General features: G+C 46.1%; 5 protein-coding genes across 8 annotated transcripts in view; 3 read left to right on the forward strand and 2 right to left on the reverse strand.

Moving 5' to 3' along the window:
• Positions 1-6,624: 6,624 nt before the first annotated feature.
• On the reverse strand, positions 6,625-18,211 carry Rm62 (ATP-dependent RNA helicase Rm62). Of its 2 annotated transcripts, none has more exons than XM_084604565.1 (10): positions 18,000-18,211; positions 13,907-14,372; positions 12,600-12,741; positions 12,085-12,418; positions 11,599-11,644; positions 11,455-11,519; positions 11,259-11,320; positions 11,098-11,157; positions 7,911-8,159; positions 6,625-7,578 (listed from the first exon to the last, which is right to left on the reverse strand). In XM_084604565.1, the coding sequence occupies exons 1-10, from the start codon at positions 18,020-18,022 to the stop codon at positions 7,424-7,426; spliced, it is 1,602 nt and encodes a 533-aa protein (XP_084460691.1). In that variant the 5' UTR covers positions 18,023-18,211; the 3' UTR covers positions 6,625-7,423. The 2 variants fall into 2 exon arrangements, with proteins under 2 accessions (XP_084460691.1, XP_084460690.1); XM_084604564.1 differs by having other exon boundaries at positions 13,907-14,375; positions 18,000-18,203.
• A 2,142-nt stretch (positions 18,212-20,353) lies between these two features.
• LOC146189807 (putative ATP-dependent RNA helicase DDX5) lies at positions 20,354-52,227 on the reverse strand. The gene is made up of 16 exons (XM_084604563.1): positions 51,928-52,227; positions 48,553-48,706; positions 46,918-47,028; positions 44,772-44,868; positions 40,782-40,915; positions 38,191-38,256; positions 37,282-37,423; positions 36,259-36,506; positions 33,351-33,436; positions 32,043-32,088; positions 31,886-31,950; positions 31,364-31,425; positions 30,068-30,127; positions 27,297-27,545; positions 26,532-26,773; positions 20,354-25,269 (listed from the first exon to the last, which is right to left on the reverse strand). The coding sequence occupies exons 1-16, from the start codon at positions 51,948-51,950 to the stop codon at positions 24,865-24,867; spliced, it is 2,190 nt and encodes a 729-aa protein (XP_084460689.1). The 5' UTR covers positions 51,951-52,227; the 3' UTR covers positions 20,354-24,864.
• Positions 52,228-52,423: 196 nt separating this feature from the next.
• LOC146189808 (uncharacterized) lies at positions 52,424-80,520 on the forward strand. 2 transcript variants are annotated; one of them, XM_084604562.1, is made up of 15 exons: positions 52,425-52,660; positions 53,102-53,332; positions 60,315-60,411; positions 61,049-61,185; positions 64,531-64,593; positions 64,682-64,817; positions 66,239-66,399; positions 67,483-67,661; positions 70,157-70,205; positions 71,135-71,199; positions 71,377-71,447; positions 72,246-72,305; positions 76,347-76,586; positions 77,782-78,846; positions 78,919-80,520. In XM_084604562.1, the coding sequence occupies exons 2-15, from the start codon at positions 53,108-53,110 to the stop codon at positions 79,416-79,418; spliced, it is 3,048 nt and encodes a 1,015-aa protein (XP_084460688.1). In that variant the 5' UTR covers positions 52,425-52,660; positions 53,102-53,107; the 3' UTR covers positions 79,419-80,520. The 2 variants fall into 2 exon arrangements, with proteins under 2 accessions (XP_084460687.1, XP_084460688.1); XM_084604561.1 differs by having other exon boundaries at positions 52,424-52,660; positions 77,782-80,520.
• An 18,777-nt stretch (positions 80,521-99,297) lies between these two features.
• LOC146189809 (beta-1,3-galactosyltransferase 1-like) overlaps positions 99,298-144,179 on the forward strand; it is a 49,729-nt gene continuing 4,847 nt past the window's right edge. Inside the window, exon 1 of one of the 2 annotated variants that reach the window (XM_084604567.1) lies at positions 99,298-99,586. Coding sequence is in view for 1 of the 2 variants with exons in the window: in XM_084604566.1 (XP_084460692.1) it covers positions 103,486-103,495 (10 nt within the window). In the remaining variant the exon portion in view is untranslated. Of the gene's footprint in view, positions 99,587-102,332; positions 103,496-144,179 lie in introns of those variants that run through there. The other variant, XM_084604566.1, reaches the window with a different exon arrangement.
• LOC146189810 (uncharacterized) lies at positions 110,462-139,546 on the forward strand. Its single transcript, XM_084603422.1, has 3 exons — positions 110,462-110,570; positions 128,966-130,207; positions 139,404-139,546. The coding sequence occupies exons 1-3, from the start codon at positions 110,462-110,464 to the stop codon at positions 139,544-139,546; spliced, it is 1,494 nt and encodes a 497-aa protein (XP_084459548.1).

Raw genomic sequence — 144,179 nt, forward strand, 5'->3', positions numbered from 1 at the left:
GTGACTCTAAGCTGGGTAATTTGCATAGTTTCTTTGATTCCTCTACGGAAACGACTTCTGACACTGGCGTTGCTTGCTGCAGGTGAAGAAGAAAGTTCTCTTTTGCGTTGCCGGCCTCTACAGTTCCACTGTCATATCCGCAATGATTGAGTGGGTCCATGATGCACGGTAAGAAGATGGTAAAGTAGCTGTGGGGGTATTTAAATGCTTGTCTGTGATGATCTGTTCTAGACTAAACGAAAATAAATGCCCACGGTGCGGCTACACCTTAACCCTAACACATACTGACTTGTCCACCCAAAACCCCACAATCTAAAGCCGCATTACGGAGCTGTGGGGAGGTGAAGCTGATCAGCGTACGCCTGGACAACCAGGTAGCACCATCGCGAAGTACGCAGCAGCTCTCAACTCAGGGCCCACATACAAGCCTCGAACGTCACTGAAAGTTTAATCAGTCAGTCTAAGGGAGGTTTCGAGACTCGTAATATAGGGCACATGTACAGTGGCAATCACACTTAGTGAGAACACGGCTTGGTGTGGCGGCACACGTGCGGAGATCATTGCGCCCAAGCAAGTCGCAAATTCACGCAAAATGGCGGACGATAAGAATCACCACTTCGAGGTCTTCGTACGCATCCTCCATGTTCGTACGCCTCTCTGCACTGATTCGCGACTAGGTTATATGCAATGGCGCAAACCACGTGCGTGGCCACGCGGAACCATGTTCCCACTAGGTGTGATTGATTCTGTACTTTCGCTACAATCGGATGCAAGTAAAGAAAAAGTATGATTTTGATTCTCAAAAACCCTCCATAGACGACGGTGTCGACCGATTCCCCTAATTCCCTTGGACCTATATACCATCGGGATGACTCAGCTAACTGCAGAGTGCGGCAGATTAACACGTATTCAAGTCATGAGGATCAGTCGACGCCATTGGTAGAAATGCCTCCTTTGAGGGTCACCTGCCGCTTTTATCGTCCTCTGAAAATTAAGGCAGCATCCGAATGAGACAGTCTTCCTTATCGAATGGTCCTTAATAATGCCAGAAAAAACAGTGGCCTCGCTGAACTATCCGATTTTTCGCCCTTTGCAGGTGCGGACATACATAAAGCACGTTTTTCCGTTCCAAATGCAGTCACCCTTTTCGTATCATAGTGAAGAAACGTCGTTTATCCACTAACTACAAGTGGAGATGTAAAGGCCAGGAAGCACAGAAATTTTGAGAAGAAAATAGTCATTGTTTCGTGTCTTTTTAACGGGGAGAAGTGAAAAAAGCCATATGCGATTTTAAGGCTTTACAATTGCTTGTTTAAGTTTTGATTTATTGTATGGTTTAAAACTCACTCCATGCTTGCCTCGACTAGATTCTAAGTATAACAGTCGTTGTCCGGTTTAAGTTTTCACGGGATTTAAAGTCCAACGCCTCAGGCTATGAGGGGCATAGTAGAGCTCCAAATAATTTCGATTACATGGGTTCATTTTACTTGCACTCAGGTCCAGCAGCAGACAAACGACTTGCGTCTAGCCTCAATCGAAATGCGGCTGTCGCGGTCGGCACCGGATTCGGGTCCCCCGGCTGAGTATAGTCCAGCGCCAGCATCTTTCTGACTTTCACGCTGCTGAAGGAAAGTCACACAGGTGCGCCAGGCTGAACAAAACAAGTCAAATGTAAAGCTCACCTCACGGCTCAAGTCGAACAAAATAGCCTAGCGATGAACACAGCGCAAAACCACGAAAATGTAAGCGCACGTAATTTGCTCTACTCAGATGCAATCCTTCTTTTGTTTAAATCTTCTTTTCGGGAAGACTAGAATAATTTTAGCGCAATCTGTTCGTGCTCCATACTCTGAACTTAAAGACGATGCAGACAAAGGCTTCAACATATGCGATTACGCAGGCGTTATTCACGTGTCACGCAGCAAACAAAACGAAGAGTACTTATGGGCCATGAGAGCCGATTAGCGGGGTATATGTTTACAATTATTGAAAAACGTTCGCTCGCAATTTAACGCCTAGAAGCACTTCATGCGTGTGAAACCGTACTGATGGGAAAACACGAGCAGTACGTCTGAAAGCGCTGTAATGTTTCGGCTGGGCATCAAGGCAAATTAAGACAATGAAACATACTCTAAGCGTCAGGGTTGTTTATCAGCGCAGTCATGGAGTGAAACAAGTGCGTCGGTACATTGCAATTAGAATTGTGAGTGAGAAGACTTTATATACACCGACATGGACCTCGGGGCAGGGGCTCAGCCAGGGGGAGGGTCTCCTTGCCGGCTCGTGCCGTGGCCGCAGAGAAGGTCTTGAAGTAAGCCTCTTCCGCCAGGCGTAGGACGATCTTTTGTTCATCCACATTTGGGCTGCGGATGTAGGACTCCCAGGTAATTTGATCAAGGGGATCAGTTTCTTTAGCTCCCGGAGAATCGGGGCATTGCCAGATTAGGTGATTTTGACTCAGAGGTACGTTGCAGAGATTGCAAGCCTCTGGGTCCCCTGTCAACTCATTATGCAGAGTACCATGAGGAAAGAAACTATTGGCCTGAATTTTTCGCCAGGCCCTGCATTCTGAGGGTATTAGGGACCTATCTGGTGGTGGATAGATCCTTCTGTTTAGTCTGGGAGTCTCAGAGAGCTCCTTGTAGGTGATGAGGGGGTCTTTGTCTCCGGGTAGCGGGGTCTCTATGGCCGCTCGGGTGTATACATCTCGAGCGAGGCGATGGGCAGCCTCATTGCCTGGTAGACCCTCGTGAGCTGGAACCCATATGACTGAAACCTCCCGGTTTAGCGGGTGCTTTCTCAGTAGACTGGCCGCCTGCTTGGAAATTAGGCGTTTGCCGAAGTTCCTAACAGCCGCCTTATTATCTGAAAGGACAGTTCTGGCTTTAGTGCCTGTACATACTATCGCTATCGCAGCCTCTTCAGCTATTAAAGCGTTACGCGTATTAATGGACCCAATTAGAATTCATTTTAGTCTTTGGTACTTTCAAATTGCGCGCCAATCCCTTCCTATGAACTTTTTCGGCTCTACTTCCGGTTGCGTGACGTCACATCCTTGACGTCCCATTAATTCACTTCTTGTTTACCCACTTTAGTCTTCGGTACTTTCAAATAGCGCGCCCATCCCTCCTATGCCCTTTTTTGGCTGGACTTCAGGTTGTGACGTCACATCTGATCTTTGACGTCACCCTAATTGACTAATTTAATTAACTATTTTAGAATTTGATACAAATGTGGCGCCAAGCCATTTGATAATGAGACCATTTTCGCTTTTTTTCATTTTTTGCCTCTGATTAATTACCTAATTAACCTTAATTATTTTTCGCACACATTACGTCACCCTCTTTCGATTGACACCACTCCTTAAACCTCTACTTCTCAATTACAACTGCTGCGGACATTTACATTTTCTTACCTGTAATTACCTAATTAACTTATTGGCCTAATTATTTTTTCGGCAGCAACATTACGTCAGCCTCTATCGATTGACACCACTCATTAGCCTCTCCCACATCTCGATTACTCGCAACCGCTGCGGACACAATTTTGTGGACGCAATCTGCAGACAGAAATCTTAACATAGAAATGTAACGCTTTCGCGTTAATGAAGGACTGGCCCGAAGGAAAGGAAATCCCAAGTGCAGCGCGGGCACAGCGTTCACAGTCTTTATTCCGCCGACGAAGTGTCGTGGCAAGCCGCGACCACGAACTCATTGTAAAATCTTTTCGGTTGACTGCAGCTATCCACTGCCTTCGCAGATCGGGTGATGCAGGAAACCGGTGTAGCGTAAACACATCACATCGGCAGTGGTCCCCCGGAGTGCTGTGTAGCGGGTACACTTGTCCCCAAAATCGTTATCTTCCACTGGTTGTTCGTACACCCATACAAAGCACAGTGCTGGCTTGTAGACTTTCGATTGGCGCATGCCATCATTTACGATGGTAAGTCATTTGCGACGAAAATAAATGCAAAACATCGATAGATATCTACCGCTTCACAATGCAAGCGCGAGGCAAGTCACAGTGCAGCCCAAACAGGCAACACTGATGCATGCTCTCGACACCAGAGAGCGTCAGAAGCGCCCCCGTGAAAAGGTCGTAAGACAAATTTAGTATCAAGCCCACGGAGATAAAAGGTTCGTGTTCTGACCTGCAGTACTTTAGAAAATCGAGGCAGCCTGGGCCATTATATCGTACTTGACTCTCGGATTAAGCAGGTTAAATGTAGCACTGACAGCGTACTGCCCGGCGGGTTGCCGTAGACTGTGTGGACATCAACTCTAGCTAGACAACCAGTCACAAGTATTCCCCAAAAATGAGATTACGCAGACACTGTACATGAAGCCTCGCCACACAAGAAAGCTGAGTGCTCACGTGTAGAGCGGCGAATGGATTGTTTGCCGAGCGTTGCAATGCGAAACATTCCTGCAATTTCCTGAAACCGAGGGAAACGTAAGGAATTTCTAATGTGTGTGATGTTTATAAATGGTAAATTACCAATTTTTTTCAATGACAATGAATTTCACTGTGACAGAATTTTTACACTTGGCAGAATTTAGGATCATCAGCGATTAATTTTCAGTAACGTTAAAGTGAAAGTCACGCATCAGTAACTGCGAAGACATCGTAAAAACTGCGTATGATCGCCATCATGTTCTGGCAAGAAATTTTAAGGCTAAAGATTTCTATATGGTAATTATTAAGCAGTGACTTTGGGCGGTTCTGTCGTTTACTACCGTGCCCGATTTAAAACTACCCAGAAAGAAATGGAGGAGTCTGTATTCGAGTCACGTGACAACCGTGAAGTCATTGTGCCTGTATATATTTGGCTGGAAAAAGCACGATCTTATCAGACTATTTATTCCTAAACAGCGAGGGTTAAGCCTGTATGAAGCTATACCGGGTGTCCCAGCTAACTTGAACCAAGGGTTACAAAATAATATATTTCAGGTAGGTCAGTGAAACCAATTGCATACAACTGCCAGCCTGTTTGCGCACTACAGGCAATTTTTTGTTTGGCAATTACTTAATTAGCTAATTATGTTAATTTCTCTAATTTTGTTAATATCGACTTTAGACCAGAAATGTGAATTGGAAAGTTGTAGAGCACCTTCAGAAACCCCCATTTCATTAATTGCTATAAAGAAAGTCTCACGTGTATCTTTTTTTTCCGGGCTCAGAAGAAAGCCCGCGAAATACAAATAATACCACGTGACTAGCGCATTTGTGCGCCGCGATTGTGGTGCTCTCAGTCGGGGTTTGAGCGAACGAAATCAGCTGCAGCCGTGGCCCGATGGTCCTGTTGCAGCGGCAGGCAGAAATGTTGGCGATGGTTCGAGCGAGCTCGAGCTTGCCCGTCGCCACCGCGATTTTGGCCAGGCTTGCGCACCGCAGCAGCCTACATCACGACAGGCGGATGGCGATAAAGAACCGGCAAATGAAGGTGCAGCGCTAATTTTAGTCGAGTCATATGATGTCATCTCGCCCCTTTACCCAAGCCTGTATGCGCAGAGTCAGTGGCTGATACCTTATCGCTCATCCGTTTGTCGTTACGTTCGCTGATGAGAGAGAAGGTGATGCAAAGGCCTTGTTAGAATGTCGGTGGTGTCAGCTCGCCGCTCTCGCTGCTACTGCACCGTCACGTGGGCCGGCTGTCTGACGCGGGCAAAGAAGCCATCGCAGGCATATCGGCCTGCCGCTTTAACGGGGCCAAGAAGACACGGCCGCAGCTGATTTCGTTCGCTCAAACCACGAGTGAGAGCACCACAATCGAGGCGCACAAATGCACTAGTCACGTGGTATTATTTGTATTTCGCGGGTTTTCTTCTGAGCCCGGAAAAAAAGATACACGTGAGATTTTCTTTATCGCAATTAATGAAATGGGGGTTTCTGAAGGTGCTCTACAACTTTCCAATTCACATTTCTGGTCTAAGATGAATATTTCATTAAATTAGAAAAATTAACATAATTAGCTAATTAATTGCAAAGCAAAAAATTTCCTGTAATGCGCAAGGCGACTGCCAGTTGTATGCAACTGGTTTTATTGACCTACCTAAAATATATTATTTTGTAACCCTTGGTTCAAGTAATATATTATTTTGTAACCCTTGGTTCAAGTTAGCTGGGACACCCGGTATAACCCGGTATAACTCTTGTCAGTAACAACCAGTTCGCTCTAAAGACTGCACAGACGAGCAAAGTTGTAATGGGCTATCAGTGTAGTCGTGAGCTAAAGTGGCGCGACCATGCACTTTGAAAAAACTACCCGCCAGCTTTTTCGGACAGTGAAACAGTTATTTCCGAGAAATACATTGGGTATCATGCATAGTATACTTTCCTTCTTGCTAAGACCGAGACTGATGTCCTTTCCTGCGTGACACTCAATATGGACATTTTTTTTTTTTTTTTAATGAAGCGTGGGGTAATAGCCTGTTCATATTTCTTTTGCAAGACAGGTAAGCAAAATGGCACACGAAAAGCACTCTTGTACACTGCACACGTAAATCACTGTGGGCTGGCACGCGACGCGAACCCCTCATCCCCATTGGGTAAGGTTTCACCGCTATGCCGCAAGGTGGCGACTGCTCGAACTCGAGGCCAATAACCACAGCACAGACATATGAATTCTTTTTGCCAGTGTTTATTTCTCTCCAAAAAACTGTTCCAACTTCAAGGAAGCTCAGGGTCTTGACTGAGCCCCCTACAAAAATGCTGGTGATGGTGAAATTCCAGCAGTATCTTATGCGCACTTATCACGAGCCATCGAAACTGGCAAGTCTCAAATGCAAGTACATTGAACGCATGGCAGAGCTTGAGATGGAGGCTACGCATCCAAGTTTTCCATCTTGACTTGACCAAGTGTAAGGGTGACATTTTCCTCTGCATTTCATTTTGCTACTACTCAGACCGACATTCAACACAATGACAAAAAAAAACACGAAGATGAGGTTCCAGTTAACCCGGAAAAAGTCTTGTTCCCAAAACAGCAGTCTAAGATTAGACAGCAGCACTTAAATGCAAACACAAGTGAGAATAACTTACAACAATTCACTATAAAAAAAATATCCCGAACAGGAATGCACATCACACAAAATAGAACCTAGCCTTTTTCCAAATATCACAATGATGCACGACAGTCTTCTGCCTCCTAGTTTTTGGTGAATGACAACTGAGGTTTCATAAAACAAAGGCTTAAAGCTGCGGCATAGAAAAGGAACATTGACAAGGTCACAAGTGTGACAGATGCAACACCGGTAGCAGCAACAGATGGTCGGTAGCAAAAACAGATGGTGCCAGCACTAGACCCCACCACTAAGAGGAAAATAATGGCCAGGATACGTCTTGTGTTGGTTGACAACAGAGGGCAAGAAAAATGTGAAGAAACCTAGCAATTTGTTTTCTTTCAATGGCTGAATGTCCTGCCCTAGACTGAGTAGTAGCTGTTTTGCTGCTGGCCGTAGCCATTCATCTGGTTGTCACGTGAGCCAAGGGAGATGCTGTTGGCACCACTGGCAATGTGAGAATTGCCGGAGCCGCCAGAGCGCCCCCAGGAACTGCCGCCACCCGAGCGCCACCGACCTGGAGGCAGGAATCAAAGAACACAATGAAGCAAAAACCACACTCCGAAAAGCGTGCTCCACAAAATGAAACCAACAGAAATAGATCAAACCAGAATATCCCCTTCGAAACGCGGACTAACAACACAGGATAAAGAATTGTACACTGCGGCTCCTTGTCCGCTTCCAAACAAGACACAATGTAACCATCACTACCCATTAGCTGCCCCTTCACACAGAGCAAGCACACAATCAAGTACCATCCCGTCTACTAGCAACCCTCAAAGGCTATGGCAACCTCCCACACGGTCTTGCTCCCAGTTTCCCCACAAGCAAAACAGTGTGGACACTTACTGCCGCGGCCACCACCCCATCCTCCGGCCCTGGGGTTGTTGGCAATTTCGTAAAGCTTGGGGTTCACGACCTGGTTGGCCTCCTGCAGGACCGAGATGAGCTCCTTGGCCTGCCGGCAGTTGTTGGGGGTGAAGAACGTGTACGCCGTGCCAGTCTTGTTGGAGCGAGCCGTCCGGCCAATGCGGTGGATGTAGTCCTCCGAGCAGTTGGGGTAGTCAAAGTTGATCACAAACCGCACATCGTCCACATCTGTGTCGCCCCACCAACAGGAAAAAGACAGGACAATGAACCACATCCTACATTACAAGCGATCGGGCGCACCGGTTCTAGAGCTAAGCCCTGCTAAAAGGAGAGCCACATGCCTGCCTCTTGCAAAAAATGAAAATTATGTATAGTTAACTGTTGCATCCGACACTCACAGGACTTCCTAAACCTGCCTCGCACCAGTATTTCAGGGCCATCTGCATTGGTTAGTATAGGCAGACTGACCAGTGTTTCCCAAACGTCGCCACCGCAAGCCTTTTACTTACTAGATGCAATAAGGAGTAAGGAAAAAGTAATAATGCCAGACTAAAGAACCTTGATAATTCGCAAGTGCTTGTCCAGCTCGACGAGCCCCTGGGGTGCCACTGGTGCTTGTAACTTCCATGTGAGCCAGCAACCATGCAGTGTGCAATTGCTTCAGTGCTCCACCCCAGTAACACGTCTGTGATACCCGGACCTGTATGGCCCAGCAATGCCAAATTAGCCCAAGTGACCCTCAGCAGTTTTCAACAGCCCAACTAGCAATGTGTTTTGTCTGCACAGAAGCCAATGCTAATTCAAACCCACTGCACCGAATTAAACATCTGCAAAATGCCTGCCACAGTTAATCCCACTAAAACTGACCAGATGAACTGTGCGCACTCTTTCCTCATCGCTGCTCTCATTGCTAGCCCTTAAAGCTGCCCAGTGCCCCCAGCTACTATCTCAACTTGTCACACATACCAATGGGCTTTTAGCAGGCACTAGTCATGCGCCTGCATAAGCGGTGCAACGAGAAACAAACGAGTGCAAACAAGCTATGTTGCGGCAGTTGAATCGTTCCACTTTTATTGTAGCTTTAGCAACTAATGTTGCACGTACTCTGTGTACCACTTGGTTGCAGTTTTTTTAGCATCATTCAAAATAAGCTAGCTTCCAAACAAAGTTCAAAAAAAAAAAAAAGTGGCACTACAACTTTGGGAAACACTGGTGCTTTGTGAAGTGAAAGCCGAGAAGTCCCCCAAATCCCACTAAAATGACTAACAATTGCTGACAGCTCTCTAAGTAGCGTGCAATGAGAAAGCTCTCTCCAATAGCAACTTCAAAAGCGAACATCATGCCCACATGCAAAGCCAAGCAGTCCCGATAGTCCACAACCTCCTCTTGCACAATTACCAAACATACACAAAGGTCTCCAACAAGGCTCCTTGAAGGTCTGTCACCCCAAATGAATGCCTTTAACTATACTTGGCCAACGTTAGCAGTGATGGTGATGTCCACTCAGGCAAGCCCCACAGCACTTGCGAGCAAGCAAAGGAGGCTGCATGCCCCAATAGAAGCCTAAAGCTAGCAACCCCTTCTCAGCGACCTAGCCCGTGCTGGACAAGCTATGCAGCGTGCGGCCCACAAAACAATGGTACAGGAAGAGGCAAGAGATAGAAAAGGAAATGAAAAAGGAGTATATATATATAAGGAGGAATGTGATTGCGCTCTCAAAAATTTACCTGCAGCTGGCTTGCGAGAGAGCCAGCGGCGGCGGCCATGCCGTGGCCTTCAAGAGTCGTCGGCCAGGGGGACAGAGGGCCGGTCGGCAGCGAGCGTGCGCACACGGAAGACAGGACGCCACACCAAGGAGGGGCGCCCTTCTCCCGCACGGCCTCCACCACCACCGGCGGCCATTGCGCGCTCGTTTTGCGTGCCGCCGCCTTCCTTTTTAGAGGAGCCCCTTACAAGCCGGCAGCCGAAAGCCGACCCCTGGTGCCGCACCAACTCGCTCTGCCACGGCCTCCGCTGCCTCTTTTTGTTTTGTGCACGCAACACGCAATTTAGGGCCAATCGAGCTCAATACCACCTGTCCTGCTGCTCCTTCGCACAGTGAAGCCTTCTTGGCTTATACGTGCTAAGCTGTATTCATTCTCCCAATTACTCCTCCACAAGTCGCTGGCAATTCAGCTACACCTCCACCCACCCCAAACTTTTCCTAGCAATTTGAAGGTTGCCAGACAAACTGCAGCCAATCATGGGAAGCCAGTTAAAGTTCCAAGCACACAGTGTAACTAGGGATGCATCCCTGCCACAGGGCAGGACACTGCTGCCGTGCATGCCCCGCGCCCGCCATAGGGGGGAAACGAGGGGCCGAGAATGCAATTTGCGCCCGCCGGGCCTTCGGCAGTAGAAGTCTCCAAGTGCCATTTGCGTTTTTTTTGTGGCTCAGGGAGGATGGCCCGCCCAGTGCAAAGTGAGGCACTGCGTATGGACAACCGGGAGCCCACACACGTGTGCCTCTGGAAAAGAAAAGGGAAAAACCAGTACACAGGCTGTCAGAGCAGGTCCTCTGGTCTCCACAAATGCTTGTCCCCGCCCCTTCCCCAACCCCCAACTGCCCCGCCGCATCGTTGCATACAAGGTGCACGCAGCAAGCCTCACCTTCCCCTGCCTCGCATGTCGCGGCACGTGCTTGACGAGAGCAAAACCACAAACTTCCCCTGATGTGGCAACAGGTATAGTCATTTCAAGAGAAAACAGAAGGCCTAGCTGGTCATCAAACTTCGAATGCATACTAAAGTCCGCAAATTACTTCGTGTCCTTCAAAAAGCAATTAGCCTTCCCAACCCAAACAAGTTGTGTTATTGACAAGAAATGCGCAAGGTAAAAACAGCAGCCTACTTAGCTTAAGTCCCATCAAGTTATTAGAAACAGTCCCGAACAGTTCGAACCAAAAGGCAGAGTGCACATAGAATCAAATCTCCAGACAACATTCAAGCTATAAAAGAGCCTTCGAATAGCTTATGCTTGACCAAACCTGCCAAGAACAGGAAATATGTATTACAACTGCTGCTAAAGATAATGCTACTGGCCAGTCCCAAACATGGCAAATAGAAAGCAAGGCTGCCTCGAATGGCCTCCACCCATCATACACTAGGATTAACGACCTATCACTCACCAAGGCCTCGCGCAGCCACATCTGTTGCAACAAGAATGGGAGCCCTGCCTGACCGGAACTCTGCATTAAAAAAAAAACAAGGCACAGAATAAGCATGAGCAAAACGAAAACAATGCCCCTTCCCAGATGCCAGCACCAAAAAAAGGGGAACTGAAACCAACCATTGAGCACCCAGTCGCGCTCCTGCTGAGTCTTGTCACCGTGAATGCATATGGCAGGCCAGCTGGAGGGGAAGACAGTACGATGAGCATTAGCACTTCTACACAGAGCTAACAGGGCAATGATCAAAGACGAGCACAACTGAAGGGCCACGCTACAACCATCAGCATTAAACAAATCTCGAGAGCCAGCGCTCACCCATAACGCCGCATCTTCCGCGTGAGGTCGTCAACTTTTCGCTTGGTTTCCGCAAACACTATGGTCTGCAAAGAACAACAAGGTCGCATTCAGGCCTCAGCACAGAAAAGCATTTCGCTATGCGCTACCGCATCAAAGCCTCACCTTGTTTTCCTTCTCGTTGAGAATTTCCTGGTGCAACTTCATGAGCCTGGCGAGAGAAGAAGTGCATCTGCTTTAACTGACAGGTAACAAGACAAGGTCACTATGAACTGGGGCCAATGGTGGGCCATTGTCCCAGGGCCCCCTACAACTGAAAGGCATGGACCCCAGTGAGCGAGGGGCCTGGTGGATGCTGTAACGAGGTTTTGACAGCTCCGCCGCCAGCAAGGCGCGACAGGCCAACATGACCTCGTACATTCCCCCAAAAGGACTTAATAACAGCAAGCCACTGCTTTCCTCCCATGACAGAGGCGAAGTTTCTGGCCCCTGCAGCCACTTTCGGGTTCAATTAGCTTTGTCCCTCCACCGCTTTACTTGTTTGCTGGTAACGGGCCTCGACCAACTCCCTGTGGTGAGAGCAGTTCATGCAGCCTACTACACCCCCCCCCCCCCTTCCCCTAAAAAAAAATTAGGTGCCTTCGCACTCACTTGTCCTCCTTCTCAGTCTCTTGGCAGACATCAATGATCTGCAGGATGCGGTGGTTGGCGCACAGCTGCAGCGCCCCAATGTTGATCTGGACGTAGTCCTTGAGGAAGTCCTCGGCCAGAGAGCGCACTTCCTTGGGCCAGGTGGCACTCCACATGAGGGTCTGGCAGTCCGGACGGATCTGCTCTATGATCTTGCGGATCTGGGGCTCAAAGCCCATGTCCAGCATGCGGTCCGCCTCGTCCAGCACCAGATACGTGCACCGCCGCAGGTTCACCTTGCCCGCCTCCAAGAAGTCAATCATGCGGCCAGGGGTGGCAATGCAAATCTCGGACCCTGCGCATCGGGAGACAAGACTGTAGAGCACAAAAGCCAGGGCAGCACCCCAACTGGGGCACAGAGATGTCATCAGGAGGGCTTAGCTTAGAGCTTCACCCAATGAGCAGCAAACGAGTGATCACTGCTGATCAACATAAAAGGAAACACGCAAGCCTCAGCAATGCAAAGGCACGCTTACCTCTTTCCAGGTCCCTCAGCTGGGGGCCCTTCGGAGCGCCGCCAAAGACACACGTGCTACGCACACGCGAGTGTTTTCCAAAGTCAGAGGACACCTGCTGGATCTGCTGGGCCAGCTCACGTGTAGGGGCCAGCACCAGAGCCTATGCAGCGAGGGCACACACAGCATAAGGTATAAAGTTGACCGAAATAACCTCGAAAACACTAATAACAAACTTCACCTTCAAAGAAACCACCATGCAAAACTTATGCCAATTTTGACCAAATGCCAGGTCACATACCGCTCTTAACGCAAAACCCCATCCCAAAACGCTCACGATGTCCCCCTCCTATTGGCTGCAGGGCGTTTTCAGCATTCAATGACTGAGCATTGAGAGCGATACATAATATTCCAAGCACAGCGCAGAGAACAGGGCGTTTTTCATTCCAATGATGGCCTGATTCATGACTAGCAACAGCATGGCTGGTAACTAGAGCTGTAAAGACAGCCAGCAAAAATTAATGTAAGCCTGTCTGTGCCCACTTACAACACTGGCAAGCCCTTTGTTGCCAGGTTAGTGCTGAGTACACTTAGCTGTCCAGAGGCAGCCCTCATAGGCACAATGAGCCTGAGAAAGCAGCCAACACTGCAAGCTACCCCACAGGCTCACCTCTCAATAGCTGCCTAATAAAAGTAACCCTTTGTCCTTTTCTATTAGGAGATTGGCATTCTATATCAACAAAGGCTATGAATGAGGGTCACCCTAGTGGAGGGTTCCAGACTGATATTGACCACGGTTAAATTGCCAAAGCATATCTATCGAAGTAGTTTTGCTAAGTGCGGTGACTAAAAGAGCACGCGGACCGCACTGCCATCTCGTACGACGCCACAAAACAAGTGCAGCAGTGGGACGAAGTGCGGATGACAGCAGCTCAAGGAACTTTTGCCTTGGCCCAACTTTTGTGCAGCGTTCAGGTACCTTGAACATTTTCCGAGGTCCCAATGATATTGAATTTACAAGGTTTTGCTGCAATTGCTTCATGGCACATCAGCTTGGATTTATTGACTTGGGCAGTGTACACGCGCCCCTGACTCATCAGCAGAGTTAATCTGTACAGTTATAGCAGAATTGCACACGACAACAATACGAACACCATATTATTTGCGCTTTCAATCACTAAACCTCTGCTCGGGCAGCTATTACAGATGCCCTCTTCTGTTCCCAGCGAGTAAATGGCTCACTTCCTAGTAGCCCCCCTCCCCCGCATTCCAAAGTGGCGCACATACTAGACTCAAAAAGATGTGAAGGTCTGAAGAGGTTAACTCACAATGGGCCCATCACCACGCTGCAGGTATGGCTGGTGGTTGATGTGGATGATGGCAGGCAGGATGTAGCCCAGGGTTTTGCCTGAGCCAGTCTGGGCAATGCCCACAAAGTCCTTGCCACTGAGCGCGATGGGCCACCCCTGAGCCTGGATGCAGGTAGGCTCTGTGTAGCCCTGTGCCTGGATGCCCTTCATGATGTAGTCGGGGAAGTTGCCCTCCTCAAAGTGCAAGATGGGCTTGGGTACTTCACGGCCCTTGACTGTGATCTCATTGGCCTGGCGGTAGGCATCCACCTCCTGGGGGGATCGGTTGGCCGTGTTTTGGTGTTCGTGATAGAAATTCTTCTGAAATGGCTGCAGTTGGATGCGGTCCCAGTCGGGCTTGCGAAGGTTTCCACCAGGTTGGCTGTTGCGAAAGCCGCCACCGCCACGACGGTCGCCACCACCCCAGCTACTGCTACCATAGTCTCTGCTAGACAAGACAAATAAGTGCAGTAACGTTAGCATCACAATGTTTCCGGGCAGACGTGATTAGAAAAAAAAAAGGGAAAAGGAAAAAAGAGAACAAGACTGGTGTGCACGTCTTATTTTTTTTAGCACTTTTTATCCTGACCATGACCTGAAACCAAACAGTTTAACCAGATTAAAGTATGCACCACAAGGTGCACTTTACAATCAGCAGCGTACTATGAATATACTCCCATTGATAACGTTTTAACATGCAACAGAAGCTGACGAAAAGTTCATTGCATATAGGGCCTGTAACAATTTTCTCTACATTTCAAGCACAATGGCTATACTTAATTCCCCCTACCCAATCATTTATTACAATGCAAACTTCCCATCTTTTAATATTGAATTCCAATGCAGATCTGGATCAAGTTTTCTGCTCCATTTGGGGCAGTTGCATTCCAATGGCAGATTGGAATCAGGTGTGACCCGAATCACTCCATGGAGCAACAATATTTGCTCTGCCAAAATAGATGTATTTGGCCTGAAGCGCGTATGTTGTCTCGTGTCCACATCTGCTCCCTGCCACGACCAGCACATCCTCGCTCCCTCCCCACTGCACACTGGTTCGAGCAGCTGTATATATGATATGAATGCTGCACATGCTCGCCGACCTTCAGGGAGTCAAATTTCAGAGCAAAATTCTCGCGCAGCAGCTGCATCGAAATTGAGAAAAATCTAGAAAGGGGCAGACGCCACCAGCATCAGGCCTATCGCAGTGGGCAGCTATCACAATGATGCTACAGCATAAGACGGAATAACTTATCTGTCATAAGCTTTTTTATGTTAACCTTACAAAGCACATCACGCGAGCTGTATGCATGATTCTGAACGTTGTTCCTACGCACTTCGGCGGCACCAAGACAACGAAACCCTGCAGCCAGTCATGACATCAACATTGAAAGCATATTTTTCGCCCTCGGATCTCGTAAATGGTTTCACATCCCAATCGACGCAAGAACTAAGTTTCTTAGCATTCCTTACATTAATTGTATTATAACGTGCAAGCTCCTGAATTACTGCAGGTAGGGAAAACTCGTTCTCTTCCCTTGAGATGCCATCGCGTTGCACTCAACGTCTGCAGCTTTTTCAAACTGCACCTCTACCGCTTCAAAGACATGCTAGCTTCGATTAAAAGATTTGATTATGCTTTATCACAAACCTAAAGATTCACACTATTTTGCAAACAGCTGCAAAAATGTGCTCGCAACAAAACAAAGGTGAGGGCAGCCATGGCAGAAGGCAAAGTCACGAGAATCGATGAGCGTGCTGTTTGCCTACGCCCGGGGAGAGAACACATTCTAATGAGGACGGGATCTACGCCGGAGCGATGTGCTCTGTTTGTGATCCGGCCAAGCGCTCACAATCTGCCATTGGAATTCAAAAATAAGCAGGGACCCAAACACAATCATCCCTTCACAAAAGTTAACAAACCTGTCATTCAACCTCCATTCCTATTCGTTAAGGCGCCCGACAGTCTGAATGGATCAACCAACAGGAGTGGTGTTAACTGGTTTGCGGCAGAATTATTTTTAGTGATCATTGCATATTACAATCAGAGCAATTTGTTTTGATGATTAAAAGCTCTCTGCCACTAAATATATTACAGGCATGACTATTCTTAAACCAGCTGATAGATACTGCAACTCTGAAATTACACCCGAGGTTTAACATCCGAAAGCAACACGATGGCTTCTATACTGTAGCCTTCTAGAAAATTGCAGCCAGGATTGAACCCAAGTCCTCCCGTTAGTGTTGGAGCCAATGAAAATCACCAGGCACCAAGAAGCTGAAATGTACACTAACCAAATGGTGGTTGAACAAAATGCTGCCCCTACTGGAGATTAAGTGCCAGTGTCACAAATGAAGCTGCAGGACAGCTATTAGCTGGATCTTGAATGGAAACTCGAATTTTCCCACACACTACCAACACCACAGGCGGTGCGAAATGGCGCCAACCGGAGGCAATGTTTTTATTTCCCAGTAAGTGTATAAACTTCAACCAAACTGCAGTAACAATATAGGCCACAAACTCAAACATTCACTAAACCCTGAAGCTCAACAAATTTGCTTAGCAACAACGCTTTCAACGTGCACGCATGCCAAGCTCTCCAACACTCCCGCTTTTTTTAGTAACCACGCTGCCAATTCTTGGAGGAGACGGCCATTCTAACCCGACGCTATTAATATGATCCGATTACACAAGACTGTCTGGCGCAAAAGTTGGTGTTTAGCAAAGAGTGCGAATTTATCATCGAAATGCTTCAACAGACCACCGCAAAGAATGCACGGCTCTAAAGCTGCTAGCATCATGCATCCCCGCAGTCAGCGGTGACATTCATAAAGCGAGCCTAAATGGGCACGAATAGCCTATGTAACGAAGCGCCGTTTGAACAGCGGTCTCTGCGTTTAGTCTGCAGTTCCCTAAAGTCGTGCTTTTCCTGTTCTCCCTTCGTTCTATTTTAAGTAGGTTACTTGTTCTCCTGCCAGCACTCGACGTCCTTCGAGAGGAAGCCAATGCCTGACCCGGTAACAGCCGGTTTGATTCCATACTCCGCCACTGACAACCGACTCGCACAACGCACGATAAGTCATTTAACAACAGAGGGCCTCGTTCGCAACGACCGCACGGCGCATCTGCTGGAACGCGCGACGAAATAATGGGCCGAGGAGAGGAGGGAACGCTGGCGGAAACGCCGACAAAGCGCCGACGACGCAGCGAAGCACATCTCTGGCGTGGGTCACGATCTGTTCACGTGAACAAGTCAGTTTCCCTTGTTGGCCGCTAGGGCTTGAGGCATTCATCAGAAGCAAACTTGTGCCGAATAAACGATTAGTCGGTGATTTCGGTACTACAGAAGTCATGATAAATAAAAATTTAATTACCAAATCTAGTAGAAGTGCCGTGAATCAACGAAGAGTTCCTTGACCAACAAAAAAAATTAACCACATGGCCAGGAGTCAAACACGTGCAGTTGAAAATAACTGAATATTAAAATTAAAATTCACGCTCACTAGTTTTTAAACCGCAAATTGCGAGCTGCAAATGTAGCATGGACGTCATGGCAACGGGGGATTTCCTAGGCCCGATCGATACGTCGCACCCAGTCTGCATCTCTGTCAAATATTGCACAACAAATGAAAACGCCGGCCGGCGCTTCGGCAAGCGCCGACGGGAAAAATACGTAAACCGCCGGTAAAGCGCGATATGTTTGGGGCGAATTTAATTCACGGCCTACGGCGCCGAAACTGTTTCTGGAAAAATCCCGGGAAGGCCACGTTGCGACTTTAGCTTAGGCCTAACAGTTCCCGGCATTTCCAATTACTACAAAATAGAACTGTAGCAGCGAAAAGAATATCACAACGTCGTTAATAAGTGGCGGTCACTTTCGCACAGTCTAAAAAAATACGACCACAAGAATTTAAGCCAGCGTAAGTTGCTTTGTGCTACGCAACCATGCCAGGCCTAAGCCGGACATGGTGGCAGAATGAATGGACTCGTTTTCCCGGCCACCAAAAAGTGAGACTTTTCGCTGATAATTACAAACGGCGATTCAAAACCTCTATGAAAAAGTCGAGAACTTACCTTCTGCCGCCACGTCCGTTCATTTTGAGGATGCTTGTACTTGGTTAGCTTGACTTTTTTACAGTTTCAATCAGACCCAATACTGTGCGCTGCTAGCACGACGGCTCGTGATGTGCGGAGAGACACGTTGTGACGGAAGCGGCGTGTAAATCCTCGTGAAAGAATGACGACAACACAAAGGGAAGCCTTGGAGATAAGATATCCAAATTACAAATGTTACTAAAAGTTAAAGAAGCATACAAAACGTGCACACTTTAACATGATACTTGCTTTTAGTTAAGGCCATCGTAATAATAACCTTCCGTATGAAAATGTCTGGAGACCTACTTTACGGCGCGTAGTGACACGGCACGGACGCGGTTAGCAGGCACAGTCTTTATTCGCGGAAGGCGTGAAGGAGGGAAAGAAAGTGATAGACGTCGGTGACGTGGGTGCGGCGGCAGCGGCGGTATGACGACGATGGCGCGTCGTGTCACGGCGACTCTTTTTTTTAAATCTTTATCGAGGTATTTCCCGCAGGTGCGTTGCGTCATGTCTGGTAAGATTCCATGTAGTGGTAGGTTAGACAAGAGCGCTGGTTGGCAGCTGGCAGCGCTGCACTAATTTACGCATGATGACCACTGCTAGATTTTGCGAAGTGTGAAATCGCCGAGCATTTCCTGGAAATATTTAGCATTCGCCATTGGTGGCATTGTACTTATTCGCAGTAGTGACCCGATAATATAGCGCTCGTATTTCAAGGGCATTGAAAATGTTCCGTCCGTCCAAAGTCGTCGTTTGCTGGTCGCTTTCTTTTGATGCAAGTACTGTGCGGGCAGCGGGTGCAGTACTGGCAGTACTCGCTAGGTCGGCTTCAGAACAGCAGCGAATGCTATGCCATGAAAACCGATCTCTGGCACTTTTTCATGGTCGTCTTAACAGAAGGTCGATAGCGCTGCGGGCATTACAATTCATCAATATCGTATAACTCGCGGGAAAAAAAAATGAACAGCAGAAAGAATAAAAATTTTTCGCTTCGCAGTTTTGTCTGTGAAGTCCAGCTCGCCGTCAAATATGAGGACAGCTAAATAGCCAGCGGCGACGGTCGCATCCTAAACCTCCGACAAGTGTTCGTTTGTACGGTACACCATCGCTCCTGTCGCGTGGCGTTCCTTGGCGCGCGTTGAAATGTAGGATTGCAGATGGCAGGAACGCTAGACAAGAGACTTCTTGGAAAAAGGCAAAGGCACAGCATCTGTCACACTTTCTCTGACAAGTGCGCGTTTGGACAGTAAGCCATCGCTCCTGTCGCGTGGCGTTCCTTGGCGCGCGTTTGTGTGGAACTGCAGATGGCAGGAACGTGCAGGAACGCTAGACAAGAAGAGACCTCGGGCTTTCGCCTTTCACTAATTTAGTCGCTGAAGTCCCTCGTAATTTTTTTGTTTGTGACGTGATCGTAGCGCAATCGCTCAAGGCCTCACTCTGACCAACCCTGCGTTATGTAAGTAATCATTGCGCGGGAATGCGCAGCCTTTGCAGCCATGAAAAAATTCCAGGCCGATTCGAACATTTCCTTTTATAAAAATGCGGCTATCAGATTATATAGCACACGAAGCCGGCGGATGCCAATCTGTTCACAATAAAGGCGTTCCCATGCATTTTTGGAATTTAGAAGGCTTCTGCACGAGTAGCTTGTGCATCTCCAAATCTCATTTCTCTGAACAGGGCCACAATGACTGGCATGTGGGGGCAGTACAGAGGTGGCAACCGCATGGGAAAAGCCTGTCCCATATCAGAATTCCTGTTGCATCGGTGGTTTACCTAAAAAATATGGTTACAATCTGTCTCAATGTGCATAACATTTTGACATCCCTCCTTCCTCTAAATACAGCAATTATAGCTGGTGCTGAACCCACGAGCCACACGATTCCATGCTTATCACACCAGGGCAGACTTACTCATCAAACGCCCACAGGTGCTCCTACATTTCTTCCAGGCTATTTCTACTTCTTTCTTGCTCACACAGATGACCTAACATGCACCAGTCATCCTAACTACATGCACTTATAGCCAAAAAGTTTATGGGACAAAGATGTGCGAAGAGAAATTCAGATCTGCAAAACCATGGAGGCTTCTTGCATGAAATGCTAACAAATATGACTGAATGTATGCGCTCCATTCGTAGTCTACTAGGTCATGAGGCAGCGCTGCAGTAAATTTGTACCCCCACGGCTGCGTCCTTTAAAGTTTCGAGGCGAACCGCACTTGCTATGGTGCGACGGTTGTCGGGTGAGCTCTGTAGGGAGATTCGAAAAGTCACCACAACGTGTAGACACCAAAGCGTCTGCATTTTAATAACACAAAAAGGCATGAAAGAGTTGCTACACAAGTTCTTTTTATTTCTCCACAACTCTTCTAAACGTGACAAAATATGAGCCTCAGTTCTTCCGCGGAGAGAGACAAGAGCGAGCCAGTACGATTATTCCCCTCAATGGAGAAGCAACAACCTGGTGGCACAGCTTTGGTACACAGTCGCTTATATACAAGGTATGTACAAGAACTCCCACCATGTCGTCCTTCTCGCCCACCTTTACTTGTGTGTAGACGATGGTAACGTGGTGCCACGGACAAGTACGCCCGTGTCCTCCCCCACCACAGCTTGAGGCATCGAGTTACGCTACATAGGAACGGATTACGTTTACACATGCACACACTTACAATCTGTGCTGCGCCTAGGAGAAAAAGCAACACCTATGACAGGAGCATGCAACAAAAATGCTCCAGCCAAAAAAAAAAACCAAAAGCGATTCATAACTTGAACAAAACAAAAGAAACTGCCAAGACTAGGCAGCATCACCCTTCCAAAAGTGCAAGGAATACAGGTTTCCTCAAGAACCAGATTGACTGAAGCTCTGCCGAAAGACATAACTAGTGAAAACCATACGAGGGCTTGATTCTACACGACCAGAAACTCACGCACGACACTGAAGTTTTTTTTTCGGTGTTTTTTTCTTTTCTCTTTGCTTTTTAACCCAGCCAATGTCCACGGTTTCATGGAGTGTGCGCCAAGTACCGAGGATTGCATTCGACTCGGAAAGGCGTCCTCTACCTCCTTTGAAAACGTAGCTACGGTGGACTGGCCGTCTTTATTTGGTTTCAACATCAAGGCTAGTAATAATGGACAGAAAGAGGGTGTTTACAATGAAGGTGCTGCCCCGGCGGTGTAAATCACAGGCAGAAATGCTCTCGGACAACGACACAACGTGCAATAAAGAAATCAATGGTGGACGGCTAAAAAAAAAATTTAAAAAGGAGGCTTTATATTGGTCGGCGCCACGCGCCACGAGGTAATGCAACGCGTTACGAGGTAACACGACACACCACGAGACAAATGCAATGCATGGGCTCCGGTCTGTCAAAAATGCAGAAAGGGGGGGAAAGCGGACGAAGAGAGAGAAAAGACCAATGCTGAGAAAATGACGCGTAAATGTGTCCGGCTGCCACCAAGGGGCCGATGCTGCTGCTAACCTCCCAAACAACCGTCTGCACACTTGGAGCCAGACTGATTCAGGCGACAAGAGGTTTTCCGTATTTCTTGTACGTCACAGGACAACTATGTGATGAAGCTTTGTCATGCTTCGTCACGCAATGCAACTCTCCCGCGACAAAAAGACGGTAGGCAACCGAACAGTGGTGATGGACTGACGAGTGGCTGCACTCTTTCTCACCAAAGTACACAAGTGTATTTGCCTACTTCCAACAAAGAAACAAACTACCCCAGAGGAACTAAAAAATCTCTCAGCTCGTGACATGTACAGAAAAGAGACTGGCCAAACCAGAGGTGCCGCCAAGTTTTCGCAGTCCACGCCTTTGGCTGTGGAGACTGCGTGCGACACTAAAAAAAAAAAAGAGGTGGTCTCCCTCCGATGGACTGCTGATGAATACTGAGAACCCGAGTTGAGAACACCAACTTGCCAGTAACCTGCTTCTGCAGCTGTGCTTCTGGCAAGCATTCCGACAGTCCCACCCATATTAAAATTACCCTCCCCACAAACAATGCTAAAGTTGCACCGGGAAGTAACCCCCCCCCCCCCCCGGTTGCGCCCACAGGCAAGTCTATACATGACTTTTGTCTGCTGCCGCGCCCACCGGTCTCGCATGTCCATGGGGGCGTTTCCCCCCCCCCCCCCAACTGTGGGGGAGGGGGTATGAAGAGAGACCACAGCACAACCTGCTCTCTCCACCTGGGAAAGACTCATTATCCGGACGCCACCAAGGCAAAAGGCTTGATGAAGTCGCATCTGCACTAAAAACACCCATGGCCACATGGCTCCCTAAGCTGAGAACCCCATGGACAGATGAACTGGGAGTTCCCAAACTGATGATGAAAATGCCAAGATGCCTGAAGCCACAAACACACAGCCTCTGAGGTCTACCCGTTCGAGCAGGAAGTTAAAAAAAACAGTTGCACTTTGAGACTGTGCTCCTGCTGAGAGAGACATATCCCCCAAGGTTCCAAAAGGAGCCGGTTTCATCGGCTCACCTCGAGAAATAAGAAGAAAACAAACACAACACTTGTGATGGGGCAAGTTCTCGCAACCGTAAAACTCGCCTGAAAGCCCTCAACGATGGAACAGACGATTTGACCTCAACTGACATCGGAGCTTTCTTCAATTCGCGTCACGAAAGGCGCATTTTGGTCGCAGCACTTTGTAAAGACTATGATGATTGCATTATCTACAGACGTCAAGTGAAACCCACCTGCCACATTTCACGCGGCAGATGACACGCAGCACAATGCGCTGCCATTTGGTTCAAGGGCTTGCAGAAATTGAAAACCTTGAAAAATTCTACAAAGCCTATTTTTGATATCACAGTCGTATCTGGAGTCATTTTCCAGAGAAAGAGAGAAAAAAAAAACATTCGAGCTTGAAAAATTCGGATCCCAAACTGGCAGTGCAAGCTCGGGAATGCCTAGTGGTGCTGCTGGCTTTCAAGACTGCAAAACGACTTCCGGCTTTCTCTCGAGTGCAGCAGCCAAATCCAGCCCACAGCCACAGTTTCTGGTGAAGCCGCCGGCCATCCTCGCTCAAACACATTCTTGCCTGCTGCAATGAACGAGGCAGGCAAAACTGCAGCTGGACCAAATGCCACACAAAGTGCACAACATAGCCAACCTTGAGGCATGCTTGCAACACGCGCCCTCCACGTCTGGGCGACATAGTGGGATTCCAAAATGAAACTTGCACCTCGATGAGTCAAAATTCTTATTACATATGTATATTAACCACCGTTCACCACCGGGACAAACGAAATGCACAAACGTTAAAGGAGTAACAAGCCAACGTTGCATACACAACAAGAGGCCTCATCTCCCAAGATTGTGGAGCCCCGGAAGATCATTTTTCCTCCAGGGCATGTAAAAAAATGTCTAGCATCATTTTAGCTCGTGCAACGAGCATCCTGTTGCGACAAACTGTTACCCCAGTCACATTAAAAAAAAAAAAAGAAAAAAACTGAAATGGTACGCATGTGTGAAGTCGACAGCGCTGTCTAAAGTGAAAAAGCCTATCTTCAAATGCACGCACCACATAGCCTCATCGTATGCGTGCTGAGGCGGAGCCCTAGGAGAGAGTTCCTGTAAGGACGGAGCTCCGTGAATAAAGGAGAAAAGAAAAAACAGCGCACTTGCTCTCTGTGAACTTTGTACAGTGTCAGAGTCTTTTTTGTCACCTCAATATACTGGACCCCTGAACTCGACCGATTTCAAACAGTTCAGCAAAGAAACACTGATGACGACGAACCTTCCTGTCGAAGGTGGCGGCACGACAGACCCGCCAAAATCCCAAGCGGCCACCGCAACACACACCACGGAAAAAAGATGGAAAAAAGGGTGCGCACTAAATGGTTTCAGAATATACAGACAGCGGGACACACACACGCACACATAAACTGGCCTGCTTCAGAACAGAGTGCAGTGAACAGCTAGAAAACGGCAAATGGATAAAAACTGCCCAATGATAGCATTGTTTCTTCCGTGTTGTCGCTTAACCCGTGCAAAACAAGCACGCATTAATGATTTAAAGCTTCAACTGGCCCACTAAGTAAGCCTGTTCCCGACAACCACAAATACCGGGGGAAGTGTTGATTATAGCAGGAGGGGGGGGGTCAAAATGCATGGACCGCAAATGATAATAAAAGGAGGCTGACCGTACACACGAGAACCAGCACTAAAGTGCGCTCGAATGCGAACAATGGGCCCTCCGTTTCTCATTCACTCTGCTTTACGCACCAGCTTCGTGCCACGATCATCGAAGATGACGTGAAAAACCTTACACGTCATTCCCCATGCTCTTGCATGTCCACTCATTTGCTTTCTCCCTCTCATCAATCGCAGACTGTGCACATTTCTAGAGATTCCTCCCTCGCTCCTGACACAGCATGTAACGGCTAAAGAAGAAAACAGACGCCAGACACTGGTTTATGCCACCGGGTGTAACATGTTGAGCACCATGTTGCAACCAACGTGTCTGCCTACAGAGACAGCTCCGCTGCCGCAAACATCTGTGTGCCCAGTCTCTCAAGCTCCAAAAAAGGGGGGGAAAAAAAAAACGACTGCACTGCATTTCTGTCCATCTACACACAGCCAGACATCATTACAGCAACTGCCTTGAGTACAAAGAGGAGAGGGCATGGTACGGTGCACAATGGGGCAGGGCAAAAAAAAAAAAAGTTAAATTAACAAGAGGCTTAGCAGAACAAACAGTCAAACACTAGAAGCTGCAGGTGAGGGAAAAAAAAATTAGGGAGAGCTAGGGAAGGAAGAGAGAGAGCAAAAGCCCCTGTTTTATCCCCCGCGAGCAAGACCTAGTGTAGGGGGCCAGCATTAAGCCGGCACCTGATAGTACAGGCTCTGTGGGACGTACGCCGCGTTTTGAGCATACTGTCCGTAACCGCCGGCATACATCGACCCCTGCTGTTGGGGTGCCATGTAGCAGTGCTGGGGAGCCATGCCGTGAGGTGCCATGCCTTGGGCTCGGAAGCTGGCGGCAGCCGCGCCGTACTGCGTCGGGTGGTGCATCATGGCGCTGTTGGGAGGAGAAGGGCGCGGCTGTGGCTGCTGAGCTGGCTTGTAGCCACCAGCCAATCCGGGAGCCGGGTTGTTGCTAGCCCCATTGCCTGCCAGGCCACCAGATGTCGCCGGCTTGGGCGGACTGTAGCCGTTCTGGGTGTTGCCCGCCGCCGTTGGGTGGGGGCGCTGGTAGGCAGGCTGGCTACCATTGCCTTGCATCTGTGGGAGGAAGTACAGAGACGCTAGCGACAAGCTGAAGTGGCAGCCAGCACGCTGCACTTAATATAGCTATAAACAGCTCACCCAGTTAATCTGGCAATGCGCTGCCGAATAGTCAGTCATACAGTCCCTCCAGCACACAAACTACTGTACTGCGCTGCTTGCGGATACAAAACGCAGCTCCTATTTGCCAAATATTAGAGTGTTCTCACTATGACGTCACAGCCGCTGCAAGCTGGCTGGTGCGCCGCTGCCGTTTTCGTTCAGTGCCATTGGCGCTTAGTTTTTTAATGTGAAACAATTACAAGCCCCGTTACATGTACTTCCGCCCACGACCATTGTTGGGCGTGATGGTTCCGAAAGATGAGCTATCGTGCCATCGTCGAATATAGCGCAGCTCAGTAACCTAACGCATGCGGCCAAGCACATACAGGAGGATCAGATGGTGTGACATTTGGGCCAAGTGCGGTGACAGGCCGCCCTTCAGTTGAGATCGAAGGCAAAACCAGCAAATCTCCTACATCGCCCCCTCTCAATGACGGCACAGCATTATTACGTGGGCAGAGGCCACTTACCAGAAGATTTAGGGCAGTGATCATAAAATCACAAGATAAAAAATCTGAAGTCTTCCGGGCAAATCGCAAGAGTTGGCAGGGTATGCAACTTGAGCGACAATTTTGAGGTGGGAATCCTGCCCACTAAGACCCTACCACCCCCCCCCCCCCCCCCCCCCGAGTCCGACACTCTACTCCTAAGCCATGCAGGAATGTTCAGCTTCGTTAAAGCAGAGCTTTCTGGCTGTGTCCCCCAACTTCTGCCCACTGAGGTAGCACACATCACGATATGTGAACAAAGGGATGCCAGTCGAAATCAAAACAAGCCATGAAAAGCCACATCAAACCATTCAAATCCAGTGCCCATCATGTTAATGCACAATTCACGACTAGCCTCATGCTAAACCTCTGGTCATTTACTACCTATGCAATGTCATTACCATTAGGAAGGTTAACACATCTTTTGCTCATTACCCCTCTCCACTCAGGGTGCATGCACAGCACTGTCGGTTCCTGTCCACCCAGCGGAGACTATATCAAGCAGACAATTAGAGAATCACTGCCACTTCAAGGAAGCGGCTCCGGTTACACACATTTCAAAGCGTGCACAACACTGTTAATGTGTGCACTGGCATTTGCATTTACGGATTTCACTTCAGTCTCCGTGCCCCAATGCGTGCCAACGAAACTCCCACTTTGGCGGCTCACCTGAGTCCGGGCAAAGCCGTTCTGCATGGGCCTTCCACCGCTGAATCCATTCTGCTGCGCTCCGCCAGCACCTCCACCACGGTATCCACCACCTCCTGGACCGTTCCGCATCGGGGTTTGGCCGTTACCCATGCCTCCACCGTACCCACGGTTGTTTCCATAGCCGCTGCCATTGCGCTGCTTATTGTCGTTGTTGTCCTGGATGCTAGCCAGCGGCTGCCCCGGCGCTCGGAAACGGCGGACTGCAATGGACACAACTCGTTTTTTTCTTCTCTCCCTGTGGTATATTACCCACTGCACTCGACAGAGATGCCGCTTTTTAGAATACCAATGTCGGGGAGGGAAGACACTGCGCAGCCCTACGAATTGGGCCCCAACGGCACCACCATAAAGATGCTCACCACACTAAACTCAGCAGGGGTGGTGGCACATTCTTCTAAACAAACTTGGGAAGACAAAAACAATATCAACCTCTTAGCCACGCATCCCATGTTAGATGTGAAAAGACTGCTTGGCTGCCACTCCAAGCAGAAACGATCAAAGTAACAAAACGCCACGCTGCAAGACGCTGTTCGAGCATCTGCAGAGTCCAAATTATTTTTACTCGATTGTATGTTCTGCATCCAGAACCCATAATGTGACAAAGCAACCACATAATGTGACTGCTAATTAGGCTGCATGAGCCATGAAGCCTGGAAGACTGGGTCAGATCCTGGCTAGAACTGCCGCTCCTGCTGGAGAGGAAGCAGAGAGAAGAGTACGCACTGTTGCGTCCGCCGCCAAAGGCGCTGCTCCTGGCCAGGTTGGCCATCTCGTAGAGCTTGGGGTTGACGGCCTGGTTGGCCTCCTTGAGCACGGCAATCAGCTCCTTGGCCTGCTTCATGTTGTTGGGGGTGAAAAAGGTGTACGCGGTCCCAGTTTTGTTGGAACGGGCTGTCCGTCCAATGCGGTGGATGTAGTCCTCCGAGCAGTGCGGGTAGTCATAGTTGATGACAAACCGGATGTCGTCCACGTCTGCACAGGCAGAGTCAAGCGCCACCAGAGGGGTGAGATGGCAGAAAAATAAACGATGAAGAAAATGACGGGCCACACAACGATGACCTTAGTAATTAACTAAGCAGCATTGCGCTTGGTGTCTGCCTTCTGCTATCCCGCTTAGAGACTGAGAACAGGCAGCATAAATTTTAGTAGGTTTTGATGCACATAACCACTTCATTTTTCACGCCTTCTACAAAGCATTTTGCTTTCCACATGTTTTTGTAGACACTCTGGAGATGAACAAAAGTTCAAAAGTTTAAATGCGTCAATAAAGCATGCCTCAGCCTTCTACAATCCCCGCACGAGCGTGACAGCCACAATACGCACATTTCCAAGGCCTACAAACATAACTCTCTTCATACACTCTCCGAATGTTTGTCGTATCTGCCACCTTCAGAGACTAATATATTACTACATATACATTATTGTGTCGAGAAGTTACAGTTCAAAAGATGTCTGTCGTCTGTCAGACACAATGACAAGTCTTGCATGAGCCAGAAGCCTCATGCAGTTCGCACTCAATGCACAGAAGAAACATACGGCTTGCCCACGGGAAAACCTAACTTCCCTTATCCGATGCAGATCTAGACTCCGAACCTACCTGCTTCAAGTTTTGCCTCTTGCTCCAGTTCAGTGTTCATTGCTTCACTTCCCTATATTACCCTTCCCTACTTGCCTGTATTTCAACAAAGATTTTTCTCTCTTTTTTACAGACTGTTACCACTAACTCAAATTGTCTGTCTCGCACTGTATGTCTGGCACTCATGCTGCAGTGTTGAGTCTAACACAATTCCACGCGTCCCCGGTACTTTCAACACACTGGGCTAAATAAATTAAGCTGCTGGAAAAATGTTCATAACACAGCTTCATTTAGCTCAAGCCTGCCCTGAGCTTGCCTTTCGTTGATCCTCTCTTAATATACACGCTTGTTCAACGTTTAACAAGCAGACTAAAAAGGCAGATTGGGGGTCCTCTAGCATCTTCAAACAGGTGGCATTTAGGAGTCCAGCATCAACTCTAGCTCTTTGTAAACCTGCAACTATAAGACCTTGCCAAAAATGATGGCGTTTTTTTTTTTTTTTAAGAGTCCGTGCACCTACAAAACCTTCAACAACATTTGTTCAGTCTTGCGAGCTTCCTACATATCCACACGTTGCAACTGTTCAAACCCTTCCAGCCACCAGATCTCTCGCTCCAAAACTTCCCCATCGGAGCGAAGCACCACCGGGCTTGCAATGGCAAACGTGAGGCAGCCATGGGGAGGGGGGGAAACAGCAGCAAACAGCTTGTCAAGCCCCGCTTGGTCGTCACAATTTCCCCTTCTTCGCTTCTTCCACCTTTCAATCGCCGGCCACAGCACCCCACATTCGCCGCTGCACCTCCAGTCCGACGCATTGGGCGCTCTCCACCTACTCCAACAGCAGTGCAGACCAGGCATGTGTTAAATGTTGGATGGAAAGAGAACGCCCGACTGCCGACGACAGTCGGTGCCGTTTGCAGTGAGAGTTATCGCGACAGAAAAAATAAAACAAACTAACAAAACATGCCATGGCAAGCACATTGTGATAATACGTGTCCACTGATGTGCCCAGTTTTCTCGCCTCCGACATTAACATTACGGTGACCATGCTTCAAATCATTACCAACAATTGAAGTGCTCTCCAATACAGCGCACAGTCTCAACTATTACAGTCGAACCCACTTAAAACAATACTGAAGTGCCATGAAAATACCACCGTTATAACCGATAGTTGTTATAACAGGGTTAAGCTGAAAAAGGACAAAGAAACATCACAAATTTGAGAAAGTGTAAATGAAGGGAAAGTGGCTCACACTTCACTTATTCTCGGGCAGAAACCCGTGATCGATCAGCTTTGACTGCCTCACGGCAATTCAGACTTAAGTATTATATATATAGCTGATAATCTACCTCGACAGCATTGCTCGACACTGTCTATTTTAGCATAGAACACATGGTAAAGCCGACGGTGCCGTGGCTCTTCGTTGTTATATCAGATATTTTGTTCAAAGCAGCATTGTTATAGGTGGGTTTATTTGTACGATGCCTCAATGGGTGGAAAAACAAAAATTATTTTACTTACTCCATTGTTGAGCAACTTTGTGACATAGCACACTCCCGCACGTTCGTCCCAACAACACGCAGGCACACATTCGGCAGGCAACGCGGCACCCCTCATCTGAACGACCAACTGGGAGAAACTTACTTGGAACACCGGGTCCGAACCGGCACAGGAAAAGTGGAGACCCAAGCCCCCCCTACACAACTCGGCGCACATGCTACCGGCAGCTCATCAGGCGAGAGGGAGTCTCAATCCGGGCGCTCTACTTGTGACAGTCTCAAACGCAAAAAAAAATAAATAAATAAATAAATAAAAATAAATAAAAAATAGGCTAACACAAAAAGATGTGGAGACGACAAAACAACAAAGAAAAAAAAAAAGAAGAAAGCAGCAGTGCAGAACGCTGGAGTTTCTTACCAAGGCCACGGGCGGCGACATCGGTGGCTACCAGAATCGGAGAGCGGCCTGAACGGAATTCTGCACACAGAAAACGGGCCATAAGCAAGAGGCGTCAGCGCTTGAACAAGTTACTTTTTTTTAGCACTTTTCTGGACTGCTGTTCCTCAGTGCTTGCCCCATGTAGCTCCTTTCTCTATTGTATGTTGAACATGTTGGGTTACAAAATACATTGTTCTTTACCTCTCTGTCAGGACGATGCTATACGATGCCCCCAATCATCTGTTTTATTTTTACACACTGTTTGCGCACTGTAAAGAGCAGAAAGCCAGCTTAAAGAAAATAGTTTGGCCAGCAGGCTCAAACCAGCTAGCTAGCTTGTACGACAGGCCTGCCACAATGCAGTATTTAAAATAGTGCTATCCTAACAGCCTGTCCACAGCCTGCATCTAGCAAAGATCACTGCCACAATTTGAGACAGTAATATCTCTGGACGATGCGTCAAAAGTCGCTTACCACGGACCATAACAAGAAGCCGTAAATGAATGAAGCCATGAAGCAAGCCACATTGAAGAGAAATATTTTGGGGCGCAATAAAGAGCGACACAACTAAGAAAAAAAAAAAAAATACAGTGAGAGCACAAGTAAACTGTACACGTGTAACATCTACAAACCGAATTATGTGAACCGGTAATCTTGCAAAAGGTCACCCAATACTTTTTCATGCTCGCCCGAACTAAAATTATTAACTAATAATTGCTTAATAGTACATAAATTAACAGACAATGAATTATTTCTGAAACTGTTGGCTGTTACATCAAGAAGTCATCATTCACAAATTAGTTTATAAATTGCTCGTTATTCCATTAGTTTATCAGCTCGTTAAGTTTACGAGAGCCTTGTCCGGCACAGGTAATTATACCTAAGCGCCGCTGCACCTGGACGGCCTAGTCACAATTTTACCAATTCTTGATGATTGTTGGTTCACAGGAAAGGAAAGACGCAGTATCTGTCGCACGTTCTGTGGATAATAATAATAATTGGTTCACAGCATGTGAAAAGTGCAGTACGTCACATTTGTTTCTGACCTGTACTGCTCCATTTACGGTATACCCGGGGCTCATAGAGATGAACTTCAATGCATGAAGGTACACGGCCTAACTCCACATTTTTCATTAACATTTAAACTAGAAATTCAGACAGGGCAGAGTCCAGTGAAAGATATAACTATGAGATCATCTCCACAAACCATACCGCAGAGCCATTTCCTTTCTTGTCATCATGATACCACACTAGGAGTATGAAAGCACCACTCACCATTGAGCACCCAGTCCCGCTCTGACTGAGACTTGTCCCCGTGAATGCAAATAGATGGCCACCTTAAAAAAAAAAAAAAAAAAAAAAGAGAGGCACAAGGAACAGTGTAGTTAGCGGCACACCTCAAAGAAGAAAGTGAAGGGTAAATAGAGTGGGGCACGATGAGACACTCCCAATCGATGCATCTGTTGCAGGGTTGTGCAAATAACTGCACAAAAATGTTAGTGAATTTAGCCCTCCAATTTGGCCAGAGTACAAATGCACGACAAGCAGTGTCATCATGAAAATGAGTGCTAATTAGTGCTTCTTTGTGAAAACTTCCCTCGTATATGCTTGGCTTATTACGAGCTTATTCTCTGTGCCTACTGCCCAACCCAATTTCCTTGCAACTGAACGTCCTACAAGCTGAACAGATTTGGAAGCCTCTACCATGCCCTTCTTTAAACACAGTAACCAGTACCCACTTCTCAATGGCAATGCTGACAGCAACTTGAAGAGAAACGAAAGACAAGCGGAGCTCACCCATTCCGCCTCATCCTGCGTGTCAGCTCGTCAACTTTCTTCTTAGTTTCGGCGAAGATCAGAGTCTGCAGCACACACAAGAGCAGAGAGCATTCTTAGGCTGCTCTGTTCAGAGCAGCAGTCGCACGAGTTACAGTACTTTCGAGTCTAGACTTACCTTGTTGTCCTGCTCACCAATGATTTCCTTGTGCAGTTCCATCAATCTGACAGAGAGCAAAAGATACTTCGATAAATATGTACATTCAGTATATATAGTTCCTTACTTTCCCGCTCCGAGAGTTACGATGGGAATTATGCTGGGAATTATGCCGCAACCCCTACATTACACTTGAAGGGAAGCTGCCCAGAACTGCTCCCTCAACACAGCCAAACTGAGGAGAAAGTAATGATTTCATTGAAGTGACGAAAATTTTTCCGTGCAACTAATTTACAGAAAGTTAGTTCACTAGGCCAACAACTTCACAAAATAAATCCTTGTCTGACAGAGATTTTGCCCTGTTGAGCATACCAGAACGCACCAAAACTTGCATTAAGTTGTCGGGCGAACACCACAGTATAGTCACTAAACCGAGTGAAACTCCGTGGCCAACACATTCCACCTTTGTTTCCATGGCATATCAACCACCAAACAACGATGCTTTTAGAGTGCCCCGAGCTGCTACTGTTCACCACACAGTGATCACTGCAGTTTAAGAAGTTCCCCATAATTTGCCTGCATATATACAGTAGAACCTCATTGATAAGTTTCATTGATCAACCGAACATGTGCTAACGAGTGCTCGCGACACTAAAAACTCATCAGCGGCGTTCATCCGTCACAATTGCTTTCCTACAGTGCCCAGGTGCAAAGGGGCGAAGCATCAAAGGAAGCCTACGAGGCGCCCATGCCCGCAGAAACAAGACTTCATGAGGAGAAACGCAGTGGCTTCTTTGCGGTGCCTTAGGGGCATAGGGACGAACCATTTGATAACTTACAACTATGCACTTGCATATGAGCTGGCCGGATGATTTGGGGCATGCAGCATGACCAAAATTGCAGCAATTGTAAGCCATTACAAAGGCTTCTCCACATGACACTGGTGCAAAGGGCGAAGCATCCAGAAGCAACCAAGGAGGCGATACTGGCTCGTCACTGCCTCCTACGAACTGGATCTTTTACATACTATATCTCTTTCATACTTAGGGCAACGCAAATAGACTGAATTCTGCAACAGCTAAAAAAGAGCTGGGCATAATTGTTCGTCTATAAGTGCTAAAGTCAATTCTAAATGCTTTGTACCTCACCGAGCAGTTAAATTTTTCAAATCGGATAGTTCGGATCATATGTTTTTCCAGATAATAAGTGTTTTTCCCGTATTTTTTTTTTAAACGTATCAACGAGGTTTTACAGTACTTCTTAACAATAAAAAATCTGGCATCACTCATGTTCCAGGACAAAACGAACACTACTTCAAAATTTCCTCACTTGTTCTCCTTGTCCGACTCCTGGCAGACGTCGACGATTTGGACGATGCGGTGATTGGCGCAGAGCTGCAGTGCCCCAATGTTCACCTGCACACCAAAGATGAATTTTTTTTTTTTTTTTTGCCTTTCAACGAGAGACCAGGCTGGGACCAAACTACACAAGCCACAGGGAAGGGATGTGGAAAGACATGTCGCCTTCAAACTCTCTAGAATAGGCACGCTACTAACGTGAAAAAGAGTAGTTCCCCTGTCGGGAACTTTTTGAAGCGATGCATCTAGTTCAACACCGATCAAGTGCAATCCAAGTACAAACATACACACCCAGCTTCGCACATGCGCATATTCAAGACGACAAGAATTCACATGATTCCCTGGCCGGAGTGCACAGCGTACAGCGAGTAGAATTTTGGACGTTCCGAATTGTCTCCCCCGCCACTACGGATGATACGAACCACGATCATAGCCTTTAGCACTAACCACTAGTCAGTACAGCCGTGGTCACTGCGATGTCGCCGCCTACAGAGTCTTCTATAGTCATTGTTGCGGGCATGTCACCAACAAAACGCGAAAAATCGTTCCAGCCCTCATCGAGCTCGTGGAGCTCTGCTTCTGCTTCATCGAGATCATCCCCATCATCACTTGATGCTCAAACCTCTGCTGGAACAAAACCTGTGTGCCGAAAGCAGTTGGCCATCGATTCGCCTTTCACGCTGTGCCGTGCAGCTTTAATGCTCCCAGCAAGTCTATTTTCAAGTCCCGCTTCATACGAAGCTTCACGAGCAGAGTGTCAGTCTCCTCTTGTAATCTGCCTTGAAGGCCCTGATTTTATCTCGAGCTCGGTCTTTAACGTCAGTGCTCGTCTTTTTTTCACGTTCACTGCGACAAGACAACCGACGCAGCCTCCACCGAACGCTAAGACTGCCACGCCACGACACCGAAAACGCAAAAGACGCAAAAAGGCAAAAGCAACATTCGCTGCTGCTGAAGCAGCGCTGTCAGCAATTGAGAGATGCGATCAATTTCTTTGGCTGTCAACTCTCAATGCCGATGTGCGAGGTAGTCCTGAACGTTTTCTGCGCCGCACAACACACTTGTAGTGCAACAAAGCCTGCCTCCTGCTATTAAAGTGAGGTAGTGCTTGGCGTAGCGAAGTTCGTTATATCCATTTTATGCCGAACCGCGTTCGCTATGAGAAGTTAAAAATACATGTGTTTTACAAAAATATTTCAGAAGAGTTAGATATATTCAATAATTCGTTATATGCGTGTTCGTTATATCAAGGTTTGGCAGTACAACCATTTCAAGTCCATATTGGGTTGAAGAAAACAAGCTCAAGATCAACAAGACAATCCCTACAGTATTGCTGATGTCTATTTCTGTCCAAGAAATTGAACTTTTGACCTCGAAGGAGTCTGAAATATCATCAGTATGTACATGTTTGTATAAGGTGCATTACTGTCCCTTGGTAACGTCCGAAATATGTAGTAGTAGTAAGTGGTTTTATTATTATAGAATAAAATAAAAATAATAAAGGAAAGAAAATATTTTTGCCTGCCCCGGTATCTGCTATTGAAATTAACTGAAGCGCCTGAACTGGGGCGGTGGAGATAAAAGGATAGCACTTTATAGTATCTACCTGTATATAGAAATTAATTTCCAATGAGCATTTTTTTTCCTATTGTTTGAACAGACAATAGCAATAACACTCTAATACCTTTAGAACTAATTGCCCTAGAAGAGAAATTTTTGCATATTTGAAATCAGCAAAAAATACTGAACAATTATGTGAGGCTTCATCAAATTTGGGCAGTAAATGACAAAGTTAGTTTAAGGCACATGTCCCCGGTAAAGGAGTATAATACAATATTGTACAAATCCAAATTATTAAAGCCAGAAAAATTGGTCGACTGATGTGACTCACATTATACTCTTATATAATACAACTGACTCACACTGATGCACCATCATCATCATTAGCCTGACTATACCCACTGCAGGGCGAAGGCTTCTCCCATATTTCTCCAATTAACCCGGTTCTGTACTAGCTGCATCCACTTCACCCCTGCGAACTTCTTAACCTCATCTGCCCACCTAATTTTCTGCCGCCCCCTGCTACGCTTTCCTTCCCTTGGAATCCAGTTTGTTACCCTAAGCGACCATCGGTTATCCTCTCTACCTACTTACTGCCTGATCTCCTGCCTGCTTTTTCCCTACCTTGGCATTGAAGTCGCCCATTAGTACAGTATACTGCGTCTTTACTTCCCGCACTGCCGATCCTACATCTTCATAGAAGCTTTCAACTGCCTGGTCATCATAACTACATGTGGGTGCATAGGCCTGTACAACCTCCAGTTTATACCGCTTATTAAGCCTAATTATGATGCCTGCCACCCCCTCATTAATACTATAGATTTCATCTATATTACCCACTATATACTCATTGACAAGGAAACCTACTCCTAGTTCTCGCCTCTCCGGTAAACCTCGATAGTACATGCCCATCCTTCAATACAGTATATGCCTCATTCGGCCTCCTAACCTCACGAAGCCCTATGACATCTTATTTCATACCCTGTAGTTCCTCTAAAAGTACTGCTAAACTAGCTTCACTAGCTAGGGTTCTAGCGTTAAACGTTGCCAAGGTCAGTTGATGCACCACTCAACCCAAACTCCTTCAATACCTTTTGTTTATTCAATACCTTTTGTTTGTTTATTATGCGGTAGCTGTGGTCTTGTCAACATCTTGAGCAATAAGAAAGAAAGCTCCATTTATTTCAAACTCCGCATAAACCGAACAAATTTTCACCCCGTCCAAGACTTGGTCATCAAGAGCCAGCTGCAATCACCATCCATCAGCACTGTTCACAAATCTGAATTGGCAGAAAGGCCTCAAGCGAGAGTCCCCTCACCTGGATATAGTCCTTGAGAAAATCCTCGGCCAGAACGCGCACCTCCTTGGGCCAGGTGGCACTCCACATGAGGGTCTGGCAGTCTGGCCGGATCTGCTCCACGATCTTACGGATCTGGGGCTCAAAGCCCATGTCCAGCATGCGATCCGCCTCGTCCAGCACCAAATATGTGCACCGCCGCAGGTTCACCTTGCCCGCCTCCAGGAAGTCTATCAGGCGGCCGGGGGTGGCAATGCAGATCTCGACACCTGTTGACAATCGATGCACAATGCACTCGGGGCACTCCTCTTAAAGAGAGGCACACCAAATTTCTCTGTGACATGCTTCTACAAAGCCATACACAGAAATCCTATACAGTCACCAATGACACCATTAAAAGTTGTCAGCACTGACACCACCAGCTGGCGCCAATGATCCATTACGAACTGCCAGCATTTAGAAGAACTGTTTTCACTAACTGCATTGTCATCCATACTATCGTCATTATCAACTAAATGCATCATCACTGATGCATCGTCATTGTCATCACTAATTTCCTCACGCTAGACAAGAATTAGGATCAGTTATTTCATGAGTATGGCGTGGCCGAGTGGTTTGCAAGCTCGACTGGGGATCTGAGAGCTAGTGGTTAAATTCCTAGTGGCGACAGATTTTTTTAGCTTAATTTTTAGCCCATGCGAACATTTCCTGTGAACATTACCGCAACCCATGAGCTTAACATATGGCAATATGTCAACAAGTAACGCTGACAAAAGCCCAAATGCAATCTCATGACTACAAACCCAGCAGGAACCTTGACAGTGCCAACCGACCTGCGCAATCAACATCAGCCAAATCTCAGCGACCCAAAAAAATTAAGAGCAGCCAGCAAACTGGGAAAGGTCCTCACGGAATGTCATTTTAACGAAAACAGGGGGTTATCTGAAATGCTATACAGTAGATGCAGATTCCAGCAACATACTCCTTAGACCTGCACAAATATATCTCTATGCCAGACACTGGGGCAGTGATATCTCGACTTACCACGCTCCAAATCTCGCAGCTGTGCGCCCTTGGGGGCCCCGCCAAAGACGCACGTGTTGCGGATTCGGGACGCCTTGCCGAAGTCCGATGCCACTTGCTGGATCTGCTGGGCCAGCTCGCGCGTTGGAGCAAGGACCAGAGCCTGAAGAAAGCCATGGGGACGGGGGGGGGGGGGGGGGGGGGGCACCTCAATAAGTGGTGCAGTGGACCGTCGCAGCAGCTGGTTGCGTCAGGCAGGCATGTACAATGCCAAACCTCATTCCATCTTCTATAGGATCCCCAGTTATAACCAGGCCACCTCCCTACAGTGTCACCACATGGCAGTAATACACATGAAATAGACTTTCGTAGCACACGGCCCAATCTTACTAGCCAAAGGTCTCGTTACCAATGGTTTGCTTGCTGGCCGATGGGCCAAATGATTCAAGAGTTCTTGTCATGTGACCAACATGACCTGTGGGTCAGGTGACATTGCCAGAGGTTGGTCAGGGGCTGATGGACCGCATCACCTGCAGGTCACATGACCACGACCACTGAAAAAGCATAAATGCCGGGACCTCATTACAAAGCATGACACCCCCTAACCCCTTTTGTGCAGAGCCCGAAGCTTGTGGCACATTAGGTAAAGACCAACATCTGTGGTGAAAAATATTTTCAAACAATTTCTTGTCATCTTCCTCAGATATAGCTTACACATGAAATGACCATCCCAGCTGTAAGCTTATAAACATATCAAGGATATAAAGATTACGTCAATGTACTCAACAGAGGTACTGAAAAACTAAACCAAGCACAGCTGATGAACAGGCCATGGCTCTTCCTTGTTACAGAGGTTACTGGAAAAACAGACGATGATGCTCAATGCTAGAATACTTCTCGAAGCAGGCAAAAAGTTTCATGCCAACTTACCACAGGACCATCCCCACGCTGAAGGTATGGCTGGTGTGTGATGTGAACAATGGCTGGCAAGATGTACTGAAACAGAGAAACCAGGCAAAGCAGAATCAAAAATTATTTTCCAATTCCAATGTGCCAAAGAAAAACAAGGATGGGCCAACGTGAAAAAACTTCCACTGGAGGTCTCTAGATATTTTTTTGTTTCCTAGACACATGGCCCTTTGCTTCATTGCTTCATGTACTAGGTGTGGGCGGTCAAATTTCATTTTGGAATTCCGAATTAGCACAGCAAAACGCCATTACATCAAATTCATATTTTTAAGATTTGACTGTACTACTACTATTACACACCAATACAAGATTGCCTTATGTTAATAATCAATACAGCGCCATAATATTACAGGTACACAGTCTATCCTGAATATGTGAAAACCAAAGGGGATCGCAAAATACCGTATTTACTCGCGTAATGAACCCACTCGCGTAATGAACCCACCCCCCCCTTTTGTCGTCGAAAATTGAATTTTTTTTTTACGTCGCGTAAATAACGCGCACCCGCCCGCAGGGTCGGTGTTCAGCATGTTCGCGTTATCTCGGCTCAATTGGCCGGCGCTGTCGACTGTCGACGATCATAAAATTGTCTGATCGCGCAGTGATAAAATAAACATCATTTGAAGCCAACGATGCTGAACACCGGCGACGCGAACGCGGGTGACGCGGGCGTCGACTGCACGCTTTCGTTGATCGTTCATTGACCTTGCATGATTCGTTGGTGGATGCGCAAAGGGCTTTACTGGGGCGTCCTCTTTGAAATGGGGTGACGGCAGTTTCCACCACGCTCGGCTATTTTCTTTGTATTTCTCGAACCAATTTGTCAAACTTCTCTAGATTTTTTTTTTACAATGATGATGATGATGCAGGTTGCCGAGTGCCATCTATTAAATGCAAAGCAAACCTCTGCTTATAGCGCCATGCATGCGCGGCGGCGGCAGAACGAAGTAAAGACAACGCACTTGGACAGCGTCGGTCGCCATTTCGCCAGTCCTATTTTGTTGCTGTTTAAGTGCTTCGCTACGACCTTTGCATTATTTCGTGCGTGCTGTGCATTTTCTGCGCGTTGTGCGATGGGGCGTTACGCTAGCTACACGGCCGGTTTTAAGCTCAAAGTCGTGGAGCATGCTTTGGAGCATGGCAATCGCGCGGCTGGACGGCATTTTAGTGTAGACCCGGTGCGTGTGCGCTACTGGAGGAATCAACAAGAGGAACTCAGAGCGACGAAGAAAGATCGCCGGGCCTTTCGCGGGCCGAAGCAGGGCAAGTTTCCTCGCGTCGAGGAAGAAGTTCTGAGCTATGTGAAGAGGCTCCGCAACGAAGGATGTGCCGTATCCCACGAGCTGATACAGAATCACGCGCGGGCCACTGCAAGAAGTCACGGCATTGCCGCGAGTGAATTTAAGGCGAGCAGTGGTTGGACGACTCGTTTCATGCGCCGGAACGGGTTGTGCCTCAGAAGGCGCAATTCAGATAGCGAGCCCGAGTGAGACAGACCATAAGCAGCCAGCAGCATGAAAATAAAAATGAATTTTTAATTCACATTCATCGCGTACGTGTTTTTACTATAAAGGTAAGGTTGGGATTGCGATTTTCCTATCTTCATTGTGACATGAAATTTCGACCTAAAAAATATCTAAATTTTTTTTCCCCGCGTAATGAACCCTCCCCCCAAATTTATGTCAACTTATCTGGAAAAAAGGTAGGTTCATTACGCGAGTAAATACGGTAGTCAAGAGTTATCGATAATTCTATACAGCAGAACATACGAATCTCACGAAGTCTCGAAAAAAAAATTCGTCTCACCCAAACCTTCATATCAAATCAAACAGAAATCATTATGCAGAAGCATAGGAAAGGCATTCAAGCAGATCTGTTTAAGGCAACACGGCCTTAGCTCGCCACTTGTGACATGTGAGGCGTGTACAGAACAAGAGACCACGACGAAAGTGATGCAAGCACGATGCCAACTGCTCGAGGTGCATAGCGCGATTGGCTATTGCTACGTCAGGAAATCACGGGACGCGCATAGCCGCGAACTTTTCGCAGTGTGTGGAACTCTGCAGGGGATTGAGACGGTGGCAACGTGAGGGGCACGCGTCAGCACGAAATGCTCATGGTGCGTGCAGCGCGGCTGGCAATCGCGGGTCAACGATGTGCAGGCAGTACGTATACAGTGTCCAAGGCTGAGGCAGCAGTTAGCGCTTTCATATCCATAGTGGCGCGAGAAAGAGTTCGGAACATCCACAATTATTTCACACACTGCACACAATGCCCTGCGACTGGAGAATTTTACGAATTCGTATAGAGAAATTCCTACGAACCGAATTTGTACAGATTCTACTGTATAGATAAAAATTGCACAGTACAAGCTGATCTGCAATCCAGATGCCTGGATAAACACAAACAACACCGCTATAGTTTTGCGTGGGATTTATAAGGGGATATTTGGACAGTTTGATAAAGGCAACAATGCAACAAATCAGAGTTCGGTACATGCAGGACTGACTGTGTACATACATATGGACGCAGACATGCAATTCAATGCTCACCGCCAGGGTCTTTCCAGAGCCAGTCTGGGCAATGCCAACCATGTCACGGCCACTGAGCGCAATGGGCCATCCTTGGGACTGGATGGCCGTGGGGGTCTTGTAGTTCTGGGCCTCGATCATCCGCATGCAGTAATCTGTAGGAAAAAAGGGGGGAGGAAAGAAGGGGAGTGGGAGCAGATGTCAGAACCACTGCGTAAGGGAAAAAAATTATGCTATGCGTTTAAGGGTATGACGCGATAGCGAAGGTTGCCAGCCCACATATAAATCTGCGCTTTAACCCAGTTGTATGAACGCACCTGCGTGGCCTAGGGATAATGTGAATGCAAGGGTCTTGGCAGGCAGATTCTGACATCACCCTCCGATATGAAAGGAAGGACCCGAGTTGGCAGCCGAATGTAATGACAGGCAACCCTAAAACCAGTCAGTGCGCGGCCATGTCAGCTGCCAGCTTCCGCCTGCCAATGCCATGATCATGATTTTTCACTTGCAACGCCAACGCCGACGCTGGATTTTCGGTAAACGGGGTTTTTAATGCCACTGCAGCTGCAAAGTGTGCACCAAAGACGCGTTATTCTGCCAGAGCAAAGGCAGAATAACGGAGCGAAAATGGGAGTGACCAGAAATAGGGCGCACTGGCGTGGTTAAGAAATTCACAGCTACTGCCGATCACTGGGCAACAGATCTTTGCTTGCGCCCTTGTCATGCAATACACCTACCTTAGCCGACCAATTATGATTACTACCCCTCTTTATTATAATTATTAACAGGATAAGGAAGATGAACCTTGTTTCGAAACAACACATCAACCAGTTCATGTGCGGACTTGAAAATATTTCTCTTCAGTGTGGCTCACTTCCTTGGCAATTAAGACATCTGTTTTTCCCCACGAAGACTGTTTCCAGTAACCCAAACTTCAGTTCTGCAAGGCTGTCAAACTCTGCCTCCAAGAAATGCCACCAATAAGAACAAGCAAGAGGAAAAGCATATACACAAGACTAAGTTTCGGCCACTGCTTTGTAATATCATTTGCCTATCTCGAGGCCCGGCTATCTTACACACACAGACACACACACAAAAAAGAAAGACTTGAAGGGAAACCAAATGTGCATTTTCACAACACTTTTTTTTTTCATGTGCTCTGGGTATACAAAAAAATTTATGTGCGCAGGAGGTCAGCACATGTAAAAAAAAAAAACACATTCATCAATGGGTGCGCAAATAGTCAAACCTTGCTATAACGAACATGGATATAGCGAATTATTGAATAAAACGAACTAAAATCAGTTTGGTTGGTCTATGGTTTATTTCTATGGGAGTTCTTTCTGTATAACAAAACAAAAAAAAAATCGAAATTTGATGCTAGATAGGCTATAAGCAAGTTCTTTTGCATTAGAACGGCAAAAAATGCATAAAGGAGTGGGAAAAAACAAGAAACTGAAATTTTCAATCAATCGAATCAGCAGCCGCTGAAGTGTGTTTAAATTGCCCGCGCATTCGCATGCCGTCATTTAGCGGTGGCAACAAAAACTACCGCCAACGGCTCATGACCTTCGAGATCACGTCATGATACATGGCTGGACTTGAGTGGCACCACTGAAGTGTGTTTAAATTGCCCGCGCGTTTGCGTGTTGCGTCATCTAGCGACGGCGACAAAAACTAGCACCAACGACCCACGGCCCCCGAGATCACATCTCCGAGCGCAGTGATCTCGGAAGTCATGAATGGCTATGGCCATTCATGCCATGCAACAGCTGACAGGCACGTGAATGGCATGTCATCACCATTGTCTCGTCATGGCGCGAGCCCCTGCCGTGCCTCTGCCACTGCGACAAACCCGTGCGTGCGCTACACTCCCAGAGTCCGTTGGCTCAGTTGCACAAATTGTGCACAGAGGAACATTCCTTCTCAGCAAACATTTTTCTCCCCAACACAGAACGAAAAGAGATTTTGTTTATACCAAGCTTCTAATTAAACTTTTTCCGCACCTTTGTGATGTCCATATTAATGTGAGTCTTGTTTCGTTTTATTAGCAAACTTATTTATAGAAATTTAGGCGTGCACTTTTATAACAAATATTGAATATAACGAACAAATCTTCGCACCCCGTACTACTTCGTTATAGCAAGGTTCGACTGTGCTGAAATTTTAAAATACGAATCAGATACAAGTATAAGGAAAACAAAAAGATGGCTACGAACGTCGAAAATTTTGTCACTAACAAGCATTGTCTATATTCTTTATTTCAGAATTCACAAGGCATTAGCGCAAAATTAAACTAAGTTTGCATGTTATAAATTTTGTACAGGATTCCATATACAATTTTTTTTTCTTTTCACAGGAAGGCCCTGCACAAAACCGGGTGGAGATGTCATATCACTGCTGAATACAGTAATGTCATTTATTTTGGCTTCAAGGGAGCAGACATTTTAAATGCACCACTTAACCGAAAGCTCGAATTATCGAATGGGCATGAAAAAAATGCCGAGGACCATTTGCAAGCACAGCAATTTTATGATGAACACTTGCACAATAGTCGCCTGGATTTGAAATAAAGCCGAAGTGACATTTTTTTTCCCCATTTCGTGAAGTACTTCGCTTTGGTCACACTGTCAGTAAGGCCCCTGTTCACGCAAGGGAAAGTCACTCTTCCCAAAATGGCCTTGTCGCATTGCAGTGAAGGGCGCAAGCGGTGAAGCTGAGGTGTATTCGGTAGTTATAAATAAATCGAAAAAATTCCCAATTTCAGTTTTTCAAATACCAATACACACCAAATAAAAGAAGTATTCAATTCGTATTCAAATTTTTGAATATTTGTGCACCCCTAATAATGAAATGCTTATGACCATACTGTAAAAACGAACAATAAAGCTGTCTTACTAATTCATACAATGTTCATTTTCAATATCAACTGAGTTATCATGAAACAAATAATCTGTTAGAATAAAAGTCACTCCCCGCTTGGAAGCCATTCCATCCGTAAACGACTCCACTGTCTTGGGCCAAAAGCGGTAAAAACTCCGTAATGCGAACTTCACGAGACAGAAAAGAAGAAGAAAAGAAAAGGGCCTCAAAAAAACAAATTAAGAATAAAACTGACAAGAACCACTTCCATTAAAGTAAATTTAAGAACAGCACCGCAATTACTTTTACACATATTCAATCAATGAATTACTGCATGCAAGATGTTGGGAGCATCAAAGCAGACCTGCTCGAAAATGGCAAGGGCCTCCCCAGAATCTTTCATGGTGCGACGCGGCAGCCGCGGAGCCTCCTCACGAACAGAGCGCATCGCATGCGAGGCTTTCACCACATGATGCACCGAACAGCACTTGGCGAGTGCTTATTTTTGAAACAGCGGGAGAACCATGCGGGTAGAAGCGCAGAAAGCGCCCAGTACCGCCTATAATCATTCGAAAAGCCCCACAACTGTGATCTGTTAGTCTGTGCGAATGGTGAAAGGTCCCAAAAACTTGGTAATTGGCCCATCATCGCAGACGCCGCCACCCGCGTTTTGTCATGTTTGCCGCTGCGCTTACCGCTAAAGGTGCGCGGTCAACTCCACAACATGCAGTCTAAGTTTGAGCAGTGCTATTTTACGATCACTCACACTGCCAATCATATCAGGACGTAAGCTAACCGATGAGAGACCCGCAACGCCCGACTCCATAGCCTTAAGTGGGAGCTGGCTGTTACCGCGCCGACAGTAAGACTTGTCTGTATTTCCGAATGAATGGAGGTTGAAATAAACAGCGTTTAATCGCAAGCCTCGGAGGTCACACGGAACAAAGAGCATGCAGCCGCCGTCTTTGCCAACACCTTATAACTGCTAGATAATTTTAATCACCGCTCTCCTGTAATAGATTCAGAAAGAGGCCACTCAAGACGAAAACTTTCACGGTCCTTTCAAGTTCACATTAAAAGGAGGTCCATTCAGGCAGCCAGTCACAGGCAGCACTAACAGAATACAGAGGCAGTGTGCAGGCCTCTCACCTGGGAAGCATCCCTCCTGAAAGGTTAGTATGGGTCGCGGGGGGTCACGTCCCCTAAGGGTCATCTCGTGTTGCCGCCTGTGTTGCTCAATCTCATCCTGCAAACAGAAATAAAAGAGGGGGAAAAAAAGTAGGGCATGTCAGCAAAACAAAAAAAAGTTCAGGTTTTTGACAAAATAAAGCATCAAGGACCATGCCCATCTCAGCACTGCCACCAAGGTCTTTCCCAACTTTGAGCCCTAAAAATGAAACAATGAGGCAGACACGCTGCTGAAAATTATTGAGGCAGCCAACTAGCAATAAAAAGCTTCAAATTTTTCTTGTTAGATCCATAAGACATGGCCCAGCCCACTTTTTCTATGAATATCCGGTGACAGTGGGGCGTTCGATGAGTTGGGATATTGCAGCAGTAAAGACTTTTTACAATAGAGGCGTTCCACTGAGCAAAGAAAAGTTAAACAAGCACAAAACGTGACAATGGCATGCCCTCTCTCTATATTCCACATTGTTTTTTTTTTTGACACTGCACTATTTTCCGCCTCCAACTGTAGTGTTGAGGATAGAGCATCGCGCAACAAGTCAACAACACAACCTCGATAAACAAGCTGCCGCCCAAGGTTCAGACCCCATAAATGAAATTAAAGTAAAACACAGTTGAAGCATTTTTTTTTAAATGCAGAAAAAAAAAAATGAATCTTTGGGAATATGCATGATATAAACTCGCCGGGTTTGAAAAATGCACGTTGAATGAGGTACAAAGGCATTTATTGACACTTTGGCTTCATAAATGTCTTATTTTTGGCATAAGGTGTGAACAGTTTTTTTTTTTTTCAGTGCTCAGAGCTCAGTCTGAATTTGCGCTGAGATTTCGCAATGCATCTGGTCCCTTGACAGCAATGAAGAAGCAGTTCTCTTCTTCACTGCTTCCGTATGCATCACCCCTATACACCCCTGCACCGTGGCAAAGTCGTTACGATAACTGACTGCCAATGCATTCTTGCACTTCATGGAACATTCCCCAGACCTGGACTGCAAGCATGCAAGCTCACGGTCATAGTTCTCGGATACTTCGCCCCATGCCCCTAAACACAACAAAAAAGCTGCTTTCCCTTTTCCCCTACCTCCCACACATTAGCACATCGACTTTTCTTTGATGCTTCGCCCTTTGCACCTAGGTACCGCAGAGAAGCGCCCACACAAGCGCCACTGCGGTTCCAAGTTTCGCATGGCACGCCCTTGGGTTTGACCCACTTGCATGTTAACACAGATGTGGGTGATCATTAAATTTATTACACAATTAGTTTGTCAAAATAACAAAGTTCTCCTGTACTTGGTTCCCGAGTGATATATGACCAAATTTTACTCTTGCTGCACGCCCTTGGGTTTGACCCACTTGCATGTTAACACAGATGTGGGTGATCATTAAATTTATTACACAATTAGTTTGTCAAAATAACAAAGTTCTCCTGTACTTGGTTCCCGAGTGATATATGACCAAATTTTACTCTTGCTGGATGAATTTTCGTCCGGCCAGTCTGTGGGGACCGACCTGCCCCATGAGACACAGTGCAAGAGGGTGGAAACCTCACAAAACTTATTCGCTTGTAGTTCTTAGAGCATGTGTGGGTTATGTAGAGGAAACACCCGAAGTAACTCTGAATATTGAAATGGCTAGCAGCAAAGCTTCCTGCATTCCTTCTTTTCTCTGCCCTAGGCACTGGCAAATGACTGTTAGGAAGAAAACATTTAAAAATTTTCCTCGTGTAGAAACCTGCACAAGGAATTTTGCACATTTCCGGTTAGACGTCAGGATATTCGGCTACTGTGCCAGAGCCCTTGAGTGCAATCCCAACCACGATGGCCACGCTATAAGATAACCCGGTGGTCTAAGTTTATCGCAAGCTCTTGTCAACTAGTGTCCCCCATAGTCCGCGCACCACTTCGGAATACTGAACACTACAATGCCCCAATTTTACTTATGCACACACAGCCTACATTTCTTCCTCCCAGCAGTCAAAATAATGGCAGCAATGATTTTTCGCGGTGCGGTAGCCATCAAGTCACAGCCTGGTCCCCATCAAATCCTCTCACACCCCCCTCGAGTCCTCATCAGGGTCCACAAGCGATGGACGCAATGCACGCCCTACCTCAGAGCGGTTAGCAGTGTTGGGATGCTCCTTGTAGAAGTTCTTTTGAAAAGGCTGCAGCTGAATTCTCTCCCAGTCTGGCTTGCGTAGGCTCCCACCCGGTTGCTTTCCCTGCAGGAAATGTGATGGGCCCATCAGCGAAAACTTCCTACTCACCGTATGCACCGAGAGACATGAAGACTACTGACGGGCCAATCTGTCCGCGAAATGACTTGGCATTTAATTTAGATAAACACAATGAAAATTTGAATTTTTTTTTATGCACCCGTTCGAAGCATCACGAACACAGAATGAAGGACAAGGCTAGCATGTGACGGTGAATGCATAAGAATGAAAACGCACAGGAGCAAAAAAAAGAAACACTTATGCAAATGGTAATCTGAAACTGAGCTGGTGTTAACTGATATATCAAGTTAAATTAGCATATATAACCAATACATTAAAAATTAAATAAATAAAGGTGCTTATGATTGCTCAGTTATCAAATGCAAGCGGTGGAGTACTACATCTACAATTTTTTTTTTTTTGCCTTTATTTGGGATGAAAAACGTGAGAATTGCAGCAGCACTTAAGCCTTTGGGCTTTCCAAGAATGTTCTGTTGCTACAACTGGCAGTGGCTGAATGTTAGCACTGATCTAATACGAACTCGTGAGGAAAATTCCACCCACACTGTGTTCAGCAAAAAACGTTCTCTGGCTATTCCTGGTCATTGTGGCATTTGTCCAGTAGCAAAACATTAATCGCAGAGAAATAAGGATTTATGAATGTCAGTCAACGGGGGTTGGCACAATTTTGAAATTAATAGCGAAGTAAATGTTGCCTCAGGGACCCTCGCACATATATCCCTGCTCATAAAAGAGCTTTACTTGCGAAATCAGCCAGTGATTATGACCCCCCTATTTTTTTTTTTTTTTTTCCTCTTTTACAAAAGAGGGTTTTGGCAAGGGTTCTCACCCTATGATTAGTAGTACCCTATTTACAGAGGCCAAGTTTAATTATTTGCCCTCAGTTTAGGCACTGCATAATGTGCACTCGTCTTGTAGCTACTTCAGGCAGCAAAAAATATCCAGCAGAGAAAAGCTTAAGAACATACACAGCCTGAAATTTGGCATTTCCCCACTGTTTGAAAATTACAATATTTCAAGAAAGGAATAAAAAAAAAAAAAGGAATAGAAGGAAGTCCAAATGTCAGCAGCTGTGTCCTTTAGAACATCAAGCAGTTACAATTACCTTTCCCAAATTAATACAGCGCTGTGTGACGTAAAAGAGTGAAAAGTCTATCTCTTGCTAAATTGAATGAAAACACCTGTGCTATGCGAAAGGCGAAGCAAAACCTCTGACTGGTTGACGTACTTCCCTACTTTCTGGTCACCTTCACTCAGTAACCAAAGGGTGGCTCAAAAGTGAAGCAGCTAGTCCATGCCACCTCTTTTGCCCTTTTGCATTTTTTTACTGGAGTGTCTAAAGCGTTTTCAACACTTCCAACTAATGAGTCCTCACAGGATGCCTTCCTTAGAAAAATGCGTGTAGCTGAATGGTGGCTTGAAACTGCAAGTTAAAAAAAAAAACATTTCTCAAATCCCAACAGCTGCGGCCAGCGTTCCTACCAAGCAGCCTTTTCAGGACATACTCACCTTGAGACTGTTGTTGACGAAGCTGCTGCCCCCGTTGCGGCCATCACCGTAGCCGCCCATCATGGGGCGCCCCATGCCGCCACCAGGCTGAGGCCGACCCCCGCCGTTGTTGCCCCTCCATTGCTGTTGACCCCCCTGCTGACCCCCAAAGTCCCTGCACAGGCAGACGACACGATGCGCAAGGCAGTGTTACAAACCATTGCCAAATGAAGCGGTCATCTCCTCACCACAACTCAAATGCCTCTGCAGAGATCCCTTCACAATGTTAGTCAGACCAAAGCTTGAATACGGATCAGCAACCTGGAATCCATCACAAGTATATCTCGCCGCTACCATTCAAAATTGCACTGCACATTTTATCACCTCAACCTGTTCTAAGCAATCCAGCATCACTTTTTTGGAAAGAAACCTTGTACTGCCCTCGCTCAGGTTGCGCAGTCATATCTCGTCTGTGCCGACTCCAGACTTTTTACAATTATCCAAAGTCCAGGCGCAAACTTTTAGAAACACAGACCTTCCAGTTTAAACCACAGCCAGGCCCTACACGAGAACACAGTCACTTGCACACTAAGAACATTCTGCGAGCAGCTAAATAATCGCTTTGTGTGACACGCTACGCTCCCTGATCCAAACTTCACTTCTTCCCGTCTTATCTGCTTTGTATTTTTGTTTTTTGCTTCGTTGCTGTCATTCCTCCTGAATCTATTTCTGACTTGACATTGTAATTTTTGATTTGTTACTATTGCTTTTTTTTTTTCATTCCTTTCAAAGAATGTTAAACATGTTAGCAGCCTCCTCTTATATAATGCCTTCGAGCCCTTAAGGAGAGAATAAATGAAATGTAAACAGACGTCTACAAACAGACCTCCATCTGCACAAGGCTGAGCAATTTAGGAATTACTAACATCCATCTCCAAACAGCAATATACATACAATAGAAAGTTGTGCACCTTTCTCAAAACGTACTGTCAAAGGAAGATTCGCACTAGGCTGGATCTATTAGCACTCTTCCCTGTTTTACAGGAAGCTATATGAAATTTATTTGTAGCCGTTATGGCTTCGCATGTTTGGATGCTAATGAGTAATATTTTTAACTCGTGATTTGTACTAACTGATGCTTTACTTTCCGCAACGTTGCACGTATGCAGGAAAGCCCGACCAGACTTCCGTTAACTTGAACCTTACACAACTGCAACAAAATCTTGGCCCCTTCAGAGCTACTGAGACAACTCCACTAAATAAAACAATGAGAGCATATATGAGGTAGCAGTAAGTGCCGGCCTAACGCTGACAACTAAAAGTCACGCAGTAATCTACTCCCAGCAGCTCACCAATTTGTTTTGTTTTGTTCGAGCTCTCTCTGACAAACGCTCATCTCTGCATACGGTCTCTAGAACTTTCAGCAGTCGCCTCAAAGCAATCACTTGCCAAGGCCGCCCGTACGCTAAATCGCGGCACCTCTTTTGAGAGAGGAGGATAAAATAAGAGCGAGAGCCGGCAAAGAGGAAAGCTGCAAATCACACGCGGTAGGCACGTCCCGACTGCGCAATGGCAAAGCAGCAGCCACGACGGGCTGAACCGAGCTTCCGGGGTTTCGCCATGGACGCCGTTCGCGCATGCGCGGTGAGCGGCGGCGTCGCCTGCAGTTGCCGAGCGCACTCCAGACAAGCGCAGCCGAAAGGAACAAGCACGACCACTCGCAAACAAAACCAAAACAAAAGCGCAGCCGTCCGTACACAAACAAAGCTTGGGAAGCGACGGGGTCGCGGCGGGAGCTGCTCCTGCGGGAGCTTGGAGGAGGTTATGTACACGAGGTATCGATCTCGCACCGCGGGGTGAGCAGGATGGAGGGGGGCGACCTTGATTTGCACCACAGGCCCTTACGCACAGCACTTAGCGCCAGTGGTCTGGTCCACGGTCTAGCCCTGGTAATTTTAAGTGCTTGCCTTCACTAACCTTTATAAGGCAAGTCGGCGCCGTGATCTAACCCACCACGCATTTATCGACAGTTCTCACGCTAGTATCTCGCGTAAGGTGTTTTTTTTTCTTCTAGAGATTACTGGCTGGCCCCAGAACTCCGCAAAATGGTTGGCGCAGGGAATAATACGGCTGTGAAAATCCCTTGCTGCATTTTGTACTGCTAATGCCACGCGCATTACCAAAGCTGTCATCACAACAGAATCATTTGTCCGGTTCGCACTGTCTGAAAGGTCAGAACTAGCAAAGAAAAAGAAATAAAAACTAAGTGGAAGAAAAAGTCCTTCCTGAACATGCACAAGGAAGTGATATGGCGAGGATGTCAGGACGAGGACATGCATGGCGCACGGCCAAGGTGTGCGCGTCATACATTCGGGCAAAATGAATGAAAAGTTTTACACGATACTGAGAGAGGGCACAGCTTAAATAGTAAAACGAGAGTAGAATCCGAGTATGTGTTAGATGCCAAGCATTTTCTTCTGTCGCTAGTCAAACGCGGTTAGCAAGGAAGGAAAAAAAAAAATGATGCCCAATACGGAACCAACAATCCGGGTAATAAATAGCCGATTGATTCTGCACTGCACCCTAGCCAAGACTAGCGTCAGTAATAATACACAACTAACGCTCGAAATTAAAACATCTGGCCACCGTTAACACGAATTCTGTACACGACTATGCCACACAAGCGCCCGAGAAGCATGCGCGGTGCGCTCTAGAAAGTGCTAGAACGGAGCATTTTTTTTTTATTTTTAGACGGGGTATCCGCGCATCTTGACAAGCGCGACCCAAGTAACGATATTCGACTTCCTAAAAGAAAATAGGTGCGTCACAAAGCTCCGCCTTCCAGCGAACAGCTGTTCAGCGACAGCGCGGCTTTCCTAGTATCGAAACTCTTAACTCATCCGCGTTAAAGGATGCGGCACCGGTCAATGCAAAGGCACACAGTCATATGTCAGAGCCGTTAATGCAAATAAAATAGGGCAGCGAATAACGAAACTGCAGCAAATGCAAAGCAGCCACAACAGTCCAAGCCGGTTTTAGAGCAAATGTTACGGTACACCGGCAGCAGCTGATAGACGTCTTCGCTTCCGTCATTTTGTTGTGGCATTCATTCAAGCGATACATAGCATTTAGCTTTCAAAGTTGCAGCTGCCAATCCGAAATTTTTTACTATGCTTCGCCTAGAGAATGCTGCGACTGCTACAGCAAGATTTTGGCAGCATCGAATGATTATCGAGCCGCGCCGCAGCATTGGCACTGCGCTGCTTCTCAGCAGGCCTCGCCGCAATGGCTTCGGGAAAGGAAAGGCTTGGCCCCCATCAGCAGTCTGTCGCATCGCCGCCCGGATGATAAGAATGCGATAAAATCACAGGTGCTGGCTCGCAGCGCGGTACTTACGATCTCGGTCCCCTGTAGGCCATCTTTGACGGACGAAAAATGGACGATTTACCGAATCGCCGACGCCAATTCTAAAGCGCTCGAAACTACCTCTACTTTGGCAAGCCGACACGTAGGATGGAGCGCTTAGTGAAGGCGTTCAGCTTCAAAGTTCGTTGACTGAGGCCTGATTGCGATATTTCGACGCCGAACGACGCGTCCCGGCCAAATGAGGCCCCTTGCAAGCCGTTCGAGTCGAATTGTCAGCGCACGAGACGGACGCAGTGGGCAATTATTTTTCGGCGCGGAATATTATCACGTGCCTGAGCGCACCTTTCGCACAAATCAATATTTTTTCGGTGCCTAGCGGAGGAACACAATCGATGAATTTTGGCTCAGCCGCAGTTACCGCAGGCGCAGGCTGCCTTTGTTTTGTGATTTGGGTCTTCCGTTGGTTTATCTGCGGAAGAAAGGCAGCACTGGCAATCGCACTGTTTTTGTTGCTCATAACGTAGTTTTTATTTAAGTATCTATAGCTTTAACAAATTTTAATAAATAAACTGTAGGAAACGAACGTATTCATAAGATACGAAACTGTGGATAAAATGAAGCTGGCCGTACTGTTTTGCAAGACGCACTGTATGGTGAACTCGGTCCTTTTTTAAAAAAATATCTTTGTAGATTGTGGACCCCGTTAAATCGCGAGAACGAATACAAGAGAGGTCATTCTCCACGTCGTGGGAAGCCCGCTAAGGTATGTCGCAAGTAGTAGTGCTTCGGGACAAAAGCAACCGGAGTCGCGCCGTCGGCGCGCCACTCTGGGATCCCGTTCGGCATCGTGTCCCCTGAGCGCCGTTGTAGCGGGAGGCACCGGTTGCAGAATGTACCCTATAACCCGTAATATCGGTCGATCCGAGCCCGAAAGCACTTCATGGCGTACTCTGGTGTCCCAAGTCTTCCCGAGTCATGGTGCGGTTTCGTCTGTGGTCCGTAACGTGGCGCCGGGGGCCTTGAAGGCAGAGAGCGCGCGTTTGAAGAGTGCGAGAGAGAAAAAAATAGAAAATGGAGGAGCCGTGTCCGCACACGCTTGGTGATGCGCGCCGGCTACGAATGTAAGCGCGTTTTCATATAGCAGTGCTCGATCTTCAGCGATCGTTTTTCTGAAAACCCCTGGTACGCTTGTGCCAATATTCAGGCCGACATGGCGGACGAAGACAGTCGGGGCGAACCTCCGAGCGAAAGGCGCGACGACACGGATGCCCCGGATACCAACAACGACGGCTCGTCGGCCGGCGACGCTACTCCGGCCAGCGAAAGCCAGGGCCCAGAGCAGTCCCCCGCTGACGCCCCGCCGCCGCCCAAGGAACCTGTGGTCGTCGTGAAGGCACCCTACAATGAACACAGTGACGTCACCGCTAGAACCGACGTGAGTTCGCCGTTCTTGGCGGTCTGGTTTTGCCTTTTTTTGCGAGTTCTGGTGCGCGGGTCTAGCCACTGTAGCGCGGGTGACCGATATATCTCCTATGGCGTCATGGGAAAGCTACTGGGTATACGCGTCTCTGTCAGCAGTGCTCGTAGCTGACGCTGCACAATTTCAAAGCAGATTCTGAGCACTAAAAGCAGGTGTTAATCGTGCTGCCGAACCCTGTTAGCCGATATCTACTGGAAAGTGTGCGTAACAGCGAGAAATAATCCCGCATATAGGAGCGAAGCTACGAAAAACTTGCTTTTTTTGCTGAGGAAAGTGTAACAGATGTATAGTGTGGGATTTGCTTGTTTGAAATGGGCTCACATTGTTTTTTTTTTTTTTTTTTCGGCCTTACTGCCTGCAAAATTCCCTTGGTATGTGCACATAGTGCTGATGCTGCATATGTTGTGGTCTTGCAGGATGCTGACGACAAGCGTACACTTTTCAGCTTTACATCATCTCTTAATGGTGCTTGCAGCTTGGGCGGCTACTGAACATTGTTCCTAATACAGGAGTCGTGGAATTAAAATAGCTAATAATTAATGTTCTTAAAGGCCTAAGTGGGCGGCACCTTTTGGTTTGGTTTGTGGGGTTTAACGTCCCAAAGCAACCCAGGCTATGAGAGACGCCGTGGTGGAGGACTCCGGAAATTTCGACCACCTTTTGGGTCAAAGAGCTAATCAAATTGCTGACCTATGCTAAAGAGAGCATAAAGGAAATGTACAGCATGCTTGTGAAGTGCAGAAATTGTATTAGGCATAAATTACCGGCAAGTTTTGAACAGGGGTTTAGTGTAGTGCCTGCTTGAATCATGTCCATGGCTTTCATTTTGTTTACAATAATCCGCAGTAAAAAACAGAGCTGGCATTGCCTCAGTGCCACATTTCAAGATAATAACTAGGGCTGCTTTGCATACTTCAGCCAATACTAGAGCACTGCAGGAGCCCCATTCTGATGCTTAACGACCAATTGCAGACCAGGCTTGTAGATTCAAGCTCGGGGCGCCAAGCTTGGTGTGTGTTTACTGGCCATGCAAAGGCATTTAAATAACTTAGTGAGGTAAATGCAAAAAGAAAGTGATGTGAGTGCACTCTCGGCTCTTTACACAGGGATTTTATTTATGAGTACCGGTAGAGCTCTAAGAGCCAAATGAAGGGGGTTGCAGACATGTAGTAGTCTACGTCACATTACCTTGGAATTTATAGACCAAATAATCTTTTATGGCCCAGATTTTCTGCAAACATTGAGACGTCCTCACAGCTATAACGTAAAAATTTCTTTTTCTTGAGACAATTTTGTAGGCTGACTTCATGGTCGCATTCCAACGAAGACAAAAAGTACCCATTTATTGTGTAGTATGTATTGAAGTATTCAAAGCGTGAACCAATATGCTCTTCCGCATGGGTATTTCTCACGGCGTGCAGATGTGTTTTTGGAATATGACAACACGCAGTCAAAGATAATCCGGTAACAAAGGGCTGTCTTTTGGGCAGTCAAATGAAGGATGTTTCTGCGAGGCTTCGAATTTACAGCTCAAACAGCCCAAGCCAGTACACTACCTCAGTATACAAATGCTGTCATGTAAATGGGACGTTTGTCAGGTGTTGCAACCCTCCACCTGGAACGCCGGAAAAGTGTAGCCAGCTGACTTCGCATTTTAATGTCATAGAGGGCACGGTCACATCTGCTGCTTGCTTGCGCACTGAAAAAAGGGCCATACAATTCCTTCTCTTCTATCGTTCAAAGCTGCCAGTGAGTTCATCTGAAGTTACTTGAACATGATGGTGCTGATTTAGCTGAGTCAGGAAACGACATAGTTGAGCTTTCTGTTATTTTGCATTAACAAGCTCTCTGGAGAGGTTTTAACGCCAAGATTAGTTGCTTTCCAGAACATCATGGACAGCCGTCCGCACAAGCAGAAAAAAAAAAAGCGCTATTGTTTATTTTTCTCGCATAACAAATGTGCAGCTCTGGCAGTCATATAAAGAGAAAAATAGGTTAATCTTTTTTCTTGGCCTTCAAGGCCAAGAAAAAGCTGCCTTGCTGCTACAAAGCCCCAAGTACATTTCACGTTGCAGTAATGAATTGAAGGCATGCTGCAGGCCCTCTGTGTACGGGCCCAGCAAAAGAGCGCATTTTCTGTCCCAACCTGCAAGCCAGGACCAGGCTTTTGGGCCAGCCCAAGCTCATGCAATGACTCAGCCTGTAGCATACTGACTGAAATCACTGTCAGAGGTGCTGGCAAATACATGGCATCGGTCGAGGCACGAAGTTTATTTATTTATTTATTTATTATTCCTCAAAGGTCCACGAAGGACATTAAATGAGGGGTGGGCTGACAAAACATTATTAATGTGGATACCGATGATCTTCGATAGCAGATTTGAAGTGAAGTGGATTGATGATGGTTGCCACTTCGGATGAAAGGTCATTCCAGTCGTTGGCTGTTCTGATGAAAAAGGACTGGTGATATGTTACAGTGCAAGATTGCTCAGGGTAGACTGCATTAGAGTGGGTTCAGAGAAGCAGCTCGGGCACACTACACACACACACTGCTGTTCTACATGGCATATATGCGTCCGTGACCGACATTATGTTCGAGCATGCTACATACTTTAACATGGGGGAATTCGTAGCTTGCATGCGAGAACACCCATGCTGGGGACACAAGTGAATGGGCTAATACCATAATCTTGCGCTTCAATTGTTCATTGTTTATTCACCATTGCCGCCGCCTCTGTTATGGCCGCGCTTCTTCAAGAATGAAGCGCTCATAAGTGATATCATATACATATTGAAAGACAAGTGTGGGGAAGTTGGTTGAAGCTGATATCACATCAAAATTCACAAATTCTTAGTCCTGCAAGGAAAAGGATATCTTTGAGTTGGAAATCATTTGTTTATGCATTGGGGTGGAAACATAGCATCTAATTCTGTTGAGTGGGGCAGCTACGGAAGCTGGCATTGTCATTGGATGCAATACAATTAAATTATTTTTCTCAAGGCAAAATGACTGGACCTGTTCCGCACTTTGCAGTAATGATTTGGCTTTATGCAGAAACATTGTGGCAATTCCTGCTTTTGCCTCGATTTACCAACTACTACCACTATCTGGCAAAAAGACTACCGCCATTAATAGGGAAGCCGTTCATTGATAATAACCAAATAACCGAGCCCTTTTATTGATAGCATGCTGTTGGGAAATAAGGAAGAACAAGACTAGAATTATTTCCATAACTAAACTGCTGTGAAATCGGGTGTGCTTTATGTGCAATGGCAGCAGAGTTTGTTATAGGAATAAATGAAGACTTACAGTAGAATCTCACTGGTATGAATCTGATGGGACTGACATATATTGTGTCATCAAAAAAACAGCAACATTGAAATTTAAATGCAGAAGGCCTTGAAATCAGACAGAGAAAGGTAGGTAGATTGGCATTGGGAGCACATGGCAACACACCTAATGAAGGAGTCCAGGGAGATATGGGCTGGGCATCATTTGAGGTTAGAGAGGTCAGAGACTAAATATGGTCAGAGACTAACCGAAATGGAGGAATCAAGGTGGGCACGAAAAATGTACAAGCACCTCTTCATGAAAAGCCTGAATACGAAATGGACTAACAGAACCCGAAAGCTCAGATTTAAGTACCTAGAGTTTGGAGATGCACCGCAGCAAAACAGCAGCATTGAAAAGCAGGTAAAGGAGGCAGAAAGGAAAATGTGGGAGGAAAGAATGCACAGAAAATCAGCATTGGGTATGTATAGAACTCGAAAACAGGATATAAAGAAAGAAAGTTTATTCGACAACTCACGAGGGAGCTCATTGCTGTTTGAGGCTAGGACAGGGGCCCTCAGAACAAAAACGTACAGGAAAAAATTTCAGGAAGTAGATATATTATGCGCGGCGTGCGGAACTGAGGCGGAAACAACGGAACATGTTATTCTAAGGTGCCAAAAACTTCGTCCTGCCCTTCCCGCGGGAAAAGCGGCAGATCTGGAGAGAGCGCTGGGATTTGCTGGGGAAGATGGACGAATGGATGAGGAACGCGTTTTGATAACAAAAGAAAGGTTAGAGGATTGGTGGAAAAAGTCAAGAGAATAAAGAGAAGAAAAAAAGGGGGGGGGGGGGGGGCAGATACAGGCGAATTAGAAGCTAAAAATAGGGAAGAGATAAATATATGTCTTTTAATTTTTTGGCTAGGCGGCGCAAGCTGCCGTCCGATACAAAGGGCAGAGCCACTATCATCCATCATCCATCCATCCATCCAGCACAAGAAATGCGCTCATGCACCTGAAGCTGTTTAATATATAACAGACAGGATTTATTTACACCTGTGAAACTGGCAGTTACCATTTTGACGATGTGAGAGTGGTGCCAGTCGCAGGTGCAGGAGCCCTGAGAATTCATAGCACTTTGGTCAGCGTATTCAAAAAATTTATATCATCTTTGTTCGTATCAGCAAGATTCTCGTGTACGTGCGCAATAATTGAGACACGTTTTGCTTCACAACTAGCAGACTCTGTCGGCACAGATGGCTCGCTTGTTTGAATTCACTGTCCCTGCGCGTGTTCTCACTCCCAAAGGAAGAAAGGTGCTTAATGCAAGCGCTTGCACCCATTAAGTGGTTAGATGCACTGGAAGCAATGTACTTATCCCCAGGCCTCAGTGCTACCCAAAGCAGTTTCCAGCTGTGCAGCAAGCATCATCGTTTAGTTCAGTGATAGTCTGAAGGGGGATGAGGTAGGGAACGCATGGAGCTCATCAGAGGCCACAGAGGCTGCCTGTGCAGCATGCACCGTGACAGACGGCAGCTGACAGAGCGTCCGTCAAGTGTTCATGACTTCTTTAAGCATCTACTTCCGTACGCCTGTCGAACAATGACTCAGTCAATTATGCAGTATGTTCCCTGTGAAAATTTCACAGTATTCATTTCTGCCCGAGATTGGAGTGCTGCCATCGGATAAAGTTGAGTCTGTCGAGAAGCCCGGCACACGTTGATGACACAATATTTCTGCACTACAAGGAAATGGGCTTTTCTTGTTTTTTAAACGCTCATTGCAACTATGGATGCAAGAATTGTAATACTGCTGGCTCATTTTAATATTTTACTGCTGCGTTTGCTTAGAGGGATAATGCAGCTCCTTATGAAAGATGCCTTGAGGTGCTTGATTCACTGTCTCTCTGAAAAGTAGCCTGCATTCTGTTGAGCACTTGTCGCTGAGGTGCAGTCTGCAGTTCAAGAGTAGCACAATCCCTGGTTTCATCTGCTTAAAGGGGCACTGAAGGGAACTGTGAAAATAAGCAAGGTAGGTAGGTTATTTCCTGGAAGCACTGCAAGTGTTTTTACTGCATTGGGAAGGGGATGCATTACTGAGAAAATTACAAGTTGGTGTCCTGGAACTTTTTCACGTTAAAAGCATGTGGGAAAAACTAACTGGTTTCTGTGGCGTCGCGATCAGACTGAAAAGAGTGCGGATCAAAACCTAAACTAGTTTACCAGTCAGGTGAACGCTGGGGCCTGTTGCCGCGGCCGCTCTTGTCATCTTGCTGTGCCCACCAAACAGCAGATGCTCTGTGCTGCTTTCACTGCATTGCATGTGCGTTGGTGGGAAAGAAACTGCATGAAGTTGTTGAGCTTAGTTGCAGACCTGTGAAAGCAACTGGCATCCGCCTAAAGTTTGCGCAGAATGAGGCGACAGCGCCTATTTTCATTTTCACAAAGAATCCTTACCGTCTGGGGGCGAGGCATTTTAGTTGATTTTTGCTGGAGAGAAAGTCTGATGGCAAAGTGGATTTGTGAATCTGGCATGTGCGGTTTCGAAATAAGGTTCAAATTTTTTGGAGCCAATGGACCGCATCGCACTGCTCCGCATCGTGTTTGCCTCTCATAGAGTAACTGAGCTAAACAAGAGCCAGCCAAGTTTGTGCTTCAATGATTAGTATGGAGAGCTGTGTAAGACCGTGGAATTTGGCTGGTATGCCTTGCATGGCTTTTCCTTGAGGTGCGGAAACCATGGGAAAATGTTCTTTAAAAAAAAAGCACACGACACACAAGAGAAGGACGCGTAGAACAGCACAGCACATTTTCCCATGGCTTCTACAGGCGATTACTAACTAGCCCAACAACAACTCTTGCTAAAGCATACCTTGAGGTACACTACCCATTGTGGACATTTCCATCTCACAATTGTATGGCAGTCTAGGTCCCTTTTAATTTTTGGCTGAAGTTTTGCGGAGTTGCTTCTTTGCCACAATTTTTATGCGTGCAGTACCAGCACTTCTTGAAGAGTGTTCCACAGAACCTGTGGGTTCCTTCGAGTGTTTTTCTTTTCTTTGTTTGCCCAGGTACCTACGTCTATGCAGTTCCAGCTGTGGCAGCAGTATACCAGTGGAGGTTAAATGCAAAGGATGCCTTGTGCGCTGTCAATGCGCGTTCAGAGGACCCAAGGCAGTCAAAATTAATCCAGTTCCCCCCACTACGAACATTCTCATATCCCATGTGCATCTTTGGGATACCATCATTAAATCAAATCCACTCATGCCTGAACCCGGCATTTCCTTTTTCCGTTCAATGTTAGAAGTATTCATACGGAAGTTGCTAATGGCAAACTCTTTGTCTACAGCCAGGGATTATTATTTGAATTTTGACATTTTTTTAATAGATTTTTGTTTTGGCATGCTTATCGGGGGAGGACTGAAACCAGTGTGTGTGGGTCTGTCTCGTCAACACCTTTTGAAAGCTTTCGCGAGCTTTCCCAAGGCAGGAGGATTGAGAGTCTCTACTTTAAACTTGCCAATGGCATTACTTCTGATAAGGACAACCAGCGTTGGGTGTCCTATGAAGCTATTCTGTTTTCCTGCCTTGGCTGGCAGAGGCTTCTGTGTAGGACTGCAGGAAGTGCATCTGAAGCATATTGCCTTTTTCTTTACTACCACCAGGAGCAAATTGAAGAGTTTCAAACCAAGCACAAGGTCAAGGTAGAGGGTGACGATGTGTCAAAGCCAATTTTCAAGCTCGAAGAGTCTGGTCTCCCAGGTTAGTAACGCATTGTTTCTTTGAATTTGGAGTTATCAAAAAATGCAGTGATTTTCAACATGTTTCCCGTGAGGTGTGCAGGTACTGATAAGACATTGGCACATGTTGTTATTGCATTCTTATTCATGATGTTGCAAGTGTGCTGACCATGTCGCCTTTTAACTCCAGTGCAAGTACAATATTTCACCTACAGTGTCTGCGGAGGATGGCCGGATTGCACTAGTTCTCTGGGCTTGGCTAAACGCCATCTCATTTTGGGTTGTGTTAAAGCCAGAGAACTGCGTGGGCATCCATCTAGTCGGTGTGGCCTATAAGCATCAATAAAGGCAATTGAAAATGAACGGCGGTAGTCTTTTGAGCATTATAATTCAGATATCGGATGAGTCAGAAAAGTTGTGCCTTCTTCTAATGAGTGAAATTCTGCTGTCAGATCCTTACAAGCTATGATGGGAGGCGAGGGGGATAAAAGGATTTATGACAGCACTCTCTCAGGCAGGATATCTTAAGTTACGCCTAACTAGTCTCAGGATAAGTGTTCTGAAGTGCATTCGGCATCCAGCTGTATGGTTCCAAAGAATTTATTTTTGCGGCGTAACATTTTCTGCATCCATGTTTCCTTTCTTTTGTGTTCTTCTAGATGAATTTGTGAGCAAGCTCAAAGACGTCTTTGGAAGCTCGTTACCACCGCTGGCATCGTACGGGCTGCCGGCAATCCTTGGCGGACGGGACTTCATTGGTCTTGGTGATTCATCCATGTCTGAGAAGGTCATTTCTGTGAGTTTGCCTCGATATTTGTTCGTGAATATTTGTCTACAGTTTTACTGTTGCTGTGGTTCCTTTATTTCTTTTTGGCATGGTTTGGAAGGAAGCCCACAGGCTCTCAAGTAGTGTTTGCTGATCAAAACTGAACAGTTGAAAATGTCAGCTTTCAGACTTTGATGATGGCTGAAGTCATACAGCAGTGCATGCACCTGGAATCACTGTGACACGCTTGTCAAACAAATGATAAAGTGAAAGTTTTCTTCCTCCCATTTCAAAAGTACAGCCTAAGCCTTACATAAAATTATTAATTTCTTTGCCTGTAACTTGTTGAAAAAAAAACAATTGGTGAAAAGAATGCTTTAAAAGGGGGTGGGTGCTGATCGTCTGCGACTTTCGTCAACGGGTATCAAGGTGACGAGAAGCCGCCAGAGAGTAGCAAAATCCGATCCATAGCCTGTTTTTACTCTAGCACTGCTCTGGCTCCGTTTCCAGCACTGTTTGGACTTTCAAAGTCCGATATCTCTTCGTGATTGTGCCATTTGGCACTGCATAAATCATCACGAGTGTGCCTCAGTGGCGATCCTTCGCAGCAAAACAGATGGTGACGATAGTATCCGCTGCTGAAGAAACCAGCGACAGAACAAGTGCAAGAAAACGCAACGTAGACATGTTTTGCATTCGTGACCGGTGGAAGAAGAAACTCTTTCAAAGCTGCAAGTACCAGAGACAGGCACTCAATTCACAGTCCAAAGAGTGACCCACCCCATGAGTTCAAGAAGCTGCTTGTCAAGCTCATCAAGGGAAGGAGGAATCATGGCTGTGCAGTTGCAATGGAAATGAACACAGATTGAAGCTCTGGGGATGGCACGGGAACTGGGCATACCGAGTGAAAAGTTTCATGCCGGCCGTGGATGCTTGCAGCAGTTTATGGCCAAAGAGGGATTTTCGATGTGAAGTCGCACGGTCGCGTGCGAGCAGCTTCATCATGTGTGCATGTTGGTACATATTACTTTTAACGTATTATTTTAGGAACAAGTGCAGATATTAACATCAAATTTCGTGTGCTCACAACAGATGCCCCGGCGTACAATATGGGACATTTTATTTATTTATTTTTTTTTTAGATTGTTTACCTCTCCTTCGGCCCACTCCCAAATTGTCAGTTGTGTTTAATTATTCAGTGTACCTTTTCTCTCTAACCACTCAAAGGAATGTGATGATATTAGGCAGTGTTATTCTAAATATCCATAGGTTATATCTGAAAAATAATACCACTACTACATGCACAGAGCCACAAGGGGGGGGGGGGGGGGGTTCTTGCAGTGTAATTTTTTTCCAGTGTTATCATTCATATCATCTGCAATTTTTTTAGTTCAGAGTATTTAGGACTGGGAGTTGTAGGCTGATGTTCGGGATATAATGCAAGAAAGCAAACTGGTTGTCTGAAGAGGCTTTGCAAATAGCTGAGGAAAGGAGGATGGCAAAAGTTATGGGTGAAGGTTGTCAATGCTGATTTTCAGAGAATAGCAAGGAGAGATAAGAATGCCTTCCTGAACATACAGTGCCAAGCAGTTGAGAACAGCCAACTGAGGAACACAAGAGCTCTGTATAAGACAATCAAAGATATCAAGGGAAGCTTCTGTGCAAAGCAGGGCGTGATAAAGGACAAACGAGGCAGGGACCTCACTGAAGCATCAGAGATAAAGAAGAGGGGGCGAGAAAGCACAGAAGAACTGTACGAGAAGGACCCGGATGTGCAAACCCAACATAAGACGGTTGTGATCACCGATCTCGAGCCGGGCGTCCTGAAGAGTGAAGTTGAATGGGCCTTAGCCAGCCTTGCTAAGAACAAAGCTAGCGGAATGGATGGCATTCCAGCTGAGTTGCTTCAAAGCCTTACTGATGACGCTGTTATCGTTCTGTTTAACTTATGTCAGCAAATTTGGGCAACCCTGCAGTGGCCACAGGATTGGAGGAGGTCAGTTTACATCCCCACTCCAAAGAAAGGCAGTGCCAAAGATTGTTCCAACTACCGCACGATCGCGCTTATTTCGCATGCTAGCAAGGTGATGTTGAAAATCCTCCAAGGTAGGCTGCGCCAGTATGTGGATCAGGAGCTTCCGGACGTGCTAGCTGGGTTTCGCAAGGGAAGAGGAACTAGAGACCAGATTGCCAACCTTCGCTGGATCATGGAAAAAGCAAGAGAGTTCCACAAGCCCATCTACTTCTGCTTTATTGATTATGCGAAAGCGTTTGAGTAGATCACAACAGATTGTGACAAGGTCTCCAAGAGATGGGAGTTCCAGTTCACCTCATCTGTCTCCTCAGGAACCTGTATGAAGGACAAGAGGCCACAGTCAGAACTTGGCATGGTCTTACTGATTGGTTCCCGATTAAGAAAGGAGTGAGACAAGGCTGCATACTGTTGCCCTGCCTATTTAACCTATATGCTGAGTGCATCATGAGGAAAGCCGGTCTGGACGAGTCTTCAGCTGGAATGAAGATTGCTGGAAAACGTATCAACCTTAGATATGCGGATGATACCACTTTAATGGCAGAAGGTGAAGTGGAACTCAAGAGACTTCTGATGAGCATACAAGAGAGTGAGAAGTTTGGACTTAAACTGAACATTAAAAAGACAAAGATCATGGCGTCTTGCCCTATCAAGTCCTGGAGCATCAAGGGACAAGAAGTGGAAACTGTGACAGATTTTCTCTTCTTGGGCTCCAAGATTACCATGGAAGGAGACTGCAGCCATGAAATTGGGAGACGCCTGCTTCTGGGAAAGAGAGCCATAGCTAGCCTTGACCACCTAGTAAAGAGCAGATACATTACACTGCCAACCAAGATCTGTATAACTCGTGCTATGTTCTTTTCAGTTGTGATGTATGGATGCGAGAGTTGGACTGTGAAAGAGGCTGACTGCCGAAGAATTGACGCGTTTGAATTGTGGTGCTGGCGGAGACTCCTGAAAGTTCCTTGGACTGCCACAAGATCAAATCAGTCGATATTGTCGACCATAAACCCTGACTGCTCATTGGAGGATCAAATTCTAAAGTTAAAGCTCAGCTACTTTGGTCATCTGATGAGAAGACAGGAGTCGCTGGAGAAAGATTTGATGTTGGGAAAGGTTGGGGGTTACCGGAGAAGGGGTAAGGACAAATTAATGACTACTTTTTTTTTCCTGCGTCTTAGTTGCTACATGTTTTAATGGCATCATCGGACTTGTACGGAGCAACAAAATTTTGGTAAATGTGACTCGCAATGTTTACAGCGAAGTAAAAGTCACGCGAGGTGTTGCAGGCGATCACTGAGTGTTGCATTTTCGGCATCGTCCTGCTTTTCCCCTTCTTCCAGTTTCTCCCTTCCGTTGTGATGCATTGCCAGAGAAACAAGAAGAGTGATGCAAAGGGCCCTGTGGTAAGTGCATTTTCATTTGGCTTCGCTTGACCGAGCTGGCGAACCGAAGTGTCCCCCTGTGACCACTGTCTGGTCTGCGTTATTCCAGGCACTGCTGCTTGCATCAAGCTGCAGGCAGGTGCGGGACATTTACAAGTACTTCCGAGACACTGGTCGGTCATTGGAGCTGGAGTGTCTGGAGATCTCAGAGGAAACCTCCAACGACCGCGAAGACTTTCAGTCCGGCAAGTCTTGTTTCTGCCCTCCATGCCTGCCTTGTGTTTGCTGTTTGGAGAGAATGTGTTTGAAATCACTCTCGCCTATGGATTAGTAGCAGGGCAAAAATTCCACTCTGTCAGTCATGGTTTCATCATGTACATGGCTTTCTTTGTCGGTTTTAGATACTGCTAAGATATATCATGTTATTGTTTGTGTCAAACTCTTCAAATTTTCCCCTTGAAAATGTAATGTGAACAGCAGTGTTGCTCGCATTTATTAGAGCAGAATTTTAATATATCGAACTGCGTGTTACGTCGAATGGCGCTGACGCGATCAGTTGCGCAGGAAGCCGGGTCTGCTACATGTCTTTGGCTACCTGGTGGCGTCTTCACACTGTAAGATGCGAAGTGGAATGGGCTCGCGAATGATGGCGTTCAGTCTGCAGTGTTTATTTTCAACACAACGCTGCTGTCATTCGGGGAGGCTTGTTTTCAGTGCGCTGGTGTCGCAACCAGTTTGTATGCGCAAAGGAGGCAGGGCAGCTTGAGAAGTCGTGTATTAGTTAGCATACCCGAAATAGTAGATCGTGCCCAGTTCACCACTAAAGTTGGCCTGAGTCGCCCCCAAAATTTGGCCCGGGTCGCCTAAATGTTGACCTCTAAACCAAATTGATATCCAAGTAACAGTGGACCGTGCCCTGTCCAACAGTCATATCCGAATCTGGCCCCAGTCGCCCGAATTGACGGCTGAACTGAGTCAGTATCCAAGTGTAATGGACTGTGCATAATTCGATGGTGGCACCAAATTTTGCCCAGGCACCCATTTGACCGTGTTTGTGTACGAGTTACTGGTGTTACCAGATTAAACTACAGGGATTGTTTGTTTGTTTGTTTTTTTATTTTTTATTATTATTTTTTTTTTTTTCTGCGCTGTCTGGACAAGTTTCTCACAAAAATGTGAACTTATTTAAATTGTTATCTAAGCCGTGTTCAAACTACAGTTGCACCAGTTGTGTCGCATTTATCGCAGTGCGCATAGCTGCTGGAACTCCTGTTTACGTAGCTTGCGACCACGCATGTTCACACTGGGCCGTTCGGTAAAATGCAACTGGCCAATCGCCACTCTAGGCCAACTGGATCTAACATTTCTCGACATGCGTAAAAAGTATCAGTAATGCAAGCTTACCTGTAGCCTAAAAGCAAGAATACATTGCACCCTATAAGCTGTTGTGCATCAAAGCCACAACGGATGAGCCACAACAGAGTAATTTTAGCAATTTTCAGGTTATCTTATATACCTTTGCGCAGGATTTCAAGAGGATAATCCCGTGAGTTCTATTATATAGCCACCAATTCAAAATGTCCCCTTCCCCCCTACCTTACTGCAGAGAGTGGTATGTTGTCACTGTGAGGAGCAACTTTTCACTTTTGACTGTTGCTTTGCGCAGAGTTCCACGTGGCTATCTCCACTGTGACCACGATGCAAAAAGTGCATACATCGGGTCATTTTGACTTTGGGACCATCTCCGTCGCCATCCTGTACGGAGTTGACGAGCTCTTTGACGGCAACCATGCCACAGCGATCGACAAGATCTTCAACGACGTCCACGTGAGTGCCATGGCTCTGTAACGTGATCCTGCAGCAGTCATCGGACAAGTTCTTTTTGTTTATGCTCGCCGTAGACAGTAATGGAAGAACATCAGAAGGGAGAGGGGATTTATTTTCGTTCTTTTAAGGCTGTTGGGCCACTGTAATGTCCAGTTTCTTCTTGCTTGGCTGCTGGGTGTTGCCTAAACTTGGGAGCCTCCAATGAGTGGGCACACCCAGCAAGCCCCGATGACGTCGTAAGAAGTTGTGAGCGGTCGCCAGGAGCACTCCTTAAATATTATTTGTAAATTATAGGCTCCACAGAAGGATTTTAAATTTGAGTCGAATACTCTCCACCTTCTTGTGCAAGTCACTTATGCAACAAGTGTGTAAAAAAAAAAAAATAAGTTACCGCAGTGTTTTGGTGCTGAGAACAGCGGAGATTTAGAGAGCTCAACGTGTTGCAAGCCTCGTGTGTACAGTTAAATCTCGATATAATGAATCTCACGGGACCGCAAAAAAAAATTGTTCGTTATTTTGAAATATTGTTGTTACAAAAAATGTGCGGTTATAAGCCAGTGGTCAAACCTAGGTATGAAAATGACATATATTGGTAGAAAGCGCGTCTGCAGACAAGCAAAATCTCAAATAAAAATTCTGCATTAACTTCAAACCTGATTTATTTGAAGAAATCGGCTTTCTTCTGCCGCGTGCAGCACACACGCCAGCAAACTACACCTTCCACTTTGCGCTACACCTCATCGGGTACGGGATTGCACCGAACGATGAAAGTTCAAAGCTCTTTTTCTGGCTTATGTGAGATTTCTTTCCAGTGAAGGTTAGAATAGTTTCACCTATCCATACGGGCTAGCCTTTAATTCGTCCCGTTCGATTTTGGCACCCTTTGCAAGCTGCGGGTGATCATGATTGCCAGAGCTCTAATTGAATTATATGCAGTAATGGTAGCGTATACAGCACAATCGATTCTTTTGTTAAGGTTGTCGATCTGTTTGTGCTGCTTTTCTTACTGTGCTTGCGATGAGTTAGACTGGCCCTGCCCGTGTGACAGTCAACTGAAACACGGTGCCGCCACTTCTTGAACAGCCGGAGCGGCAAGTGCTGGCCTTCAGCAGAAGCTGGCTTCCAGACGCCCGGGCGGCCATCCTCGCTCTGGCCAAGAATCCCGTCATTGTGCAGATAGGCGACGTCGAGACGTCGCCGCTGCCCAGCGGGCTCACGGTGGACGTTCGCGTCTTCGACGACGAGGCTGGCAAGAAGACAGAGTGAGTCCCTGGCTCGTTTCCGCCCTTTTTTGTTTTTGTTCTTGCGCATTTAATTTTTGCACTAGCCATCTCTCCAAAGTACCACCACCAAGTTGGAAATTCTTCTATCACAGCACAGGAGTGGTATTGTTGGGATACGGGGAACCACGAAAGCAGCAAAAGGGAGTATTTTGGATTGTGATGCAACAAAATGTCGAAACACAAACGCGATAGTACTTGCGTGGAGTCGTTCATTCCCACATCTCATCCAGCCAACATGCAGCCTTGGAGTGTTAAAGCTTGTGTATGATAACGTACCATGCCACGTGATGAAGACATCATTGTTAATGTTTGTTTTTTTTTTACATGGGGGGATTTGTTAAGGAAAAAGATTTTGGTGTTGCTGGCGGCATTCACTGGCCAAGAGTATTATTGTTGAGTAAATGCCATTAAATCCATGTCTCTTGGACCTGGTTTTTGTATTAGGAAAGTGATTTGCTGTCCAACAGCAAATTTTTACTGTTTTACATGTTCTTGCCTTTAGCACACACTACTTGCATTGCGAAGAACTTGCTTTGTTGTAGCTGTCAGGTTCCAATTTGTGTAGCTCAAATGTGGCCGTTGGGACACATGGGCTTGCCCCAATTGCTAAGGCTTAAATTTAAGCTTTTCTGTTTTCTTGGACCGTTTTCTTGAGGTCAGTGATTCATTCTGCCATCGAACAACCTAAATCCACGGCAGAGCTTTCCTTATATTAATAGGATGGGGTCAGGGATCCATTTTGCAAGCATTTCTCCCCAAGTGAGTTTGTTGTCGAGTGTAACCTTTTGGGTTGATTGTTGGGTGGCATCAGATGACTTGGTTGCCTACAGGCTTGGTGTATTGTACTGCAAAGCACAATAGTGTGCCAGCACCAAAGCTCTTTGATCCTCAGACCTGATGTGTTCAAACAAGTCTGTGTGCATACTGAAACAAGGCCTTGTAATGAGGCTTCGAAAATGGCCTTTGACGAAACAGCGAGTGAGATGATGCTGAGGTGCTACCTTTGTAGGGCAATTGTAGAGGTTCTTTTTGGCGTTTTTAGTTGACAGTCGCATTGTATTGCTCGAAGGTCGTCCCCCTCTGTTCCTTGAAGCACGCTGTTTTTTCGAAACACCCAGTAAATCAAATTAAACTTTGCTGCAGATCTTCGTGGGATGTGGCAGTGATGTGATGAAATTAGAAAACCCTTGCGGTTGCATTGAATTGGTGGAAAAAATGATTGCTGGCGAGGAGTCGTTTCACGCTACAGCTCGCAACTACACGCTAGCCTTGAAATTCTCATTGAGCAGACGGAAGGTAAGCATGAATGTGCGGGCTGTGCCTGGGACAACAGACAGTGCTTCGCTTATAAGTGACCCTAACTGAAGCAGCAGAAATGACGACTTCTAGAAGTGAAGAGCTGAAAGAGTTCCAGATTTGGCCAAAATGATAGAGTTGGCAAGGAGAATTTTACTGTGCGACGGCTTTCGTATTTGGGTGCTGTACTTTAAAGAGTTCCTCAGCGCAGTGCACTACTGGCCTATTGGAGCACGCACACATTGCTCACAGGGTAGCATATAATGGCCTGCATTATTTCAGGTGTAATTGAACATCAGTAATTCTTTACATTCATTGTCATCATCATTTACATGTTTCCCTGCTAGGATTATTACATAAAAGCGGGAGGTGGGGGAGCAGGCTGCCTCACATAATCGAATTAGGCGTTTGTTTTGAAGGTTGCTGTGCCATTTTTGTGGTGTTCTAGTTAGAGTAACATTGGCTTCAGTTTTTTTTTTTTTTTTTTTTTTTTCAAGCAGACAAAGTGGTATCTTTAAGGGACCACACAGCCTGAGCACCCGTTGAGCCAAGATGTTGTCCGCTTCTCTGACTGCCAGGGAATGCAGCCCATTACTTTGTCTAGCCAGCCTTTCAGAAAACTGCACTGACGGGCGACACTGGTTTTTCATTAATTACAGGAAGTTCACGCGCGAGCGCCGGAGTTAAATTACTTCTTGAAGCACGCAGATGCGGCATAGGGCGTGATGTTAATTGGTCACTAGTATGCATGCAGGAATTTGTTATGGTCCTGCCCACCTGAAATGGAAGTCAAATGTATGTGCTTCATTGAAATTTGTCAACGTCAAAAGGTTCCTATGGTTGCCCTTTAAAGGTAGCTCGGTATGTACACCTGTACATGCCCCCGCTGTACAGGTGTTTCATCAGCTTGCTTCAGCGGCGTATGGTTTTGAGTGAGGCCTGAAAGGGGCCTCAAACAAGGGTCACCTGTGTTGGACTGATAGAACGCTTCGGTGAATCTCTGAATTGAGGCCTCTGATGAGATCACCAGACGACGAACACAGGGGGCGGCGCTAGAATGGTGCCTTGCGGTGGCGGACCCAAATATGTGCGGGGGAAAGAGAGCAGTGACTGCAAAAAGAGAGCCAGCTGACTGGATTTCATTGATGGCAGCTTCTTGCGTTTCTCCCACTGTGTAGCCTGCAGAGCTTACTCGAAGAGACACTGAGGAAAGAGGACGCTGGAAAGGTTAGTCTCCCCGAGGCTGCCAACCACTGTGGACTTCCGGCCTGCAGACTATTCGTTGGTTGACCATTTTTGACCTGCCTCTAGTGTGAGCCCTTTGTGTATGATGTGCAGAAAGAAGAAGAAGGGTTTGGAAAAAGAAAAAAAAAACTGTTAAATTGCATGTTTATTTTCTTTTCCTTTTTTTTCTTGCAGCATCTTTGACGCACTGTCACTTCTAGATTGACGGCTTGCTCTGCATTGCAGTTTTTTTTCTTCACATACTCGGCAGAACATACATTGTCATACATTAGAAAGCAACTGTGGAAGCAGAAATGGAGTTAAGGTGCTGAAAGGGGGATATAGTTGGGAAAGAACATCACAGAAAGGGTGTTTTAATAATGAGAAAACTGACAAGTGTTGGGTTCGTAATGTGCTTGGAATACTATTATGCAAAGTGGAGACGGGCAGCAGTCACCATACAGGGGGACTATGTGACATTGCTTTGTTGTTCTACCTCAGGATTCTATTCCTTATTTCTCTTCCTCTCGGTACAAGGGGGGTACAAAAAGTTGTGTGCAAATAAAGCTTACATTTTTGCGTTCCTTTCAAATTAGGCACTACCTTCCTTTTCAATTCATCACTGCTGTTTACTGGTCTAAAGCCACAACTGTCGAGACGCACGGTTTCTTCCTGAGGTTGGGAGCTCCTACAGCATAGTATACTGTATAAGTCCTCCTATGACTGCACTAAGTGCTACCAGTCCATCGCATTTAGCTTTAGCACCTTTGCTGCACTCTCCTGCTATCTGTCAAACAGGCGATGTAAAGCCTTCAAACGAGTATTGTCTTTTCCTCCGCGCTCACAAACGGATGTTGCACTCTGATCCGATTTGTTTTAGCAAGTTTTGGCTGTTTGTCTCTGCTCCACCTTTCCATCTCCCTTCTTCGCAGACACTCATCCTGGTGAAGACAAAGCGAAAAGCGAAGGCCACGAAGAAGTCGGTTGATCACAAAGAGTGAGGATTTATCTTTTTTAATGCACAGTTTGCTTTGTAGTACCTGACTGCTGATAACAAAGTGTGGCTCCTTTGGCCAATGGCTACAACTCGCTCTGTAGCCCTCTCTGCTCTGAGAAAAGGCTGGAATGCTTGAGAGGATTCTTTTCATCTCTCTCCTCTTCGTTTGCGGCGCAGTTTTCCAGCCGACGTGCTGATTGCCGGACGTGGAAGGTCAAAAGCTTCAGATCGAGATACCGTCATGAAAGGTGAGCGTTTCCCTCACAGCCAAGATTTTTTATTTTTCTCTCTCTCTCTCTCTCGGTAATAAGGACCATTCTACAAATGCCAGATTTTTCTCCTTAATTGAAATGGAAATATTTGGGGGGCAGAGAGGTATAAAAACACGTGTCTTTACTGTTAGAGCCAAATATTTTAGCTTGCGAACATATTGTCTGATAGTCTGCTGATCGGGAGAAAGTTTGATAAGTTCAAGCAACACTGCTGTACTTTTGCTCTGGATTTCCAAGACAGTATCCTGACCCTTCGATGCAAGCGGTACAGTAGAAGCCAGTCATTCTGTACGCACTGCGAACGATTTGTTATGACTTGTTGCCTGCGTATCGCCAACATCACAATCGCCTGTCACACTGTAGCAGTGCGGTATGGCCACATGGCTGTAAATAAATCCACTCAGCTTCGACCATTACAAGTCGTCATAACTGCAGTTCCCATGCTTTTGCATATCGATTTTGTTCGTTCCGATACGAAACTTCTGCTGATGGTGATCTCAGTGTTGAAAAGGCAATGCAGTTGACTCTGTAATTTGAACACGAAGAGAACTTCAACTTTATGGTGTTTGAGTGCAGAGAAGCGTTTTAATACACGTAACGTAATGATAAAAATTTGAATTTAATGGAGTTTGAAGGGACTATATACTAACAGGTGCTCAGAAGTAGGGCTAGTAGTTATACGGTTGTGAACCACTTGTTGATCAGATATGTCTAAGATATAATGAACTACAATGTCCACTAACACCTTGTATCTCTTTTTTTTTTCTTCTGCAGACTTCAAGTCGGGCAAAGTCAAGGTTCTCGTCACAACATCAGCAACACTCAAGGATGTCGGTGAGTTGTGTTTTCCAGTTTGTGATAATAGTGCTGAATGGCGTGTTTTACCGACGGGCCGTACTATTAGCATTTGTCACAGCCGTAGAGTGCCTAATGTAAGGGCAGTGACAGGTGCTAGCGAACCGCATCATTACACTTCATAATAAAAGAATTAGGAACGTGCAGGCAACTCTTGTTCCACATTGACTGCTACTTTGCTCTTGAGATGTGACTCGGGTAAAGGCAGGGTTGACGGGCTTAACGATGCAGTCGCCAACCGAAAATGCTTACCTCAAATTTTTCTGATTTCATCACGATTAAGCTAGTGTACTATTGCACAATAAAGTTTGGATGCATACCAACTGATTTTTCTATAATTTTTCAGGCCTCATTCACATTCGTCACAGCACTGCTGCCAATTGTCAAGCCATCATGTAGTGCATGTGGTGGAATGCTGGTAATTCAAACTTCGAGGGAGTTTAAAATGCACATTATGCATACATGGCTGCGGGCTCGTAGCGTTCTCAGACATCGTCTGCGGTCGTAACTTGAACGGTAGTCAAAAGCTCACAGAACTCTAGTGCCGATCATTTTGGCCGCAAATACGCGGAGGGGTTGCAGCAAAGCACATGAGGGACGTACGGCTCCACGGAGATGCAAACGAAAGAATATGGTAGTGTTTTTCAAAGCGAGAAGCTCGTATCCGACAGAATGCGTACCGCAGCCGCGACTGTTAACTCAGAACACCGTTAGAAGTTAAGTTCTTGTGACGACCGAAACAGGCCTCGCAATACGCAAGTCATTACAGGGTTCACGCAATAGTGTATCGCCATTTTCGAGATAAGTTTTCGACTGCAGTTGCTAGGCCTAATTAATTAGCACTTGTTTCAGCCATTTGTAAGTTCTTTTTTACCTCAACTGCATTCATCACCTTTTTGTTTCAAGTCTTCGGTACAGAGCGCAGTGCTATTCCTGCAGTACTAAGTTCGCTTTTGCGTCTGGACTTAGTCCAGGTCTGGTTTTGTCTGCAGCATGCTCACTTCTGTACAGCCATTGAAGATCAAACCCCACCCGTAATCCGCGCAGACAAAGCATGTAAAAATAGTGATTTCAAGCGTCAAAAGGGAGGCAAAACTGTGCACCCCTCCCTCCACCATTTTGACAATTAAAAGGTCATGTAGAGGTTTTCTTTCTTGTTCTTCTTTTTTTTTTTTTTTTTTTTTAATTAAGTTTTCACGCAGGTTGCACTGTCATACAAACGGTAATTTTAGACTACTCCACGAGCAATAGAATGTGCTGGGAATCCAAAGTAGAATTCGTCTCATCACGTTCGAATTGGCGCTGCTTACCCTGCCCCATTAGTCATACGTACGCATGTTGTTTTTTCAGTTTTGTTTTGATCTTCATTGTGAAGCTTACAGTGCACGTGTAACTTGCTCTCTTTTTTTTTTTTTTTTTTTTTTTTATCACTGCTTCTCATTTGATAAGGTTCTTTTTCTTTTCCCTTGTTGCTCTCTCATCCTTAGCAGTGTTGAACAAACGTTCTCGTTTTCTGAAAGTGCTTCGTGAGTAGTTACCATGGGTGCTTAATTAAAAATTTGGTCACCCTTTTGAATTACACATATTTAATGGTTGCTTTAAAAAGTGCCTGTGAAATGTTAAGTCCCGCATCATTTGACAGCTACTGGCTCAGTCTTTTTTGACTGAAAATTCTAGAGCAGGCGTGATGTCACTGGAAAGGGGCTCGCCAAAGACTGCGGCAAAAAAGAAAATTGGCGAGATGCTCGCCGGCTCTTCTTTTCTGCTTGATAGGGTGACTCTAGGAAGCACAAAAGAATGAATAAACAGTGTATTGTATCCCTGTTTCTTGCCACATCGAAACTTTTTGCGAGAGAATGATTGGTGATTATGTATCTTGTCAGTATCATCAGCTTCCCTTATCCTCAATGGACACCCTTCAGTGCACCCCTTTAATGTTGTCCTTGAATAAAAATGTGGTCCGCACTTTAATGAGTAGGGCTTGCTGAGTCTGCAGGTTGTTAGTCCTGGAGCCAAGTCAAAGCCAGATTGCAGTGTTCACATGACATAGTGGGATGGAGACACCAAAGTTCGCTTGATATTTTTTTTTTTTAAATTGTGTTCGGGATGTTATTAAATATGGATCGCCAAATGACATTAGCAGTGCCTTTAGGAAATTTTTAATTGGATTCTTTTTTTTCTTATACAGTGTAGTACGAGTTCCAGCAGCCTATTCGTGTCAGTCTATTGACGTCACAATTTGGATTGAGGTCACTTGAAGACTGCAAAGGCTGATGTCTAACTGCTTTTTCCCAGCCTACACTGGGGTCAGAATTCCACATCAAAATTGTTACAAATAGATGTGTTGTTGTAGGTTTTGTAACAGCATGTCGGCTGTTAAAAATGAAATGTAATCTGCTCTGGAGAAGAAATTAGGTTATAAACAATTTGCTGTGTGCTGGCATATTTCACTTGGTGATTTCTTACCAACTATGCAAATAGGGGAAGAAAAACAATGTTCAGTGAAAAATTTTCTACCTTGACCATGAGCGAACGTTCAGCGGGGCATCGAAATATGCGCAGCAAGTTTTGTAGTCTAGTACTTGTTTTTTGCAATCTAGATGAGGTTGCTTTAGAACATTTCCATGCTGGAAAGGAGGGTAGTTGGGGATCGATAAAACATTCTTGCCCGAAAGTTTTACGGCTCATTGGGGTTTGTGCCACACAATAGACCATTCCTTCAAGTTTATTAATCGGGAATCCAACTCTTTCGCAGACTTTTCTGAATTAAGAACTTGCAGAACTTGTGCTGATATGTAAAAAAAAAAAAGAAGCACCCCACTATACTTGCAGATGTGTAGCTGTCTCAGAACTGAGCATGGCATTAAAGGGGTACTCTCACAGGTACTCCGGTCCAGCTGTGCAACGTCGCGATATTTTCCTTTTACCATCGCCCTTTTCTCAGAAGAATGCGTTTTGTTTTCATGTCATCTCGACATTTTGAAAAGAAAAATGCGGCATTTGTTACTTCCCTCACATCCGATTCGGTGTATTCATTGCACCGGACATGTCTTTGTGCCCCCGCCTGCCTACCCAGCATGCATTGCATTGATAAGAGGGAAGTCTCGGAAGAGAAGTGCACAACAGGGTGGTAAGATGCTTGTAGGCTCTCAAACTGAGCTTCTTTTGACAAAGCACTGTAAACATGTCTTAAGGTATGAGAGAGAGCACCATGTGACAGACTCCTCCTTGTGCACAAATGGTGGACTGGATCGACAAATGACTGAACATAATAGTGGTAGTAAGAGTTGCCACAGTGGAGAGCCTAGGATTTGCATCAACCGCTCAGGGTCCTTGCAACGTATGCGGACATCGCGCAGTGTACAAGCCTTTTCAGTACTCCACCTTTGTCAAAAGGCTGCTGTCACGGCTGGAATTTGAGCCTGTGACCTGGTAACGCAGCTGTCCGACACCGCAGTTGCTGATCCATTAAGGTTAGAGGCATGGGAAAATGTTCCATTGGCTCTGTGCTTGGCTCCTGTCGGAGCAGTATTTTAAGGTGAAAACATTTCTTTGCTCATCAGTGGCATGCGTAGAAAGTGACTGTCCACGGATTGCGGGACCAGAAGACAGATCCAAAGCCAATCCAGCATGATCCACATAAACCATAAAGACAAAATACCAAATTCAGTCTTAATTGGTTATAATGCCTCAGTGACAATTTATGACTTGCAACATTAGTCATGTCCGGAATCCAAGTCACAGCCAAGAATCTAATCTATAATCCACAACAAGCCAATACCAAATACAGTCATAATTAATTGCATAATGACTTGCAACATTAATTATAGCCCTAATCCAAGTCATAGCCAACAGTTAAATCCACAATACACATAACAAGATAACTGAAGCAAGCGCAAGATACTCCTGTGTGCTTTCTTTCTGGCCGTCGCATTTCGTGCAAATGACTTCTTAAATGCATCTTTGACATTTTTGCAAGCCACCACTCGGTGCCTTCTTTTTCCCTCATTGGTTTGGCAGGCAAAGAAGAGGTGAAGAACTTGGTCGTCTTTGACTTCCCGGCATCACCGCGCGAGTTTGGCCAACTGCTGCGACAGACGGGGCCAGCGCTCAAGGTTGCAAATGTGTACGTCTACCTGACCAGTATCCAAGGCCGCCATGCACCGGGGCTCGCCGACCTGCTGAAGAGTGCAGATTTGGAGCCCAGCGAAAAGCTCGTCTCCCTCGCAGAGTGGGCGAAGTCCGCTGCAGAGGGCAAAGGTAGGTAGCGGTAGAATTTGGCAAAATTTGGAGCAATTTGGAGCAGGAACATATCGGCAAGGTTCTGCTGTAGTTTGTTGACAGGATAGAGTGCCTATTTGTTGCCCTCCTCATTGCGCCGTTTCTTTACTCGAACAGCTGGCACCTTCTGTTGACACTTCTTGTAACTAGACATGCGTAGTGAAGAAAACTTTCTTTTTCCTTGTCTTCTAACTAAGGTGGCTAGAATGGGGAGGTGTGAAAACCGGCTGCTGAAGCTTGGTTCCAAAGCGCGCCGATGCTGTGTGGCGGCGCTGATGGTAGAGACGCGGTAGAGTCAATGGACAGGCGCGGTAAGGCACGCAGCCGAAATGGGCGCGTCGCGTCAACTGCATAGATACACCCGAGGAGAAAATGTGCACATTTTGGGATTACTCACTTTCTTTTTCGTCTCGAAGAATGGATTTTTATCATAAAACAATGTTTCATTAGCCCACATCATTACTTCAGAAAAATGCACTGTTTTGCGGGCCCCGGCCCACAAGAACTAGCTGGATCCAAGAGCGTTCTGTGAGAGCACTCAGAGCAAGAACTGGCTTCCCATTCTTCATGTGAAGGGAGGCTGCCGTATAGCCTTAACAAAGAATAGCAGTTGTTACCACCATTACTGTGCAGAAGTTCTATGCGTTCTTCAAGGAAGCCGCACAAAAGATTCCCAGATAAGATCGATATTAAGATGAGCATAGAGCCCTGCCACATAAACATTACATTGGCTGTGGGCTTTAGGGCTAAACTATCTCTATAGAGCCCCTAGGGAAACCTTGCATGCTTTATAAAGATCATTCAGCGCTGCTAAAGAAGTGCTGGCTTTTTAAATTTCCTTCTTCCGTGTTGTAGTCCCCTCAAAGGAGGCCCGTCAGCCAATGGCATCGACTGATTTTGATGACTCCACAGTTAATCTGATTATGGTGTGGTGAGCCCTTTAATCTCCCATAGCCTGCACTTGTCAGCACAATTGGCTGCAGGGGAGTTCTCTGAGGGTCAAAAACCACTCCTTTTTTTTTTTTCTTACGTTGGATTGGACTATGGGCTTCTATGTTGTAATCAGCAATTCAGCTCTCTTGAAGGGGACTCTGCTGTGACGATTGTATGTCAGAAGCACTTTTGCACTCATGGTTTGCCTCTCTCTCAGTTCGTTTTGCCGATTCCCGTGCAGGGCCTCCACTGCCTACTGCTAAAGAAGGTGGTGGCGACGAAGATGGTGACGACGAGGACTCGGACAGCTCTTCCGACGACGATCGGCGGCACGGTCGCGGGAGCAGCAGTCACAGGGACCGCGACCGGGACCGTGAGCGGAAACGCTCATACTCGCGAAGCCGGTCGAGGAGTCGTTCGTCGGACGACGATTACCGCTCGTCGAAGCGCAGCCGACGCAGCGGCGGCGGGGGAAGCCGATGGGGCGACGACGACCGCGATCGGGACCGCGGCCACCGTCGCGGCGGCTTTGGAGGAGGTGGCGGAAGAGGGGGCGGTGGCGGCTTCAGAGGCCGCGGTGGAGGTTTCCGGGATGGGGGTGGTTACCGTGATGACTACGGGGGCCGAGGCGGTGGGCGCGGCTTTGGCCGCGGTCGCGGTGGATTCGGCGACCGAGGAGGACGGGGTGGCTTCGGCGATCGCGGCGACCGTGGTGGTCGGGGCGGATACGGTGATAGGGGAGGACGGGGAGGTGGCTACGGCGATCGCGGTGACCGCGGTGGTAGGGGCGGATACGGAGATAGGGGAGGAGGACGTGGAGGTAGCTATGGCGACCGGGGCGACGACTATGGAGGCAGCCGAGGCGGGCGCGGCGGTTACGGGGACAGGGGAGGGCGTGGCGGCTACGGAGACCGAGGTGGAGGCAGAGGAGGTTTTAGGGACCGCGGGAGCGACGACGAGCGAAGTTCGTCCCGAGGCTACGGCGGTGGTGGTGGCGGCGGCGGCGGCTACGGAGAGCGCAGCAATGGTGGCAGTGGCCGCTGGGACGATCGAGAAAGCGATAGTGGTTCCCGCTATCAGGGTGGGGGCAGAGGTGGTGGCCGGGACAGCGGGTATGGCGGGCGTGGCCAATACGATGACCGGGACGGCTACGAACAAGGGGGCGGAAGGGGCTACGGAGGCAGCGGCGGCCAAGGGTATGGTGAGGGCCAAAGCCAAGGTGGTGGCGGTGGCAGTGGCAGTGGCAGTGGCTACGCCTGGAGCCAGCAGCAGCAGCAGTCGCAAGGCGGAGCCACCTCAGCCTCAGGTTCGCAACAGTCCTCCCAGCAGATGGCTGGATCTCAGAGTATGGGGTACTTTACCGGTTACCCGCACACAGGTGGCGCTTCCGGGCCTAAGTCTCAAGGCAGTGCATCGCAGTATGGCGCAGGCGGTGCCAATCCACAGCAGCAGCCATCAGGTCAACAGGGCGCTGCTTCAGCGGCCACCTACGGCAACTACATGCAGAATGCATTTGGCCAGCGGCAGGACTCGCAGCAGCAACAGCAGCAAAAGTCTGGAGCATACCCGGCCTTTGCACAGCAGCAGGTGCAGTACCAGAGTGCTATGGCCCAGCAGGCTGGTTACTCGACAGGAGCTTCGGCCGGTCAACAACAGCAGCAGGCTGCCTTTGGAGGTGCAGGCAGCCAAGCATACAGCACTACCTATCCGACCACTGCATACCAGACAGCGGCAACTGGCGCAGCACAAAAGCAAGGAGCAACTGGGCAGGCCGGCAGCGCAGCTGCGTACGCCACAGCACAAGCACAGTACAACAGCTACAACACCCAGTACGCAAGCAACGCTAGTGGCCAGTACTACCGGTCTGGGAACCAGTAGAAAGGAAGAGCCACCACCACCACAACTTTCCTAGTGCTTTTTTTTTCCCCCATTTGTGAGGTTAATGCAAATTCATTTTTGTACCTCTGTTTCTCCCGCCCTCCCCCATATGTTCCTTATCATCAGAGCATTCGAGGTCCCTGATTGTGTATTGTTAAAGGAAATGAAGCTGCCGAGGGTTTCAGCAAAAAGAAAAAAAAAAAGACTTAAGGATCGTGTCATAATTTTATGCCTCAGTTTTTATACAAGTGCTTCGTCAGTCACCCGTCTCCTTTACCATCGATGAGCGCTGCTGGTTATTCAGCTTTTCAGTGGTTCACTGTGAGCTTGCTGGACCTCTAGTTATCATGCTGGTGTTTTCACCATGTTATGATTCTTTTCTTGTTATGCTTTGTTTTCTTTCCAATGTTCTCTTCACACTCATTGACGTCATTAGGTTATCTTCCTTGGCTAAGATGATTGATCCTTCTGTGCTTTGCATGTTGACGGCACTGATTTTGATAATTTTCGAAATTCTTCAGTTTTTGTTGATATTTGCGCACTTTGCCGAATTATGCCTCCATGTTGCTTTTCTCTCTCTACATGTACATATACAGGGCACATCCGTCTTCATTGAATGCATTCATTGGCAATCGTTTTTCTTCATAGGGCATATTAGAGACGTGCTGCCTCCTGGCCACGCACATTTGCTGACCTTGGGTCATCCATAGATCATATCTGGGCGATTTTTCTTTTCTGTTTAGGTTTGGCAGTGTGTTAGAGGAAGGCTTCTTTTCAGTTTTGTTATGAATTTTTTTTTTTTCTTTATTTCTTGATAAACGACGCCGTGGAGTTGGTTGCTGTCACTCGGTCCCCATTAGAGAGATGTTGGGAGGGTCAAGTCGGCTTTTTTCTTGCATGCGTGAATGTGTACATGCGTGTGTATATGTGTGGTTTGAACTGGAATAAGACAAACATTCTCTCCATTCCATACAACGCACATGCTCCATCGCCCCTCCGTAATTATGCCTGTCAATTGCAAAGTGCACATTTAAAGAGGCGCAAATTTGTACGCCACATGATCGCTGCAGTTCAACTGTGAATAAAGACACCGCTCATCAGCGTTTTTGTGTACCGAGTGTTGTTCATTCTTTAAGAAGCTGTCACAAAAAAAATTGGTCAGACATGGAAGTTCTAGCATAGTGGGACCCTTTAGTTCCATGGGCTGCATGCAATATAGTCAAAGTGAGATACGGGCAGCTAAAGCAGCGACAATGCTTGCAATGTCTTGATGGACTATTGTAGAATGTTTATTGACAACTGACTCCGCTAAGGTGGCACAATTAAGATGCCCAACTACTGTTCCGGAGCACCTGTGTTCAAACCCACCCGGCAGCGGCTGTGTTTAGATTCGATGGAGGCGAGACGGAAAGGCGTCCGTGTACCGTGTGATGTCAGTGCACATTAAAGATCCCTCAATTGTCGAAATTGCTCCATAGCCTTCCGCTACGGCTCCTCTTTCCACTTTCACTCCCACCATCCTGGCGCGGGCAGGTGTCCACGGAAAAAGCGTGATACTACGCCTTTCCGTTCCTATAAACCAATTATAATTGATAGTTGAAAGTCTCTTGTCTCCATCATAATCCAAAGCCTAGTAGGTCTTATCTGAGAGAAAAGGTGCAGTTACAGGAGTACCCAATCGTGCTTGACCCTCTTGTGTCGGAACTGAAAAAAAAAAGTTGCCAATGGTACGCGGCAAATTACTCCGCTGAACAGTAAACAGGATCATTCTTAATTGACAATATCAAACAAGTCAGAGGTATCTAAATTCTTTCGCTACTAATTTGCTCTGGTAGTTAGCTTTTTACTTTTGTAACAAGCAAAGCTTTAACAACGGGCTACTTTCTGTCGCGGAGGAATTCTGGGTCGGTTCCTGTGAGCTAGCTGGCAGGGGCAGACAGACTAAAGGCTGACTCACACTGGCGACTCGCGGAGGTCACGGAACCCGTTTGAGGATCGTCGCTCACTGACTCCAGTCAATCCGCGGCGCTTTTGCCTCGTTCCTAGAGCGGGACAATCCAAGAGCATGCAGCCGTGGAATCACCCTTACGCGGGTCGAAGGATCCGCTTATCACGGCTGCACACAGGAATAAAAGATTAGGCCTTCCACCTCCATATCGGTTTCTCACACCTAACGAGTGCAGAGACTGGAGAAAATTACGAACAAACCGATTCTTTCCATCTATACGGGGAGGGAGAGCAACCTCCAAAGTTCTGCACCAAATGTGGGATAGCCAGCCAGGGTAATCTCATTTGGGAATGCCACGATTCTCCCGGGCATATTGATAGAATTAGAAAGAAACCTGGGGTGCCCTCCTCCGGAGCAGCAAACTCGAGTAATCCGTCTGGCACGGGACGCTTTGCGAAAGACGTCCCCCTGCGGGGTTCCTTCTCCCTTGGAGGCCGTCCCAGGCCCTACGGGGCTGGGACGGTAGGTCAACGCCGCCTGCGGCGGGGGCTAGCCAGCCACCGAATTGTATCTGTTGTAGGCCGTCATTGCACCCGCCACTGCTTCGGTGGTGGACGACGGCTGTTGTTGCGGCGCGCGTCTTTCCCTCTTCTTTTTCCTTTCTTCTCTATTTTCTCTTCTGTCCACACGAGGCAGCGGAGCTGACAGAGCCACCTCCGACACACAGTGTTTTGTATGTTCCTCGTCGTTGCGGACATACAAAACACGTCAACTTATTGCTGTGCATCTGATACAACACAGTTCTGCATGTTTAGGATGCCCGAACAGCAGTGGACGCGACGATGCCGTCATCCATCGTGTCAAAAGCTCGCGGCGCAATGCGACGCTGCTAAGAAGAGATAAATTCAGGCCGACCAAAGGAAACATTCCACTCGAAGCATTTACGTGAGTGTGCTACATACAGTTTGTTCCTAATGCGATTTCTATGGGGCTTTGTCTAAAAGACATGGCTGAACCATGACGCGGTTCCTTCTATTTCCTCGCATAAAAGAGTCGTGCCAGTCATTATTTCAGAAAGTGGAGAAACTTTATAGTTCCATTAGTTTATGACTATCCAGGTCTCATTTCTACGTGAACCGTTGCGTTTAGCGTTGATTTTGATCTGTACACGGAGTGGAATCTCGCGATGGGACGGTCAGAAAGCATCGGCGCATGGTTGTATTCGCTTGTCTCGTTCTTTTTTCTTTTTTTTTTTTTGTGCAAAGTAAGCTCCGCTGAACGGCTTCTGTGCGAAACATCGGACAACTGATCAGCAGCACGCGCTCATGATCTTTACGAACGAGCAGATGTTTAAGAAGAGCCCACGTTGTGTCGCAGCTAGGTTGTGACGGCTTTACGAGATCCTTTTCAGCACGCTACGTGCCTGATATGTTCGTGAAACCCCTACAGGAGCGTTATTAGAAGATAAGGCGTGTACCGCTCAGCTGAGTATGGGAACATTCAACTATGAAGCTCACAGAGCGGGGTTTTCTTCGATGCGTCCACGAAAGTAATCATCGAAGTTGTTCGTATACCTATAACCTTGTGATTTTGCACCCGTTGCTGCCTGGTCATTTTACATAGCCCTGTCTTGTTTGGGGATGCAAATTAAATTAGAAATGAAAACGATGAGCGTTCTTGTAAGAAAGCACGTTTCAAAACGTGGTTTTCTCATGAAGGTATGGGTGCGGTCGAGCTGCAGCTTGGCTTTCAGCATATGTCAGCCGTCAATTCACTAAAGTATATAGTGTGCGTAGGATAAAAGGGAAATGTTCTCTACGTCTGCTAAGTGTACCATGACTCAAGCAGTATTCTGCGCGTGTTTGACTTGGTCTCCAGCACAATGGCTCCGTCAATGCCTCGCATGCAGCCCAGAACTCGGCAACCGCATTTTTCTTATTGTTCATTTGTTTGGTGACAGCTGTGTATACTGATTCACCCTTTCTGTAAAATTCGTTTTCTCAAGGCACGACGCCTGGCACTCGAAGCAGGATTTGGTACACCACATCTTGGGCCCTTCCGTCACAACAATGAATTCACAGGAAGGAGGGGGAGGGGGGGGGGGGGGGGGCTGAGACCAGGTAGTCGACTACTGCATTGTTCGCTGCCCCCTTCCTTCCCAGGAATATGCGCGCCGAGGTTTCGCTCAGGGTCATGTAGTTTCTGCTAATGACACACATTACTTTTCAAAATGCCTTAGTTTAACCAAAGCAAGTTTTCATGCAAAACCTACACTTCCCACAACGGAAGTGCCGCATCGTTTGTGGGCGCATCTGGTACGGATACAGGCGGTGAAAATCCCGATGGTCATTCGAGTGGAAATGGCGTACCATAACGACATTCACAAAACCGCAGAGAACTGCGATCAGCGCGCAGCGCAGCAAAGGAGCCGCATCGGCAGCTTCCCTGGTCCTCAAAATGTCGTCACGCGACGTCTTGGCCAATCACTGGCTGCGGCGCGACCCACGGTGAGCCACGTCACGCGGGCTGCGCATTTCTGCAGAAAAAAGTTATTTCTGCTTTTTTCTGCGTAATTTCAATCTGATATTCGAGTTGGCAGCCTGAAAAACTGGGGGTTTCTGCTGATAGCCCGATTTTTGCAAAACGTGCTGCAGTGTCCCTTTAAGCAGTAAATAGAAACAAAAAAGCAGAAATAGTGTTCCTCATCCTTTCACTGAAAATATAGTTCCGGCGTCACGGTGTACCGGGCGGTTTAACCCTTCTGTTCGCGTACGTGGTTTGTGAACGTTCTCAACTGCGAACTTGCGTGCAGTTTTTTTTTTTTTTCTTTTTTTGCTTTGTGCGACTCCAGTGGATCGCTTCCGGGCGTTGGTGTGGGGTTGGCGTCTGTTGGATGGGGTCTACGGACCAGTGCAGTGTTACTGTACAATAACTTTTATGCCCTAATGCAGATCCCTTCGTGATGAGAGCGCTTTCTGTGCTTTCGATTGACTTACTATGTGGGAAAAGAACACTTCTACTTGACATTTATTTTGCATGAACTTTAGTGCTTAAGTACAAGTGGGGTGTGTAAGCAAATCAGCTGCATGCAAAAGCAGAACACTCGTGTTGAGCTTTGGACGGCTTGCAGCTAAGTGTAATAAGGTGTCAACTCTTGCAGCCTTCATATACTGCCGTTCCTGTTGGAAGGTGTATTTATGAGCAGCGCTCAGGAAAAGATGGTGGTGGTCCTATTTGCGCAAAGCCTTTCATAAACGTCTACGCCAATTAAGTAGCGTCAAAAATGGTTTCAGTAGGTAAAAAAAACATTGTCGCGGATTAGCTTGCTTAAGCCCGATTAGGCAAATGTTATGCTCGATTGCGCTTTGACGCTAAGCTTGGTTAGACTCGTATAGATAACCCAGCTTACAGAGTGAAAGATTGATTAACCATAGCCAGATACGGTTTATTGTGTGTGAACTCCTTCATGGCTGTCTGTGAACCTCAAGGACACCATAGCCGGGTCTAGACGACACTAAGGTGTCGAGGGCATTTTGAAGGAGAGGGGGGAGGGGGGCAGGAGGCGATCCAGATGGGCAGCGGTGGAGGTGGAGGGGCAGGGTATGCAGGGAACTGGAAGGCTGTGTGGCAGTCAGGCAATGTTGTACATCTGTGAAGATATGTACCGGTACGAATACAATTTGCCAGGCGTGTGAAAAAGCAGAAGTAGAAGGAGCGATGTAGCAGCTGAAGAAGAGGAAAAAGATACAAGCGGCCGCCTCCGCATGCCACACGTGCGAAGAACTAGATGGGGAAAAAGAATCGAGGGCCTCTGACTCCGCGCGCCGCAAGTGCGAAGAAGCGCGGTGCTGGAATCCTCGCGCCGCCCCTGAGGTCAAACTGCGGCCCCGATGACTTTGGCTGGACGAGTCCAGTGAATCTTCGCGCTCAACACAGCGAGGCGAAGCGACGCATGTGAGTGAGTGAGTGAGTGAGTGAGTGAGTGAGTGAGTGAGTGAGTGAGTGAGTGAGTGAGTGAGTGAGTGAGTAAACTTTATTAAATGCTTGGGGATCTTTTCCTTCGCCTCCTCAGCCGAGGCTGACGAGCGGTTGGCGCCCCCAGACTTGGGCACCACTGGCTTTCGCCAGCTTGCGAGCTCTTGTGACCAGGTAGAGCTGAGCCTCTGGGTCAGAGCTGGCCAGCAAAGCCTCCCAGTGCCTTTCATTTGTATTTGGAACGTTTTGTAATTGATGTGCACTGCATTCCCAAGTTATGTGGTACAGGGTACGGGTCCTCTCGCACCATGAGCATTCACCTCTGAATGTCGTGAGATGCATCACGTGTAATATGTGATGCAGGAGAGATAAGAATGCCTTCCTGAACATACAGTGCCAAGCAGTTGAGGACAACAGCCAATTAAGGAACACAAGAGCTCTGTATAAGACAATCAAAAATATCAAAGGAAGCTTCTGTGCTAAGCCGGGCGTGATAAAGGACAAACGAGGCAAGGACCTCACTGAAGCCTCAGAGATAAAGAAGAGGTGGCAGGAATACACAGAAGAACTGTACAAGAAGGACCCGAATGTGCAAACCCAACATAAGACGGTTGTGATTACTGATCTCGAGCCGGGCATCCTGAAGAGTGAAGTTGAATGGGCCTAAGCCAGCCTTGCTAAGAACAAAGCTAGCGGAATTGATGGCATTCCAGCTGAGTTGCTTCAAAACCTCAGCCATGACGCTGTTAACATTCTGCATACATTATGTCAGAAGATTTGGACAACCCTGCAGTGGCCACAGGATTGGAGGAGGTCAGTTTACATCCCCATCCCAAAGAAAGGACTGCCAAAGATTGTTCCAACTACCGCACGATCGCGCTTATTTCGCATGCTAGCAAGGTGATGTTGAATATCCTCCAAGGTAGGCTGCAGCAGTATGTGGATCAGGAGCTTCCGGACGTGCAAGCTGGGTTTCGCAAGGGCAGAGGAACTAGAGACCAAATTGCCAACCTTCGCTGGATCATGGAAAAAGCAAGAGAGTTCCAGAAACCCATCTACTTCTGCTTTATTGATTATGCAAAAGCGTTTGACTGCGTAGATCACAGCATATTGTGGCAAGCTCTCCAAGAGATGGGAGTTCCAATTCACCTCATCTGTCTCCTCAGGAACCTGTATGAAGGGCAAGAGGCCACAGTCAGAACTGGGCATGGTCTTACTGATTGGTTTCCGATTGAGAAAGGAGTGAGGCAAGGCTGCATACTGTCGCCCTGCCTATTTAACCTATATGCAGAGTGCATCATGAGGAAGGCCGGTCTGGACGAGTCTTCAGCTGGAGTGAAGATTGCTGGAAAACGAATCAACAACCTTAGATATGCGGATGATACCACTTTAATGGCAGAAAGTGCAGTGGAACTCAAGAGACTTCTGATGCGCGTACAAGAAGAGAGTGAGAAGTTTGGGCTTAAACTGAACATTAAAAAGACAAAGATCATGGCGTCTTGCCCTATCAAGCCCTGGAGCATCAATGGACAAGAAGTGGGAGCTGTGACAGATTTTCTCTTCTAGGGCTCCAAGATTACCTCGGAAGGAGACTGCAGCCATGAAATTAGGAGACGCCTACTTCTGGGAAAGAGAGCAATGGTTAGCCTTGACCGCCTAGTAAAGAGCAGAGACATTAGTCTGCCAACCAAGATCTGTATAACTCGTGCTATGGTCTTTCCAGTTGTGATGTATGGATGCGAGAGTTGGACTGTGAAAAAGGCTGACCGCCGAAGAATTGACGCGTTTGAATTGTGGTGCTGGCGAAGACTCTTGAGAGTTCCTTGAACTGCCAGAAGATCAAATCAGTCGATATTGTCGACCATAAACCCTGACTGCTCATTGGAGGGTCAAATTCTAAAGTTAAAGCTCAGCTACTTTGGTCATCTGATGAGAAGAGAGGAGTCGGTGGAGAAAGATTTGATGTTTGGAAAGGTTGAGGGTCGCCGGAGAAGGGGTAGGCAGCGAACGCGATGGTTAGATGGCATCCTCGAGGCACTGCAGATGAAGTTATGTGATGTTAGGAAGATGGTGAGAGACCGGAAAGCGTGGCGTGACATGGTCCATAGGGTCACGAAGAGTCGGATACGACTGAACGACTGAACTGAACTGAATATGTGTAAATTAATGAAGGTGCCTGTCTGTAACCGCCTCAGATCTATGGCCTCTTCGTTGCTGAGCTTTTTATGTGGCTCGGGATATACTTTCCGCAAGCCTCTGTAGTGTTGTAGTATTGTGGTGTAGTCGGGGTCAAGCAGAATCAGGTCCTCTGCCGTGAGACTGTTGGGCGCACGGTAGGTTGTATGTCCTCGGGCTACCCTGTCTGCATACAAATTCCCCGTGATCCCTGCGTGCCCCGGAATCCACACTAGTGTTTGAGTGTATGGTTTTGTTGGCTCGCTTGTGGAAGTCTGTACAATGCGCACTTGTGAACGACCGTGTGTCGACAGGTCACGCTTCGTCGACGTCCGCAGGAAAGTGTAGCGCTGCAGTTTATGCGGTACAGCGAGCCACCATTCAGCCGGAAAACGCCGCTTTGTTTAGAAGCGGTGCGTCCAGGGAGCCGAGAATGCGATCTCGCTCAATATTCCAGGACCGCAGTCCGTGAAATAGTGAAGCTTAACAGGCAGCCGGGGCACCGTAACCCCAGCTGGTTTGTTGATAGCTTTTCTGGTTCCCGTAAACACGCGCACACCAACCTTGCGCGCGTGTGCCGTTTATAGACACATATGAGAGTTCAGCACCCATCTGCGTCGGCGGTTGCCAGACGTGCGACGCCGTGCTGGGGCAAGGCCGCGTAGGTCTCGTGCACGCGTCGACCCAGTGCCGTTCGCGGCGTACACAGTGCGTTGCGACCCGGCTGCAACGACGCTGACTGTCGACACGGGAGAGGCAAAAAAAAAAAAGAAAAGAAAGACAGAAAGGATGCGCGTGTCAGTCGATGCCGTGAAAAACGACCGCGATGGGAGCTATGCCAGGTTAAGCGAAATCTGGATTCCCGCTGAGGCTAGCAAGGTGCGCAGCCTGACATGCTGTATAATAGTTCGGCTGTTGTTTCACGTCAAGAATCGTCTCCTGGTAGGCCAGTGTTTTTGAAGAATGCCGTCAGGGCTAGATTCATATGTCCACGAGATCAATTCGGGCAGCGTACATTAGCGCCATACACTTTAGAAGTGACAGTAATTGTGCCCTCTTGAATAAAGTGTGCTGAGAAATAGGGTGAATTTTTGAAACCACAGTTCCTATTAATGTGCAGTTAGGGATAACATAAGAACGTGTGTTGTTTAGAAATAGGATATTGAAATTCCAGTTACAGCTTTCAACTATCGTTGAAATTAAAGCCGAAAACATTGGAATTCTTTATTTATTATTGCCATACGAACTGTCAACAAGAAAGCATTTTTTTACGCCGTTGGCGTCAACTTCATGCTAAGAGTTCAATGATCAGAATTCTAGAGAACGGGAATTTGCGCATTGTTCCGTTTCCTGCTGGTATGGAATTTGACCTCCGACAACTGAAGAACATCTGCTTCAGTTTGTATGTTCTTAGGGTTCTGTACACGAAAAGGAAGTTGCTATACGTATTGCTGCAGTGACAAGTACGGTGCCGTGGGTGCCCTCAGGTTGGGCCTTTGAGCGAATCCTTGGTGCTGCTTTAAAGAAGTCTGAACAGTCAACCAGCCCTCGTGTTTGCCCTGTTAAACATCAACATCGTGAAGCTAATTTTGTCAATATCAGAACAAGTCGTTCTACACGACCACAGTACGCGTGTTGTTCTGTCCTCATGACCGGCTGTATAATTAGTGTTTAATCAAGCAGTCCAGCTCAGAACACTGGTAATCTTCATAAAATGACAAATATCCGATCTATACGGGTTTGATATTGAGGACAGAAATGAATTAATAGCAGAACGCCACTGACTAACATATCTGACTGAGAGAATTCAAATGGGCGGGAAAGAATGTCTAGACAGGTTGCAAGGTAAAGGGATAAGATGTGACATAAGCAAACCACGTTGGCAAAGAAATAACCCGCATGGCCATTTGTGCGTATGGTAATCCTCTCTTTTTCTTCGGGCAGGACAACAGACGATGTGCGATTGCACTGTACACCGTGATCATCTGCAACAGGCGCTTCCATATAACTTCATGAAGCAGCATATATTGATGTGTTCCTTCTCATGATGCTGGCCCTCCTTTTCATGGAGGTGCTCCTTTCTAGTATGGAACTCAAGAGCTGCATAAATCCACATGTGTGGCAATGTGAAGAGAGTAAAGGGTGCTATTTTCATCAAACTGTTGCATCCTCTGATGTATTTATTCATGCACCTTCGCGTTTCAGAAACACCGCCTTTTAACCTGAATCGCTTAATGTTTTTGTATTGCTTCTTTTTTCTGCATTTGTTCTTCTCCGTCGTTCAGTTCACTGGACCGAACTTATTTTATATAATTTTCATCTTACAAAAGTTTACAGACACTTAGGGACACTCCAAATATACTAGCAGTTCTCTATGAATGCATTAATTTACTCATTTGTTCGGCTTCATTGCCTGTAGAGCTTATTCGACCTTGCAGTGAGAAAGGTAGCACTGGTTTGCACAAAAGAACTGCAAGTGTACAGTCAAACAGTTGGAACAAAACGCTATTCTTTGGACAGAAAAGGTCATCGAACAGCAGTCGCAACATGTTGGCCTAGTCAACAAAAATGCATTCCACCTTCCCGCAAGTCCTTTTCCGGTAGCGCTTGCGAACGCACTACACAAACCTCAACAGCCGACAGCGGTTGCAGACAAATAAAACAGTACAAAAGAAGACAAGCCAACAACAATCCAACAATCCAAGCCAACAGAAGACAACAATCGCAGCAACAACGGAGAGAGCGGGAACGAAGGCTCCATCTACTCGACCTCCGTATGTAGCACCCGTTTCCTGTTGTTGGGCTCCTTTGCATGATGGCAAATGCAACAGGAATCCGGACACACGTTGCGCGACACGTGACAGTCTGGTGTCAACACCTTCGGGCTCTCATCTGAACTGTGCGGTGAGAAGGTACTCTGTGATCTGTGGTATGGAAGACGCAGAACACGCGCTGTTATTAGCATACACATACCGATAGAATGGCCCACCCTGTAGACCTTTGAGAAGCTGTAGTCCGTAGAATGTGGCTCGCCCCAAAAGTTCCCCGAAGTTATTCCGATCCACTGAGGCCTTTTGTATGCGCATGTCCACCCACCAACGACCAAACATGATCCAGATGTGCTACCTCCCCCTCACCCCCAAACACACACACACGTTCTTCGCTGAAGGGGGTAGGCATTAACTGCCATCTCGGGCGAGGTTCTTGCTAGTATACAGGGTCATGCGAATGAGAGTAGCGAACGCTAAGCACTCGTCACCTCGATCCATGCCAAATTTGCGAAAAATGACAGCCCTCATCGAATCTTTCGCCTAAGCCATAGCCTATACAGTAACACTAATTTCTCCGACAAATGTTATTACTACCATGATCATCATCACTACGATCGCACTGTAAACACAAATTGTGGTCCTCCGCTCCTGTGACTAGATTGATGGCATATTTGAAAATTTATTTATTTATTTATTGATACCTCAAAGGCTCCATTTAAAGGGTATTGCATGGCGGCGCATAGAGCCACGCCACTTGCCATTCGCTGTAAGTGCTGTGTTCTCCGCTAATTTAACGACTGAATTAAACGCTCGCTGTACTTTCGAGAGAAAAGGCAGACCTACCTGCCTTTTCAACAACGCAATAATTCTTCGGGAAATATTTCAACACCGCTCAACTATTTCAGGGACTATTTTCTGCGCTCCTGCAGCCGGGATTAAACGAGAAAGATGTCCATTCCACGCGGCTGAAAAACACGTTTGCTACGTTTTCTGCTATCGCCAAGTCAGCCCAATAAAGCGTTCATTTCAGTGCTACTACGCCTGCCTGCCCACTTGTGCCCACGTCATCGTCTATACTATAACCGCAGCCGATCACGCCTCGTGTAAAACTGGAACGCACTCTTACGCTGTGCACTGAACATCTTCGCCTTCACAAAGTTCCATCTGCACCACTCCTTAATTTGATATATAAATCGATCCAAGGTTTAAGCGATGTTTTGTATTTTAGGCGAATTAATGTTCGCTGCAATTTCAAGAATAGCCAATTTTATTTTATATGTGTGGCCACTAAAGATAGTGCAGAAGTTCAACTATCCTTGAATAAATTCTCACGAGCGTTAGCTATCGGCCGCAGCCTCAATCGATGCTGCCGCGATATTACAAAACATCGCGCATAATCTGGTTCAGCCCCGCTCAAACACTGTTAAAGTGGAATTAATGTCTTGTTTGGGTACATCAACCGGATCAGATTGTTCGAAGAAAGATATTTAAATTATACTAAGGAGGAATAAAATCATCCGATCTATCTTATTACTGGCTCAGTTACAAGTGTAATAGTAGTGCAAGCAGCTCGAGGTGGTGGAGGTGCTGACACCGCTGGAGAAATGCATGTGAGGGGCAGCCGAGGGAGAGGGGATCGGAGGGTTTGTTTGAAAGGCTTCCCTTGGCTCCCCCCGTCCCCCTATTCCAGAGTTCCTGGCTACTGATATGTTTAATGTAAGGCTAATCCCGTCAGCACGCCCTCTCTGATAACAAACCCCCTACCTCTTCAGCTTTTTTTTTTCGACTTTGTTGCAGGTAGTGCATGACGTCTCTGTAAACAGCTTTCGCCTGCTGCTGTTGCGCTAATGCTAACATTGCTACCTGTTTGCACACGTGCCGTTTCTCCCTGCGCTCGATTCAAGTGCAACAGTCCACAGTCAAGAGCGCCGCAGAGAAAAATACCCTCGCATATGTCCCGAACAGGTGGAGCGTACCGTTCCCCAGATGGGCTTAACGTGGCTGGCTTTATGTGTTTTTCCCGCCGTTACCTCATTTAACCTTTGGGCAGCGTAGCAACAGCAGCACAACCATGTTATTGTTTTATGGTTTCATCGCTAGGTGTGTGTATATATATATATATATATATATATATATATATATAGACATGGATTGCTTGTTACTAATGGGCCAGAGTTAAATTCAAACAGGATGTCACACAACTTTCCCGATTATCTATTTTATTCCAACAGTTTCGGACGGTGGACCGTCCTTCTTCACGGTAGAATTGAGTATGGTATATATATATATACCTAGCGATGAATAGCGATATATACCTAGCGATATATATACCTAGCGATGATATATATATATATATATATATATATAAAACACATTACATTACTAATTTATGTGACTATCAAGTAAAAATTAAAAAAAAAGACCAAGTACAATCCCCAATGCTTTCCTTGGCCTCGCCGACTGTCGGCTCCTTTCCTTCATATATATATATATATATATATATATATATATATATATATATATATATATATATATATATATATATATATATATATATATATATATATATATATATAGCAATATTTTGTGTCTTGAAGTAAAACGCTGTGTTGACGGATTTATTGCTTAATTTTTAGTTCATTTAGTTTGCCTTCATTTTGGGATATGTATCTATTCCGGTGATAAGTTCGAACTGCATCCTGAACTTGTAATTCTAGCCGAGCCTGCAATCTGGTATTTATCTGCAGCATGTCTTCCCTTAATCTATGTTCCGTATAATTTAGTTATCTATTCGGTTTCTGCGATGCGTATGATTTTGCAGTCAAGGCTCGAGATGCTTGATAAAAAAAAAATATGCCCTCGTCGCTTAAAAGGTATCAGTCTAGTGGTGATGGTAGTGGTAGCAACATTTCTTTGCAGTATAAATGAAATTAAAAGGGAACAAAAAGAAAGAAAAGAAAGGTCCTCAAGGGTGGTCTCCTACTTGCCCTGGAACCAACGGGCCTCAGCTTCGGGGACAGCTCTGTCCACCAACCGTTTCTGGCTAGTCGGTCAAGCAACCCGCAGAGCGGCCTCCCATGAGAAAATGGAAGGAATGCAATATGCATGTCCGGTGAAATGGTTATCATATGCATGTTGAACTATGCGGTTGATACATATTCCCACGAGTCCTTTTTACAACTGCGGGCTTTGTCGCCTACAGCACGCAATGCTGCTGCGGTGGTGGTCGGTTCTGCTTCGCCATGTGGGCTAACGAACAGAAAAGTTAATAAACTCTATATATTTCTTATAAAGTTCATTCGGTACTTTTGCTCTAATGCTTTTGAGAAACAGGAACAATCCAGGTGGAGTGTTTGCAGTTTTCTAGTTCACAAGGATCTCTTTTTCAGTGCGCCGTTCCTGATACCACCTGGTATGAGCAGCGGCGCACCGCTTTCGCCCAGAAGTGCGAATGATAAATGCACACGGGTCACGAATGGGTTTACTGAGCGCGGTACTCCTACATGAGCTCCATGTTAGCCGCACACGTCACTTCACGGATGTCACTCCTCTCACAGCTGCTAGGGCGATATAACCGGAGCTTCGCAAGAGTTCGATTCAAAGAGGCTTTTGCTTTTGATGGCCACCTGTGCATTGAGATCACGGTGCCACTGCTTGCACTATATTCAGCTTCATTTTTATTTGGTTTACTGATGGTACACGTGTTCAATATGCCTGTCCGTATTGAAAATAAAATATAATTACTAAAGAGTCTGTTGTTCATCGCATAACTATATTTGCTGTCTTCCGGTGTAAAAAAGGATATTAAAGGAGAAAATACGGCTAAAAACTTGTTACCCTGTCTCCTCTTCACTGGGCATGTTTTACTCCGACTCTTCCCATCTCGATATGCCTAGCCACGTATAATATGTTGATCACGGTACTCCTAGCAACTGGTAGTGCCACTTGCAGGATCTGCACATCGGAGGTATATAAAAAAGCAACAATAAGAAACAAATGTATACTGAAATGTTGAGGTTACCCTCACCGCTCATATACTTTTGAAACGTGATGTGTATTTTAACTGAGTCGTCAAAATAATGACGAGGGTTTTATGAGTAATCTCCAGCACACGCGCATAGTCTTCTCGCTGCCACTTCCACGTCAGATTGCGAAAAATGCGGACGAGTTGGCAGCACATGTTCAGTGGTTCACAAACCACGTTTTCTGGAGGACGCAACTCAAAACGATTCGGAAAATGCCCTTAAAACTTGGACCTCCGCGAGCAGAGTGAGGTTATAAACCAGTTCATGCATATACGGCAGTCGCTGCAAAAGACTTGGAACGAGGGCCTTTCCCGGGGAAGGCGAAATTCCTACTGGACGAAATAAGTGTTTTACTTAATTAATTGCTACAGGCATTCACATTTGCCATTTCGACTATTTGCTATCCTGGCTACTCCCTGGTTACTTCCATCAAAAGTAAACGTGAAAATTAATTAGCCACGAATTAGCATGGCGTGACGTTAAGGAAAGTGAAGAATTGGGGGACACAGCCCTATAACTGTCTCCTAGTAGAGATTAGGGACCACCGCAACGGGGCTGTGCAGGGGAGGGGTAAGTGGAGAGAAGTCCACTTACCCCTCCCCTGCACAGCCCCTTTGCGGTGGTCCCTAATCAGTTGAGAAGACGCAGGGCTTAGAACTATACTGAAAGTGGATCAGGAGAGAGTCATTCTATGATAACTGAAATAGCAGCGCTCTGCTATCTGAAGTCAGATCAGGATGACTAAGAAGGCGTGGCTACAAAAAGAAATTTTAATAAAATGACACATGTCCATTGTGAGGTAAATCCACGAATCCATGAAGTATAAGGTGTCGTTAATGACACCTTATACTGACACCTTATGTGATGGTATCCATCCGGATGCCAATGAAGGCAAAGTCACGCTTCCTGAGTCCCAGCCCAGGTTTAGAGATAACAATAGTCAGGCGAATGAATCTGCAGTGAAAGTAAGCAAAAAAAAAGTTTTAAGACTGCTGGCTGAAAATCAGAGTCGAGATAAGGTTTGAAGTGCAGGAATAAAACTATAGTGAAGAAAATGACTAATTTATTTTCTGATTCATAATGGCATTAAAGAAATACAAGGAAAAAATTCTAAGGACGATTACGATGCTCTCTAATGTGAAGTATATGAGCGGAGATATTTAAGCGTTTTTGCGATATATTGAGGCACATATTTTGAGAGACTTCTCCTTTCCTCCCTTCAGCTATAGAGTGAGTTTGCAGGTTGTACGTTTTATTTTGTTCCTTCATACAGTCGTAACAATTAACATGCTTGCATTCGTGTATCTTTAGTTACAAGGCACCCTATTTTTCTCACAAGTTAAAGAGTATTTCTCTGAAGAGAAAGAAGAGCTCATGGCTATTCTTTATAGTTTTCTGATAAATTCTGTTTTACTATATGAGTATCTCGTGGCCGTAACTCCCTTTCCCTCGGTTACACCGGAAGAGGCACCAAGGGTGACGCGGCTCAACCGATGAAGAGAAGCGTGAGTCCTTCCTTCCTTCCTTCCTTCCTTCCTTCCTTCCTTCCTTCCTTCCTTCCTTCCTTCCTTCCTTCCTTCCTTCCTTCCTTCCTTCCTTCCTTCCTTCCTTCCTTCCTTCCTTTTTCCTTCCTTCCTTCCTTCCTTCCTTCCTTCCTTCCTTCCTTCCTTCCTTCCTTCCTTCCTTCCTTCCTTCCTTCCTTCCTTCCTTCCTTCCTTCCTTCCGTCAGTCCCTTCCTGCATACCCTGCATTATGCGCCCCTTATTGTAAATGATGCCTGAGGGCCAACTTAGGGCACATATACTGAGGGCATGCCCACAAGGTCCCCTTCCGCGGGATATGCAGCTCTGCATCTGCGAGCAGTGTAAGACCGTTATACTCAGCTCGAACCCGCGAATCCAACACCGCGGGCAATCGAACGTGCAAACTAGGTCTGCAAAGCTTAAGGACTCCTGGCCTAGCACAGAAGCCATTGCTCAAGACTTCGTCTTCGGGAAATAAATTTTCATCTTCCTCCCCTTGGTCACGTGGTACATTGGTACAGTCGGACAGATCAGATGGATGCAGTTGGTAAGTGTATTCGAGTCCATCAGTTAGCAAAGGTCTATCTAAATGCGCTAAATTTAAGAGCGCCCATGATATCGCATTGTAAAGTACCCCGTTTGCATCAACATTGGTAGAGTGTTAAATGCCTGATGTTCCACACGCGGAAAATATGTCGACCAAATATGGAAATATAATTCATTTTTTCGCATCATGGCACATCTCGCAGCCTATTTATGAAGGACTCTGCAATAAACGCGGAAAGTTTTATAGTGAGCGCGTGCGCACGCACGCACGCACGCACACACACACACACACACACACACACACACACACACACACACACACACACACACACACACACACACACACACACACACACACACACACACACACACACACACACACACACACACACACACACACACACACACACACACACACACACACACACACACATTCGGGTGCACGCGCGCGCGCAGAGGTATTAGGGGCTCTCAGACGAGCCACGTGCGTCTGGAATGCTTGAAGAAGTAGATGGAGAACGGAAAAAGTATGTTCAACTTGGCGGAAAGGGGTTGCATGTGCTCTGCATGACATTAGCGCGAAAACACTCACGCTCACCACCACCCACCAAGAATAGTATCTTGTCTTATCTTGCTTGTGATGTTACTGTGATTGGCTAAGCTGTTTCGTGAGGTCACAACCACTAGGCCTCGCGCGGTTAATTCAATCAAGTCCGGTATAGGGGCTCCAACGCTCGATCCTCTCCAAGGGTCTTTCAAGTTCGCCAGCCAACAGAGAGACTGATCGAGCCTATGATTGACCATTGATTGACTTTACCTCTTGCAGAGCTTTCAGACTAAAAGAAAACAATCGGAGCTGGTTCGAAGCGATTGGTTTCGAACATGGGTACTCGGATTCAGTAGCCGAGCGTGTCAACCACCAGTTGTAAACAGGTTTGAGTAGGGTTAAAGCTACGCCATTTTGACGCGGCGCATCCCAGATGGTGCCACAAGTAGTGCTAAACGCGTGGTCTCCGCGATCAAGCGCGCCATTGCACATAAGCTGATTGCGGAGGCCACGTTTAAACCTCTGCAATTTAACTCGGTGCCTCCTAGATGGTGCCACACGTACAGCTGAAACCACGGTGGCTGAAACTGCAGCGCACCAGGCCAATATATCCGGTAGGTGTCATGTAAACAAAATCAGTTGGACCGAGTTAAAACAACTAAGACGAAAGAAAAATCACTTGCCTGCGCAGTATCGGTTTAACAGGGATAAATGCCAATAATTGCCAGAGATAATTACCCTTGCCAATTTTCGCGCTATCCAACGGTTAATAACGTAAGGGAAAGCGAAACACTATACCATTTCGATTTACGAATTGAGAAGTGCTGAAGCGATGTCAAAGTGATGCCATGTTGAAGACGTAGTTTTTTAATAGGACTGGTAGTATTGTAAACAAGTGCATTTTTACCTACAGGAGCAGCAAGGGTGCGGCGTGGAGGTATGTAAATGCCAATGCACAGCCCTTAGGTGAACTAGTACTGGATCTACAAGTCGTCTCCACGCGCCTGTAGTCAAGGAGGGGCTCGTGGGACGGCAAAGTTCATTGTACAGCTCTGTATACATAGAATGCAAACATTCTGCATGAATAAAGTAGTATATCAACTCCACGGCATAAAGCTTTCGCCAGTTGATTCACTCTCGAGTCTCCGAAAAGTACGCAAGTCCGAAGAAAATACAAGAAGCAAGAACCAGCTATCACTTAAGGCATGCTTCCCTAAAGCCATATCACCTCAATTTCTCTTTATCGTTGCCTGGTAATCCGGAAAATGAGGCCGCCCACAACATGGCTCGAGGTTTCGTCAACCGAGTCGGTGGGTCCTTCGTATCCATGGGTTACTCCAAGGAGGGGCTGGCATCTTTTCACGATATCACAAGTCATTACAGATTGGAACGACACAAATTTCCACTGCCTGACAAAACGTTGGATAAGGCACAGGAGACCGCTTGGAGAAGACTCCAGACGAAATCCTTTCTTAACCCATATCAATTAGCAAAAATGTACCCGGATGACTTTATCCCCGCGTGCAGGTTCTGTGGCGAAACAGCCACGTATGATCACATACTATGGCAATGCAAAGAAGAACCCCCACCGGAAGATCTAGTACAAATTCCTTCTTTTGAGCGATGGGAGGCCGGTCTGGTCAGCTCGGACCCGGACATTCAAGCCTTGGCCATCGAGTGGGCCACTAAGGTCGCCGCCAGCCATGGACAGGAGGCCATCTAGAGCGAACCGTCTGCATCTGCATTTTGACGAAATAAATGTTTTCCAATCCAATCCCTAAAGCCATGGGGTGTGCGGAAATAGCGACCATTAAGAGAACCAGCCATTGCAGTGGGAACATGTCGAGTGAGTGAGTGAGTGAGTGAGTGAGTGAGTGAGTGAGTGAGTGAGTGAGTGAGTGAGTGAGTGAGTGAGTGAGTGAGTGAGTGAGTGAGTGGTAATCACAATAAAATATGATGTGTTCATGAGAACGTGGCCGAGTGAATAACCTTCGCTGATATGGGTTAGCAAACAGAAGCGTGAACAACATAGCTTGTCCCTGTATGTGCCTTGGCAACAATGGCGGGCCATAGGGAAGGTAGCTCAAACGCGACACCCGCCAACGCTGCCTCCACGTGTGATGGCAATAAATCGCCTAAGGCGACCCTATGCCAGCGGCCGACAACACCGTTCCTCTAAACAGAAAGCTCGTCGACACGATGAGCTGCGAGCGAGGCAGTTCGAAAATAAAAGAACAAATGAATGAAAGAAAGCGTTATGTATGGTCTGAAAGGAACAGACCGCGGTATCGCGTACCGATTGGTCGGTGCAACACCGCATGCAATGTTTTCTTCCCTACGTCTCTCGCTCTTTCCGGCGATCCCTGACGCCCGCGTCATCGTGCGGCAGCAAAGTTTGCGCGCCAACTCGTGGCGCGGCGCAAAAAGTGAAGCGGCAGCAGCAGGAGCGGAAGCACCTGTTGTTCGATGCTGGAGCGCCCGAAGATCACCCGACACCGTGGGGAGCGTAGTACGTGCGTGCTTTTTTTTGTCTCCTGTTTTCTGCACCATATACTGCTTAAGGCAACGCTGACAGACGATTTCGACCGTGTGGCGGGTACGTGAGATCAACGTGAAGCTCGCAAGGTTGGACCGCCGAGCAGGATCATCATATTGCACGTGCGTCACCTCTTGCATCGACGTTGCGTCTCGACCGTTGTGGCGTGCGGGAAGTCCCCTTCTGTGAAGGCACGTCTTCAAGCATCGCATGTGTTGTTTGCAGGTCCAAGCTTAGTATTCTAAAAGGTTCAGGGAAGTGTTTTCGGGATCTCGCGGTGTGAATAACAACGGGAGTTATTCGCTTTGAACGTGCAAGGGGAACTGCAGTGATGGAGGGTCTTCTTACAGAGCACCATTTCAAGGACGTCGCTTTGGGGGCGTTGTTCTAGGTTTCATGCTAGTCTGTCTAGTCCAGACCAGATGCGGCACCGAAAATTTCTGGCGGTTGTTGAAGACCCAACACAGTGCACTGAAGCTGTTTTACGAGAAAGCCCGGAGCGGCGTATGTTCCTGCAAGCTAGTATGCCTACCGAGATGGACTGCTGAAATCGAAGCACCGCGATAGTAGTAATGAGGCCTCTGTGGCGATGAGAGATCTGTATCACGTGACAAGGGACTCCAAGCATTTTAGTCGTATATATTAACGAACACTCGAAGTAGCGCAACTTTAGCGGGAACGTTTGCATGTTAAGATTGACACCTAGAGAACTAGAAGTGCTTGCGGATTGTGCGGGCTCTTTCGTCTACAGGGATTCCACTTCCAAAGAGCTTAGCCGATTTAGGAGTGTGATTACGTTCCCGCTACATGGTTTGACTGGTTGCCGCTGTCGTAGACGTGACGTTGTTTTGTTTGCCGCTTGTTCCGGTGAGAGAACGTCACCGAGCGTAGGATCAGTCGTAAGGGCTCTTGTAAACATTTAGCGTTGTCCTGTACGTTGTGTCGGGCTCCAGAAAGGCAACCTCCTGACACGCAGTGGAAAATAGGAAAGGTACATTCTTTGACAAGCTTCCCTCAAGACATTCCTCCTGCGTCTGTTTGGTACGTCGTTCTTTCTTAACTCCTGGCACAAAGCTTCCACCAGTCCTTTCATTTACGAACGAGTAGGGGACCTTCATCATTACCATGTTAGGCAGCGATCAGTGAGATTACTGTGCGCTAGGATTCACGTCAAAATTATGCAGTAGACCTGGGAGTTCAAAGTGAGCTGCTGCATCGGGTGCAGCACTTGGAAGAGATCCAGGTTCATCTCACTTGATCGGAGCCGGCATACCGCTTGGATGTTCAGACGATGATAAAAGCGTTTTCGTTCCGCTCTAGTGACGCGACCTCATTATCTATCGATTAATCTGAGACTGAACGGTTCAAGGGTACCTAGTATAAGGTAGAAGTACGGCGAATTAGTTCCACTGAATGCTTGTAGGCAATTTCATACATTGCGGCTCTAGAGAGATATGAGTAGATAAGTGTTCATATCTAGATGAACAGACATTCGCAAAGCTGTATTCGTCTTATCTATCGCCAGTCTTGTTGGCCTTAACTTAGTACCAGCCAAAGAAATAGAAAAAAAGGCAGGTTCTGCTTTCTTGTACGGGCACTGCGTGTCTTATCTCTCAGCACTTATCTTCGCCGCAAAGATAAGCTGGAGGGATTGAAAGCATACTCTCGCATTAAGGTATTGCTATAGTCTGAATGTATTTGCTCTCCATTCTCGATAGACAGCTTCAGATAAGGCCAGACGCACGGTGACATTTTCTGGTCTTGAAACAGGAGTGCAGCCTGTATTCTGCTCGCCAAGCAAGTATAGTCGCGTTGGAATTCTGTGGGAGTGACTTCTGGCCCGTATGATAGTTAGGTATTCATTTTCTCCGTCCGGTACCACTTCTTTGGAAGTTAGGTTACGTTGTCAAAACTATGTAATTTACATTTCTTTCATGAGCAGGGATCCGAGCGTTCGTTTATGTCAAGGTACATAAAAAGTTAATCTTAAAACACGTGCCTTAACTTCTGCACATACACCGTGTAAGTGGGAGTCTTTTGGCGGGAAACCTACGCTGGGCATGGTTACCAACAGCTTCACGCAGATTCATATTCAAGATTCAAAAAGCGGCCTAATTACCGTAGCTCTCTCAACAACGGCCTTTGTATCAGGGGATAAGTTATCATGTAATCTCACAGCAGCTCCTATACTGAATTCGATCCAGAGCTTGCGTGGTCTTCAATCCTAGAGTGAAATCGAGGAGTTTACACTAGGGCGTGTAAGTTTTGTCATCGTTCCCTATAGTATGTGGCTGGCCTGTAAATAATAGATAAAACGGTAACGTCATATACGTTTCAGAATATTTCTGAATTCATGGAACTGTAATTCTTGCTGCTCGAACGTGTTTCTTTTTTATTGTCACATAGGTGGCACTCGTGCCAACACTATCAATTATAACGACGTTCCACTTAAAAACGGTCGCTTCTTCGGTTTTATTGGCTTCTTGGTTGCAACACAGACTTCGAAGTCGAGCAGTAAAAGTTTGCGCGCTTCCTATAGTGCAGGCGCTTCACGTTAGTTTCCAGACTAGTTAGCGCTACTTTTTGTGTCGCTATCTTAAGCTATCATAACTATTCTTTTTCAAACATTTTTCCTTATTTTCCGATCCTTGATGCGCCGCTTCGGTTTTGGACTCAACTGTTTGATATCAACCCTCACTGACGACTGTTCACACGTATAGCGATTATCGCGACCTCTTTCCATCGTCCTCGGTGGCTCTCGAAGCAACTATTCTTCAATTTCGGCATCAATATATACGTACAGTTTGCAGCAAGTTGTAGCGAAGATTCATCAGTGCCCGTAGAAGCAAGTGTTTGACCACGAGTTGTAGCGAAGATTCATCAGTGCCCGTAGAAGCAAGTGTTTGACCACGTCAAGAAACGGTCGTTCAATCACAGAAACCAGAAACGCAGTAGTGCAGAAAGGCTCGGTCTGTTTTATTGTTTCGAACGCGACAAACTTCTACTCCGCGTGTGTTTGCAACTGATGGGATCTGTTGGTGTCCGGATTGTGTGCTCGCACCCAGTGTCGAAGTACGCGTTAGCGTGATTGCGATTTCCTTCGACTAAAGACGCAGCAAGTCCGTCGTAGCAACACCGGACAGCGAGCCTTCAGTATAGGGCCAATGCAGAACTTTGCTCACCGGAATTTTAAAGCAGCATCCCCGATCAACGGATATTGAACTTTTGGGATGCGCTACTAGGAGAGTTTACCTGCCGTTTTTATCTGGATTTCGCGAATCTGGGACTGTTGTGTGACCTATGTGGCCGAAACAAATCGCAGGAAACAACAGCTTATGAACAAGAGGAGACACCTGTTACTTCTCGCAAACGTCTACAGTTATACGTTTCGGTAACAATCGCCTGCTGCAACGTTGCGTACCTCTGAATATGTTTCACCTGGCCCGATAAGTGGAGTCTCGATACGTGGCCCAAAAAAAAGATTACGCACACAAACGCGGGAGAGCGCGCATCGAGAGGCGGGTACCTTATCGGAATCCTTATCATCGGCGTTCAGTGCTGTACAGTCGACCTTCGGTGGGAAGTCCCTGACTAAGACGGGTGAGCTAGCAAGCAAACGTCAAGACTGCCGGTGCTTTGGTAGTCCGGCGACAATTAAACAGCTGTCATAAGCACGAATGAAGTAAGAGCGAAAGGCCAGATATATCGCGTACGTTGCGAAAGTGGGCGAAGCGGTCAAACGTCAGCGTAGAGTGATCCTTGTCGGCGGCGTGTTGTGAAGCCTCCTGTACAGTATAGTCTGCATCCGCAAACGTGTCGACTCAAAGGTCTGTTCCTGCATTGTGCGTGTACTGACACGTCGACGTGAAAGTTACTGTGCCCTGCTGCTTGCGTGGTAGGAGAGGAAGAAATCGAGTGCGACACGGAAACGTAGAGTTCATAATTGCTCGAAGACTTGGAAGCCCGGTTTGAAGAAACCACGTACTGTATCATCCGTCGCGAATCGACGTCAACGCCAGCGATGCCTACCTGTGAGTATGCTATTCGTATACACAATACATACAGTATGTAGGCAAGTGAACAGGCAAGGAGAGGGGAAGAGGGAGGGGCTCGTTATATGAAGAGGGCATGTATATGGAGTATTCTATTTACTCCTATAGCTTCAACTAACTTACAGGAAGGCGTGGAATAATCTATATTATACAGTATGGTGTACTATTCGATATATGCAGACTAGGATAATATATTCTATGAGGGTGCACCGTGTATACACTCAATATTTATATACCACGCTGTATGCAATGTGGAATATTATTCGTAGAATAGTGTCGGATAAATAGCACACCATGAAGCAGGGTATAATATTCATAGTATTTTGAAACTTATCCTATATGCACACACTATAAAAATAGCATAAAAATAGAATAATATAGAAGCACATATAGAACGCAGAGCACTCGGTTGTATCAATATGAAATGAAACACGATCAGAATAACTTAAAAAAACACTAAATCTGAAATATTAGCAGCTAGAAAGAAACAGAAGAGTAGGAGTGATCGACACACTTCGACGCAGCGGTCTTCACACCACTGAAGTGCAATTCAAACAAGCCAGGGCTCGGTTTCGAATTTTCGATCAATCGCTACCTTATCGTTTTCGTGTTCCCGTTGCAGCTGTCTTGCATGCGTTTCATTTGACGCTGATAACATTCTATGTACGCACTGGGGCACGCATGGCTTACTTCCGCTACACTTGTGGGCTACATGTCTTGCTATTCTTTATTCACCCTCAGTCATCCGCCCACGACAACGCATGTTTTGTTTTTCATTATAATGACCCTGAATGTCAGTCTTGCGAGGTCTCCCGCACATATCGCCAAGACATCCTCGTCTCCTCCCTCGCCAACAGTGTACGTGGTTGCTCAGTATAAAACTGGACAAATGTTTGAGCATTCAATAAATTGTTACTTCCTAATCATGGGCAACAAGCACGCTTTTTCCGTTCTCCGAACTATAGAATTCCTCTTTGCTCATATTATGCAATTTTTGTTCGAATTTAGTAGACAAAATAACAATAAATTCGCATTTTTGTGCGAACTGATAGTTCACTTTCATACTGGGCGACCCTGTACCTACATTAAAGAGCAGTTATGTTGTCTTTTTCGAAGAGTTTGAATTAATACCCAAATCATACTTCTCCCATCACTGCCACAACAAATATACGTTGTTTGAATATCGAGTGCGAACATCCTAAAGCGGTAAGGGAAGTGAATAGAAAACGAAACTAAGTCAGCGGCCAGGGACGATGCTTATACATCGCTTAGAAGCGCACTTACGCACGCTGTCAGGCCGAAGCAGCGACTGAAAACGATGAGTTCTTTCATAAAATGCCTGAGACGACCCGATACAAGTCTCGGAATTTTGTTACTGTAGCGGCCAGCGGATGGCAACGCGAGGGCATCGACGTCGTGGTGTGACGCGGAAAATGCAGTATCGCCGGTAAACGCGACCTGATCTGAGGTCACGGGAACTTCCGAGTTCAAAAATCGATTTGCGCTGGAATGAAATGTCGCATATGGCTACCACATTTGGTGGAAGTAACCGGGTTCGAGAAAAAAAAAATATATGGCTTCCCTACAGTATTCTGACTTCGAAATAAGCTCTCAGAGCTGCCCCAAAACGAATGTCTGTACCTTTACTCACTGAGTTTGCACCACTGTTTAGCGTACGCTTTTTTTTCCATCGTTCCCTTCCCTCTATTTTCGGAGCGCGATCGCTGCATGAACGCACCCAGGCAGCAAAATTTATTAGTCCAATATTGGTGATATGCTGGCAATGCCATGACCAACATATGACCAACGTAGTTCCAACCTTGGCCGATGGTTTGTGCGCCTGGGCAGTAGTTCCGAGAAAGTAGATCAGAGGGAGAAGGAGGGGAATAAAAGAGGAGAGGACCTAAGCAATCGGTCCTGCTGCCCGGAGTTTAAGTATCGGAGCGACTTCATGTAAAGCTGCGGCCAAATTATAAAGGAGCGAATTTTGACGTTTTAACATTTCTCACGTGTTTCGTAGAGAAGACATGGTTGCTTGTGTTCACACGCGGCATGTGCTAACACATGTATAAAGTACTTCCTAATTTGCCCCGCGTAAGGCGTGGCAAGATCACCGAAGCGTTCTTCGTAATAATACGGCCTTGACAACACGTTCCGCAGGCAACAACGTAAGGAAGCGGTATGTGTAACCCGAATAATCTTCGCGGACCCATTGTTTCGCAATGAAAAGACGGTGCCGATGTAGGTGAGTTGACTGTTCTCCGACTAACGCAACCGTTTATAGTTAGCCGTGAAATATTAACGTTGTCGTGGTTGCAGCGAATGGCGGATGCATTGCCGCATGTTGCATACAATCTTGCAATACACAACGGCTCCGATTCTATTCGCAATATTTTTCCTTTCCGGCGCCAGCTTTGGAAAACTATACACATCGCTTTCGTAACGTTTGGGAGTTCGATTTCTTCTAAAGTGTAGAGTCGCGGCGTTCGTTATGCCTAGCATGGGGCTCTTGAGAGTGTGATAAGGTCTCATACAGACTCTCGTCTCCGCGCTATCAAATATTGGTATCATGGGGCACCATACTTCGAAGAATTTCGCTAACGTCACTGCAGGAAGCGAGTGTACAAGCGATGACTACGCCATGATCCGGATTTGCGCAACAATATTGTGGAGTGGAGGCGCAGAGAGAAAGAGAATACAGACGCGAGCTCACGATGCCAAGAAGACGAGACAACGCCACCAAGATAAAAAGAGTATGTGTTTGCGAAACTTCCGGGTGCAAGCTATATGCAAGAGAACCCGCGGTATCGCGACTCGTGTGCGTGTTTGAGCGTTCGGGTCAAAAGTTCTTGCGAGTACCAACCCGTTCGGCTTTGCGTTTTCGGTATGGGACAAAGATGTCGTGAGTTTCAGTTTCTGCGGGCTTAACGGCTCGCATTCACTAATGACTTCATAATAAAGTGCGGTTACGTGGCGAGCTATACCTCTGAAATCCGGACTGCTTCTTATCGAGTCACTATTTTATCTATTCGAGTCGGAAGAAAAAATGTGGTTACACTGTGGTGGAAGGTGATACAAGTAGTCACGTTACTAGGCCTTAAAATGGCACCTACGAATACAAAATTATGGCCAGCGTTTTCGAACGGATCCGAAAAACTGCTGTTGAAACTCTTTTCATAATCCAAACTCGGTAAATCTTTCCGAATATAAATTTATCTGCTATAACCATATTTTGCAGGTATACAGTAGGCCTGAACATGGCAGTGATTTCTGTCTGGCCTTTGGATACATTGTTTCGTGAACATTTTATGCGTGTTCTGTACTGTGACAAAATTTGCGAAGGGGTAAATATCAGAGCACAAACACGGAAGAAAAAACATTGAATATTCACCACATTTCTGACATTGGAATTTGGAGGCTGTCGAGCAACACCGTGTTCTTATTATTCAAGAAGGCGATGAGCTTTGCCGTCTTGCACATGCATTCTTGCGGTAAAGCCTGCGAAAGGAAATAAGTTGTTCTGCCAATGTCGTTTTGGCGTATACACGTCCTAAACAAGCCCAACCCTTCAAGCTTCGTAAGGGAAACGACAGGTATTTAGTTACGGTCCCGACTCTGGTCCGGGTATCAAGGCTCCGTGATCAGCACTGCACACGACGGACGCTCACGACGGTCTCTCCTCGCTTTTTCCTTTCTCTGCACGAATGGCGAGGACTTGGTTTTCATTCCGTGATGGGCGCTTCATGAAATCACTGTGGTGCTCTGCGATTGCCCGCAAGCTCTCTTTCTCTGCATTGCGGCTTTCTTGAAGCCCTTCTGTGAGTTTGGCAGCACGCTCCAGGCTTTTCGTTTCGGGCCGTTCTTTCACCCACAGCCGCATTTCCTCATTCAGACTGTCGTAAAACAGTTCCGGACATTTCTTCTACAGCTTTATCCCGGTCATCATAGACTTCGACGGCGTTGAGCCATTCCATAAAATTTGACCTCAGATTGTAAGCAGACTCAGGAAAAGACGCAAAACGCCTTTTCCTTGATTTCATGAACCGTCGACGGAAGGCGTCAGCCAAAAGGCGGTTGTTAAGCATTGTTGCCTTTACTTTCTCGTAATCATCCGCCTCCACAAGCAGACTTCTACAACCAACTTTCCTTACCAGGAAGAACACCTTACGTTAAGCCTGTCAAAACCCAAGCAGTGAAGGCGATACGATCACCAAACCGGAGCAAGAACGCAGACCATCCCAGCGCTGCCAACCGGCTGTCGCGATTCGGGTCCGTGTACCAAGGTTCCTTTCGCTGGACTCCACGGTCATGGAGATCTCACCAACAGCTGTCATTAGTTGTCGTGGTTCGAGCCCACGGGTCCGAGTATCAAGGCTCTCCAAGTCCACGAGGTGAGGTGCACAAAATGTGACTTTATATATTATTTACTGTCATGGTACGAAACAGAGAACCGAAAGCTACTGGCTATACGCGACTGTCTTCGCGCAGCGACGGCCAGTGAGTCCGTCGTGAGTTACCGTCGAGTGCAGTGCTGGTCCTCCAGAGGGGCGCGGCGGAATTTCCCCGGCCGCCGCTGTGCGAAGACAGTCGCGTGTTGAGCTTTCGGCCTCCGCGCCTGTGTCATTCTGTTTTGTACCATGACTAATTGGTGTATAAAGCTACCTTTTGTTCACCTCATCTTGTGGACTCGAAGCCTTGGTACCCGGCCCTGCAGACTCTAATCACGAGATGACTCAGTACTATTTGTCGAAATAGATTTCCCGGTTTTAGCTCTAACACTTGAAAGCTGATGCTGTAGTTGACGGTCAATGAATCGAAAACTATGGTTATATGTTTTATAAGTGCAGACAGACACAAATGTTTCCTTTGTTATAATGAAGAGTTCACAAGTGGCACTGATACGTCAAAATTATTTGAAAATTTTATAATATGAAACTGAACACTCCGTTAACCTTTAAATTTCGTGACGAAAAAAAGTTCAGTGTGCTACAGTTTCAGTAATAATGCAGCATGATGGAAGGAAATACGTTTGCACTCAAAAAATGGATATATATCTCGAATTGGCGCGTTTTCAGTTTAAGGTCTGCTTAGCTAACATACAGCAGTGATAAGAAAATATAGTTCAAAAATTTTGTAATCATGCAGGCACACAGCATTCGGAACAAAACTGCACTCTGAAATATTAGGATTTTTATTTCTTGCGATTGTTTTCGAAACGAATATTCTCCTTTTCGAATAATACAACGAATCAAATAGCGCATGATCACAATATACCCAACGAATCGCAGAGGTCTGCAAATTTTCGAATAATTCGCAGAAAGTCTGAATAAGGTCTACAGGGATCACGTGCGCAGGCAGCGTATACGCTATGTAGTGACCAAGATGGAGGGTTCAATGTCACGACGCGGTTCATTGGCGGGCACCATTCATGATACTGATACGTACATGACCAGAGATTAGACGACACGTCAGGTCTAAGGCAGATGCAGCAAGCAACTCTTATATCAAAGGCCATGCCGCATACGTAGCTTTCGCCCGTCCCATGTACTTTGACGTGCCGCTTGTTTGGTGTACCTTCCGTCATCAACAGCAAAAAGTGTTATTTCAATGCGTGTAAGTTGACGATGATATATATTTACTACAGCGAAGTATATATAAAGATCTGCGTTGCATGCGTCTTTTTACAGCTGTAACTATAAGTGCACAAATCTCAGTACCAGTTATTGTGGCTAGTACTTCGCTGCTTAGCGCGATTGCTAGTTGGATATTCATATAAATTGGGAAAATGTGTAAAAATATCCTATTCGTATTCCATTTGGTCTTTAGCTAAATTGTCGGTGTTCGTTTCGGTAGCAGAGCTACACTATTCGTATTCGACTCGGTTTGAAAATTGACTGGAGTTCAACCCGGCTAAGTCTAGTTTACAGAGCGGAAGATCGATTATAACATGGTCAGACATGGTTTGCTGTGGTTAATTACCTCCTCCAAGGCTGTCTGCGAACGTCAAGGAAATGCAGCTGATGCATAGGTTCCAGCTCGCGACTTCTTCATGGCTGTGTGGGAACCTCAACGCCATCATAGCCAGGTTTAGACGACAAGGTGTCGAGGGCATATTGAAGGGGGAGGTGCAGGAAGCGAACCAAATGGGCAACGGTGGCGGTGTATGGAAATGATAGGCAGGAGAGTGTAAGGCTGCGTGGCATTGTGTCAGGCAATATTGTGTACTTGTGGAAATATGTACTGGTACGAATAAAGCTTGGCAGTTGTGTGCAGGAGAAGAAGCAGCAGGTGTGCTAAGTAGAAGAAGCGAAGCAGAAGAAAGCGCCGCCAGCCCGCGCGCCTCACGTGAAGAAGCGAGCGGTGTCAGCTCCTTGCGCCGAAATCTACGTATACTCTTACACCGTGGCCGAGCCTGAGGTCATTTTCCGGAAGTACATGACTTTCTGGTTTGGCATAAAAGGAGTAGACCTTACTCTTAAAAAAATACGCACTGTTCACACGTTCCTTGTTGTAAGCCCTATCTTCTTGAAGAAGGCGTCCATAGTGTAAGTCCTGTACTGTCATTCTCGAGAAAGGAGTCTCCGCCGAGTTTTTAAGTGGGATTCTCTGAACTTAAAAAAAACGATTATTTTTTTTTTATCTTATGGTTATTTATGTTTGCTAATACATATATAACTATAAAAAGCTATTTTATTGTGTTTTGCTACCGCAGGGTTTTAGCCACGTTGGCGAAAACTAACATTATCGAGGATGTAGTTCTAACGCAAGTAGTATGACAGTTTCTGCTCAAGTATTTAGCTGATGACAAAGTATAGCCGTGCTTAACGTTAAGTGATAAAGTACAAACATGCGTTGAGAACTCGGTACTCGTACTTTACGAGGGAAAGCTTTCGTGATGACTTGTTGACCAGTAAGGATAAGGCGAACCAGGACCGGCCGCTCTCCATGGCTCAGGAGATGCTGTCCAGAGTGGTCACTGATAATCCAGACAGCCCACTCACTTGCACAGATGAGGGGGGAGGGCTGCCCCGTGTGGTCGTCAGGTCTGCAGCCGGTTAGCACACGTACAGGGTGAATCACTTTTAGCTATAACACGGCCACTGCTTTCAAAGCATCATTGCGTCCGACTCAGCCATTCCATAAAGCTATAGCTGCAGGCCATGCGAAGCATCACCTCCGCGTCCCACTGTGCATATATCGCTTTGCTTCGATAAGTGCCTGCATCCGACGCAATGCTGCTTTGAAAGCAGTGACCGTGGTATAGCTAGAAGTGGATCACCCTGTACATGCATGCTATGCTGCTCTGCCACTCGTATGTGACCCGTTCGTTGTGGCGGTCGGACTTAATCGGTATGCAGACGGGCCAGCTCTCTTGTGGCTAGTTCTGGAGCTTATACCGCTTGCCCCCTGTAAACTATTCGCCCTTCCGGAAAACACATGGTCCGGACGTCTTTGTGTCAATATCAAGTCTCTGGCGTAGATGATGTTGCCGTTCTAATATGGCTGAACGGGAAATTTACCGTTCGTCTACTGGCCAAAGACAATGTCGCCCAAGTTTGCTTGAGCAGTGAGGATGTTCTGAGATATTCCTCTGAGCAAGCACATTTTTTATAGCATAAGGTAAACTACATATGCAAAAAGTCAGGTTCTTTCTTTAAGACGGCTACAGAAGGGCTGCTTACGCATCTCTGACCTATACTTCATGATCTTAGATGCCTCAATAATTTCTGTAGTCAGCTGACCTTTGTGTTTATCTACAATTCGGCTGTTTCATACACTGGCTGGCAAGAACTATCACGACAGTGAACTCCGATGTGGCCGGCGGCATTCTTGACATCGTTTTTGTGCTCCCTCAGCCTATCTATTCAAACAATCACCAGTTTCGCAATATATAATCCACTACAACTCATAGGGATTGAATACACCATGCTTCATGCGCACTTTACAAGTTTTACCTCATGTTTTTTGTGTACAGACGGGTCCAGCTTGAGTTGACTTTTCGGGACCATTTGCACGCGTGCACATGCTGTCAATTTCAAAGGAGCTAAAAACACATCTACACCAGCAGTCTTTGCAATTTTTTTCCAAATTATGGGAGATAATGTGACCATAAGGTATAGCGGACACATTTTTCTCTCTGCTACTGTGGGTGACTGCAGTGCCAAATTTCAACTTTTTCAACATCCCCTCCGCTACTGCTGCTAAAATGTCGAGAAGGTACCTTGCAGTTACGAGCCTCTCATCATCATCATCATCATCATAATCATCATCATCATCAGCAGCAGCAGCAGCCTGACTATACCCACTGCAGGGCGAAGGCCTCTCCCATATTTCTCCACTTAACCCGGTTCTGTGCTAGCTGCATCCACTTGACCCCTGCGAACTTCTTAATCTTATCCGCCCACCTAACTTTCTGCCGCCCCCTGCTACGCTCTTCTTTCCTTGGAATCCAGTTTGTTACCCTCAGCGACCATCGGTTATCCTCTCTTCGCACTACATGTCCTGCCCATGCCCATTTCTTCTTAATTTCCACTAGAATGTCGGTAACCTGAGTTATTTCTCTGACCCACTCTGCACGCTTCTATATCTCTAAATATTACCCCTACCATTTTTCGTTCCATAGCCCTCTGCGCTGTCTTGTTGGTTAGCCTCCACGTTTCAGCCCCATAGGTGAGCTTCTGAACATGACAGTAAAAAAAAAAAAAAAATGTTGACAGTCCTGTCGGTGCATGATTTCTTCATGACATTACTGAAACAAGATGCAACAATGTCCCCTTTTACAAGCTTCGAATGAAAGGAACTGTAGGGAAGCAACGGATTTTTACATCTATAGGTTCCCAGAAACAGCAAACACGTGCAACAGTGAAGTGCAAGGTCGAGTCAAGGAATTCTATGCAGTCGCAAGAACTTCGAAAACAAAAAGCAAAACAAAACAAAAAAGATAGCAATAACTTCTACAACATTCACCTAATCAGATTTTATTAAAACCAGATAGTAATCTACAAAGTGGAAAACTGTTCCGGCATTTGAGCTTATGAGACGATTTTCAAGTGTCCTGTCAAGCATAGCTAAATGAGAATCACTGATAATTGGATCAATGCACGCTCATATGCCTTTGAACAAAAACACGGCCACCCCATTCATCCCATGCGTTAAACCTTTTGATTTGGACGCTTCAAAGAAAGCTTTGGGCAGAGCGGGTATACGACATAAATGAAAGAAAACACGCAGGCAAGCGCAAAAAGTTGCAACTGTACAGAAAAAAAAAAGCGAAAAGAATGCACCAGAGGAACGAAAACGGCACAGCCTCAGAGTAAAAAAAAAAAAAAAAAAAAAAAAAAAAAAAAAAAAAAAGTTATAATAATTAAACACCGATGTGAAAACAAACAAAGTCCACGTCAAACAACGTAATGAGTATAAAAATCCAGCAGCAAAAACCGCAGCAAAAAGGCACAATTTCAGTTTTCTGGCTCTGCAAAAAAAAAAAAAAAAAAAAAAAAAATCGCCTCTTTCTTGCGGATGGGAGCTGATACCTTAGTCAGAGAATGAAACAAGCTTTTGAAATCACGTGAGCTACAATTTCCTGCGGGTCAGCCTGTGAGAGGCGCCAGGTAACCACAGTACAACCAACAAAATGATGGCAGTGTGTCGTTTGTTTATGTTTGCGCGTCTTTCAAGTTCTAGTAGACCACAGGAGTCCAGAGAGGTAGCATGTTCTGTAAACCTGTCTAACAGACAACGCCATATCTGTATAATAAACAGCCCCGCAGCTAAGATGAATTTTGTATATCACATATAAACGATTTTACTATGCGTGTAATTCACACAAATGCGAGGAACAATTCCGTTCCGTGTTTTATGTGGCAAGTCTCGCGTTTTGGCGTTTGCTTGCGAGATCGGACAAGCAAGGCGGTTGCAAACGGGTTGTGAAATCAGCGTCAACACCATATTTATCAGCCACCCGATTGACTTTATATGACAGAATGTGCACTCAAGAAAGGGCTTCGAATTGCCGTTTCTATTTTGCCCGCTTAAGACAGGTATCATCAGTGAGCCTCTCAAGCTTGTGCTTTTTAATTTAACCTATTTAAAAGTGATCATTGGTGAAATCAATTAATTTTATGCATAAAAACTGCAAAACGTTGTCCTGTGGAAGTTCTAGGATAAAAGTCGGAGCCTTGGAACGAGCGAAAAACTTTCTCAAGACCAAGCTAGCAGCAACAGAAATACCAGCTTTCAGATTGTGTTGAAAATTATGAGCTAGAAAGTCACTGACATATCTAACTCTTTTAACGGTGCTTTAGTTGCCAAGACTCACCTTCATTTTTCGGTCAAATTAGGCCAATTTAAAATTGTGAATGGTCGCATGGTTAGAAAAGCTGTGCAAAAGTCTTGCGTAAGCAAATCTCAAGTTGCTCTCCCCAGGAAGGAAGTGAATTGTCTTAGCGCCAGCTCGCTGTGCTTTGTGTTCGTTTGGCTGTTTGCTTTTTATGTTTAGCGGTAATGACTTCGTTTTGTGGATTTCTGCTGCTCAAAATATATTGAAGGTGGCGTAGACATTGCTTGTTTCTAAACGTAGGGTTCTCCCACAACTCTGCGTCTGCGCCTTTTTGGTTACTTCGGGAAATTCCGTATTTCTTCCGCATAATTTCAACTTAGCGCTCGTCTGTGTATTCTCTATCATCTGCCCTGTCCTATTATACGCGCACAAAGTTTTGCTTGAAATGCCTGTTCACCAACAGACTGCTTTATCATCATCAACTGCACCACACGCTCTGCAAGGCAAATACCTCTTCTCTATTGCTCCAATTAACCTGGTCCTGTACGTGTCAGCATCCACTGTGATCGTCGCAAGCTCCCGATCCTACACATTAACTTAATTTAAGTTACATGCCATATTTGACTATTAAAATAAAGCATCTCACATGAGATAGAGGTTTTGTATGTTTATGAAACTCAGAAGTGACAAAAAGTCGTCGCCCGACTACTGTGCCGGAGTTCCCGGGTTCGAACCCGACCGCGGCGGCTGCGTTTCGATGGAGGCGAAACGAAGAGGCGTCGTGTGCTGTGCGATGTCAGCGCACGTTAAAGATCCCCAGGTGGTCGAAATTACTCCGTAGCCCTCCACTACGGCTCCTCTTTCTCTCTTTCAACTTTCATTCCCACCTTCCTCCCTTCCTCTACGGCGCGGTTCGGGTGTCCACAGAGCAAGTGTGACAGTTACTGCGCCTTTCCCTTCCTGTGAACCAATTTAATTTAATTTAATTTAAAAGTCGTCGATGTTTCTTTTAACGCTGGCGCGAACTGGAATGCGCGTGACGTAATAATATTTTGTATTTTGTCGTCACTGTTGCTTAATCCTATTGGCTCTGTCACACTAGAGTTCTGAACTCACTCGAACCCTCTCAGGCGATGTAAGCTAATTATAACCGAATTATTTTAAAGAAATGTATTGCAAAGAACGCCTTGTTCAGTACCGGCGAATATCCCTACACACTCTACGATACCGGTCATGCAAAGGACTCTATTTCATGTATTCTTCGCAGCTACCAATGCAGACAAGGAGCACCCAGTAGCTTGCAAGGACTGCCGGAACAGCAGCTCTTTCGATTTCGAACTCCATTGCCAGAGTGATGATTCTGTACGACCGAGAGAGAAAAAAATAACACATCACGACTCGACATATATATCCTGCATCAATGCAACGTTTGCGATGGAGAGCTCTAGTAGTTCAGGGAGGGGGGGGGGGGGGGGGGGGCGAAAAATGACACGCACGTCTAAAGAAGACACGATATGTTATCTCAGCTGTCAGTATGTAGCGTTCGTTTCAAGTTTCCACTTGTATTACTTGCATGTCTTTTAAGCTTTGTGTACAAAACGATATGTCACCGTCTAGCTGACTGAGTAATATTTTATCCCTGGAGACCCCGCCACACAAACGACTTAGAATATATTTGAATGCATGATCGTGCATGCAATGCTTAGTCGAACGCCTTCAGTGAGTTCGCATTAGGATCTCCATATTCTTAATTACTGAGAGCCGTTGACGATGTTCGAAGCTCCGAGAAACGGTATGGGGAAAGTGGACAGTGTGGGGAAGGTGGAAGAGGAGGAAAGCGCAGTAAGAAAGTCGGCAAATAGTGGGTAGACGGGGTAGATGTACAAGGTAGTAGAAAGAGGTAAAGCGGAGGGGGTAGGAAAGTGGAGAGGAGGACATGACTCCCCTTACCCCGACAGATGCGTGGCTGTCTCTGTGGTTGGTTTACTTGATAACGGCCATCTGACCAGCGGCGGTGTCCACTCCTCGGGGCTCTAATGCTGGTGTACGCTTTTCCGCGTGAATAGCATTGATCGTCTGTGAATATTTCGGTTTTGCGCTCAGAAACTGTTTCATAGTTCTATGACGTCATTGGCTGTCGCTCATACTTTCGAGTACTTCAGCAACAACAGACGAACAGATTTTCTCCCTCGCTGCGCAGTGGCGCCGCATGTCGGGAAGCTCTGGAAGCTGCGGAGACTAGCTGCCTAGCTTTCGCCGCCACGAGAAGCGTTTGTCACTCATAGAAAAAAACATTCGTGCTAGGGATTTTCCAGTTCGGAGAACGTCCTCTTTTACTTTGGTTAGTTTCTTGCTTCGGTCCGAGTTATCATCTTCGTTCTTTCCCGCTGTTTTTTTTTTTTTTTTTTTCTAGCAAATATTTCTAAAATAATATTCCGCGGTTACTCAGTAAAGCCGGCATGGCTAATTAAAGAGTTATTCCGTCGCTACTTGACATGTAACCTGAATTTTATTGTGGAATGGGTATGATCCGTGATATCGGGTTGTGCTCGGTTCGAGAGTCACTCCAGTGACAGATTAACGCTCGTCATGCGGATATTTTTTGATTACAAGGGCGTGTCACTAAGGCTTATAATTATTTTTCACTGCTCCATTGATACACTAATACCCTTGTTACATGTGCGTTTTCAACGGCAAGTCAGTTGGCGCTCAGTTGAACTGAACGACAGTTAGCGATGTTACACGGCAGCGTCAACTGCAGTTGAGATCTCAACTGCAGTTCAGTTCAACATAGGTCGGCGGTCGCAGTTGAACCAGTCAACTGACAAGATGACTGTCAGCGGACGCGCCGCATCGGCCGAGTCGGCAGCATTTCCAACCGCAGTGTGTTCTAAAATCACACGGAATGTTGTTGCCCTGGCTAGCGCAAGTCCCAGTCTGCAACTATCTGCAACTTCAACTACTCAAACTAGTGAAAAAACATAAGCGCACGAGGCGGCACCAAAAAAAAACAGCGATTAAGCACCGAAGCCAGACGTGCCTTAAATGGTGTTCATCAGCGCTACCCCTCCTCCATAGCAGAGGACGTGGAACGTCCTGTGAACAGGCAAAATCTCTGTGATGAACCCTCTTACGCTGCCTAAGACATCAAAACTTACAGAATCAAGGCCCTGGTTAGGTTAATCAGCTGGGTCCCGTATTAAATAGTTGAAGAGAGTATAGGCGCTTCTTAGAGACACAAAGATTTGTCTCCGACCGAAACGTCGACAATAAATTTGCCGCTAGGGAATGTCTGCTCTCTTCTACTATTTATAGGTAAAAAATTACGAAGGACTTTAGCGACAACAGTAGTGAAAGGCGAAAGCCTGAGTGCCGCATTCATCTACGCAACTGGCACTAATCAGTAATTAATGAGTCATTAAGTATGTAATTAGTCATTCAGTAGTTAGTTACTTAAAGTACTTAATAATAAGCTAGTAATTAATTAGTAATTGCCATTGATTGACATATGGTCGTATAGGGCACGCATTCGCGCATACTTTGGTGGTGCACTGTGATTGGTCAAGGCCTCTATGACGTCATCCCTCCTCGGCCAATCAGAGCCGCCGCAAAAGCGGGTCATATTTTGCCCACGACTGCATGAGCCATTAAAGGCTTTCGCCTTAAAACAGAGACCGCGTTTGAAACTATTAACGTTTCGGCCGTGGTACTGGCCTTCCTCACAGTGTGTGTGTGTGTGTGTGTGTGTGTGTGTGTGTGTGTGTGTGTGTGTGTGTGTGTGTGTGTGTGTGTGTGTGTGTGTGTGTGTGTGTGTGTGTGTGTGTGTGTGTGTGTGTGTGTGTGTGTGTGTGTGTGTGTGTGTGTGTGTGTGTGTGTGTGTGTGTGCGCGCGCTCGAAGGGAACGCCATCAACAATCAGTGAAACGAAAACAAGCACGTAGGATTTTTTTGTCTTTATCAATGTGAAATAATGATCTGATCAAGAAATAAATGTTAAGAAAGTAGAATAAAGTACTCCATAATTAGCCCCTCATTTCCTTGTATTTGTTTATGGATGATTATAGAGGTTGTTTCCTTTGTACTTTATCTTTCACTGATATCGTTTCCGGCAAACTCGCCGAGCACGCTTCACACATTTCGGTGCGCGCTCGCTTGGGAAGAGCTCTCCGCCTCAGTTCCTCCTTTGGGAGCGCGGCGTCCTTGGAGAAAAACAACTGTGTTACAAGATGAAGGGGCCAGAAGCGAAACGCGAGGTGTAATAGAGCAGGCGTGCTTTTACATATACACAACAGCAAAACCTCGACGCGACCGCACGAAACTCCGGAGTTGTTATTTTGTGTTACGATTGGGACGGCGAATAAACACAAGGAACATACGACCGTCGCCTCGAGGTGTATTATAAGGCCGCAGTAGAACCACACGGCGGCGTTGATTTAAACGGGACCTCGTCTTAATTGCTTCCCGCTAGGAGGAGTGCGCGACGCGCGGTTATTATAAGACAAGTTCTCTTTCGCTATAGCGTCAGTCTTTCCTTTCTTGGTCTGAATAACTTGAGCTCGTCGTGGCGAAGGCGACAAATTGAGCTTTAAGAATTTGAACTGTTTTAACGGCGGAATGAAAATATATCCACCCTGGCCTAGATGGATGACACCATGAAAGAACGCGGTGGCTTCTTGGGCTTCTCTCTCAATGTGTTTGTCATTCTCGCTCCAACAACGCCCCGCTGCTGGTTGAGCGTGAGGTTAGTTTAGGTAAGGGTTTAAAGCTGTAGGGGCCTATACCTACGAGGTTAGCTTTAGTTGTTATCGCCCTCCGGTCTTCCAGTTGATAGGTAAACTTTTATAAACTGCGATAGCCTCATCTTTATTATTTTTTTTTTATTTCCATATAAGCGTCTGTAGGGGCCGTGCTGATATAAAAAAAAAAAAAAAAATTCTGCGAATTTTTGGCGAAATGACTGGTTTTTTCTCTTCTGTTACTTCTTCTTTTGTTGTTGGTTGTGCAATCGTCTTAAATGGGACGCATATTTGTCGCCAATTCAATATTTTCTTTTGTTGATTGGCTGTGCGACTGCAGCGCCATACTGCTGGACTTGCTATGCAACCATTATGCAGTTGCTATGCAACTGTTATACAGCTGTTGTCCAATCACAGCTGCTCCACTAGCAAGACAATATTTGGCTGATTACTAGCCGCCATATTACAGTAGTTTCGTACTAATTCAATTCAATTCAGTCTTTATTTAGCACTTCACATAAAAATGCAATATGAACAAATAAATATGAACAGTATCATTCGGCTTTCAGGCTTTTAGGGCTCATAAAAAACGCCGATTTTAGTCGCTACTCGGACTAGCGATGGTGAAGTCTGATCTTTCTCTACGACACAGTGAGAATTTTCAACGTTACTGTTTTTGTTTCTTTGCATAGGCGTTACCAAATTTTTAAAACTGCTGGGTTCCAGCCTGGATTTTTTTTTTTTTCGCTTTTCAATGCAATATCGAGTGTCTTATGCCCTCGTTAATGTCAACGTAAACTGTGCTGGCGGTGCTAAGGTCTCATTACAAAGAGAAATGGCGTCATCGCGTCAAGGTTTGTAAAACAGCATTACTTTGTAATTAAACACACCCACACGCACGCACGCGCGCGAAGACACACACACACACACACACACACACACACACACACACACACACACACACACACACACACACACACACACACACACACACACACACACACACACACACACACACACACACACACACACACACACACACACACACACACACACACACACACACACACACACACGCGCACGCACACGCACACGCACACACACTCTGCGATATAGACAACAAATGAAGATGCGGATGTTGGTCCCTGAGCAACTAATAGTACCTGCGGGCCTACCGTACTCCGGGACTTTCAAACTAATTGAAGATTCAAGTTTAGCTGCAAATACAAAGGGACACTTAAAATGCAGAGTGTTGGCGGTTCGCCTATTCTATAATTATGCACCCATTACATTGCGAAGGACTTCCCCATCGGTAGACTCTACACCTGTCACTGTCTGTCTCCCATTTTCCCTCTAATAAATAGCGAAAAGTTTCGGCTCCGCTTCGGAGGGGCTTTAAAGTAAAAGAAGACATTTTGGTCTGCTGCAAATGAGATCTTATAGCTACAACGAAGGACATCTATCTGTTGTTAAGGCGTCTCGGTCAGCCGCCGTGCACCTAGTATAAGCGTGCGTCTATGTGATAGTCATGGGCAATTGAAAGAGCAAAAAGAAATAAATAAATCAGCAATGAATAAAGAGAGTTTCTGTACATCAACAGCTATAACTGTGCTTCAGCCTTATGATAACTGATTGATTGATCAGTGCATTTTGATCGTTCGCCTGATTATTTGAAGTGTTTATAATAATCCGAATCCGACAAAAAAAAAAATGAAAATGAGCCGAAGTGAGAGAACAGGCCTCTTAGTGTTCCCGCCACAGGAACAAGAAGACCTATACCCGCGCCCGCAAGTGGAACGCGGAAAATTAATCGCCTGCCTCGCGGTGTCGCTGACTCTGACCTCTCATCCGAACATCACACGCACAACAACCGTGCTCTCATCAACGCCACTTCAAGGCCCGCACAACAAGCAGCTGCGGAACTGCGCCTTCCTGCGTGTAATGGAGCAACAGTTGCAACAGGAGGCTCAGACCCGTACCGAGGGCTCCCTGTGTACAGAGAAGGCAGTGCCATTCTTTCATATAGTCCCACTTCTCCTCAATTCAAGACTTAACCGATATTTTTACTCATCTTCTGTATCTAGGATTTACCCAGTGTGACCACGTGATGTACCGCACCCACATAGTGGTTATTGTTATTTCTTTTTTCCTAAAGGGTCAGTCTCAGCACAGACTGAAAAAAGGACATGACTTATTACTCAAACAGTTTGCAAATGGTTACTACTACTACTACTAATAATAATATACAGCTTTACAAAAAGAAATCTTTGAGACCTCTTAATTATCATTGTTCGAATAGAATATGCATCAGCGTAAGTCTTCTCGTTATCTTTATTTGCTTGTCTTGTATATTTCTCCTATTTTCTGACATACCTTGTTGTGTACTTCGTTGCTCATTAAAAGTTGCTTCTATACTTTCCAGGGAAAAACGCTGAACAATTTTTCCGCGCTCTTGCTTAGTTATTCTTATTCATTTTTGTTTTTGAAGAATCGTTTTTGTTATTATTAGGCATAAATTTGCAAGTCTGCAGCCGCCTTCCGACGCCTTGCTGCACTTCCCTGCAAACGAAAATGATAATTTTTCTTTTTGCATATTGTCACGGACCGAGCCTCCCAGGCAGTAAGTCACACTGTAACATACACCGACACCGCCTTTTTCTCTCGATGGGACTTCTAGTGCTGACGCATAAAAACCTGAATATGATAGAGGCACGAAACCACGGTAAAGCTAGCGTGTTCGTATATATTCACCTTAAATTTATCTTTTTTTTCGTGTGACAGCATTAGTAGGCTATTTTGGCGCCAAAAATGTCCGCAAAATCTGTTGCCGGAAGTTGTTCCCTTCGTGACGTCATCATCAAGCGACGTCACCAGTCAATGACGGGATTAGAGTTGTAAGTCATCGTATAAAGAAATGCTGTATCATCAACGAGTCATGAGTCATTATTCATGTGACATGAAGAGTCATGTAATTGATTACTCATGAGAGTCATATGGGTCATGAGACAAAAAGTGCTGAGCCGTGTCACGTGGGTAAGATGATATAGAAAGGCGTCAACTCGTCAACTAGGAGCCACCAACTTTGCGTCAAAGCTAATGCGCCCGATGTATATCTGCAGTGACCTCAAATTTTTGCTGGCGCTAGACGCAATTGTACCAATACGCCTTCAGAAGTAAAGCTTCTCAAAAGAAAAAAAAAAGAAGGAATTGTCACTGCCCTCTCTTGTACATAGATGGTGACCTGATAGCCAGGTCACAAAGGCTGTGGTAACGAACAGTGAGCAGTAAATTTCTCAGAGGCAAATAAGCAGGTTGCTATATGAAGGGTCGAGAAAAAGGCGGCGAGACCACAAAGGAACACTAAATGCGAGTGCCTTTGTGCCGAGCCCGCGGTCTGCGACTAGCCTGGCATCTAATGCACGCGAGTCATACGCGCGTACGAGAAAGGACATTTGTGAGCACACGATGCGTGTCCGATTAGCGGCAGGTTTATCCCAGCTCGTTAGTGACGTTTACCGGGGAGAGGGCATAGGAGGAGAAGAACGAACGCCGCGCCTCGTTACGCTCTTTTGACGGTCAACGCTTCTGGAAGCGGCGCGTCAAAGGCTTAATCGTGTTGTACCCAAGCACCGAGAACGACCGTTAAAAGTTGCGAACATCCAAGCTTTCATCACTAATGGTCTCTGTACGGCAGAATTGTAGAATACTGGCATATATATTAGTAAGAAACTGATGTTAGAGCTTAACATCGGTCGATTTCGATTATTTGTTAATGCCCAGGGAAAATAAAACAGCGCGTGGATACTAAGCCGCATACAGTGAATCGGGAGCAAAATCCAAAGCTGCTCCCGCATCACCAAATGCGGCATCACAAGCGCAGGAAGTATCCGCTGTCTCGTTGCTAGGGTTTGGTTTTGCAGGTATTCATACTCGGGTTTATCTAAATATGTTCAAATTATGTTGGCTCTCACTTTTCACATTTTTGATGGCACCAGAGACGAGGGTTTCGTTCGATTTATTTTTCCGCGCGTTTTTTTTTTTTATTCTTGTCTTTCTTGCGCGATTAATGTTTACAAACTCTCGCAGCATGAAGATTACAATATTGTTCACGTGAGCAATCCATCGTCTAAACATAAAACCTCCCTGGATATATAGACGCAGTTTAAAGCTGTCCGCGACTACGGTACCCCCCTTTCCTTTTTCGTCTTTCTGTGCGATGTATCGGCTTTATTTTAACCTGAAAAAGCCCCCTGGCTAGAAGTCCACCAATGACAAACTCGCTTCGTTCTGTGTTGAGGTGCGTCAAGGCCTCACTCTCCAAGTAGGCATTCCCAGTAGTTCAGTGTACACAACGCATGTCTCTCGGTGGAGGTAAAAGTGGCGGCAATCTGGACGCTTTGTTTCGTACGCTTGCGATGCCAAATGGTTAGATCGCCCTATAGCATCCGATGTGTTATAACTTTCTTTACTACAAGACCATATTTATTTATTTCTTTATTTATTTACATACTGCAGACCATTGGTGAGGTCCAAGCAGGAAGGGCGACAGCAGTGAACAATACAATAATGTACAACAACGGCATACATCGTAAGTAGACGTGAGTTGGTAATGCAATATTATTAGCGAAAATACAATACAGTGATTTAAAACATAGCTAAAAAAAAAGCCGAGTAAGTCAAATGCGCAAAATTAGAATATGTCCAAACTTGCGCAATTTACTATATTGGACTGCAGTGCACCTTAGCAAAAAATTACGGTGTGCTGTAGTAAAGCTTACCTTAACTTTTTAGCAAACCGCAGCGTAGAACTGAGTTTTCTATGCGTGGCCTTGCGTAGCATTATACTGGTATTTTATAAAGGGGAAGAAGTAATATAAGTTACTGAATTTACCCATTTGAAACGCATTGCGATGTGCTGTTTAAAAAATTTATGGAGCTGTCATTAGCTCGTTTCTCACTTTAGAAGCGCGCCTTCATCAGTTGGCGAGGGTCAAAGTGGAGAGATGAAGACCCCCACCACGCATTTAGAGGAGAAGAGGGAGGGAGAAATGGGCGAGTGAAGAGGGTGGAGAGGTAGAAAGAGGTACACCTCAGACTGCGAAGGTGGTTCGTGCTACCGAGCTCGTACTTTCTATAGTCAGCGTGTCTAAGCATACGTAGAGGTCAACTGTCACCACTGTTAGCGATGTTTCGAAAGACGTTCAGCGCAGGGCAAGACTTGACTCCTGGGCAAGTCTGCGTTCATATCCGGCTGTGTGACTTTGGAAGAGAAAAATTTGGCTGTGGTTTAGCTCTGGTTAGACCTGGATGGAAGCGGAAGCTTCTTTTGCCTGTTACATTATTTCCCTATCACGCCTTATCAGTGTAGGGCGCTACATTACTAGGGACACTTAAGCTCATCCTTTAAGGGTATGAGACGAGAGCGTAAGCTACCGGCCCATATATAAAGTCCCGCTTTAACCAAGCCGTATGGACTTGCCTGCGTATCGTGAGTGCAAAGGGTTCCGGCAGGTTTTTTCTATTACCCTCTCATATGAAAGGGGCGACCCGAGTATGCAGATCCTGCCGGTGACATAAGGGATAACGTGAATTCAAATGTCACGGCAAGCTGATTCTAATGTCATCCTCTCACATGCAAGGAGAGTCTCGATTTGGCGCTCTTTCAGGCACGCACGGACACTGACGCTGAAGGCTCGAGTTGACTGCTGTCGTGAAGCTTTCGTTTAAAAAAAAATCATAATAGATTATGTCTGAAAAACTCGCGATTGCTGTCACCAGAGCTAACGCCAAAACATTGGCATTACACACTCGTAACCACTCTGAGAGTGCTTTTATTTCCTTACGCGCTCGCGCAGCCTTTCAAAAATGATACCGAAGAAAGGTTTCTTTTCTGCAATTTTCGGAACCGTATTTAATATGAAAGTGGAGAATATATTTGCGCTTACATCGGCCAAGAATTCTTCACTTATTTGGGATCAAGTAGTTCGAGACCCTTGCAGCGGCTGTCTAAACGTGAGCATTCCTGTACCTTCGCTATGTACTTAATCGACCTAACTTTCGAGCAAAAGCACTGAGCAGAAAAGATCCAAACGCGCTGACTGCCATACGGTCAGCCGTATTCAACGCCATATGGCTTTGTTTTTGATGATTAGGTTACACTGACTTTATTCGGGGTCATGGTGTTCCCTATTATACTCTTACGTATACTTCGTGCGAGACTTCCAAGCTATGTGTCATTTCAGTTAGTGACGCACCTGCAGTCTACAGTTTCTTCACGTCAAAAAGTGCAGAACTACACAGTCTCGTAAGGACAAAGCTTACTTCGTCCCTGTCTTTCCGCGCAGTTCTTCCTTCGCTTCAGTGCTCTCAAACATCGAATGAGCTCCAACTTCGAACGTACACGAAAGTACGAATAGAGCGCGCCTTTTCATTCACTTCGTTTTCGTTTCGTCTTTACGATCGACATAGCCTGTGATTTTTCGCTTGTCTTTTTTTTTTTTTTTTTTTTCAAACAGACGGCGTCTCAGCCTTTACTGCGTTCGCGCTGTTACCGAGTGCCCGCTGTAAAATACACACGCCAGCTGCACCGGCTATCTTTTTTTTTTGTCTTGTTTAGACGCTGTTCGTTATAGGTCTTCACTTTATCTTCGCCACGAACCCCCTCCTCTTTAACCCTTCATCCAAGCTTTCTTCTTGAGCGTCAGTCGTTTCACTTTTGCTCGAGCGCATGCGCACCGTGGTGAATTCATTTTGAAAGCCGGGCCTGTGAAGTTGCTGCTCGTTTGTTGTAGCTTGGCTTATTTACGATACATAGTGCACTCCACCGCTGGCGCCGCTTGAGACGTTATGGCTTTACGATCATTCATCCAGGGCTATAGAGTTCGTACGCTGACATTTTATGTTTGAAGTAGGGCGTACGCATCCAGCGTTGCCAGATGACATCGTGAGGCTTACCTTTGTTTTTCGATGAAAGGTGGCGGCAGCTGGTGAGAGAAAGATGTGAAGAAGGAGGGGCTGACACCTCGCGAAAACTTGCGTCGGCATTAAATGCATCGCCTCTCTCTTAAAGAGGCGTTTAAATTCTGCTCAACCTCTTCACGCTGTCAATGGATGTTTTTATGAATGCTCATTGCTCAATTCCGTCACACGTATTTGGGGGCCGAATCAGACTCCGTAGCAACGCTCATTTACTGTTCCTTTCTTAATCTCTCTTGACAGAAGATAAAACGGCCACCTCCATAGCCGAGTTAATAGAGCACTGTACACGCTGTATGCAGATCGGGGATGTTGCTGTTTTTTCTCCTACTTCAAATTAATAAAAATATAGAAACACCCCTTTGATGTGATATAGAGGTGATGCACGGGATGAATTTAAGCGCTTTACATATTTTAATGGAAGTTCTTTTCTCTCCAAATCTGCGCCGTGTTCTTAGTACATGGTGCAGCGAATAAAGATACAAGTTCACTTCCTCGCGTTGCAGTTTTACTGGTGTGGACATCGTCCAATTGTTATTAAACAGGGTCTTATCCTAGTGACAGAAAGCTGTGTGAGGCAATAACCTCCCATTTTCACACACAATCTCACTCAAATTACATAAAAATTACATACAAATCGCATAAAATCGCATAAGATCTCATAAAATCTCACATTATCATAAGATATTTTATGATATTTATCATAAGATGTTTTATTATATATGATGGCACCGTTAGAGATTCTGTGTCATTTGTGTGAGATGGTATGCGGTTATTTCCTCGTAGAACTTTTGGTTTTTCAGTAGAGTAGTTCTTAGACGTCGGCTTTGGGAGGATAGTTGTGCAGACTGAGAGGGATGAGCATAAATTTTTACCACTTTTGGTTGTTCCCTGACGCTCGTGAAAATATCGGCATATTAAAGTACTTTATCTATCGCTCTCATTCAATTGCAGTCGCCGGTATTCGAGCCAGCAGCCCAGAAACTTTGATGGAAGGCGAGAATGTTTCATATAATTGTGAGCCTTCCGTGGACGTTCTTTAATTTGTACATGCCATGATCTTCCTCTTTCGTTTGTACATACCATCATCATCGTCCCGCGGCGCCGGCTCCGGCACGCGCCTGGGTTTTGTCATCGGATTAAAACGCTAGACAAGGCATCGCTGGCCTTGCCGTCACGACCTTGCCGTCTCAACCTAGCCTTCTTTCAAAATATCCTTAACCGTGTTATGATAGACAACGAAAACTTTTTTTTATGAATGCTATGAATTTGCTGCAGGATTTCGTCGTCAATGGCCGGTCCCTAGATTAAAGTAACGCCGAAAAATATAGTTTATTAAGAAGCAATTTTGACTAATTAAGCGTGGAAACATTTTTGAGTAATTAGAACTGGATATTTGCGATTATTTCTAAACGCCTCAGTAACCGCGGACGCCTAATCAGCAAATTCATTGCGAAAAACACAATTGATTGTCGTCTAAGACTGCACTACACACGCGAGCTCGCGCACGCGCGCGCGCGCACACACGCACGCACGCGCAAACACAAACACACACACAAACACAAACAAAAACGCAAACAAAAACAAACACACACAAACACACACAAACACACACAAACATACACACACACACACACACGCACAAACACACACACAAACACACACTCACACACACACTCACACACACACTCACACACACACTCACACTCACACTCACACTCACACACACACTCACACACACACACACACACACTCACACACACACACTCACACACACACACTCACACACACACACACACTCACACACACACTCACACACACACACTCACACACACTCCACACACACTCACACACGTTTTTCGTTGTTTTTCCGGCTAGTTTTTGCAAACAGTAGTCTTCCAAGAACCATCGTGTCCCTCCGACAACTGACAATTGCTACTTGTTTTGACACGTTCTTTGGTAAATGCTGTTTCTGCAGCTCTGTGAGCTGATGTATTGCGAAAAGGAACGAACACTGTTTGAAGTTTTATAACCTGCATCGTACTCAATCTGCTGGGAGTTACAGGGTTATAAGTGAATCGTCGACTTGCGATGATGAGTACCTGAGGGCGCTGTGCACTTAAACTTACAGCAGCGACTGATATACGTCGAACTATATTGTAAGTCAATTGCGTAGCCCGAGGTAAACATCAGTAACCGGAAACTCCCATGTTAACCTGTTCTTCTATGTTGGTCATCCTGGTTGTTCTTAACCGCACGCGAGGTTCATGTAGATTTTTGAATGATATGACACATGTGGTAATGTTAAACAGGTAAGCATAAGTGTCAGACAGCGGCGTGTGGTCGAGGTGGGAAGTAAATGGCAGATGCGTAATGCATAAAAGAAGTAGAGGTGTGAGGCAGAGACATGGAGTTAGGTTGCGAGATAGAGGCGTGAAATTTATAGGTGCAAATGTGAAATAGCCACGAGATAAAGAGTGTGAAGCGTGAGACGTATGAAATAGAGCCAACGACGTTAGTTTTCGTTCGCGCTAGCAAGTGTACCCCCCCCCCCCCCCCCCCCCCAGCTATGTTAATCATACGTAATCGTGTGCTGAAAACGAGTTTTCCTGGCTATAATTTTTAAGAGTTTAATTGTAATGCCTTCAGTCATATCGCTGTAACATTTTACGGGGCGAGCAGAAATTAGGCCACCGTAAATATTTCCGTGCGCTTTTAATCATATGCGGACATTTTGCTGGGAACAAGAAAAGTTCGTTAAATGTAAGTTCTTGTTCCTTGCGGGAACCGGAAAGACGGAGGAGAGAAGTGCAGACTTTTTTGTTCCTAGCATTAATACATGCACGTGGTACACGCTCGACCTCATGTTCTTATCCGGTGCACAGATTTATCGAGACCACCCACCCTGTCCCAGCATGCGCCTGTGTTCCCCGACACATGCATGTCTCTCGAGCATGCACTGTAAACCACACCGCACTTCTTCGAACAAGCTTCAATGGCTTGAAATGCGAACACAATAATTTGATCTAGAAGGTGCGTGCACAGGTCTCTGAAGAATGTCAGCTTCAAGCGCGAACTTCCGGAATCTTATTGCTCTATAACACATGCAACGCTGGAGGTATGTAGCGCAGGTTGCGATATTTAAGGCTTCTGCGCCGCATTTGACACCTGCAAGCCTATATTAGCTAGCTGTGCTTTTTTCTCCAAGAACATTATCAGCGTCCGATACAGTTACAGTTGTCATCTACTGATGGACCCATCTGCAAACTCTGGCAACAAGCATCTTCAGAATCAATTGATGCACTACGCGTTGCATCGCAGTCGGGCATGCACGGACTGCACGAACCTGTTTGCACCTGCACGCACGGCCGTATCTGTCCGCACCCATCGTCAAAGTGCACGCACTCACGCGGGGAATGCTGACGTCACAAGAATGCCTATGATATAAGACCACACGCAGGTGCCTGTCTGCAGAGTCCACCAGTGGCGACTCGCCAGTGGTTCCTGCTGGCTGTGCTAGCGGCCTTCACCCTCTTCAACGTTGCCTACTGGTACGCTCAGCGCGACTCCTGGAAGCAGGTTCCTGCACAGGATTTCCGCCGGGTTCCTGTGGTCCGTCGTCACCAGGCGAACGTGAGCCGCAAACCGACGTCTCGTTGGAACGACGTGCCCCTGGAACTGTTGTTCTGGCGTCCCACTGAGGCGCTGCTCAGGGGTTACGGTAGGCTGCCTTTTCCCGTGGAGAATGTCAGCTTCCTACCGGTGGCGTACTCTGTCGCGCAGAGGTGCCGCGACACTGGTCCTCTGAGCCACATCTTCTTCGTGCACAGCGCCCCGGGCAACTGGGCCAAACGCCGACTACTCCGCGAAACGATAGGTGACGCCTTCATGGCGCTCAAACATTCCTGGACTACCGTCTTCTTCGTGGGCATATCTCGGAACCTGCGCGTCCAACAGGCTGTCCTGGACGAAGCCGAGAGATACGGGGATGTGGTCATGCTCCCGTACATGGACGCGTATAGGAACTTGACGTACAAGTTCATATACGGAATGAAGTGGACAATGGACAACTGTCCCGCCACACGATACATCGTCAAGATGGACGACGACATCGTGATCAACCTGACAAAGTTGATGGCCTACCTGCAGCGAAGGAAATACAGCGAGCGACTTGCCTTCCATTGCTACGTATGGACCAATATGATGGTGGAACGAAGTACCGACTCTCCGTGGTACATTCCCAAGAAGATGTACCGCAATGAAGTTTTTTCCCGGTACTGTTCGGGAAGTACGGTCCTCTTTGAGAGCAGGGTCATGGAGGCCCTATACAACGCGTCCTTTTCGGTGCCTTTTATGCCCGTGGATGACGTGTACGTTACCGGGGAGGCTGCTAAGGTTGCCTCCGTCGGACATGTAAAGCTCAACCGCTTCTATGCACTCTTCGACGACAAGTGGAAAGGTGTCGCCAAGGGAAAGTACATGTTCGCCCAGATCTACAGAGCGAAGTATCGTAGGAGAAGCTGGGACATAATTATGCGGGAGCTTAGAGAGCCAACGCTGGCGTTCCTGGACGATGAGTTGCCTTCAAAAGATAGCGCTGACAGCTACGTACAAACTGAAGAGTCTGTTTACGCCGAGGAAGAGGCGACGACGCCTTCCGACACAAACCTTGTGGCATCGTACGAATCACAGATGGCTCTTCGTAAAGACACTGTAATGTCGTCAGAAGACGTAAATGTAGTAACAGAATTAGCTAGAGGTAACGCTGAACCTCTTCATATCGTTTCTAACATTGGTGACAAGAAAAAGTACAAGAACAAAGCTGGCATCCCTCCTCCGGAAGCTGACGCTAGCAGATGGAAAGCCCATCGCACTAAAAGATTCAGGAGGAGACCCAGAAATGCCGCGTTCGCATTGCGTGGGCAAGGTTGACTCAATGACTATTGGTGTTCTTTGGACACTAAGATCCGCAGAAGATGCATCGCAGCTGTGCAGCTTCAAGACTTAGCTACGGGATCAGCGCGGCACATTCTGAGCTTCCAAACGAAACCGTTCCTTGCTATGGACTAATAACTATTTGGTGGCAAGTGCTTGCAAGTGGCTGCAGGTCCCGTAACATGTGTGTTGTGCAGGAATTACAAAGTGGGGAACCATGGTCGTACACACGACAGCGCACACGTGGCCGCAGAGTGCTTACTAAACAAACTTATTTAACTTTGAGGCTCGCGGTCAGATGCGCATAATCACTGACATTGGTCCTCTTTCGATCAGTGTGGTTATCGAACTCGGTTACAAAGTTGTAAATGAAAGGGAACAATTAAGAGGCAGAACGTTTTCAGCTGTGTGCACAAGTCGGTAATAATAATTGGAGAGCAAGATTTCCGCATTGTGCAACTAGCGCTGTGCTGTTATGTAACACGGTTAAAATTTGAACTCGTAATTGAAGGCCTAAGCATACAAAACACAATGACGAGCTTAAAAAAAAAAAATTATCAAAGAAAGCAAAAGTAATCTCCTTCAGTTTTGAAAATTGGAAGTTTTACAAGTTCATCTTAGGCAGCGCATTGAAAAGATAGAGGTACCTATTGGACGAATGTCGTGAGAGCAGATATAGAGACCATGGTAGAGAAATCGGCAGGTGAAAACGAATAGGTTGCATGCAGTGCACATAGCAGACGTCGTCACTTTAGGTAAGACAGGTTGCCGAAATCACTGAAAAGCAGGAGAGGCGTTCGAAAAATAATGCTTCTAATTTTTTCTCAGAAACTGTTTATTAAAAACTTTTGAAATTTACATATATTACGGCGGCATTTTTGCCGGGCTTATATTAATTTTCAATGCAATTTCGGTCAAGCTTTTCGGCTTTGAGCCACCGATGAATAAGGGTATGCATGCCTTTGCTGCATCAGATTTTTTTTTTCTTTCCCGGCGCTATGTCAATATCTGTCTTCAAGAAACCTGAAAACAAAACCTGCTGTCAATTTAGGGTGCACTGTAGTAATTCACCACACTCTTTATAGTCGCGCCTTGGCAGCCACTGATTTTCGTCTATTATATCCCACATGACATGTCCGCCTCACCACACCAGATACGATCTGGCGCCACAATTAAGCATGCCAGTGTGGAGTATATACCAGCGGGGACTGCCATGCTCTTACTGGTGTGAGAGTTTGACTAACGACGAGCAGCTGTGACATTTAAAAACTGGGAAGTGCTTCTTCGCCTACACCCTCATAATTCCCGAATTATTGGCCGAGATCGAACCATCCCTTCCGTTGTTATAATTCATTCATTCATTCATTCATTCATTCATTCATTCATTCATTCATTCATTCATTCATTCATTCAGTTGTATCTGCGCTTTTCGGATTGATTTTCAAAACATCGAGGACGCCATTCGCGCCGTGAGCACATTGCTGCGCCAGAAGGAAAAAAGCAGGTACAAATAAATTATGGGGGACACTTAAGCTCCGCCCCTAAGGTTACGGCCGCCAACGCCAAATTTTCGGAGAACGGGTCCTTTAACACCATTGCGTAAAAAACAAACAAAAAAATTGCATGCATTCCCTTCTTCCCCGGTGGTGCAAGCCGAACAGCTGACGGAGATTGTACTGAAAATTAATAAAATCTGGCATGTATGTGGCGTATATGGTTGTATTCTTTGCGTCTTTTATACCTTTTTAGTAAACTGTGCTCAAGAGAAAAAGAACAGGGGCGTTATTTGTTTAACGCATCTCGTATATAACCAACATATCAGTATTGCCCTGTGAAGCTGAAAATTTGGGGCTAGCCAGAGACGTTTTTAGTGGATTAAAAATGGCGCAGCAAGTAGAAGTAATTTCAGTAGGGATGAAAGGAAAGAGCGGCGTATATAATAGGATGAAACAGGATGGATTAAGAGGGGAGGGGAAGGCGTGGTTTGTGCGGAGGATGAGGACGAAAGTCAATGGGACAGGCCTTTCTCTTCGTTTAGTTGGTGTGACATGACAGCTACTGATTAGGATAACAAGTTTTAGCAAGATAAACTAGCATAAAATTTCTTAAACTACGTCACATAGGCTAGAGTTGGTCCGTACGATTGGACACCCATAGTGAACAAAGACGTTTCTTTTCTTAAGCTATGGATCCTGTTCACGTCAAGGGAACATTTATGGAAAATTTCGATGCTGGCATTTACGCCGTCTTTGAAGGAATGGCGGTAAACGATCATTCATTCTCTTGGAACAACTCTTTTTTTAACGGTAAATCAATGCATGACTGCGGAAATCATGACGCCTATGTAACGAGGGTGACTCTGTTTACCTCTGTTCCCTACGCCATGAAACAATATGCCAGAGGTTACACGCTTTTTTTTTTTCGGCTTACAAGTAAGACACGCGCAGAAGCTCAGGAACGTAGATTATGGTAATGTCAGCAGAGGCAGACAGTTAACCAGGCGGGTAAATGGCATTGCGAAGTTAGATGGGACATGATAGTCGCAGCTTGTACAGGAGAGGATTAGTTAAAGGGATGATTGGGAAGCATTTCTCCTACAGTGGCTTTGCTGGGCCGATCATGGTGGTAGTTACGACACGTAAAAAGTAACGGGTTGGGATTTGTAAAGCCGAGGAGCAGTCACCGCTTCGCGCCTCGCATTTTCCACCGTGACCATATGCGGCGTGCCCAGTTTGCTCTTCTCGTAAAAATGAGGGCGGCATCATCCATGACGAGAGGGTGGGTCGGAGGCCTGAACGCTGAGTCCCTCTTCCCCAGGTGCATTGAGGAGGCAGCGTGGAAGAGCGCAGTTGCGGGATGTGGGCAGTGAGATAATGAGTGTTTTGGCCCAGCACGCGGGGCGCTGCGAATGACGTGTCGAAGGAGATGAATGGCTTGACGGGCGCCAATGCGAACTGCGATACGGGCTGTAGGCCCAGTAGGAAAATGGCTGCCGATGAAAGCGCCTCCTGTAGCGTTACCAATCGCGCGCACAAAGAGAAGGTGGGTTTTGTGGCTTGAAACTTGGGCATAAAATGCAAGCTGGCTTAGGCACTAAATAACTGATGTTGCGGCAATGCCTTGGATGCTTGCATTTACTAAGTGGATGATTGAGCAGGGAAGGACGGATATTTTGGATAGAAAGGAGTATACGCATGCATTAACTGGCTGGAGAACGAAGGTCAGCAGGTCCCAATTAAAAGAATATCCCCACATTGGGGAGAAACAGGCTGTGAACACCAACTCTAAAGCAACGTCGACAAGCATAAAGGCTTAAGACATGACCATATACGCATCTAGTGAGAAAGCCACAGTCTGCGAGCCTCGCGTCGCTGATGTGTTGTGATGATCCTCATAGGCTCCTGAGTCCTGACCGTCAGCTTCAGCGTGGTGTTCCCTCTGTACCCTTGCAAATGCCAATTTTCATAGGCGAGGCGCTGCTTCAGAATCTGCCTCATCACGTGCACGCTTTATTGCCCTAATATGTTTTCAAGGTCTTTGCAATGCTTCGTTGTCGCATTACTGTTAGCTCCTCCCCGACTGTCGCAAAATGGCTTTGTGGGTCAATAAAAATTTAAAAAGAGCGTCCACCTTTTACCCTTCGGCGTTTTTTCTATACAGCCCATTTGCCACCAGAAGGCTGATTGATTGATTTGATTTTTATTTCAAACATTTATTATAAGACATGTTTGTAGCAGCGCATCCGGAATCCTAGCCAAAAACTAGTTGAGGTCTACGCGAGAAAGTGCTTATAAGGGTAATTTGCAGGCATCAAATATTATTTTCATAATCAATATTTTAAAACTCGTGAACTAAAAATATGCATTTCAGATAGTATATCTTATATCAGTGACACTCCTAAGCAGGTCGTAAAAACATAAACATCAAAATAAAGAGTCAATTCAGAACACCAGTCTCTTGAAAAGCCGGAACGAATAAACAATAACAATGGAACGGAATAAAAGGCACTGTCAACCCTTTGGCTTGTTACTATATTTGTCAGCAATTAACGAATGATATTTCTTTGCTTTATTGTATTTGGCGGGTTGATCCAAAACATGGTCCCTACGTAAGCTACAGTCCCTTCTTCTTGTACTGTTTCAGTCTTCTGGAGGTTGAAATTTCCATGCTTAGTGCTACAGGGCTGGTTAATAACGCAGTAGACTTAGATAAATGTAATAGGGAATTGTTTTAAAGGCATGCATGTACTGTCAAAAGAGTCCTTTATCGAATTAACGAAGGACCCGTATATCCATCTGCTTAAAAAGAGGATCAATTTGTGCATTGTAGTCCGACCGCTTGCTTAAAGAACACTATCATTGTTCACGATTCTTTAGCCTTGGGTGCTTATTCTCTGACTGGTTTTCCAAGGGCCCTCTCGGGCCTGTTGTCTCATTGTAACTCTTTTTTTTTTTTTTTAGAGTATATGCGAAGTTCTGCAGTTGAGGCTTTGCTTAAAAATAAGCCTATCATGAAGCCGCAGTGGGTCGGGCCTAATGCTGTTTTTTTTGTTTAATTGGTGCACGCAAGACGGCTGGCTAATCGGTGGATTGTAAGATTGGAAACAAATAATCTTTTTCGTGTGATCCTCAACATAATAATAATAATAATAATAATAATAATAATAATAATAATAATAATAATAATAATAATAATAATAATAATAATAATAATAATAATAATAATAATAATAATAATAATAATAATAATAATAATTGGTTCACAGGAAGGAAAAGGCGCAGTAACTGTCACACTTGATCCTCAACATTTGTTTGTTTACAGTAAATAGGGGGAAGGTGGAAAGCTGAGAAAACAGTTCATTATGCACGCGTCAACTTTCTTTTTCTGTGGACCTCTTGGGAGGATAAAGTTTTATGCATGTATAGACCTTTGCACCGGGCAAGAAGATTGTCCAAACGCCTCCTCTCTGGACTGCTGCAAGCCGGTTCCGCTGCCGCCTCCACCGTGTTGACGTCAGGCGCACACAACAGCCCAGCGAGCAATATGGTGACGCCCAGGAGACCCTCGTTGCAAAGGTCTATACGAGAGTAAGGTTCAGGGGAGCGGTTAAATAGACAGTCGAAAGGACCGGAATTCATTAACGTACATGTTAAGAAATATGTTCGACACATCACTTGAAACAAAATGCAATACTTCATGATAATGTAATATATATTACTCAGAAAGGTTTCTCTGCGCATCCAAATTACCCTGATTATGCAGTGCATATTTTTGAAGACACTTTTTATGCAGTTGGGCCCAGTTTAGGAGAATTGTATTTTCCATATTATTCTACAAAGTACATTTTTCTCGGACACAATTGGTCTGACAAGAACTCAGTCATGTACATACACTGAATATATATCTCGCAGAGGTTCTTTGCAACAATAATAATTGTGTAGCCTTCTTACTGTATGGAATCGGATATCATTACAGTCAAAAACCTTGCCTCCCTGTGTGTTTAGAACAAGTTTTATTAGACAATATGCATTGACATGTGTGATGACGAATGACCAAACTGAAAACGTACAGGGTTAACAACAACATACCTTATGTCGAAGAAGTACATCAAAATTCACTATATGCATTCCGAAAACAAAAATTAATTGGCTCCTAGGGGTTCAAATAAATTCTTGAATGTTCTAGCTACAATGTACAGCAGAGGCATCTGAAACCTGTTGTATTGTAACGTATTAGCGTAACCACTTAAATGCGTATTTAGAAGTATTTATGGTGTCGACATTATCTTCTGATAGTGAATTTGTTTATCTATACACCGAATACTGTTTACTACAAGGACTGTTTATCACAGTTAGGGTTTCGAAGCCACTTGTAATTTTTAAATCATGCCCGTTGGCTATCAAAAAGTGACATTGCGTGCAAACCTGTTTGCACATACATGCTCTCAACTTTTTCCTTCGCTTCGCGCTTTGTTAATAATGCAACCACTACGAAAAGGCTGGCCCCGCCGGGGTGGTGCAGTGGTAAGACGCCCGACTACTGTGCCGGAGTACCTGGGCTCGAACCCGACCGCGGCGGCTGCGTTTTGATGGAGGCGAAACGAAGAGGCGTCGTGTGCTGTGCGATGTCAGCGCACGTTAAAGATCCCCAGGTGGTCGAAATTACTCCGAAGCCCTCCACTACGGTTCCTCTTTCTCTCTCTTTTCACTTTCACTCCCACCTTCCTCCCTTCCTTAACGGCGCGGTTGAGGTGTCCACAGAAAACAAGTGAGACAGTTACCGCGTCTTTCCCTTCCTATATAAATAAATCAAATCAGTTACGAAAAGGCTGAAGATTAAAATGAGGCGCAGTGATGTAATAAATGATAACTCTTAAAAATTTCAATTTTTCGAACTCTGTACTGTTTTTATAATTAAAACTCGTCGCCCTATTGGTGCAGCGAAAGTTTTTTGCGCGGTTTAGGTGTCCACAAACAAGTGTGACAGAGGCTGTGCCTTTCCTTTCCCGTGAACCAACTAAAAAAAGCTTCAGCAAAAGTTCAGAGTGGTTGGTTGGTTGGTTCACAGGAAGCGAAAGGCGCAGTAGCTGTCACACTTGCTCTGTGGACACCTGAACCGCGCCGTAAGGGAAGGGAGGAAGGTGGGAGTGAAAGTGGACAGAGAGAAAGGGGAGCCGTAGTGGAGCGGATGAAAGCAAAATGGTGGACGGCTGACGGCGAAATAAAAGGTGGGCGGATAAGATTCGTAAGTTTGGGGAGACAAGGTGGCTGCAGTTTGGCGACGAACTCGGTTAATTGAAGAGATAATCGGCCGTGCCTTTGCCCTGAGGGCGTACCAGGAAGACTATGACGTCAGCGACTGATTAAATAAAACAGTTACGTGATTGTCAACAGTATAGTGGCGACGTGTGCCAAAGCTGCCATTAGTTCTCGATTTAATCGTTTTTTTTTTCTGCGCTTTGAGACCTGGAGTAACATTGACATAACGTATACGTATTGTCTCACGCCTTCGTTCTGAATCTAAAAAAAAAATACCAGCCACATCACCTTAGCGAGTTGCACGGCGTCGCTACATCAGGCAAAGAAAATGCTGTTGTGCGCAAGGAATGTAAGCCTAGCACGGGGTATACGGTTTGTTCTACCGTGTCCTACTCTTGTAGCCTCATTATGTGACAGGTGTCAGCCGACGCCCTTGTTGTTTTTCATATCTGATGACTTTGTTGCCAACCCTCCGTCCTCCTCAAAACAAACAAAAAAGTGTTCCTGAGCACTTACGTGTACTTCTTGTGCTAATAGTAATCTGGACAGTTCAAATTTCCTTAATAGCTTTGTTCGCCATTTCACTGGAGCACTGAGCACCGCCGGGGTGGCGCAGTGGTAAGACGCCCGACTAGTACCCGGGTTCGAACCCGACCTCGGTGGCTGCGTTTCGATGGAGGCGAAACGAAGAGGCGTCGTGTGCTGTGCGATGTCAGCGCACGTTAAAGATCCCCAGATGGTCGAAATTACTCCGCAGCCCTCCACTATGGCTCCAATTTCTCTCTTTCCACTTTCACTCCCGCCCTCCTCCCTTCCCTTACGGCGCGGTTGAGGTGTCCACAGAAAACAAGTGAGAAAGTTACCACGCCTTTCCCTTCCTATAAATCAATAAACACTGTGACAGATACTGTGCCTTTCCTTTTCTGTGAACGTATATTATTATTATTATTATTATTATTATTATTATTATTATTAATATTATGCCATTTTAGTGTGATGCTGGCGTTTAATCTTATCTCCAACATAGTTAATTCAATTATTTCATGAATTTGCGCTCGCTTTACGCATATAACATTTTTTTTTTTTCAGGCCTTTCTGCTCTTTACTTTTACTATCACATTTTCTCTGGGATTCTCAGCCCATTTGAAGCACTTATTGCTACACTGTGCTGAGTTGACTGCCATACTTGTTAGCTCGCACAAATAATGCATTCAACTCATTCTGTGTCAATGTAGTGCACTGAATAGCAGTATCATAGGGCTACTTTCTGAAATGCACCCTGTGCAATAAAAATAATAGGCGTCTAAAGCGTTAAAAAAAAAAAAAAAACAAGCAAAAAATACTCGCTGAGCTATGTTTAAGACTTAGCTTGTTTAGATTCGGTGAGAGCAGCAATCAACCCTAAAGTCACCTATTAGATGTTGAGACGTGTCTGCGAGATGCCCAGCTTGGATGCAGATAAATACAATCTTGAGCTACTCGCAGCAAGCCTGCAAGGCGTACCTCAATGTGGAACTCTGCCAAGCTGCCGCTCAAATCATGAGAAATCACACTCCTGGTACACACACCCGCCACAGTATTCTGTAGATCCCTGCACACGAAGGCATAGAGGGCAATGAGGCGACTCACAGGACAGCTCGAGGCCATACATTCCGAGCCCCGTCGCCGTCCACCTCCGAGCCTTTAGCTTAACCAACATACAGCGAAATAATAAACTATCATCGGCTCCATCACAGAACATACGCAGATCCCCACAAAGACCTCACTCGTCAGGAAGCCACTATATGTGAAACATGCAAGCCCGCACACTACCAAACCCAATCCCACAAATGCATGTCTGGCCCGCGGAGATATGCCCGTCATCCTCCAGATGGTTTGGAACTTCCCCGAACAACGTAAATTATACGGTTTACAGAAAATTATCCATGAGCTCTGGGAGACGAAGCTGGCTCACACAGAGCTCCCCATTAAGCGCCAGCTGATCAGCTGATCGGTCAGGCCTGGAGGGCCGTATTCGCCAATGGTTTCCCGGACCTGGGTGAACCACCCGCGTAATTTCTTTGTATAAATAAAGTGTATTCTGTCTGTGTGCGTGCGTGCGTGCGTGTGCGTGTGTGTGTGTGTGTGCGTGTGCCACCCGCGTAATTACTTCTATAAATAAGGTGTATTCTGTCTGTGTGCGTGCGTGCGTGCGTGCGTGCGAAGCGCCAAACGAGATAGGTAGCCGCAAGGAGCCGAACTGGGCCTGTGAAACAGCCAACCGGGGAGGCCACAACACTCCGGACTGCCATCTGTGGCACGGCGGCCGGTTCCTTGCTGGCCATGCAGCCCCAACCCCTCCCCTCTAGGCTATGTGAGAGGAAACGCCTCGTATTGATCTGGCCAAATTTAAAATAAACAGCTCTTACTATAAAGCTTCAGTCGCTTTGGGCCATTAAACACAATGAACCAAGACAAAGCTGTTATTATAAAAAGTTCGTAAAGTGTGAGCTTGGGCTCTGTAAAATTCGATACGTTTCTTTGACACATTGCAACGCAGCAATCTCAAGCACACGATCCTGTAAAAATGCGACCTTTTTACCTCCTGAAGACTATATGCGCTCTGCTGCTCTTCTTCATAAGAGCGTATCACCTCAAGAAAAAAAAAATTACGCAAGAGAACTAGAAATATGCCTTAACAAGAGTTGTCGGGCTAGTTGGTGATCATCTGCAGAAGCCATATGGGAAAATGCGCGAAAAAAATACGACACACAAGAGGACGCATACAACAGACGAGCGCAATGAACCGATTTATTCAAGGCTGAACACCTAAATATAGGAAAGACTGCGCAAGTGCGCAGAGTACATACATGTGCACACACATCATACGCATTACTGACACAGTTGCTGTTTTTCTTTGTAAATAAGATTAGAAGGGTTCAACGCTTCTGAACCGAATATGGAGCGAAAGCATGAGCTGCGAGTGACCGTGCGTTGTTGTTGTTCTTCCCGCTTCTTCTTCTTTTCTCTTCTCCTTTCTTCTTTCTTCTTCTGTTAGGCGCAGCGCAGGCTCGGGGACCACGGACACGACGCACAGCGACGAGCGGTTAGACCTGGCGCAGTATTGCTTTCGCAATAAAACAGCTTCCAAAATTTCGCGTACAAAGACACTGCTGTCCCTGCCAAGAATCTATATCTCCGAAAGACGTGCGAAACTTTTGTCATTTTTGCAGTTTTACTACGTTTTGTTCTATACGTGTCCTTCTCTTGTGTGCCGTGTTTTTTTATTTACTTATTTAGCGTTTTCTGCTGAGGCCTATAGAACTTTCTAAGAATGTGAAGGCGAAAGCCTAGGTTTAAGTTTCATTAGACATTTTGCACCTTTCATTCAAAATTTATGACATACAGCTCTCGCCCTAGTTCAAACCGAAAGTCTTGCAGTAATATTTGTACTGTTTCAAGACAGACGCCAGTAAAAGCCCCGCTTGCTTAGTTACTTAAACGCAACCCTTTTATCACGGCATCCGTACATTTAGCTATTGCAGCGATTGTATTCCGAATACGCTCTATGTTACTGCTGTAATGGTCTTGGTTGTGCCTCGTTGGTTGCTATGGTAACTTAGTTTGACGTTAGCCGTTATTTAGCCAGCCATGCGGCGAGCGCGTAGACGACAGGCACAAGCAGATATCCATGTGTCAGGACTGTTCCTTTTTATTGCCTTTGGTGCGCCATTTACTTGTACGCCATATCACTGACCCACCTCCATGTGGCACCATATTTCTTATCCTTCCTACCAAAATTGTGGGGCAATAGTTCTACACGCAGCGTTTAGGAGACGTCATACCATTTCGCATATCTCATTTATAATCCATCTGCTAGTCAGTTTGGAGGCAAATGCTTAATAGGGACTCTAATCGACGGTGTATGTGCCTCCAATTGTATGCCGTGCAGCAAAGATGACTAACACTGCCGAACTCTATATGCTATTCTCTCAATGTCAAACCGCCAAACAAAACCATGCTATATCATGTCAAGCAGAAACCCGGCTCTTTTTGCCTTTTTTTTTTAAGGCGAAAGCCTTTAATGGCTCATACTGTCGTGGACAAGATGTGTCCCGCTTTTGCAGCGGCTCTGACTGGTCGAGACGGGATGACGTCATGGAGGTCCTCGACCAATCAGAGAACCACCACAGTATGCACGAATGCGTGCCTTATATGGCCATATGCCAATCAATTATTCCTCATGTGATGCCCTATAACAAGTGCCTTTAAGGTACAATAAATAAATTACTAATTATTGGTTAATTAATGTAGTTAATTACTAATTAATTACCACTTATCAACGACTAACAATCAATCACTAATGAATAACTAAATGATCTAATTAACAACCATCAACAACTAATACCCAATCATTAATGAATACCTAATTATACCAATTACTAATTAGATCAATTAGTGACTAAAATGGCCTGATGACTGACAAATTAGTCATTATTATTTATGATGAGTTGTCGACAAATTAATGAAAACTAACAATTATCTATGACTGATGATCAATCATTAATTAATGACTACTTAATGATCAGTTGCGTAGCAGAATGCGGCACTCAGGCTTTCCTCTTTCACTACTTTAGTCGCTGAAGTCCCTCGTAATTTTTTTTTAGCGATGGCAGTACTGTGGGACAGATCCGCTGAAACGGCCGTATTTATAGGTTCCAAAGCACTCCAAAGCATAGCGAAGCTCTGTGGAAGCCATGTTAAGCAGGTTAAGAGGAGTGACCAACGGTACAGAGTTTGTGCCTGGCTCCTTGTACGGCCTTTGTCGTCGTCGTGTGGCAGCCGTGGTATGCCCCCAAACGCTTTCAAGCTCCTCGCGGATGCTGTTCGCAAACGCGCTGCCCTAAGACACCCGCAAACCTGCGTCTATGGCCCGCCGTGGTGGCTCTGGAGTTCAAACCCTGACCGCGGCAGGCTCCATTATATGGAGGAGGATGCAAAAACCTCTGTGTAAGATGCTGTTTAAGGAGATGTGAGTCATTTAGAAGTACCACTAAAAGTATTCCGCAGAAATGATCTTATCTATGGGAACTTCGCGCAAACAATGCACAAAGCTGTAGCTACAGCGAAGCTAGAAACTCTCCGGATATAATGTTACAATTTATTTAATGTGTGTTAATTCTTTCCTTTTCTTTTTGTCACATTTGCGCCTTTTTCTCGAACCTGAATGCCCTGAAACAAAGTTCTCAAATAAGCTTTGCGGGAAGGCACACTTTCGAAATAAAACTGCCTTTCAGAATTGTCAGTTTCATCGCTGTGTAAATTTTAGGCCATTCCTCAGAAAATGATAAAATTGTGCAAAAATAAAAAAAAACTTCAGTAAACTGTTCAAAATTTTACTGCAAATGCTATTTTATTTTTTTATTTTTGTAGGTATACAGCCTCGCTGCCAGCTTCGATTACACCGTAGCTGGTGAATACTTTTTTTATTATTACTTCGAAGTCTTAACCCACTTAAGGTAATCTGCATATCTCTCGTACGCCGTTTCTGAGTCACTTCAAGCAAACAAACATACGTTTTGAACGAGCAGTTCACAGGTGCACATAATTACAATACATACTGGCAATGCTTCAGCTTTAGGAGCTGTTGACGTCCTTACATCGAGCTTTGAGCCATTCTTTCATGGATGTGCTTGCGTATATAACCAGATATCTCTCCCAGTCATCTGGCTCGTGGTTAGACGTTTTGCCCGAAGGTTTTCGGGAATGGAAAGTGCTTAAAAAAAAAATATTACACTTAAAGTGCATGACGCGATAGCGTAGGCTGCCAGCCCACCCTACTCTAATCAAGCCGTATAACGTGCCTGCGTATGCAACGGTACTGACAAGCTGATTCTGATTATCATCATCCCATATGAAAGGAGAGGCCCGAGTTGGCAGCTCCAGCCAGACGTAAAAAATTACGAGGGACTTTAGCGACTAAAGTAGGGAAAGGCGAAAGCCTGAGGGGCGCATTCTGTTAATTCGCACTAATTAGCAAATAATTTTAATTAGCTAGTCAGTAATTACACACGTAATTAATTACGTAAGTGATTAATCATTTATTCATTAGTTATATATTGCAGTATTTAGTTCGTCATAAATTTGTAAATAATTCATTAATCAGTAATTGATAATTGATCGTTGATTGACATATGGCCATATAAGGCATGCAATCGCGCATACTGTGGTGGTGCTCTGATCGGTCGAGGCCTCTATGACGTCATCCCGCCTCGGCCAGTCAGAACGCTGCAAAAGCGGAACACATTTCGTCTACGACAGAATGAGCCTTTAAAGGCTTTCGCCTTAATATCAGGCACCTCAACGTCCAGTTAACGCTCGGCCATGTCAGCTGCCAGCTGCCGCCTGCCAGTGCCATGCTCGTGATTTCTCACTCATAACGCCAACGCCGTATTTTCGGTCAAAGAAAAAATGGCAGTCGTGAACGTCATCCTCACAGCGTCTGATAAACATCGGCAGCTCGTCCCCTGGGCGCAGTTTCGAAAACGACCCATAAACGAATTTTAGTGCGGCAGTGAAAGACAAAGAGCGGCTACGTTCGTGCTGACAATAAATGTTTTCCAACCCAAAAATCCTTCGCCAGCCTTCCCAGGCTATTTCGCAGGCTCAAAGAGAAAAAAAAAACTAATTAAAATGAGCTTCAATTCAGGCCGTGTCACGTTAGCGCGTTTATTCACGGATACCTTCCGGGCGGAAACGCGTGACAGAGAAGTGGGGATTTAAAACAACGGTTCGATGAAAGCAGGGAATGTTCACAAAAAGGCTACACTACGAGCTTTGAGTTCCACGCGTCGATGACTGCAGCGGTGGAAGCAAGAAGGTGGCTAGAGTCAACGATATAATTCATAAGATGAAATAACAATTCTGCAAGTTAGTTCTGCAGAACACAAAATAAAATATGATGCCATAATCACGACATGAAGTAAATAAACATTTCGTTAC

This window comes from Amblyomma maculatum, chromosome 5 (assembly GCF_055883805.1).
Source record: "Amblyomma maculatum isolate TAMU_Amacu chromosome 5, ASM5588380v1, whole genome shotgun sequence".
NCBI classification, from domain to species: domain Eukaryota; kingdom Metazoa; phylum Arthropoda; class Arachnida; order Ixodida; family Ixodidae; genus Amblyomma; species Amblyomma maculatum.

Coding starts and splice junctions, on each gene's coding strand:
- Rm62 (XM_084604564.1), bottom strand. CDS start 18,022: ATGAACGGACGTGGCGGCAGAAG. Junction 12,742..13,906: donor AGCGTGGTGATGGGCCCATT/GTGAGTTAACCT, acceptor CTCGCTGCATAG/GCTCTGGTGCTGGCCCCTAC. Junction 11,645..12,084: donor GAGACTGAGAAGGAGGACAA/GTGAGTGCGAAG, acceptor TTCTCTCGCCAG/GCTCATGAAGTTGCACCAGG.
- LOC146189810 (XM_084603422.1), top strand. CDS start 110,462: ATGGCTCAGGAGATGCTGTCCAGAGTGGTCACTGATAATCCAGACAGC. Junction 110,571..128,965: donor GGTCGTCAGGTCTGCAGCCG/GTTAGCACACGT, acceptor GACCACACGCAG/GTGCCTGTCTGCAGAGTCCA. Junction 130,208..139,403: donor CGAATCACAGATGGCTCTTC/GTAAAGACACTG, acceptor GTGCGTGCGAAG/CGCCAAACGAGATAGGTAGC.
- LOC146189807 (XM_084604563.1), bottom strand. CDS start 51,950: ATGGCCTACAGGGGACCGAGATC. Junction 44,869..46,917: donor ACACTGCTAACCGCTCTGAG/GTAGGGCGTGCA, acceptor TTCTGTTTGCAG/GATGAGATTGAGCAACACAG. Junction 32,089..33,350: donor GAGTCGGACAAGGAGAACAA/GTGAGGAAATTT, acceptor GCTCTCTGTCAG/ATTGATGGAACTGCACAAGG.
- LOC146189808 (XM_084604561.1), top strand. CDS start 53,108: ATGGCGGACGAAGACAGTCGGGGCGAACCTCCGAGCGAAAGGCGCGAC. Junction 64,818..66,238: donor CCGCGAAGACTTTCAGTCCG/GCAAGTCTTGTT, acceptor TGCTTTGCGCAG/AGTTCCACGTGGCTATCTCC. Junction 70,206..71,134: donor GGAAAGAGGACGCTGGAAAG/GTTAGTCTCCCC, acceptor CCTTCTTCGCAG/ACACTCATCCTGGTGAAGAC.